The sequence below is a fragment of the Zootoca vivipara genome, chromosome 16, assembly GCF_963506605.1.
Source record: "Zootoca vivipara chromosome 16, rZooViv1.1, whole genome shotgun sequence".
Lineage (NCBI taxonomy): Eukaryota > Metazoa > Chordata > Lepidosauria > Squamata > Lacertidae > Zootoca > Zootoca vivipara.
In genome coordinates this window covers 40580828-40724004 of record NC_083291.1, presented here as the reverse complement: position 1 = coordinate 40724004, position 143177 = coordinate 40580828, and the positions used below count along the sequence as shown (strand labels likewise).

Sequence of the window (143177 nt, the reverse complement as noted above, 5' to 3'; positions counted from 1 at the left end):
ATAGATAGAAGGCAAATAAGCGTTCCATGGCTTTATTTCGCTTAGTTGCTTACTCTTGAGTAGAACTGCATGTTCACTCCAGGAATAAGCACCTTTGTAAAATGAGTCAAATTGAAGCAGAACACATTGTTGGAGTGTCAGAATGCATAGATAGAAGGCAAATAAGCGTTCCATGGCTTTATTTCGCTTAGTTGCTTACTCTTGAGTAGAACTGCATGTTCACTCCAGGAATAAGCACCTTTGTAAAATGAGTCAAATTGAAGCAGAACACATTGTTGGAGTGTCAGAATGCATAGATAGAAGGCAAATAAGCGTTCCATGGCTTTATTTCGCTTAGTTGCTTACTCTTGAGTAGAACTGCATGTTCACTCCAGGAATAAGCACCTTTGTAAAATGAGTCAAATTGAAGCAGAACACATTGTTGGAGTGTCAGAATGCATAGATAGAAGGCAAATAAGCGTTCCATGGCTTTATTTCGCTTAGTTGCTTACTCTTGAGTAGAACTGCATGTTCACTCCAGGAATAAGCACCTTTGTAAAATGAGTCAAATTGAAGCAGAACACATTGTTGGAGTGTCAGAATGCATAGATAGAAGGCAAATAAGCGTTCCATGGCTTTATTTCGCTTAGTTGCTTACTCTTGAGTAGAACTGCATGTTCACTCCAGGAATAAGCACCTTTGTAAAATGAGTCAAATTGAAGCAGAACACATTGTTGGAGTTTCAGAATGCATAGATAGAAGGCAAATAAGCGTTCCATGGCTTTATTTCGCTTAGTTGCTTACTCTTGAGTAGAACTGCATGTTCACTCCAGGAATAAGCACCTTTGTAAAATGAGTCAAATTGAAGCAGAACACATTGTTGGAGTGTCAGAATGCATAGATAGAAGGCAAATAAGAGTTCCATGGATTTATTTCGCTTAGTTGCTTACTCTTGAGTAGAACTGCATGTTCACTCCAGGAATAAGCACCTTTGTAAAATGAGTCAAATGGAAGCAGAACACATTGTTGGAGTGTCAGAATGCATAGATAGAAGGCAAATAAGCGTTCCATGGCTTTATTTCGTTTAGTTGCTTACTCTTGAGTAGAACTGCATGTTCACTCCAGGAATAAGCACCTTTGTAAAATGAGTCAAATTGAAGCAGAACACATTGTTGGAGTGTCAGAATGCATAGATAGAAGGCAAATAAGCGTTCCATGGCTTTATTTCGCTTAGTTGCTTACTCTTGAGTAGAACTGCATGTTCAGGAATAAGCACCTTTGTAAAATGAGTCAAATTGAAGCAGAACACATTGTTGGAGTGTCAGAATGCATAGATAGAAGGCAGATAAGCGTTCCATGGCTTTATTTCGCTTAGTTGCTTACTCTTGAGTAGAACTGCATGTTCAGGAATAAGCACCTTTGTAAAATGAGTCAAATTGAAGCAGAACACATTGTTGGAGTGTCAGAATGCATAGATAGAAGGCAAATAAGCGTTCCATGGCTTTATTTCGCTTAGTTGCTTACTCTTGAGCAGAACTGCATGTTCACTCCAGGAAAAAGCACCTTTGTAAAATGTGTCAAATTGAAGCAGAACACATTGTTGGAGTGTCAGAATGCATAGATAGAAGGCAAATAAGCGTTCCATGGCTTTATTTCGCTTAGTTGCTTACTCTTGAGTAGAACTGCATGTTCACTCCAGGAATAAGCACCTTTGTAAAATGAGTCAAATTGAAGCAGAACACATTGTTGGAGTGTCAGAATGCATAGATAGAAGGCAAATAAGCGTTCCATGGCTTTATTTCGCTTAGTTGCTTACTCTTGAGTAGAACTGCATGTTCACTCCAGGAATAAGCACCTTTGTAAAATGAGTCAAATTGAAGCAGAACACATTGTTGGAGTGTCAGAATGCATAGATAGAAGGCAAATAAGCGTTCCATGGCTTTATTTCGCTAAGTTGCTTACTCTTGAGTAGAACTGCATGTTCACTCCAGGAATAAGCACCTTTGTAAAATGAGTCAAATTGAAGCAGAACACATTGTTGGAGTGTCAGAATGCATAGATAGAAGGCAAATAAGCGTTCCATGGCTTTATTTCGCTTAGTTGCTTACTCTTGAGTAGAACTGCATGTTCACTCCAGGAATAAGCACCTTTGTAAAATGAGTCAAATTGAAGCAGAACACATTGTTGGAGTGTCAGAATGCATAGATAGAAGGCAAATAAGCGTTCCATGGCTTTATTTCGCTTAGTTGCTTACTCTTGAGCAGAACTGCATGTTCACTCCAGGAAAAAGCACCTTTGTAAAATGTGTCAAATTGAAGCAGAACACATTGTTGGAGTGTCAGAATGCATAGATAGAAGGCAAATAAGCGTTCCATGGCTTTATTTCGCTTAGTTGCTTACTCTTGAGTAGAACTGCATGTTCACTCCAGGAATAAGCACCTTTGTAAAATGAGTCAAATTGAAGCAGAACACATTGTTGGAGTGTCAGAATGCATAGATAGAAGGCAAATAAGCGTTCCATGGCTTTATTTCGCTTAGTTGCTTACTCTTGAGTAGAACTGCATGTTCACTCCAGGAATAAGCACCTTTGTAAAATGAGTCAAATTGAAGCAGAACACATTGTTGGAGTGTCAGAATGCATAGATAGAAGGCAAATAAGCGTTCCATGGCTTTATTTCGCTAAGTTGCTTACTCTTGAGTAGAACTGCATGTTCACTCCAGGAATAAGCACCTTTGTAAAATGAGTCAAATTGAAGCAGAACACATTGTTGGAGTGTCAGAATGCATAGATAGAAGGCAAATAAGCGTTCCATGGCTTTATTTCGCTTAGTTGCTTACTCTTGAGTAGAACTGCATGTTCACTCCAGGAATAAGCACCTTTGTAAAATGAGTCAAATTGAAGCAGAACACATTGTTGGAGTGTCAGAATGCATAGATAGAAGGCAAATAAGCGTTCCATGGCTTTATTTCGCTTAGTTGCTTACTCTTGAGTAGAACTGCATGTTCACTCCAGGAATAAGCACCTTTGTAAAATGAGTCAAATTGAAGCAGAACACATTGTTGGAGTGTCAGAATGCATAGATAGAAGGCAAATAAGCGTTCCATGGCTTTATTTCGCTTAGTTGCTTACTCTTGAGTAGAACTGCATGTTCACTCCAGGAAAAAGCACCTTTGTAAAATGAGTCAAATTGAAGCAGAACACATTGTTGGAGTTTCAGAATGCATAGATAGAAGGCAAATAAGCGTTCCATGGCTTTATTTCGCTTAGTTGCTTACTCTTGAGTAGAACTGCATGTTCACTCCAGGAATAAGCACCTTTGTAAAATGAGTCAAATTGAAGCAGAACACATTGTTGGAGTGTCAGAATGCATAGAAAGAAGGCAAATAAGCGTTCCATGGCTTTATTTCGCTTAGTTGCTTACTCTTGAGTAGAACTGCATGTTCACTCCAGGAATAAGCACCTTTGTAAAATGAATCAAATTGAAGCAGAACACATTGTTGGAGTGTCAGAATGCATAGATAGAAGGCAAATAAGAGTTCCATGGATTTATTTCGCTTAGTTGCTTACTCTTGAGTAGAACTGCATGTTCACTCCAGGAATAAGCACCTTTGTAAAATGAGTCAAATGGAAGCAGAACACATTGTTGGAGTGTCAGAATGCATAGATAGAAGGCAAATAAGCGTTCCATGGCTTTATTTCGTTTAGTTGCTTACTCTTGAGTAGAACTGCATGTTCACTCCAGGAATAAGCACCTTTGTAAAATGAGTCAAATTATAGCAGAACACATTGTTGGAGTGTCAGAATGCATAGATAGAAGGCAGATAAGCGTTCCATGGCTTTATTTCGCTTAGTTGCTTACTCTTGAGTAGAACTGCATGTTCACTCCAGGAATAAGCACCTTTGTAAAATGAGTCAAATTGAAGCAGAACACATTGTTGGAGTGTCAGAATGCATAGATAGAAGGCAAATAAGCGTTCCATGGCTTTATTTCGCTTAGTTGCTTACTCTTGAGTAGAACTGCATGTTCACTCCAGGAAAAAGCACCTTTGTAAAATGAGTCAAATTGAAGCAGAACACATTGTTGGAGTGTCAGAATGCATAGATAGAAGGCAAATAAGCGTTCCATGGCTTTATTTCGCTTAGTTGCTTACTCTTGAGTAGAACTGCATGTTCACTCCAGGAATAAGCACCTTTGTAAAATGAGTCAAATTGAAGCAGAACACATTGTTGGAGTGTCAGAATGCATAGATAGAAGGCAAATAAGCGTTCCATGGCTTTATTTCGCTTAGTTGCTTACTCTTGAGTAAAACTGCATGTTCAATCCAGGAATAAGCACCTTTGTAAAATGAGTCAAATTGAAGCAGAACACATTGTTGGAGTGTCAGAATGCATAGATAGAAGGCAAATAAGCGTTCCATGGCTTTATTTCGCTTAGTTGCTTACTCTTGAGTAGAACTGCATGTTCACTCCAGGAATAAGCACCTTTGTAAAATGAGTCAAATTGAAGCAGAACACATTGTTGGAGTGTCAGAATGCATAGATAGAAGGCAAATAAGCGTTCCATGGCTTTATTTCGCTTAGTTGCTTACTCTTGAGTAGAACTGCATGTTCAGGAATAAGCACCTTTGTAAAATGAGTCAAATTGAAGCAGAACACATTGTTGGAGTGTCAGAATGCATAGATAGAAGGCAAATAAGCGTTCCATGGCTTTATTTCGCTTAGTTGCTTACTCTTGAGTAAAACTGCATGTTCAATCCAGGAATAAGCACCTTTGTAAAATGAGTCAAATTGAAGCAGAACACATTGTTGGAGTGTCAGAATGCATAGATAGAAGGCAAATAAGCGTTCCATGGCTTTATTTCGCTTAGTTGCTTACTCTTGAGTAGAACTGCATGTTCACTCCAGGAATAAGCACCTTTGTAAAATGAGTCAAATTGAAGCAGAACACATTGTTGGAGTGTCAGAATGCATAGATAGAAGGCAAATAAGCGTTCCATGGCTTTATTTCGCTTAGTTGCTTACTCTTGAGTAGAACTGCATGTTCACTCCAGGAATAAGCACCTTTGTAAAATGAGTCAAATTGAAGCAGAACACATTGTTGGAGTGTCAGAATGCATAGATAGAAGGCAAATAAGCGTTCCATGGCTTTATTTCGCTTAGTTGCTTACTCTTGAGTAGAACTGCATGTTCACTCCAGGAAAAAGCACCTTTGTAAAATGAGTCAAATTGAAGCAGAACACATTGTTGGAGTTTCAGAATGCATAGATAGAAGGCAAATAAGCGTTCCATGGCTTTATTTCGCTTAGTTGCTTACTCTTGAGTAGAACTGCATGTTCACTCCAGGAATAAGCACCTTTGTAAAATGAGTCAAATTGAAGCAGAACACATTGTTGGAGTGTCAGAATGCATAGAAAGAAGGCAAATAAGCGTTCCATGGCTTTATTTCGCTTAGTTGCTTACTCTTGAGTAGAACTGCATGTTCACTCCAGGAATAAGCACCTTTGTAAAATGAATCAAATTGAAGCAGAACACATTGTTGGAGTGTCAGAATGCATAGATAGAAGGCAAATAAGAGTTCCATGGATTTATTTCGCTTAGTTGCTTACTCTTGAGTAGAACTGCATGTTCACTCCAGGAATAAGCACCTTTGTAAAATGAGTCAAATGGAAGCAGAACACATTGTTGGAGTGTCAGAATGCATAGATAGAAGGCAAATAAGCGTTCCATGGCTTTATTTCGTTTAGTTGCTTACTCTTGAGTAGAACTGCATGTTCACTCCAGGAATAAGCACCTTTGTAAAATGAGTCAAATTGAAGCAGAACACATTGTTGGAGTGTCAGAATGCATAGATAGAAGGCAGATAAGCGTTCCATGGCTTTATTTCGCTTAGTTGCTTACTCTTGAGTAGAACTGCATGTTCACTCCAGGAATAAGCACCTTTGTAAAATGAGTCAAATTGAAGCAGAACACATTGTTGGAGTGTCAGAATGCATAGATAGAAGGCAAATAAGCGTTCCATGGCTTTATTTCGCTTAGTTGCTTACTCTTGAGTAGAACTGCATGTTCACTCCAGGAAAAAGCACCTTTGTAAAATGAATCAAATTGAAGCAGAACACATTGTTGGAGTGTCAGAATGCATAGATAGAAGGCAAATAAGAGTTCCATGGATTTATTTCGCTTAGTTGCTTACTCTTGAGTAGAACTGCATGTTCACTCCAGGAATAAGCACCTTTGTAAAATGAGTCAAATGGAAGCAGAACACATTGTTGGAGTGTCAGAATGCATAGATAGAAGGCAAATAAGCGTTCCATGGCTTTATTTCGTTTAGTTGCTTACTCTTGAGTAGAACTGCATGTTCACTCCAGGAATAAGCACCTTTGTAAAATGAGTCAAATTGAAGCAGAACACATTGTTGGAGTGTCAGAATGCATAGATAGAAGGCAAATAAGCGTTCCATGGCTTTATTTCGCTTAGTTGCTTACTCTTGAGTAGAACTGCATGTTCACTCCAGGAATAAGCACCTTTGTAAAATGAGTCAAATTGAAGCAGAACACATTGTTGGAGTGTCAGAATGCATAGATAGAAGGCAAATAAGCGTTCCATGGCTTTATTTCGCTTAGTTGCTTACTCTTGAGTAGAACTGCATGTTCACTCCAGGAATAAGCACCTTTCTAAAATGAGTCAAATTGAAGCAGAACAAATTGTTGGAGTGTCAGAATGCATAGATAGAAGGCAAATATGCGTTCCATGGCTTTATTTCGCTTAGTTGCTTACTCTTGAGTAGAACTGCAAGTTCACTCCAGGAATAAGCACCTTTGTAAAATGAGTCAAATTGAAGCAGAACACATTGTTGGAGTGTCAGAATGCATAGATAGAAGGCAAATAAGCGTTCCATGGCTTTATTTCGCTTAGTTGCTTACTCTTGAGTAGAACTGCATGTTCACTCTAGGAATAAGCACCTTTGTAAAATGAGTCAAATTGAAGCAGAACACATTGTTGGAGTGTCACAATGCATAGATAGAAGGCAAATAAGCGTTCCATGGCTTTATTTCGCTTAGTTGCTTACTCTTGAGTAGAACTGCATGTTCACTCCAGGAATAAGCACCTTTGTAAAATGAGTCAAATTGAAGCAGAACACATTGTTGGAGTGTCAGAATGCATAGATAGAAGGCAAGTAAGCGTTCCATGGCTTTATTTCGCTTAGTTGCTTACTCTTGAGTAGAACTGCATGTTCACTCCAGGAATAAGCACCTTTGTAAAATGAGTCAAATTGAAGCAGAACACATTGTTGGAGTGTCAGAATGCATAGATAGAAGGCAAATAAGCGTTCCATGGCATTATTTCGCTTAGTTGCTTACTCTTGAGTAGAACTGCATGTTCACTCCAGGAATAAGCACCTTTTTAAAATGAGTCAAATTGAAGCAGAACACATTGTTGGAGTGTCAGAATGCATAGATAGAAGGCAAATAAGCGTTCCATGGCTTTATTTCGCTTAGTTGCTTACTCTTGAGTAGAACTGCATGTTCATTCCTGGAATAAGCACCTTTGTAAAATGAGTCAAATTGAAGCAGAACACATTGTTGGAGTGTCAGAATGCATAGAAAGAAGGCAAATAAGCGTTCCATGGCTTTATTTCGCTTAGTTGCTTACTCTTGAGTAGAACTGCATGTTCACTCCAGGAATAAGCACCTTTGTAAAATGAGTCAAATTGAAGCAGAACACATTGTTGGAGTGTCAGAATGCATAGATAGAAGGCAAATAAGCGTTCCATGGCTTTATTTCGCTTAGTTGCTTACTCTTGAGTAGAACTGCATGTTCACTCCAGGAAAAAGCACCTTTGTAAAATGAGTCAAATTGAAGCAGAACACATTGTTGGAGTGTCAGAATGCATAGAAAGAAGGCAAATAAGCGTTCCATGGCTTTATTTCGCTTAGTTGCTTACTCTTGAGTAGAACTGCATGTTCACTCCAGGAATAAGCACCTTTGTAAAATGAGTCAAATTGAAGCAGAACACATTGTTGGAGTGTCAGAATGCATAGATAGAAGGCAAATAAGCGTTCCATGGCTTTATTTCGCTTAGTTGCTTACTCTTGAGTAGAACTGCATGTTCACTCCAGGAATAAGCACCTTTGTAAAATGAGTCAAATTGAAGCAGAACACATTGTTGGAGTGTTAGAATGCATAGATAGAAGGCAAATAAGCGTTCCATGGCTTTATTTCGCTTAGTTGCTTACTCTTGAGCAGAACTGCATGTTCACTCCAGGAAAAAGCACCTTTGTAAAATGTGTCAAATTGAAGCAGAACACATTGTTGGAGTGTCAGAATGCATAGATAGAAGGCAAATAAGCGTTCCATGGCTTTATTTCGCTTAGTTGCTTACTCTTGAGTAGAACTGCATGTTCACTCCAGGAATAAGCACCTTTGTAAAATGAGTCAAATTGAAGCAGAACACATTGTTGGAGTGTCAGAATGCATAGAAAGAAGGCAAATAAGCGTTCCATGGCTTTATTTCGCTTAGATGCTTACTCTTGAGTAGAACTGCATGTTCACTCCAGGAATAAGCACCTTTGTAAAATGAATCAAATTGAAGCAGAACACATTGTTGGAGTGTCAGAATGCATAGAAAGAAGGCAAATAAGCGTTCCATGGCTTTATTTCGCTTAGTTGCTTACTCTTGAGTAGAACTGCATGTTCACTCCAGGAATAAGCACCTTTGTAAAATGAGTCAAATTGAAGCAGAACACATTGTTGGAGTGTCAGAATGCATAGATAGAAGGCAAATAAGCGTTCCATGGCTTTATTTCGCTTAGTTGCTTACTCTTGAGTAGAACTGCATGTTCACTCCAGGAAAAAGCACCTTTGTAAAATGAGTCAAATTGAAGCAGAACACATTGTTGGAGTGTCAGAATGCATAGATAGAAGGCAAATAAGCGTTCCATGGCTTTATTTCGCTTAGTTGCTTACTCTTGAGCAGAACTGCATGTTCACTCCAGGAAAAAGCACCTTTGTAAAATGTGTCAAATTGAAGCAGAACACATTGTTGGAGTGTCAGAATGCATAGATAGAAGGCAAATAAGCGTTCCATGGCTTTATTTCGCTTAGTTGCTTACTCTTGAGTAGAACTGCATGTTCACTCCAGGAATAAGCACCTTTGTAAAATGAGTCAAATTGAAGCAGAACACATTGTTGGAGTGTCAGAATGCATAGAAAGAAGGCAAATAAGCGTTCCATGGCTTTATTTCGCTTAGTTGCTTACTCTTGAGTAGAACTGCATGTTCACTCCAGGAATAAGCACCTTTGTAAAATGAATCAAATTGAAGCAGAACACACTGTTGGAGTGTCTAAATGCATAGATAGAAGGCAAATAAGCGTTCCATGGCTTTATTTCGCTTAGTTGCTTACTCTTGAGTAGAACTGCATGTTCACTCCAGGAATAAGCACCTTTGTAAAATGAGTCAAATTGAAGCAGAACACATTGTTGGAGTGTCAGAATGCATAGATAGAAGGCAAATAAGCGTTCCATGGCTTTATTTCGCTTAGTTGCTTACTCTAGAGTAGAACTGCATGTTCAGGAATAAGCACCTTTGTAAAATGAGTCAAATTGAAGCAGAACACATTGTTGGAGTGTCAGAATGCATAGATAGAAGGCAAATAAGCGTTCCATGGCTTTATTTCGCTTAGTTGCTTACTCTTGAGTAAAACTGCATGTTCAATCCAGGAATAAGCACCTTTGTAAAATGAGTCAAATTGAAGCAGAACACATTGTTGGAGTGTCAGAATGCATAGATAGAAGGCAAATAAGCGTTCCATGGCTTTATTTCGCTTAGTTGCTTACTCTTGAGTAGAACTGCATGTTCACTCCAGGAATAAGCACCTTTGTAAAATGAGTCAAATTGAAGCAGAACACATTGTTGGAGTGTCAGAATGCATAGATAGAAGGCAAATAAGCGTTCCATGGCTTTATTTCGCTTAGTTGCTTACTCTTGAGTAGAACTGCATGTTCAGGAATAAGCACCTTTGTAAAATGAGTCAAATTGAAGCAGAACACATTGTTGGAGTGTCAGAATGCATAGATAGAAGGCAAATAAGCGTTCCATGGCTTTATTTCGCTTAGTTGCTTACTCTTGAGTAAAACTGCATGTTCAATCCAGGAATAAGCACCTTTGTAAAATGAGTCAAATTGAAGCAGAACACATTGTTGGAGTGTCAGAATGCATAGATAGAAGGCAAATAAGCGTTCCATGGCTTTATTTCGCTTAGTTGCTTACTCTTGAGTAGAACTGCATGTTCACTCCAGGAATAAGCACCTTTGTAAAATGAGTCAAATTGAAGCAGAACACATTGTTGGAGTGTCAGAATGCATAGATAGAAGGCAAATAAGCGTTCCATGGCTTTATTTCGCTTAGTTGCTTACTCTTGAGTAGAACTGCATGTTCACTCCAGGAATAAGCACCTTTGTAAAATGAGTCAAATTGAAGCAGAACACATTGTTGGAGTGTCAGAATGCATAGATAGAAGGCAAATAAGCGTTCCATGGCTTTATTTCGCTTAGTTGCTTACTCTTGAGTAGAACTGCATGTTCACTCCAGGAAAAAGCACCTTTGTAAAATGAGTCAAATTGAAGCAGAACACATTGTTGGAGTTTCAGAATGCATAGATAGAAGGCAAATAAGCGTTCCATGGCTTTATTTCGCTTAGTTGCTTACTCTTGAGTAGAACTGCATGTTCACTCCAGGAATAAGCACCTTTGTAAAATGAGTCAAATTGAAGCAGAACACATTGTTGGAGTGTCAGAATGCATAGAAAGAAGGCAAATAAGCGTTCCATGGCTTTATTTCGCTTAGTTGCTTACTCTTGAGTAGAACTGCATGTTCACTCCAGGAATAAGCACCTTTGTAAAATGAATCAAATTGAAGCAGAACACATTGTTGGAGTGTCAGAATGCATAGATAGAAGGCAAATAAGAGTTCCATGGATTTATTTCGCTTAGTTGCTTACTCTTGAGTAGAACTGCATGTTCACTCCAGGAAAAAGCACCTTTGTAAAATGTGTCAAATTGAAGCAGAACACATTGTTGGAGTGTCAGAATGCATAGAAAGAAGGCAAATAAACGTTCCATGGCTTTATTTCGCTTAGTTGCTTACTCTTGAGTAGAACTGCATGTTCACTCCAGGAATAAGCACCTTTGTAAAATGAATCAAATTGAAGCAGAACACATTGTTGGAGTGTCTAAATGCATAGATAGAAGGCAAATAAGCGTTCCATGGCTTTATTTCGCTTAGTTGCTTACTCTTGAGTAGAACTGCATGTTCACTCCAGGAATAAGCACCTTTGTAAAATGAGTCAAATTGAAGCAGAACACATTGTTGGAGTGTCAGAATGCATAGATAGAAGGCAAATAAGCGTTCCATGGCTTTATTTCGCTTAGTTGCTTACTCTAGAGTAGAACTGCATGTTCAGGAATAAGCACCTTTGTAAAATGAGTCAAATTGAAGCAGAACACATTGTTGGAGTGTCAGAATGCATAGATAGAAGGCAAATAAGCGTTCCATGGCTTTATTTCGCTTAGTTGCTTACTCTTGAGTAAAACTGCATGTTCAATCCAGGAATAAGCACCTTTGTAAAATGAGTCAAATTGAAGCAGAACACATTGTTGGAGTGTCAGAATGCATAGATAGAAGGCAAATAAGCGTTCCATGGCTTTATTTCGCTTAGTTGCTTACTCTTGAGTAGAACTGCATGTTCACTCCAGGAATAAGCACCTTTGTAAAATGAGTCAAATTGAAGCAGAACACATTGTTGGAGTGTCAGAATGCATAGATAGAAGGCAAATAAGCGTTCCATGGCTTTATTTCGCTTAGTTGCTTACTCTTGAGTAGAACTGCATGTTCAGGAATAAGCACCTTTGTAAAATGAGTCAAATTGAAGCAGAACACATTGTTGGAGTGTCAGAATGCATAGATAGAAGGCAAATAAGCGTTCCATGGCTTTATTTCGCTTAGTTGCTTACTCTTGAGTAAAACTGCATGTTCAATCCAGGAATAAGCACCTTTGTAAAATGAGTCAAATTGAAGCAGAACACATTGTTGGAGTGTCAGAATGCATAGATAGAAGGCAAATAAGCGTTCCATGGCTTTATTTCGCTTAGTTGCTTACTCTTGAGTAGAACTGCATGTTCACTCCAGGAATAAGCACCTTTGTAAAATGAGTCAAATTGAAGCAGAACACATTGTTGGAGTGTCAGAATGCATAGATAGAAGGCAAATAAGTGTTCCATGGCTTTATTTCGCTTAGTTGCTTACTCTTGAGTAGAACTGCATGTTCACTCCAGGAATAAGCACCTTTGTAAAATGAGTCAAATTGAAGCAGAACACATTGTTGGAGTGTCAGAATGCATAGATAGAAGGCAAATAAGCGTTCCATGGCTTTATTTCGCTTAGTTGCTTACTCTTGAGTAGAACTGCATGTTCACTCCAGGAAAAAGCACCTTTGTAAAATGAGTCAAATTGAAGCAGAACACATTGTTGGAGTTTCAGAATGCATAGATAGAAGGCAAATAAGCGTTCCATGGCTTTATTTCGCTTAGTTGCTTACTCTTGAGTAGAACTGCATGTTCACTCCAGGAATAAGCACCTTTGTAAAATGAGTCAAATTGAAGCAGAACACATTGTTGGAGTGTCAGAATGCATAGAAAGAAGGCAAATAAGCGTTCCATGGCTTTATTTCGCTTAGTTGCTTACTCTTGAGTAGAACTGCATGTTCACTCCAGGAATAAGCACCTTTGTAAAATGAATCAAATTGAAGCAGAACACATTGTTGGAGTGTCAGAATGCATAGATAGAAGGCAAATAAGAGTTCCATGGATTTATTTCGCTTAGTTGCTTACTCTTGAGTAGAACTGCATGTTCACTCCAGGAAAAAGCACCTTTGTAAAATGAGTCAAATTGAAGCAGAACACATTGTTGGAGTGTCAGAATGCATAGATAGAAGGCAAATAAGCGTTCCATGGCTTTATTTCGCTTAGTTGCTTACTCTTGAGCAGAACTGCATGTTCACTCCAGGAAAAAGAACCTTTGTAAAATGTGTCAAATTGAAGCAGAACACATTGTTGGAGTGTCAGAATGCATAGAAAGAAGGCAAATAAGCGTTCCATGGCTTTATTTCGCTTAGTTGCTTACTCTTGAGTAGAACTGCATGTTCACTCCAGGAATAAGCACCTTTGTAAAATGAATCAAATTGAAGCAGAACACATTGTTGGAGTGTCAGAATGCATAGATAGAAGGCAAATAAGAGTTCCATGGCTTTATTTCGCTTAGTTGCTTACTCTTGAGTAGAACTGCATGTTCACTCCAGGAAAAAGCACCTTTGTAAAATGAGTCAAATTGAAGCAGAACACATTGTTGGAGTGTCAGAATGCATAGATAGAAGGCAAATAAGCGTTCCATGGCTTTATTTCGCTTAGTTGCTTACTCTTGAGTAGAACTGCATGTTCACTCCAGGAATAAGCACCTTTGTAAAATGAGTCAAATTGAAGCAGAACACATTGTTGGAGTGTCAGAATGCATAGAAAGAAGGCAAATAAGCGTTCCATGGCTTTATTTCGCTTAGTTGCTTACTCTTGAGTAGAACTGCATGTTCACTCCAGGAATAAGCACCTTTGTAAAATGAATCAAATTGAAGCAGAACACATTGTTGGAGTGTCTAAATGCATAGATAGAAGGCAAATAAGCGTTCCATGGCTTTATTTCGCTTAGTTGCTTACTCTTGAGCAGAACTGCATGTTCACTCCAGGAAAAAGAACCTTTGTAAAATGTGTCAAATTGAAGCAGAACACATTGTTGGAGTGTCAGAATGCATAGAAAGAAGGCAAATAAGCGTTCCATGGCTTTATTTCGCTTAGTTGCTTACTCTTGAGTAGAACTGCATGTTCACTCCAGGAATAAGCACCTTTGTAAAATGAATCAAATTGAAGCAGAACACATTGTTGGAGTGTCAGAATGCATAGATAGAAGGCAAATAAGAGTTCCATGGCTTTATTTCGCTTAGTTGCTTACTCTTGAGTAGAACTGCATGTTCACTCCAGGAAAAAGCACCTTTGTAAAATGAGTCAAATTGAAGCAGAACACATTGTTGGAATGTCAGAATGCATAGATAGAAGGCAAATAAGCGTTCCATGGCTTTATTTCGCTTAGTTGCTTACTCTTGAGTAGAACTGCATGTTCACTCCAGGAATAAGCACCTTTGTAAAATGAGTCAAATTGAAGCAGAACACATTGTTGGAGTGTCAGAATGCATAGAAAGAAGGCAAATAAGCGTTCCATGGCTTTATTTCGCTTAGTTGCTTACTCTTGAGTAGAACTGCATGTTCACTCCAGGAATAAGCACCTTTGTAAAATGAATCAAATTGAAGCAGAACACATTGTTGGAGTGTCTAAATGCATAGATAGAAGGCAAATAAGCGTTCCAAAGCTTTATTTCGCTTAGTTGCTTACTCTTGAGTAGAACTGCATGTTCACTCCAGGAATAAGCACCTTTGTAAAATGAGTCAAATTGAAGCAGAACACATTGTTGGAGTGTCAGAATGCATAGATAGAAGGCAAATAAGCGTTCCATGGCTTTATTTCGCTTAGTTGCTTACTCTTGAGTAGAACTGCATGTTCACTCCAGGAATAAGCACCTTTGTAAAATGAGTCAAATTGAAGCAGAACACATTGTTGGAGTTTCAGAATGCATAGATAGAAGGCAAATAAGCGTTCCATGGCTTTATTTCGCTTAGTTGCTTACTCTTGAGTAGAACTGCATGTTCACTCCAGGAATAAGCACCTTTGTAAAATGAGTCAAATTGAAGCAGAACACATTGTTGGAGTGTCAGAATGCATAGAAAGAAGGCAAATAAGCGTTCCATGGCTTTATTTCGCTTAGTTGCTTACTCTTGAGTAGAACTGCATGTTCACTCCAGGAATAAGCACCTTTGTAAAATGAATCAAATTGAAGCAGAACACATTGTTGGAGTGTCAGAATGCATAGATAGAAGGCAAATAAGAGTTCCATGGATTTATTTCGCTTAGTTGCTTACTCTTGAGTAGAACTGCATGTTCACTCCAGGAAAAAGCACCTTTGTAAAATGAGTCAAATTGAAGCAGAACACATTGTTGGAGTGTCAGAATGCATAGATAGAAGGCAAATAAGCGTTCCATGGCTTTATTTCGCTTAGTTGCTTACTCTTGAGTAGAACTGCATGCTCACTCCAGGAATAAGCACCTTTGTAAAATGAGTCAAATTGAAGCAGAACACATTGTTGGAGTGTCAGAATGCATAGATAGAAGGCAAATAAGCGTTCCATGGCTTTATTTCGCTTAGTTGCTTACTCTTGAGTAGAACTGCATGTTCATTCCAGGAATAAGCACCTTTGTAAAATGAGTCAAATTGAAGCAGAACAAATTGTTGGAGTGTCAGAATGCATAGAAAGAAGGCAAATAAGCGTTCCATGGCTTTATTTCGCTTAGTTGCTTACTCTTGAGTAGAACTGCATGTTCACTCCAGGAAAAAGCACCTTTGTAAAATGAGTCAAATTGAAGCAGAACACATTGTTGGAGTGTCAGAATGCATAGAAAGAAGGCAAATAAGCATTCCATGGCTTTATTTCGCTTAGTTGCTTACTCTTGAGTAGAACTGCATGTTCACTCCAGGAATAAGCACCTTTGTAAAATGAGTCAAATTGAAGCAGAACACATTGTTGGAGTGTCAGAATGCATAGATAGAAGGCAAATAAGCGTTCCATGGCTTTATTTCGCTTAGTTGCTTACTCTTGAGTAGAACTGCATGTTCAATCCAGGAATAAGCACCTTTGTAAAATGAGTCAAATTGAAGCAGAACACATTGTTGGAGTGTAAGAATGTAGAGATAGAAGGCAAATAAGCGTTCCATGGCTTTATTTCGCTTAGTTGCTTACTCTTGAGTAGAACTGCATGCTCACTCCAGGAATAAGCACCTTTGTAAAATGAGTCAAATTGAAGCAGAACACATTGTTGGAGTGTCAGAATGCATAGATAGAAGGCAAATAAGCGTTCCATGGCATTATTTCGCTTAGTTGCTTACTCTTGAGTAGAACTGCATGTTAACTCCAGGAATAAGCACCTTTTTAAAATGAGTCAAATTGAAGCAGAACACATTGTTGGAGTGTCAGAATGCATAGATAGAAGGCAAATAAGCGTTCCATGGCTTTATTTCGCTTAGTTGCTTACTCTTGAGTAGAACTGCATGTTCATTCCAGGAATAAGCACCTTTGTAAAATGAGTCAAATTGAAGCAGAACACATTGTTGGAGTGTCAGAATGCATAGATAGAAGGCAAATAAGCGTTCCATGGCTTTATTTCGCTTAGTTGCTTACTCTTGAGTAGAACTGCATGTTCACTCCAGGAATAAGCACCTTTGTAAAATGTGTCAAATTGAAGCAGAACACATTGTTGGAGTGTCAGAATGCATAGATAGAAGGCAAATAAGCGTTCCATGGCTTTATTTCGCTTAGTTGCTTACTCTTGAGCAGAACTGCATGTTCACTCCAGGAATAAGCACCTTTGTAAAATGTGTCAAATTGAAGCAGAACACATTGTTGGAGTGTCAGAATGCATAGAAAGAAGGCAAATAAGCGTTCCATGGCTTTATTTCGCTTAGTTGCTTACTCTTGAGTAGAACTGCATGTTCACTCCAGGAATAAGCACCTTTGTAAAATGAGTCAAATTGAAGCAGAACACATTGTTGGAGTGTCAGAATGCATAGATAGAAGGCAAATAAGCGTTCCATGGCTTTATTTCGCTTAGTTGCTTACTCTTGAGTAGAACTGCATGTTCACTCCAGGAATAAGCACCTTTGTAAAATGAGTCAAATTGAAGCAGAACACATTGTTGGAGTGTCAGAATGCATAGATAGAAGGCAAATAAGCGTTCCATGGCTTTATTTCGCTTAGTTGCTTACTCTTGAGTAGAACTGCATGTTCAATCCAGGAATAAGCACCTTTGTAAAATGAGTCAAATGGAAGCAGAACACATTGTTGGAGTGTCAGAATGCATAGATAGAAGGCAAATAAGCATTCCATGGCTTTATTTCGCTTAGTTGCTTACTCTTGAGTAGAACTGCATGTTCACTCCAGGAATAAGCACCTTTGTAAAATGAGTCAAATTGAAGCAGAACACATTGTTGGAGTGTCAGAATGCATAGATAGAAGGCAAATAAGCGTTCCATGGCTTTATTTCGCTTAGTTGCTTACTCTTGAGTAGAACTGCATGTTCGCTCCAGGAATAAGCACCTTTGTAAAATGAGTCAAATTGAAGCAGAACACATTGTTGGAGTGTCAGAATGCATAGATAGAAGGCAAATAAGCGTTCCATGGCTTTATTTCGCTTAGTTGCTTACTCTTGAGTAGAACTGCATGTTCACTTCAGGAATAAGCACCTTTGTAAAATGAGTCAAATTGAAGCAGAACACATTGTTGGAGTGTCAGAATGCATAGATAGAAGGCAAATAAGCGTTCCATGGCTTTATTTCGCTTAGTTGCTTACTCTTGAGTAGAACTGCATGTTCACTCCAGGAATAAGCACCTTTGTAAAATGAGTCAAATTGAAGCAGAACACAGTGTCAGAATGCATAGATAGAAGGCATATAAGCGTTCCATGGCTTTATTTCGCTTAGTTGCTTACTCTTGAGTAGAACTGCATGTTCACTCCAGGAATAAGCACCTTTGTAAAATGAGTCAAATTGAAGCAGCACACATTGTTGGAGTGTCAGAATGCATAGATAGAAGGCAAATAAGCGTTCCATGGCTTTATTTCGCTTAGTTGCTTACTCTTGAGTAGAACCGCATGTTCAATCCAGGAATAAGCACCTTTGTAAAATGAGTCAAATTGAAGCAGAACACATTGTTGGAGTGTCAGAATGCATAGATAGAAGGCAAATCAGCGTTCCATGGCTTAATTTCGCTTAGTTGCTTACTCTTGAGTAGAACTGCATGTTCACTCCAGGAATAAGCACCTTTGTAAAATGAGTCAAATGGAAGCAGAACAAATTTTTGGAGTGTCAGAATGCATAGATAGAAGGCAAATAAGCGATCCATGGCTTTATTTCGCTTAGTTGCTTACTCTTGAGTAGAACTGCAAGTTCACTCCAGGAATAAGCACCTTTGTAAAATGAGTCAAATTGAAGCAGAACACATTGTTGGAGTGTCAGAATGCATAGATAGAAGGCAAATAAGCGTTCCATGGCTTTATTTCGCTTAGTTGCTTACTCTTGAGTAGAACTGCATGTTCACTCCAGGAATAAGCACCTTTGTAAAATGAGTCAAATTGAAGCAGAACACATTGTTGGAGTGTCACAATGCATAGATAGAAGGCAAATAAGCGTTCCATGGCTTTATTTCGCTTAGTTGCTTACTCTTGAGTAGAACTGCATGTTCACTCCAGGAATAAGCACCTTTGTAAAATGAGTCAAATTGAAGCAGAACACATTGTTGGAGTGTCAGAATGCATAGATAGAAGGCAAATAAGCGTTCCATGGCTTTATTTCGCTTAGTTGCTTACTCTTGAGTAGAACTGCATATTCACTCCAGGAATAAGCACCTTTGTAAAATGAGTCAAATTGAAGCAGAACACATTGTTGGAGTGTCAGAATGCATAGATAGAAGGCAAATAAGCGTTCCATGGCTTTATTTCGCTTAGTTGCTTACTCTTGAGTAGAACTGCATGTTCACTCCAGGAATAAGCACCTTTGTAAAATGAGTCAAATTGAAGCAGAAAACATTGTTGGAGTGTCAGAATGCATAGATAGAAGGCAAATAAGCGTTCCATGGCTTTATTTCGCTTAGTTGCTTACTCTTGAGTAGAACTGCATGTTCACTCCAGGAATAAGCACCTTTGTAAAATGAGTCAAATTGAAGCAGAACACATTGTTGGAGTGTCAGAATGCATAGATAGAAGGCAAATCAGCGTTCCATGGCTTAATTTCGCTTAGTTGCTTACTCTTGAGTAGAACTGCATGTTCACTCCAGGAATAAGCACCTTTGTAAAATGAGTCAAATGGAAGCAGAACAAATTTTTGGAGTGTCAGAATGCATAGATAGAAGGCAAATAAGCGATCCATGGCTTTATTTCGCTTAGTTGCTTACTCTTGAGTAGAACTGCAAGTTCACTCCAGGAATAAGCACCTTTGTAAAATGAGTCAAATTGAAGCAGAACACATTGTTGGAGTGTCAGAATGCATAGATAGAAGGCAAATAAGCGTTCCATGGCTTTATTTCGCTTAGTTGCTTACTCTTGAGTAGAACTGCATGTTCACTCCAGGAATAAGCACCTTTGTAAAATGAGTCAAATTGAAGCAGAACACATTGTTGGAGTGTCAGAATGCATAGATAGAAGGCAAATAAGCGTTCCATGGCTTTATTTCGCTTAGTTGCTTACTCTTGAGTAGAACTGCATGTTCACTCCAGGAATAAGCACCTTTGTAAAATGAGTCAAATTGAAGCAGAACACATTGTTGGAGTGTCACAATGCATAGATAGAAGGCAAATAAGCGTTCCATGGCTTTATTTCGCTTAGTTGCTTACTCTTGAGTAGAACTGCATGTTCACTCCAGGAATAAGCAGCTTTGTAAAATGAGTCAAATTGAAGCAGAACACATTGTTGGAGTGTCAGAATGCATAGATAGAAGGCAAATAAGCGTTCCATGGCTTTATTTCGCTTAGTTGCTTACTCTTGAGTAGAACTGCATGTTCACTCCAGCAATAAGCACCTTTGCAAAATGAGTCAAATTGAAGCAGAACACATTGTTGGAGTGTCAGAATGCATAGATAGAAGGCAAATAAGTGTTCCATGGCTTTATTTCGCTTAGTTGCTTACTCTTGAGTAGAACTGCATGTTCACTCCAGGAATAAGCACCTTTGTAAAATGAGTCAAATTGAAGCAGAACACATTGTTGGAGTGTCAGAATGCATAGATAGAAGGCAAATAAGCGTTCCATGGCTTTATTTCGCTTAGTTGCTTACTCTTGAGTAGAACTGCATGTTCACTCCAGGAATAAGCACCTTTGTAAAATGAGTCAAATTGAAGCAGAACACATTGTTGGAGTGTCAGAATGCATAGATAGAAGGCAAATAAGCGTTCCATGGCTTTATTTCGCTTAGTTGCTTACTCTTGAGTAGAATTGCATGTTCACTCCAGGAAAAAGCACCTTTGTAAAATGAGTCAAATTGAAGCAGAACACATTGTTGGAGTGTCACAATGCATAGATAGAAGGCAAATAAGCGTTCCATGGCTTTATTTCACTTAGTTGCTTACACTTGAGTAGAACTGCATGTTCACTCCAGGAATAAGCACCTTTGTAAAATGAGTCAAATTGAAGCAGAACACATTGTTGGAGTGTCAGAATGCATAGATAGAAGGCAAATAAGCGTTCCATGGCTTTATTTCGCTTAGTTGCTTACTCTTGAGTAGAACTGCATATTCACTCCAGGAATAAGCACCTTTGTAAAATGAGTCAAATTGAAGCAGAACACATTGTTGGAGTGTCAGAATGCATAGATAGAAGGCAAATAAGCGTTCCATGGCTTTATTTCGCTTAGTTGCTTACTCTTGAGTAGAACTGCATGTTCACTCCAGGAATAAGCACCTTTGTAAAATGAGTCAAATTGAAGCAGAACAAATTGTTGGAGTGTCAGAATGCATAGATAGAAGGCAAATAAGCGTTCCATGGCTTTATTTCGCTTAGTTGCTTACTCTTGAGTAGAACTGCATGTTAACTCCAGGAATAAGCACCTTTGTAAAATGAGTCAAATTGAAGCAGAACACATTGTTGGAGTGTCAGAATGCATAGATAGAAGGCAGATAAGCGTTCCATGGCTTTATTTCGCTTAGTTGCTTACACTTGAGTAGAACTGCATGTTCACTCCAGGAATAAGCACCTTTGTAAAATGAGTCAAATTGAAGCAGAACACATTGTTGGAGTGTCAGAATGCATAGATAGAAGGCAAATAAGCGTTCCATGGCTTTATTTCGCTTAGTTGCTTACTCTTGAGTAGAACTGCATGTTCACTCCAGGAAAAAGCACCTTTGTAAAATGAGTCAAATTGAAGCAGAACACATTGTTGGAGTGTCACAATGCATAGATAGAAGGCAAATAAGCGTTCCATGGCTTTATTTCGCTTAGTTGCTTACACTTGAGTAGAACTGCATGTTCACTCCAGGAATAAGCACCTTTGTAAAATGAGTCAAATTGAAGCAGAACACATTGTTGGAGTGTCAGAATGCATAGATAGAAGGCAAATAAGCGTTCCATGGCTTTATTTCGCTTAGTTGCTTACTCTTGAGTAGAACTGCATATTCACTCCAGGAATAAGCACCTTTGTAAAATGAGTCAAATTGAAGCAGAACACATTGGAGTGTTCTGCTTCTTTGCCCACCCCTCAGCCTCTATGATTGGTACAGAGTTCCATAGGACCAGGTGGATGAGATAAAAGGCTTGGTTTCTCATTGTTGTCATATGAGCCTCACCAGCGCAGGGAATGACTAGAGACACTCCTGCAGATGGTCCTGAGGTATCCTGAACCCAAGAACCTTGAACATGACTTGGTATCAGATAGGCAGCCAGTGGCAGCAGTGGTGTCACATGTTCTCAACCAGAAGCTCCCACCAGCCATCTGGCCACAGTGTTCAGCACCACCTGGAGCTGCTGAACTAGGTCCAGGGCAACCCCACATAGAGTGCATGTCAGCAATCTAGCCTCAGGGTTACAAACGTGTACAATAGTGAACAGACTCCTCCCCCAACTCTTCCTCTTACTAAAAGCGACTTAGCTTTGGCTAGGCTGTGCCCAAGGTGATCTGTTGGTGATGCAAAGCAGAAATCCACCACCTGCTCCTCCAGAATGTTCTTTCTAGGCACTCTTGAGTTTTGCTGGCTTATCTTCCTCTAGCAGAAAGGATATATGGCAGTGCCCTTAGTCCACCCCCAGCGGAAGCCTTCTTATCTTTCCTGCATGTAGCTTGCTCTCTTTATCTTCATATAGCTCATCCTGCAGTCTCACAGCAAGGAGAGAACACCAACTGCCCGGCGTGCCATTTGTCTTGCTTGGGTGCTCTTTACTCTTCCAGCCACTATTGTCACTATCCCTGCAGGTAAGTGAGCCAGCCTCCTCCGTGTCACTTCTTGGGAACTGGGGAAAGTGCACAAACCCTGGGATTTCCTCTTCTAGCTAGCCAGAGGTGGGGGTGGATAATGGAAGCCAAACTGCTGCCTTTGACAGAAGCTGCTTGGGGGATCTTGTTTGGCCCATCATTCTTTCAGCCTGGCCAACCTGACATGGCAGTTGTTGAGAATAAAATGGAACAACCTCATGTATATCCCTGAGTTTCACAGAGCAAGGGGAGGAGAGGAACATGGTGAAGGAAAAGAAGTAAATCTATGGGTTACAGGTAGGTAGCTGTGTTGGTCTGATGCAGTCAAAACAAAAATAAAAAAATCCTTCCAGCAGCACCTTAGAGACCAACTAAGTTTGTCATAGGTATGAGCTTTTGTGTGCATGCACACTTCTTCAGATTTGCGTTGCTACTTAATAGAAAGGCAGAGTAAATTCAATTGTTTATCTGCTATGTTTAAATGCTACCTCATTGAAAAAGGTTACAAAACTGATTAAAAAATTAAAATCAATTAAAAAGACAGCAATAAGTCAAAATGAAAGAAATGAATTAAGTTAAGAGTAAGTATGGCTGCAATCACACGAAGGAGAAGGTCCCTTTTAACTTAGTGGGACCTACTTCTATGATTAAACATGCCCACGCTGGCATTGCAAGTACCGTAAGTAAGTAAGTAAGTAAGTAAGTAAGTAAGTAAGTAAGTAATGCCCTGCTCTGCTGCTCAAAGGGTATTCAGGGTAGCTTTACACCATGAAAATGCAAAGGGAAAAATAGGTGTCAAAGAGGCAAAAGAGCATATTTAAACTGCAGTAATCTAAAGGAAGTTTAAATATGCTCTTTGCCTGCAGTAATATAAAAGAAGGGGACGCGGGTGGTGCTGTGGGTTAAACCACAGAGCCTAGGGCTTGTCGATCAGAAGGTCTGTGGTTTGAATCCCTGCGACGGGGTGAGCTCCCATTGCTCGGTCCCAGCTCCTGCCAACCTAGCAGTTCAAAAGCATGTCAAAGTGCAAGTAGATAAATAAGTACTGCTCCGGCAGGAAGGTAAACGGTGATTCCGTGTGCTGCTCTGGTTCGCCAGAAGCAGCTTTGTCATGCTGGCCACATGACCTGGAAACTGTCTATGGACAAACGCCGGCTCCCTCGGCCAATAGAGTGAGATGAGCGCCCCAACCCCAGAGTCGGTCACGGCTGGGCCAGGGATCCCTTTACCTTTTGTTGTTGTTTAGTCATTCAGTCATGTCCGACTCTTCGTGACCCCATGGACCAGAGCACGCCAGGCACTCCTGTCTTCCACTGCCTCCCGCAGTTTGGTCAGAGTCATGTTGGTAGCTTCGAGAACACCGTCCAACCATCTCAACCTCTGTTGTCCCCTTCTCCTTGTGCCCTCAATCTTACCCAACATCAGGGTCTTTTCCAGGGAGCCTTCTCTTCTCATGAGGTGGCCAAAGTATTGGAGCCTCAGCTTCAGGATCTGTCCTTCCAGTGAGCACTCAAGGAAAACAGAAAGCAGCAGCAACAAAACTTTAAACATTACAAGCCTGCTGAAAAAGAAAAAGAAATCAACTTGGAGTGCAAAAAAACTAGAAAAACTAGATACTGACAGATGTCCACTGAGAGGATGTTTGAAAACAGAATTGACAGTACTCGACACAATGGACCCAATGCCGCTGCATATGCCCCTGATGAGAAAATTGCTGGTTATATATTGATATTTCTTGACATTATTTCATGTAAGCATTTGGGTAGGTGTTGATGACAACTTTACAAACTCATCAATGGGGCATTGGGCAATGGTTCTAAACCAGAAGAAGTAAGCCAAGGGGAAAAACCTTGGATTCCTTTTAATGGTTGGTTGGAGAGAAGGTTTTTTAAAAGAATTCTTTTGGATGCTAAAACTCTGCTTTTCTCTCTTTCTTAACAGTAATGAGACCCTGGAAGCTCTGCATAGACTTTCTGTGGTGTGCCGTGATCCTCACACCATTTCCAGGTTGGTGCTCCAAAACTGGGACTGTACACTCAGCTCAATCCCATTTCAAAAGGCTCCTCCAGAGGAGCTTTTATTCAGCATTTGCAATGATTTGCTTGCACAAAGCTTATTTAGTGGTTATTGATATTCATTCTGATTTGCTGGGAAGTCAAGGTGTACTGCAATGAGCATTTATTCTGATATGCCTGTGGGTTGTTTATAGGGGCTTGTCCACTTTGGGGCATTGTTTAGAGGTTGATTCCCCCCCCCCCCAGTCCACAGCCACACATACAGTGTATGAGGAGCAGCTTAGGTCTTTCCCATCCATAGCAGTAGCCATTCCCTTTTGTGTTTGTCCCTGCCTTCTAATGTGTTGGTTCTGCTATGCTATGAAATACAGATGTGGGGCATGCACACAGATGGCTGCATGGGCACCATGGTGGGTTAAATAAAAACCCACCCAGCAAATATACAAAAGTGTACAATCAGGCAATTTCTGGCACACCATTTTTCATGTATCATATTTTTCCGTGTATAACATGACCCCTATTTTTTGGGACTCCAAATAAAGAAATCCCCCATATGCTCTATCCATGTATAAGATGACCCCCAATTTTAAACTTGAAAAAATATATACATGGAAAAATATGGTAATTTGTGCAATTAGCTGGTTTTGTGCAAATCTGAGGCGTCAAAAGGGAGAAAACCTATAAGGCTATGCTCCATTCAGAAGCACACCAGAAATATTTATGAGCATGGCTGGAAACAAAAGCAATGTGAAAGCAGTGGGCACTGAAAGGGGAGTAGCAGAAAGTGAAAATTGATTCACCCACCCCAAAACACCAAAACAAATTTTCTGTGACTCTCTTTGGTCTGGAGCCAAAGAGAGGTAGGTAAGTCTATTAATTGCACAAACCTAATTTCCAGTACAGAGGTACCTTGGTCTACGAACAGTCCTGTTAATGAACTATTTGGGCAATGAACTCCGCAAAACTGGAAGTAGGTGTTCCGGCTGGCAAACTTTGCCCCGGAAGCCAAACAAAGCTGAACAGTAGAAGGGCACCGGTGGCGGGAGGCCTCAGTAGGAAAAGTGTGCCTTGGTTTAAGAACACTTTGGTTTAAGAATGGACTTCCGGAACGAATTAAGTTCGTCAACCGAGGTACCACTGTAGACATTTGATTTAGTGACCATCTGGAAGTATTTAAAGTGCTGCTGTTAACTTTTAGGTTCTATATGGTTTGGAACCTTGATACTTATTGTAATTTATTTCTAAATATATTTATATAGCACTGCATCATAACAATATTTCAGAGGCTGGAGCTTGTGGGTCCCTTTCAACTATACAATTCAATGAATCTTAAACGTAATAATAATAATAATAATAATAATAATAATAATAATAATTACAATATTACAACAGAATTACAATAAAACATAAAAACAATTAATTAAAATACAGATTAAAATACCGTATTAAAATTTAAAGTGCAGCCTCAATTCAAGTATTCCATAAATCCAAGCCATGAGGGAGGAAAAACACAGGGGTCAAGCTGAGTCTAACCCAAAGGCCAGGCGGAACAGCTCTGTCTTGCAGGCCCTGCGGAAAGATGACAAATCCCGCAGGGCCCTGGTTTCCTGGGAAAGAGCGTTCCACCAAGTTGGGGCCAGTACTGAAAAGGCCCTGGCTCTAGTAGAGGCCAAACTAGCCATCTTATGGCTCGGGATCTCCAGAATATTGTTGTTTGTGGACCTTAAGGTCCTCCGCGGGGCATACCAGGAGAGGCTATATAAAAAGCAGTTAACAATAAGTTGAAAGCAAAAAGGAATTAAAAACAAACATTAATAGACTAAAGTGGGAGACGTACTCTTAATTGCCTGCATAGGTCTGGTTTTCAACAGCTGCTTAAAAGTTGGCCCAGAAGGCACCTGTTGCATCTCTATTGGCAGCAAGGATGCCACCTTGCCACAACAATTGAAGGGGCTGGTGCCACATGACATGCACGAGTGATGTCAGCACATCATGTGCATGCTACAGGGTGTGTGAGTGGAGGGAGCACGCTGGCAGGCTGCACAATTAAAATCAGCATGTCGTGCAGCGTGTGCACAAGGCTGCTGCAGATTCTTTGCCCACCCCTCAGCCTCTATGATTGGTACAGAGTTCCATAGGACCGGGTGGATGAGATAAAAGGCTTGGTTTCTCATTGTTGTCATATGAGCCTCACCAGCGCAGGGAATGACTAGAGACACTCCTGCAGATGGTCCTGAGGTATCCTGAACCCAAGAACCTTGAACATGACTTGGTATCAGATAGGCAGCCAGTGGCAGCAGTGGTGTCACATGTTCTCAACCAGAAGCTCCCACCAGCCATCTGGCCACAGTGTTCAGCACCACCTGGAGCTGCTGAACTAGGTCCAGGGCAACCCCACATAGAGTGCATGTCAGCAATCTAGCCTCAGGGTTACAAACGTGTACAATAGTGAACAGACTTCCCCTGTCTAGGAATGGCTGTACTTGGCGAACCAGACAGCTGGTAAAAGGCGCTCCTAGCCACAAAGGACAGTTGGGCCTCTAGTGATCTCCTGGCCTGCTACACTCTCCCCAAGTTCGCCCATCCCTGGCATACCCTTTTCTGTCTTTTGTCTGTTCCTCTCTTATGGGTTACAGTTTTCTGCTTGACCTATGCTTTCCAGGCACGGGTCTGAGCAGTTTTCCCTTTGCCCTGCTCCTTTCTCAGGGAAAACCCGTCCTTTAGTACTAAATTGGAATCTGGAGAAAACTTGAATTGCCATTTGCTCTGATTGAGTGCTAAAGAGTGGTTTCCCCAGGAGAAAGCAGTGGAACAAGAGGAACTGTGGACAAGCCCTTACTCCCCCCCCCCCATTGTCCCCACAGTTAAGGAGGCTCAAGGCCATGCAATGTCAGCACACCATGCACACATGCCCCATGGCATGTATTCATGATGTCAGCACCCACCGCTGCGAGCATGCTGACATTATTCAAGCATGCTATGGGGCATGCTGATGCCCTTCAGTTTGTGCACATAATGCAAGCATGCCCCATGGCATGCACACATGGCTGCAAAGAACTTTGGGATGTCCTGTCCCTTTTGTCAGAAATATGGGCCCACTCCCCCCCTACTCAGTGTTAGCAATTTCACTCCTCCGATGCTGCAGATGAGATTGTTGTAAATCACATGCCTGTCTGGGACGAGTGTGCGAAATGGAAGACAGTCTTATTTCTTCTTCTCTAATGTACTTTCACTTTTACTTGTGCCTGTCTGTTCTCTCGGAGCTGGAGAGAAAGGACGCCATTATGCTTTTGTCTGTACATTGTTGTCGCTCTTTAGTCATTTAGTGGTGTCTGACTCTTCGTGACCCCATGGACCAGAGCACGCCAGGCACTCCTGTTTTCCACTGCCTCCCGCAGTTTGGTCAAACTCATGTTCGTAGCTTCGAGAACACTGTCCAACCATCTCGTCCTCTGTCGTCCCCTTCTCCTAGTGCCCTCCATCTTTCCCAACATCAGGGTCTTTTCCAGGGAGTCTTCTCTTCTCATGAGGTGGCCAAAGAATTGGAGCCTCAGCTTCAGGATCTGTCCTTCCAGTGAGCACTCAGGGCTGATTTCCTCCAGAATGGATAGGTTTTGTTAGGTTAGAGTTGACAAGTGATAATGCTCAGCTGTCGGACTTGGCTGGTAGCCCGGAACGGGAAGGGAGGCTTATATTGACAGGGGCAGAGGAGCTGGCTGGGAGGGGTGAGCAAATGGGAGAAATACATCAGGGCTCGGAAGAGAGTTTGTCCGAGTCTGCTCCTGGGCCTTTAAGGTTAAAGGAACGCGAGGGAGAACACGTCCCATGGAATGACTATAATGCTTGGGCAGTTGATGAAGATTTGACCTGGAAGGGTGCTTCCCCAGTGAGAGAGAGGAAACACAATCCAGGCAACAGATTGGTCATTTGGGGAGAGAAAATTGTGAAATATGTACATTTTTCTGTTTCCCTTTTAGGTTTGTCGCTTTTTCTCTCTTTTCTCTTTTTTTCTTTTACTCTTAATGATGGATAATAAGTGTGAATTGTTTTGTTTTCCTCTTTTTTCTTTTATGTTTTTCATAAAATCAATAAAAATAATTTAGGGGAAAAATAAAGAAAGAAAGGAATGCAGGAGGGGAGGATTACAAGATAGGAGTAAATTGAAATCACAGGGGCGTAGGCAGAGGGCGGTGTTCGAGCATAGGGTTAAAACACGGGTGTCAAACACAAGGCCCGCGGGCCAAATTCGGCCCGCCAGACCTCGTCATGTGGCCCGCCAAGCGCCCCAGCCAGCAGGACCCAGCAGCGGGACCTTGCTGCTGAAGCGCCGCACCGACAAAGCGCCGACAAACATCTGGGGCGGGGGGGGTAGAAAGGCGGCCGGAGCAGCGCTGCGTGGAGCGCCCCGAGCCACAGCAGGAGAAGGAGGTGGCAGCTTGCCGGGTCAGCGCCCTGCAGCGCCGCACGGAGAGTCCCGAGCCTCTGCGACGCAGCAGTGCTCTGTAGCACTTTGAATCCTCCTCCTCCTGCCACGGCTCGGCGCCTGGAAATGGCTGCTGCTGCTGCTGCTGCTGCTGAAGCACAAACAAAGCACCCAGCAGTGCCGCGTGGAGGAGGAGGGGGATTCAAAGTGCTACAGAGCACTGCTGCGTCCCAGAGGCTCGGGACTCACCGCACGGCGCTGCCGGGCACTGACCTGGCAAGCCGCCGCCTCCTCCTCCTCTTGCCTCACCTCTTCCTCCTCCTGCCGCGGCTCAGCCTCATGAACGTGAGCTCAGCAGCGGCTCAGCCTCACGAACGTGCAACTCTGAGGCTTTACGCACTTCTCCTAAAACGGACACCTGCTGCCTCCCACTGCACGGGAAATGCTTTTTGCCCCTGGGTCCCTTCACGCTCTTTTCTGGCGCTGAATCAAGGCAGCGACCCCCCCCCTTCCCTTTCTTTTTTCCTCTCTCTCATTCTTATTTTTTCTTTCCCTCTCCTTCCTTCCTTCTTTATCTCTGTCTTCTCTCCCTCTTTCTTTTTATTTCCTTCTTTATTCCCTTCCTTATTTCCTACTCTTCTTTCTCTCCCCCCTTTCCTTCCTTCCTTCCTCTCTCCCTCCCACTCCCTCTTTTCTTCCTTCCTTCCTTCCTTCCTTCCTTCCTTCCTTCCTTCCTTCCTTCCTCCCTCCCTCCCTCCCTCCCCTCCCCTCCCCTCCCCTCCCTCTCCCTCTCCCTCTCCCTCTCCCTCTCCCTCTCCTCAGAAACATAGGATGCTGCTTTATACTTCTGGCCCTTAAACCCTGGAACCAGGAGAGCAGCTCCAGTGAGTCAACCTCAGCCAGTCCCTTTGGTGAAGGGTGGTGGCTCACTGGCAGAACATCTATCCTGCATGCAGAAGGACCCCAGCATCTCCAGGTACTAGTAGCTCTGCAAAGGTCCTGCATGAAACCCTAGCGAGCCTCCACCACCCACTGCACTTACCAAAAATCATTTTTCAATAAATTGTACAATAATTGTACATTTGAATATCTACTTGCCATTATTCTGACTATGTTTCTGCTTTCAGAGCTAGTTATTACTTACATTATTACAAAAAACAGTAATAATTGAATGCAGTGACAATAATTTATTATGATAATAAAGAGTGGACACATAGTCCTACAGATACAACCTGCCCTTTGAGGGTGACCAAACTGCTGATGCGGCCCCCGATGAATTTGAGTTTGACACCCCTGGGTTAAAAGGAGATGGAATCATGCCAGAGAGTTAGATGAGTCATCATCTGAGTAGCCAGTAGCCTGGAGCAGGAAGCTGCAAACTTACGCTTGGTTGTTTTCATTGTTTTTTTGGAACAAACTTCACACCTCACCAACAGAGTGTGTGGGTGTCATTGCTGTTGCTTACAGGTTTGATCTTCTTGCAGTCCATGGGACTCTCAAGAGTCTCCTCCAGCACCAGAATTCAAAAGCAACAATTCTTCGACGATCAGCCTTCTTTATGGTCCAGCTCTCACTTCCATACATCACGACTGGGAAAACCATAGCTTTAACTATACGGACCTTTGTCGACAAAGTCCGTATAGTTAAAGCTATGATTTACCCAGTAGTGCTGTACATAGTGTGTAAATAGTAGATTAGATTTACGATGTCTCACGCTTCTTGCAGTGTTTTGCCAGAAGATTAGTGTGCATATACCAGCTGGTATATGTCGCCAGGAAGCACACTGGAAGGGAAGGGAGAAGGGAGATGCCTTTTCCAGAGCTGCACGTACCAGAGGATGCTCAGACTTTCGGGGGCTTGCAGGCACCCCCAGGGCATTTCCCCAACACTCAGTGCCCCTGCTTCCCCCAAACATTTTCTCAACATTTATATACCCTCCCCGCTATATTATTGCATTTTCATACAAGTTGTATCTGTTGTGTTTTCAGGGGCTCAGCAGGAGCAAGAGTTTCTGAGGATTTGGCCCAGAAAGCCTGTGGTGGAATTTGGAGGCTCCATTGTATTAAACTGCAGTGCCAGTTGCAATAACATTGGCCTGGAGACCAGCTTAAACAATGTTCCAGCAGGGGACGGTCCTACTTGGAGAGCTTTCAGCCTCACCAGCGTCCGCAGCTGGGAACCAAAAGCATTGTGTTATGCTTCATGTCAAAGTAGTACACATCAGGAAGCAGCCATCACCGTTTACCGTAAGTCATATTTTAGACTGCCTTGGAATAATCATTCAGCTCACCTTGAAAGAAAGTGGAGCTTGCTCAGTGAAATACAGGGAGGGGTTTCCTCTGCTTTAGAGCCACAGATTCAAATTCAGCACGGGTCCAGACCATAGCTGCCAAGTTTTCCCTTTTCTCACGAGGAAGCCTATTCAGCATAAGGGAATTTCCCTTAAAAAAAGGGAGAACTTGGCAGCTATGGTCCAGACAAGAAAGTGCCCGTGGCTTCCCTTTCTTTTTCCAACAGGCCTTTGAGAACTGACTGCTTTTATTGAGAGGGCTGGTGCTGTGCTGCTTTTATGGTAACTATTGGTATGTTTTAAACAGATTTCAAATAGTTATATCGTTTTAATTCTACCAATATTCAGTTGTATTTTAATAATTGACTTTTTAGTGGTTCTTGTTCTTATCTGTAAGCTGCCATGAGTCCTGTTAAGGAAAATAAGAAATACAGAGTCAGACCATCGGCCCATCCAGCACAGTACTGTAATTGAGAGCAGATTCCCCAGGATGCCTGGCAGATATATTAAATGTGCACAAAAGCATTTGGTTAAAATGAAATGGACACAGGACACAGGAAACGGCCTCATGTCAAGTCAGACCATTGGCCCACCTAGCTCAGTATTGTCTGCACTGACAGGCAGTGGCTCTCCAGGGTTCCAGGCAGGGGACATTCCCAGCTCTACCTTCACCAGCCCAGTTTAGCCCTAAAACAATATTGTGAACTGCCCCGAGATCTGCAGATGAAGGGCGGTATACAAAACATGTACAAAACATGGATGATGATAATAATCCTAAAACAGAAATAGCTTTTAGGAGATCCACAGATTCTGACTTCATTGAAGGAAATAATTACATTGAAAGACAACCAGTAGGAAAACCTTCCCCTGCAAAGCCCATCCAGTCTGGTCTCGGCACCCAGAGGCATTGCATCAAGGCAGCCTGCCTTCAGGGACTTCAAGGGGTAACATTTGTGATGGAAGCAAACAAAGCAAATTTTCATTTCCCCATTATTTGTGCATTTCAGGCTGCTGTTTTGCATAATTCAGTCGATTATTTTGCAGAATGTACATACAGGAGCTCTGTCTCTTGTGTGCATCCTGAAGGAGTTGGACACTAAATACCCCACGATCCCTGGGATGGAGGTGAAATATGCCTAAACACGACAAGACCAGCAGGCCCTTGATCCAGCTTTGCGCTCCTTTCCTCGCAGGTCCAAAAGCCCACAAAATAGCAAAACAACAGCAAGTCCTCTTCAGTGACTTCTGGCTCGCCTTGCATTCTCACAGGGCCCCAGAGTTCATTCTGGTCCCAGCAGACTTAGTGGATTGGTGATAGTGTCTTTCTAGCTCCCGAGCCCCTTGGTGTCAGAGTAGCCTTTTCCCAGCCTATGAGACTCAAGGAGTGACAGGCCCAATGGCCCCTCCTTAGGACCCCCTAGAGAGGCACTTCTTGTGGTGGTGCCACAGTAGCCTCTTAGCAGGAGCTGGGCTGGTGGCGGTGGCAGGACAAGCCTCTTGGCAGAGCCCCCTGTCCCTTGCTGCTGGCAGGGGGGGGGGCACTTCCCTCAGCCAGCCAGCCAGCCTCTGTCTCTCTCAACCTCTCCATTTGTCCAGATAGAAGCAGCTCTTCCTGCCTTGCCCATCTTGGGAGTCTCCTCTTTCTAGATCTCTCCCCTTCTCACTGGAAGGAGACCCAAGGAGACGATATCCTCACAGCTTCTACTTCTCCTGGCTCAGCTTTAGCCCTCTGGTTAACTCCTGTCTGAATGCTCTCCCAAAACACTCAACACTGTCTTCCAGGCTAGGCCAAGAGATTCGTTTCTCTAGCTGTAGATAATTTCCCCAGAGTGGATGTTACACACATTGAATCAACTCAAGAACTCTCCCTTCCAAAACTATCTCTGGATATTCTATCTCTATCTCTATGCACGGACACAGCCAAGGGAGGGCAGGGGGGCAGCTGCGCCCCTCAATCAAGGAAAACAATAGAAATACTTAACTAACTGACCAATCACATTGTTTCTGCCCCCCCCCCCAAAACAAAAATCCTGGCTACGCCCATGTCCTTATCTCTATCGCAACACTCCCTCAGAAACTGCTCTTTTTATTCTCCCTCCCCAAGTGCTGGCTCCCCTCCCCTCTGGCTAGCTATCTTGGTAGCCAATCAAAGAAAGGTTCCAGCCCTCTGGTGGAATTTTGAGGGACTGCATCCCCAGACTCTGCTCTGGCTCTGCTGTCCCGTCCAAAGAAGCCTGGTGGGGAGGGGTTGGGTGCAGGTAAACCGGAGAAGGGTGTCAAAGGCACCAGAGTGATCAGTTCCAGAGCTTTTTAAAGAAAGGTATAGACTTACTGCAAATCAGCTTTCCAGTTTCCCAAGTCTTTGCAGATGTGGGACAGACCACAGCACAGAGATGGCTTGTCCGTGCCCAAGTAAATGTGCATAACATTCTTCATACACAAATCAACATTTGTCACTTTGCCTAAGGCTTCCCGTTGCTTCACCTGCCCAGATGAGGGCATAGGTGGCAAATACCCAAGTCTGACAGATAGTTCCCCTTCCTGGGCTCAGAGCCCAGTATCCCAAGCCCACAGGTAAGGATAGCATCAAAGCAATGCCATTTAGCCTATATCAAAGCAAGTGAATATTCTTCTTCTTCTTTGGCGATCACTCGTAGCCGAGTAAGATTGTCTTCCATAAACACGGTTTTAACAATGAGTCCGTAAGTGACTGTGGAGGCCAATTCTGGATCCGCATGTCTTTCCACAGTGGGGACATTGGTTTCCAGGCGAGAGCTGATCACGGTGTGGATTTGCCAAGCGTGCCTTCCTCTTAGCATGTTTCTCCCTTGGGTCCTGAGATCGAGTGTCTTCAAAGCCCACAACACCTTTGGTAAAGGCTGTTCTCCAACTGGAGCGCTCGCAGGCCAGTGTTTCCCAGTTCTCGGTGTTTATACTACATTTTTTTAGATTTGTCTTTAAACCTCTTTTAAACGTCTTTTAAACCTCTTTTGTTGGCCACCAGCATTACGCTTTCCATTTTTAAGTTCAGAATAGAGCAGTTATATAATATAAGCATAAATCAGCTCAGTGCTACAACAACCACCAGTTAATTGTGGGGTTCTCTTGACTACCAAGTTGGTGTTAGCAAAGCTTCTGGAACAGTTCACCTTTGGCTCAACTCACTTTGCAAAGGAGGAAGCTGGAAGTGGGCTGAGAGGGGCTGCCTCATGACCTCATGGGCCTCAAGGCCTGGGCACACCACCTGGGGCCACACAGGAATGATTATTTCCAAAGGAGACATAGAGAGGCAGAACCTGCACCCTTATGTTCTTCTGCGCCCTCTAAAATAGATAAACAAATGAAGAGTTGTCACTTTTTATTCTGTTCCAGGAGCTCCGGAGCGCATAGTGTTGGATCCGCTGCCAGAGGTGGAGGTGGGTAAGGAGTATAATGTGACTTGTCGAGTTTTCGACGTTGCCCCCATCCGGAACCTCACCGTGACCTTGTTTAAAGGGAAGAAAAGGCTGTATGTGGAGACCTTTGAGGACCGCAGGAATCCTGAAGCCGACAATGTTGTGGTGACAAGCAGCAGCATCACCGCTCAGCAGAATGACCATGGAAAGGAAGTCACCTGCCACGCAGCTCTGGACCTGAGGCCGGAAGGGCCCTTCTTGGAAAAGGCTTCCCTCAGCAAATTGCTGCAGACTGTTGGTGAGTTCACATCAGAGGCCCCACTTTCTCTAAAAGAAATAGGCAACAATGAATCTGGGGACATTGTGGCAAACCCCACCGTAAGCACTCCACAGCAAGACTGCAGGGGGGATGTCACCAGCCACGCAACCTCAGATCTGAGCCCTAGGAGTGCCCCTCTTTGAAAAGGCATCAAATAATAAAGTGGAGTGGCATGTAAGTGGCTGTACCAGGGAAAGTTTGGGCAGAGGCGTAGCGTGGGGGGGGGCAGAGGGGGCAGCAGCCCCAGGCGCAACATGCAGCCCCGGGTGCAACATCTGGAGGGGCGCTGCTTGGCCCGCCTGCCCGCCGCCCGTCGCTGCCCTGCGCCCTGCGCCCGCTGCCCAGCGCTGCCTGGGGCCGCTTCCCACGTCCGCAGGGAGGGCGTAGTCGCCCCTTCCAGCACGCTACTGATTGGCTGCAGGAAGCGCCTCCAGCAGCCAATCAGAAGGGGCAGGAAAGAAGTCTCCGCCCAGGCGAGGAAGGCCGACCGACAGGAAGAGCGACGCCACGCCACGCCGTGCCCGAGAGGACATTTCCTGGCGCGCGCCTCCATCCTGGCTCCCTTGGGGGCGACGGGGGCGAGGGAGCGCCCTTCCCCGCCAGGGCCTTCGGGAGCTGCGCGCCGGCTCGGCTGCCTTTGTCCTCGCAGAGGCTGCAATGCACGGCCTGGCGTGCACGGTGGCGGCGGCTCCGCGGCCTCCTGCCCGCCAGCTGTGCGCCTCGGCTCCCGCCAGTAGCAGAGCGCGAAGCTCTTTGCAGCCCCGCATCGCGATCCTCTTCCCTGGTAGCTCCCGACCCTCTGCAGGAGACTCTCCCAAAGGGGCAGGAGGAGCAAAAGGGAGCCCAGCGCCCCACTTTCCTGGGGATGGAAGAAGATGAGTTCGCCTTCAAAGTGAGCACTTCTTCCATCTTCCATAGCTGCTCCTGTGCCGTACAGAAAAAGTCTGAACGCCAAGAAGGTTTTAAAAATGTATTCTGTGTTTTTACTTGTAACCAGGCAGTTTATATTTTCTTCTGTGGCTGTTCTCCTATGACAGGGTGTTTTTATGTTAATTTGCACATGCATTTCTACCAACTATAAAAACTATTTACTGTAAGATATCATAAATACTAATGTCGATCTGATTCTCAGGGAGCTGTACCACCACAGGAGAGCTATGAGCTGCCTTGCTGAAATCTAAGTAAAAAAATTCCTTCCAGAAGCTCATACCAAAATAAAAAATTAGTTCGTCTTTAAGGTGCTGCTGGAAGGAATTTTTTTTATTTTGTTTCGACTACGTCAGAACAACACAGCTACCTACCTGAAATCTAAGGTTTGTAGGTGCACAAAAATATTTTGAAAACAGCTGCCTTGGGGTTAGAATCATAGAGCTGGAGGAGACCATAAGGGTCATCCAGTCCAACCCCCTGCCAAGCAGGAAACACCATCAAAGCATTCCTGACAGATGGCTGTCAAGCCTCCGCTTAAAGACCTCCAAAGAAGGAGACTCCACCACACTCCTTGGCAGCAAATTCCACTGCCGAACAGCTCTTACTGTCAGGAAGTTCTTCCTAATGTTTAGGAATCTTCTTTCCTGGAGCTTGAATCCATTGCTCTGTGTCCGCTTCTCTGGAGCAGCAGAAAACAACTTTTCACCCTCTTCTATATGACATCCTTTTATATATTTGAACATGGCTATCATATCACCCCTTAACCTTCTCTTCTCCAGGCTAAACATACCCAACTCCCTAAGCCGTTCCTCATAAGGCATCGTTTCCAGGCCTTTGACCATTTTTCTTGCCCTCCTCTGGACACGTTCCAGCTTATCAGTATCCTTCTTGAACTGTGGTGCCCAGAACTGGACACAGTATTCCAGGTGAGGTCTGACCAGAGTGGAATACAGTGGTACTATTACTTCCCTTGATTTAGATGCTATACTCCCATTGATGCAGCCCAGAATTGCATTGGTTTTTTTAGCTGCTGCATCACACTGCTGACTCATGTCAAGTTTGTGGTCTACCAAGACTCCTAGATCCTTTTCACATGTACAGGCATATGTCAAGAATGCTTTGATGGTGTTTCCTGCTTGGCAGGGGGTTGGACTGGATGGCCCTTGTGGTCTCTTCCAACTCTATGATTCTATGATAACCTATGCTCTCAAGTACCTAGCAGTGCACCTGCTGTGCAGGGAGGGACCTCCTGCTCTCAGTTTTCCTGCAGGGCTGGAACATGTGTATAATAGTAGCAACAGAGGCAGTGAATTATCATCACTTATCTAAAAAGATTTAAAAGGATATTTGTCAATGGGCAGCAGTGTGATCTGCAGTGGGCAAGAGTCATGAGCTACAAGGTTTTCAAAGTTCTCCAGTGGCGTCGAAACCTTAGCCAAAGTTGTTGCAGTGCCTTGCTATGCTACTGCAGTTCACCATGTGTGTGGTCTGTCCAAGGCAGAATACAGTGGTACTACTTGATTGGGATACTATATTTCTGCTGATGTAGCTTATAATAGCATTAGGTGTTTTTTTTTTTTTTTTGCTGCTGCATCACACTGTTAACTCATGTGAAGCTTGTGGTGTACCAAAACCCTTAGATCCTTTTCACATGTACTGCTGGCAAGCCAGGTGTCTCTCATCTTTATATTTGTGCAGCTAGTTATTCCTGGCTAAGTGTAGAGCCTGACATTTGTCCCTATTGAAAATCCTTTTGTTAGTTTTGGCCAAGTTCTCCAGTCTGTTAAGGTCTTCTTGATTCCCGATTCTGTCTTCCGTGGCTACCCCTCCCAGTTTGGTGTCATCTGCAAATTTGATGAGCATATTTTCTGTGCTGTTCATTTAAATGAATGCTCACTTGCTTTCTCTTCTCACCTCACCCCCATGCAATGACTTGAGTATCAAATTGTGTACAGGAGTTTACAGTGAGTAAAAGATCAATACATAACCATGTGGAATTATTACCACTGAGGTAGATAGGGCACTGTAGGAAGTGTGTTTAGCTTCATAATCAGTCTTCACCAGGGTCATAGTGTGTCGGGTGCCAGGAGGGCTGGGCGAACCAGGCACCCCCAGCGTGGCCCGATGCTCCTCTCTGCCCACCAAGGGTCGCATTGGCCAGCTGCGCTCCTTTCTGCATGGCTGTGCAGGCGGCTCAGCGTGTCCTGCTTTGCTTTGGTGGGGATCCCAGTGGCCTACAACTGACGCTGTGCTGCTGGTCTTCACCTATAGTTGTACCATCTAAAAGCTTTCTGAATTAGATCCATGATGCTTATATTCCAGTTTGATGCAGAGTTAGGCATACGTAAACCCACTGGTTTTATTTTTTTGTTAAAAGATTAGTTTCTGAGTGGCAGCTTTTAAGGTCAAATCAAAGGGGGGCAGGTTGGGGAGGGGGGCGTGCGCCAATCAGGGTGGGGGGTAGCAGCGGCGGAGCCATGGGGCTTGGTGGCTGGTTGCGCACCACCGGTCATCTAATCTAGTGGAAGAGACTCGAGTGCTAAAATCCACGGGTTGGGGGCGCAAATTACTTGCCTTGCCCCGGGTGCTGACAACCCACGCTACACCACTGAGTTTGGGGCATGGTGGCTATGTTAGCACAAGTGTCTGGTTTTGAGGAGTTAAGGGCTTATCCACACTTTCCTCTTGTCCTGCTGCTTTTCCCCCAGGAAAACCACTCTTTAGTGCTTAGTTGGAGCAAACGGTGATTCAGGTTTTCCCCAGATTGCCATTTGTTCCAATTTATCACTAAAGAGTGGGTTATCCCTGGGAATGGAACGGGGCAAGGGGAAAACCTATTGGGCCCGTACTTTCTAGACGTGGGACAAGTAGAAGTCTGTACAAGCACAGGTTTTTGTGAGGCTTACTGGGCCTCTACAACCTACCTAGCCTCGTCTCAATGTTGTATCTGAGGACTAATCCACACTTCCTCTTGTCCTGCTGCTTTTCCCTGGAGAAAACTGTTCTTTCACATTCAGTTGGAGCAAATGGCAATTTGGGTTTTCTCTGAATTGATGTTTTCTCTGATTTAGAGCTGAAGAGCAAATTTTCCTTAGGAAGGGTGTGGAGAAAGTGACAAGTCTCCTAGAGATCCATGCTCTCTAGGAACAGAACAAGCAGAAGTGTGGGTTAGCCTGAGAGTACCTTTTCTTCCTCTCTCACCACCTAGTCAGGAGCTGCACCTGGGAGGAGGGTGGCAATGGAAGCCATCCATTTTTTTAAAAAAAGGTGTCCCTCTAGACTCTCATACATGTGACTTGATATAGATATTGTTACACAGGCCACTGCAATCTCTTCTGAGCGATAGCAAGAGCCCAGAGGTCTTAGCATTTAACCAGGATTGCATTTCTGTTGAGAAATTAAGGCACAGAAGAGATAAGTGTTTTTAAGGCAGGGGTCAGCAACCTTTTTCAGCCGTGGGCCGGTCTACCGCCCCTCAGACCATGTGGTGGGCTGGATTATATTTTGAAAAAAAATATGAATTAATTCCTATGCCCCATAAATAACCCAGAGATGCATTTTAAGTAAAAGCACACATTTTACTCATATAAAAACACGCTGATTCCCGGACCGTCCGCGGGCCGGATTGAGAAGGCGATTGGGCTGCATCCGGCCCACGGGCCTTAGGTTGCCTAACCCTGCTTTAAGATATATGGTTCACTAGCTCTACCTGGCCACGCGTTGCTGTGGTTCAGTCTGTTAAATGGAAAAGAAGAGAAAACGTACATTTCTAATATGTTTAATTTCACAATGGTTGTGGGTATACAATATTTTTTGTTGTTCCATTGTCGGTGGAGATATAGAGATTGTCTGGTTTGCCGACTCTAGAACACACAACATAGAATTGTCCATGTGAGAAGTAATCCATGTCTAGCTGTAAAGTGCACAATTCCAAAGTTTGGGCCTGAGCTTTGTTGATAGATAAGACACACACACCAGGCTTCCACTGAAAGCAGAGAGTGCCCCCTCCCCCCACATTCAGAGTTCCCCTTCATTTTGCAGACTCCTCCACCCACACGTGTTCTGGAAAATCCCGCCACCCCACCCACCCCCAAAATAAACCATGGGCAAACCCCGCCCTGCCCCATTCATCCTCCCCAAACCCAGGCCCCTCCTCCACTCAGCGCCCCAGTCCCCCACCCCAGTTGCCTGACGTCACAACACCTCTCTCTCTGGTTCCCCCTGCCACGTGATGCCATCTTCCTCGTGAGTGACGTCACCCGCCACCCCATCACCTCTATCTCTCCCCCTCGCATAGCCCATGCACATCTTGGGGAGGGCCTGGCTGCTTCCCCTAGTGGGTCCCGGCAGCCGAGGGGGCAGGCAGCCCAGCTGTAGCTGCTTCTCCAAGGCAGACATGGTGAGGGCGGCAGGGAGAGGCAAGGTGGCAGCAGTGATGGGCAGGATCTGGCCCCCGCCCTCCCAGAAGGAGCCGCCAGCCAGCCACTCCCAGCAGCCTCTGCGTGCTCATGCCGGAAGGACGCCACCCAGTGTCCCAAGGCGTCCTGGGAGTAAAATATTTAGTATAGCATGTGTTGCTTTGATGTCCAACAGATGGTGCTTTTTTAAAAAAGCATGTTTTTACCTGTGACAGGTGTGACATCTATATAATATATCTATCTATCTATCTATCTATCATCTATCTATCTATCTATCTATCTATCTATCTATCTATCTATGTAAAATGTCCATGTGTGTGCAACCACTTTTCTCGGAAACTGCTTGACAGATTGCATTGAAATTTTGACACAACGTTCCATTCCAATATGCGAGTGTTTGCATAAACTTAAATTATATAGATGTCACACCTGTCACAGGTAAAAACATGATTTTGTGTACACAAATAGCACCCTCCAGTGGACGTCAAAGGAACAGATGCCATCGTTTGTGTAGCAATATCACCATCTGTTGGACGTTAAAGACACCTTGGGGAACCTGGGGGGGGGAGGACGTTTCCACACTCCCGCCCCCTCCTCCTCCTCCTCCTACCTCGCCAGATCCATAGCTGCCAGGGGGAGAGGGAGGGTGGCAGGTAGCCTCATTCCTCATCAATGCATCATTCATCCTCCATCTAAAGGAACCCTGTAGAGACAACTTGAATCAAGGACGGCACTGCCAAGAGGCATTTGACACATTCAGATCTTGGCAGTGCAGTGGAGGGGGGGGGGGACATGGAAGCCCAGTGGGCTGCCTGGCAATCTTAATATTTCCCTTGCTTTATGTGTTATTTCAGACCCTCCAGAGCAGGTGATCATGGAGCTCCAGAAGTCTTCCACAGGCCACAGCTGGCACTATAACCTGAAATGCCACATTGTAAGAGTAGCCCCCCTCAGCAAGCTCACAGTGACCTTCTTCAAGGGGGCAGAGAGGCTACATTCGCAGAAACTCTGGAACTATACCAGGCCTGAGCGTGCCAACGTTACAGTCACCCACCCCATCACCCTGGGACCGTGGGACCATGGGAAGGCGGCAACCTGTCATGTGACGCTGGATTTCAGCCCCCACAAAAAGCCCTTCACTGCTGCATCCCACAAGGTGGCACTCAGGACAACTGGTGAGTTTGTAGGCATAACATGTGCTCTCAGTCACCCTTTTAACAAACCAACCAACCACTGTTTTACTTGAATCAATGCTTCAGCTCATAGCTTGCAACATTTAAATAAGTTTCCCCACTTTGGGAGTGTGAAGCTTCAGTCTCACCATAATGTATAAGAACCATTGTCCTCATGTAGCGTAAGTGCATAGCTACCACAGGTAATTTAAATGCTCACACAAATACAAATACATTGATGAGGGAACAGATTCCTTCATAACCAACCAGCCTTCTCCAGCTTTGCAAGTGTTTTGGACTACAGTTCCCATCAGCCCCCACCCAGGCCCTCATGGCCATGCTAGTTGAGGCTGATGGGAACTGTAGTCTAAAATAGCTGGAGAGCGCCAGGTTGGGGGAGGCTGCTGCTCATCTACCGTCTTCTCCCTTCTCTGAGTGACAAGGGCAAGTGAGTGTAATTACTATTCAGATTGGCAGCCACTCCCCAGTATCTTAGGGCTTACCCACCCTTACCTGCCCTCCACCCTTTCCAGGCACAGCTCCATGTCCAAGCACTCTTTGTGTGGGTGGGTGTTGATCCAGAGCTTTCCCCTCCTCCGAGGACCTTCTGGCGGTTCCCTCACTGTGAGAAGCGAAGTTACAGGGAACCAGGCAGAGGGCCTTCTCGGTAGTGGCACCCGCCCTGTGGAATGCCCTCCCTTCAGATGCCAAGGAGATTAAGAACTACATAATTTTTAGAAGACATCTGAAAGCAGCCCTGTATTGGGAATTTTTTTAAATGTTTGATGCTTTATTATGTTTTATATATTCTGTAAGCCGCCCAGATGGGTGTGGTATAAATAATAAAATTAGTATTAGTATTCCTTGTGAAAACCCACTCTTTAAAGCTAAATCAGAATACAGTAAATGGCAATCTGCGGGAAATCTGAATTGCCCTTTGTTGTGCTTCAGGATTAAAGAGCAGATTTTTGCAAGGCAACCTCCAAAGTACAGTGTAACTTTTCAGGTACTGAAAGTTGATGCTGACATATAATCAGATATGCCCATTCAGCAATAACATTCTCTAAATTCACTGCATGTTCAGAGCTAATTTTGTGGGACATAACGTGACATTGAATTTACTGTTTGAGAACTGTGACCCCAAGTTTGTTGAACACATTGAAACTGAAGTATTCAATTTGCTTATTAATGCTCTAGAGAACCTTGACCTAAGTTGGGTGATATTATGAATGTTTGTGTTTTTCTTTCTCCCTCAGATCTAGATCAGAGGTGGGGAACCTTTGGCCTTCCAGACGTTGTTGGACTACAACTCCCATCTACCTTCTCGCTTGGTCATGCTGGCTGGGGTTGATGGGAAATGCATTTCAGCAACATCTGGAGGACCACAGGCTCCCCACTGCTGATTTAGTTTGCCTGTTACCTTTACTGATGTTTAGGGACATTGCCTGCCCGGCCTCCCTGCTTTCTTCTTCTCTTACATTTCTTCTCACTTTCAGAATCCTGCACAGCTATAATTGTAGCTGCTTCTTCTATATCCATGCTATCTCTCCTGCTGGTGGGCATTCTCATCTACTGTCTGGTCTGGGTGTGTCCAGCTTCCAAATAGAACCCAGGAGGCCAGAACAAACGTCAAGCTAAATAAGTCAAAAAAGCTTTGTCACAGTGATAAAGACTACTGCACAACTTGTGTTTTATGAACATCCAATACAGAAGCAATGAGCTATGAGTCATAAAGCAACTATGAAGCATTTTGTACATGGAAAAGTACTGTGAACCTTTTTTAAAAAAAAGTAATACAAGCTGGAATCGCAATCAGACTTGGTCTTGAGCCTGACACCCAGGGGAGAGGGGGAGAGGCATGTTGTCAGGCCAATAGCATTATTTCCCTCCATTGCTCTCTTCGTTCTCCTGGAGGCGCACCAATCAGATGTCCAAGAGACACAGTAGCTGTCTGGATGTTGTGCCACCCATTCATTGTTTTTAAGGACTTCTCCTATTTCAGAAGCTTTGTCTACAACCAGCTGCATAAATATAAGATGGGGAATGCCTGGCTTGCCCATAGAATAGGAGAGGTGGAAGGGACCTCCAAGGCTCATCTAGTCCAACCCCCTGCAATGCAGAAATCTCAACTAAAGCATCCATGACCATCCATCCAGCCTCTGCTTAAAAACCTCCAAGGAAGGAGAGTCCACCACCTCCCAAGGGAGACCATTCCTCTGTCAAACAGCTCTTACTGTCAGAAAGTTTTTCCTGGTGTTTAGTCGGGATCTCATTTCTTGCAACTTGAAGCCATTGTTTCAAGTCCTACCCTCCAGAGCAGGAGAAAGCAAGCTTGTTCCATGTGACAGACCTCGAGATATTGGAAGATGGCTATCCTATCTCCTCTCAATCTCCTCTTTTCCAGGCTAAACATATCCAGCTCATTCAACTGTTCCTCATAAGGCTTGGTTTCCACACACTTGATCATCTTGGTCGTCCTCCTCTGCACACATTCCAGCTTGTAAACATCTTCATTAAACTCTGGTGCCCAGTTGTCACCAACTGACACTGAATCACCTTGATAGGGAAAGTTTTAGCACAAATACATACCAATGAAAGAAAAACAAAAAACAAAAAAGGCAGTAAGTAAAACTTTAATACGGTCAAAGACCAGCAAAAAAGGCAATTTTTCTCCTTTGGGGGGGGGGGGAAGCTCCTTTTAAGAGGAATCTTTGTGCATTGCATCCAAGCGAAGAAACAAGAAAAGTGCAGTGAGGATTTTTATGTCCTGTTTGTCTTGCCCCGCTGCCACAGTGCGTGACTTTGACTCAGCCATGTTAAAGGGGAACTAGTCTATATTTGCTGTTTTTCTTCATTTGATTTATTGCTGCCCTTCACTATAAGGTCCCTGGGCAGGTCACAGCAATTTAGCAGGTCAGACCAGGATACAGCTGCTATCACCAGAACCTCCTTTACACCCAGGTGTTCGAGAAACTCAGGCAGACCTGTGCAGAGCTTATCTGAGGCCTGGGGCAGGAGTCAGGAATCTTGTTCATGAGATGTCATCACCTAAACTGATCTAACTACACACTGGTACACAGTAACACAGCTCCATATTTTACTACCGAAGCCTTGCAGTGCATATGGACCAGCAGGGGGATTTTGCCCGTTAGGTCTGTGGTCAGCTGGGGTCTTCTGGCATGGGGTGTTCTTGCCATGACTGCGTAAGTTGGGCAGGGCTCCTCAGCCGCCTTCGTCCTCCAAGGCCTGGGGCAAACGAAACTGGCTGTCCCCACCCCTCTACACAAGCCTGAACTCGGGGTCCCAAGTGGTTTGCTAGCTTCTTAAAAGTCTGGACAAGTGTGCTCCACGTGAGGGCAGGCCCAATCATGATGTGGCTGAAGGACTTCCCTCCAAACACCAAATCTGGGGTGCAGTTTGCTCTTCCCCCTCCTGCTGCAGCATGTCTTGCTCCAGGCTCATGCAAGCAAGCCAAGGCACATGCCACATTCTTTCTGAAAAATATCAACTTCCAACTCTCAACTGTCACTGCTTCACCCCTCTCCATACTAGTACAAGACTAAGGTGACAGAGCCAAGGTTATACAGTACCTTTATTGGAAGATTTTGGTCAGTGTCCACAGGTCAGTGAGACCACCATTTAAAATTTTTATTTTATTGTTACATTTATATCTCACCTTTGCTCCAAGGAGTCTAGATGGCAAACATGGTCCTTCCCTTCCCCATTTTATCCTTGCAACAACCCTGAAGTTAGGTTAAGCTAAGAAAAAGTGACTGTCCCAAGGTCACCCAGGGAGTTTCGTGGCTGAGTGAGGATCTGAACCCTGGTCTCCCAGTTTCTGGTCCAATACTCTAACCACTACACCACACCTGATAATTGTGGCACCCCACCATGAGCTTGGAGTGCAGCGACTGAGGAAGGAGCAGAAAGTGAGCTGAGCTTGGGAGACACTCTGTAGGTTTTGTGGCTTTGTCTTTTGGGGCTGTGTGTTAGTAAGTTTGTGTGCTTATTTGTTTTCTTACTTGTTTGTGTGCTTGTGCTGGTTTTCTAGGGCTGCTGCCTCTTGGATTTGGGTGACTGTCCAGGCTTGTGTGGGTGTTTGTTTCTGGCTGTGACCTTGTTTGTTTCTGGCTGTGACCTTTCACCTAGAAGTGTGAGTCAGGAGGGTCAGGTGATTAGCTGTGGGCGGAGCTAGCGGCGCGCGCAGTTTGACCCATCTTTTTGATCTAGGGCAGCAAGTCTCACACGTTTGTTAGGGGGGGACCTAGGCCTCTTCCTCTTTCCCCCTTGACTTCAAGGTTTTCAAGATGGAGGTGGAGGGAACAACCGTTGTCACCTGCAATTCCTGTGCAATGTTTGTTTTCTTGCCAAAGGATGTGGGTAGCTACACGTGCAACAATTGCAAGTTGGTTGCCCTACTAGAAAACAAGGTTGCCCTTCTGGAAGAGAAGGTGCAGCAGCTTCAGGGGCATGTATCTACGCTCCAGAGAATTAAAGAGCTGGAGCTTTTCTTGGATGCAGCAGAGCACACTGTCTGCACCAAGGAGGAGACAGGGGATCTCCCTGAGGAGGAGGTCAGTTCCCCAACACAGCAGCCAGATGTATGGAGGAACGTGACTCATAGAAGTAGAAGGCCCAGGGATCGCTCTGAGTGCTTAGAATTACACAACCGTTTTGAAGTGCTCATGGAAGACGAGGAACAGACTCCACCTGAGGATCTCTCCCTCATCACAGTTGATGAGGAATATGAAGACGAGCAGCAAAGTCAGTCCTCCGGGAATATGCAGGTAACCTTGGAAGGGACAGCACATGGAAGAATCCCAACCAAGCCTATGAAGAGGCGTGTAGTGGTGATAGGGGATTCCCTACTGAGGGGTACAGAAGCAGTGATCTGTGGGCCTGACAAGATGTCTCGAGAGGTGTGCTGTCTACCTGGGGCCAAGATCAAAGATGTAACAGAACGGCTGCAAGGAATCATAAAACCCACCGACAAATACCCCTTCCTTTTGGTGCATGTGGGAACCAATGACACTGCAAGCCATAGCTTACAGAAGATCAAAAATGATTATGAGGCTCTGGGCAGGAAGTTGAAGCAATTAGATGCACAAATTGTCATCTCTTCTGTCCTCCCAGTTGAACGACATGGCCCAGGGAGAGAGGGAAAAATAGGGGAAGTGAACAACTGGCTTCGCAAATGGTGCAAACAGGAACGGTTTGGATTCCTAGATCACGGTCTGCAGTTTCTTGAAGATGGACTTCTGGCAAGTGATGGACTGCACCTCACAAAAGTTGGGAGGAATGTTTTTGCCACAAAACTCAAAAACCTCATCAGGAGGGCTTTAAACTGACTTATGTGGGGGAGGGAGACAGTGGTCCTGAAGGTAGGAGTCTATCAAATGCTGAAGATGATCATCCAAATGTCAAGGACCAAATGGAGCAAGCAGCATGCAGACCTAGTGGTGGGACGAAAATATCCTTAAATAAGAGACATGGGGGAATGATCAACGGTCTTCAATGTCTGTATACTAATGCACAGAGCATGGGAAATAAACAAGATGAACTTGAGCTCTTGGTACAGCAAACTAAATATGACATAATAGGCATCACTGAAACCTGGTGGGATGAGTCTCATGATTGGAATGTAGTAATAGAGGGATACAATCTATTTAAGAGAAATAGACCAAACAGGAAAGGAGGAGGAGTAGCTTTATATGTTAGGGATATGTATACCTGTGAAGAGATCCAGGATTTAAAACTTCAAAGCCAAATTGAGAGTATCTGGGTCAAAATTAAGGGAGAGAAAAACAACAGTGATCTCATTGTGGGAGTTTACTATAGATCCCCAAGCCAAACTGAGGACACAGATGATGCCTTCCTGGAACAGATGGCCAAGCATTCCAAAGGAAGTGAGATAGTAGTAATGGGGGATTTCAACTATCCTGATATTTGTTGGATGTCAAACTCAGCCAAGAGCATAAGGTCGAACAGATTCCTCACTGGCCTTGCAGACAACTTCATTGTCCAGAAAGTGGGAGAAGCAACAAGAGGATCAGCCATTTTAGATCTGGTCCTAACCAATAGTGATGACTTGGTTAGTGGGGTAGAAGTGGCAGGATCATTAGGTGGGAGTGACCATGCTCTTCTGGAGTTTATTATCCAGCGGAAAGGAGCAACCAAGCATACTAAGGTCCAAATTCTAGACTTTAAGAAAGCCGACTTCAGAAAACTTAGGGAAACGCTGAGTGAAATCCCATGGACAGTAATACTAAAAGGGAAGGGAGTTTATGATGGTTGGGAGTTTGTTAAAAGGGAGATATTAAAAGCACAACTTCAGGCAATACCAATGAGACGGAAACATGGAAGGTGCCTAAAGAAGCCAGGCTGGCTATCTAAAGAACTTTTGACTGAGTTAAGATTTAAAAGGGATATGTACAAAAAATGGAAAAGGGGGGAAATCTCCAGAGAGGAATTCAAACATATAGCCAGCACGTGTAGAGACAAAGTCAGAAAAGCTAAAGCACAGAATGAACTCAGGCTCGCTAGAGAGGTTAAAAGCAACAAAAAGGGCTTTTATGGGTATGTCCGTAGCAAAAGGAAAAACAAGGAAACAGTGGGGTCACTCAGAGGAGAAGATGGTGAAATGCAAACAGGGGACAGAGAAAGGGCAGAACTCCTCAATGCCTTCTTTGCCTCAGTCTTCTCCAAGAAAGAAAACAACGCCCGACCTGAAGAATATGGAGCAGATGATTCAGCAGGGGAAACACAGCCCAGAATAAGAAAGGAGGTAGTACAAGAATACTTGGCTAGTTTAGATGTATTCAAGTCTCCAGGGCCAGATGAACTACATCCAAGAGTATTAAAAGAACTGGCAGAGGTGATTTCAGAACCACTGGCAATAATCTTTGAAAATTCCTGGAGAACAGGCGAAGTTCCAGCAGACTGGAGGAGGGCAAATGTTGTCCCTATTTTCAAAAAGGGGAAAAGAGAGGACCCAAACAATTACCGCCCAGTCAGCCTGACATCAATACCAGGAAAGATTCTAGAGCAGATCATTAAGCAAACAGTCTGTGAGCACCTAGAAAGAAACTCTGTGATCACTAAAAGTCAGCATGGGTTTCTGAAAAATAAGTCATGTCAGACTAATCTGATCTCATTTTTTGACAGAATTACAAGCCTGGTAGATGAAGGGAACGCTGTGGATGTAGCCTATCTTGATTTCAGCAAGGCCTTTGACAAGGTGCCCCATGATATTCTTGTAAAGAAGCTGGTAAAATGTGGGCTAGACAATGCTACCATTCAGTGGATTTGTAACTGGCTTACTGACCGAACCCAAAGGGTGCTCATCAATGGCTCCTCCTCATCCTGGAGAGTAGTGACTAGTGGGGTGCCACAGGGTTCTGTCTTGGGCCCAGTCTTGTTCAACATCTTTATCAATGACTTGGATGATGGGCTTGAGGGCATCCTGAGCAAGTTTGCAGATGACACCAAATTGGGAGGGGTGGCTAACACCCCAGAGGACAGGATCACACTTCAGAATGACCTTAACAGATTAGACAACTGGGCCAAAGCAAACAAGATGAATTTTAACAAGGAGAAATGTAAAGTACTACACTTGGGCAAAAAAAATGAAAGGCACAAATACAGGATGGGAGACACCTGGCTTGAGAGCAGTACATGTGAAAAGGATCTAGGAGTCTTGGTAGACCACAAACTTGACATGAGTCAGCAGTGTGATGCAGCAGCTAAAAAAGCCAATGCAATTCTGGGCTGCATCAATAGGAGTATAGCATCTAGATCAAGGGAAGTAATAGTACCACTGTATTCTGCTCTGGTCAGACCTCACCTGGAGTACTGTGTCCAGTTCTGGGCACCACAGTTCAAGAAGGATACTGATAAGCTGGAACGTGTCCAGAAGAGGGCAACCAAAATGGTCAAAGGCCTGGAAACGATGCCTTATGAGGAACGGCTTAGGGAGCTGGGTATGTTTAGCCTGGAGAAGAGAAGGTTAAGGGGTGATATGATAACCATGTTCAAATATATTAAAGGATGTCATATAGAGGAGGGAGAAAGGTTGTTTTCTGCTGCTCCAGAGAAGCGGACACGGAGCAACGGATTCAAACTACAAGAAAGAAAATTCCACCTAAACATTAGGAAGAACTTCCTGACAGTAAGAGCTGTTCGGCAGTGGAATTTGCTGCTAATGAGTGTGGTGGAGTCTCCTTCTTTGGAGGTCTTTAAGCAGAGGCTTGACAGCCATCTGTCAGGAATGCTTTGATGGTGTTTCCTGCTTGGCAGGGGGTTGGACTGGATGGCCCTTGTGGTCTCTTCTAACTCTATGATTCTATGATTCTATGATTCTATGATTCTATGATCCACTGGAGCTATGTATGACAAATACATTTGATCTTAAGCGGCTATTTCTCAGCTGGAACTCACCAAAACTCAGTTCTGGCACCTTTCAGGTAAGCGCCGTTGCCATGATAAGAGAACAAGGGAAGGAGGTGCTCATGGTGAGTTCTGGCACCTCTTTTTCTAGAAAGATCAAGCACTGATCTTGAACATAAAGTGGGTGGGAATGTAGGAACCTATGTAGGAAAAGCTATTTTAAAAAATTGTGAGTTGGTGGGGTCTTTGCATATTACAAAATTATTTTGTATAAAGTGTTTCAGTGTAGGATTAGTCAAAATCTGCATGGTCCTCATCCTTTCCGAGAGTCTTCCATTTGGGTGGATTCTTGAAGACTCGGATTGGATACAGCTTCTCAGTATGTGTGTAATATATGTACTTGTACTTGCACTGGAAAACCTGTTCATGGGTTCTACACATGGGTTCCACTCATCCCTGTGTTGAATTATTCTTGGCCATAAGGGTCCTTTTCAAAGAAAGGGGGAAGATATATTAATATCCCACTCTGCACCTCTACGAAGCATCTTGGATGTTATTGAAGATGGTGTAAAAAGCAAATAGACAACTTTGGATCTTATGTCTGCTTGCTTTGCTTTTTCAGATAGGTGTGGTATATCAGGACTGTGGCCGAATTTAACACCTTGCTCCCCCACAATCCTGATCCAATTCAGGGGAGAATGGGTGCTCACCTGCAAATCTATTTACGGTATTTGTTTGTTTTTAAAAACCCGACAAACCTTAAATTCCCACAGGCCCTGTCCCTACCTCTTTCCACCTGGTCTAGGGCGGGGCCTGGAAGGCCTCATAAAGGACTGCTGCCGCTGCTCTGCTGCTGGTGCTGCCCAGGGGAACTTGAAACAGCACAGAGTTCTTTTTAAAATGCTTTTTAAAGAATTTTTTATGTTTTTATCTTCTTTGGGGTGGTAGGTGGGAGGGATTTTTAGTTGGGTGTGGGAATCTGTTAAATTTTAGTGTATTTGTAATTTTTATTGTTTTTGGTTTTATTGTTTTATTGTGTTTGGGGTGGTAGGTGGGAGGGATGTTTAGTTGGGTGTGGGAATCTGTTAAATTTTAGTGTATTTGTAATTTTTATTGTTTTTGGTTTTATTGTTTTATTGTCTTTTTTGTGTTCTTCTTTTGTTGCGTTCTTTGCTGTTTTCTACAGAGGTTTTATTTTGTTTTTAAGGGGAGGGGTCAGGGCTGCCCGGGAGGGGGTCCCAGCAAGCAAAATGGCTGGGGCAGATTCCACAGGGGGGGGGGTGCACTGGAACAACCGATCTCAGTGGTCACGGGTAGGAGGAGGAGTTACGCTAAGACCAGACCATGTCATTACCGAGGAGGCAGACTTAGTCGTTGTCTGAGGACTATCCCTGCCTCCAGGTCTGGTCCTGACCGGACGGATATTGGAATAGGCAAGGGATACCCACATGACCTGAAGGTGCTGCTGTGCAATGCCAGGTCGATGATGAATAAGACCACCGCCATTCACGACCTGATTGTGGATGGAGGATTTGACCTGGCATGTGTGACAGAGACCTGGTTGGAGGAAGCCGATGGGCCCGTTCTTGGCGCTGCTTGCCCACCAGGTTTCTCTTATGCACAGCAACCCAGGCCATCTGGGCGGGGAGGGGGGGTTGCAGTGATTTTTAGGAAGTCATTAGTTTGCACCAGGCGTCCTATTGGGAAGACCCAGTTCTCTGAGTGCATGTTCTGGAAGTTGGGCAATAGAGGCAGTACAGGATTCCTTTTGGTGTACCGACCTCCCCGCTGCACCAAGGATTCCCTGCCCGAGCTGCTTCAGGTCGTGTCGGATGTGCTCCTGGAGACACCTAGCTTGGTTGTCTTAGGGGACTTTAACATCCATGCCGACACGACCTTACAAGGAGCCGCTCGGGACTTCGTGGAAAGCATGGCCACCATGGGGCTGTCCCTGAATAAGTCTGGCCCAACTCATAGCCGCGGACATGCCTTGGACTTGGTGTTTACCTCTATGGATGTTGGTGATCTGACATTAAGTAAAAGTGAAACAAAAGAAGTGCCATGGTCAGATCACTTTCTGGTGCAACTGGACTTCTCCGCAACCCTTCCCCTCTGCAGGGAGGTGGGACCAATTCGGATGGTCCGCCCCCGCTACTTAATGGATCCAATTGGCTTCCAAAGAGTGGTAGGGGATGTTTTATCCCATGTCGATGGCCTTTCAGCTGATTCCCTGGTGGCCCGCTGGAATGCGGAGTTAACCAGCGCTATTGACTGTCTGGCTCCGAAGCGCCCTCTCAGATTGCATGGAGCCCGGACAGCCCCGTGGTTTTCCCCGGCGCTGAGGGCAATGAAACAGTCGTTGAGACGGCTAGAGCGCCGGTGGCGGAAAACTCATTTTGAATCAGACCGGACACGGGCTAGAGCTCAACTTCGAGCCTACCAAGTGGCAATGGCGACGGCGAAGAGGACCTTCTTCACCGTCTCCATCGCATCTGCAGAAAACAGCAGCAGGAGACTCTTCCAGGTGGTTCGCAATTTAGCGGAACCACCTGCTCCATCCGGGCCCAGTACGGGCCACATGATCTCCTGCAATGATTTTGCAAAGTTTTTTGCAGATAAAGTCGCTCAGATTCGGGAAGAGGTAGACTCCAGCGTGGGAGCAGGGCCGGGGCGGGGGAGTGCTAGAGTCCTGTCTAGTCAAGTTTTGTGGGATCAATTTCAATCTGTTACCTCCGAGGATGTGGACAGGCTGCTTAGACGAATGAAACCAACCACCTGTCTCCTTGATCCTTGCCCATCCTGGCTTATAAAAGCTAGCCAGGAAGGGCTGGGCGATGGGCTTCGCGGGTTGGTAAATGCTTCTCTCCATGAGGGAGCCTTCCCAGACCCGCTGAAAGAGGCGGTTATTAAACCGCTTCTTAAAAAACCATCTTTAGATCCGGCCATTATGGCCAACTATCGCCCAGTCTCAAATCTTCCATTCTTGGGCAAGGTGATTGAGCGAGTGGTTGCGGAACAACTCCAGGCACGCCTGGAAGAAGCGGACCATTTGGATCCCTTCCAGTCAGGATTCAGGCCTCATCATGGGACTGAAACTGCCTTGGTCGCACTGGTCGATGATCTCCGGCGGGCTAGGGACAAAGGTAAGAGCTGTTTCCTTGTTCTGCTGGATCTCTCAGCGGCTTTTGACACCATCGACCATAACATCCTTCTGGACCGTCTAGAGGGCTTGGGAGCTGGGGGCACTGTCATGCAGTGGTTCCGCTCCTTCCTCCTGGGCCGTGTTCAGAAAGTGGTGGTGGGGGATGAGTGTTCAGCCCCCTGGGCTCTCACTTGTGGGGTGCCTCAGGGTTCTGTCCTCTCCCCCATGCTTTTTAACATCTATATGCAGCCGCTGGGAGAGATCATCAGGGGGTTTGGGCTGGGTGTCCATCAGTATGCTGATGATACCCAGCTCTACCTCTCTTTTAAATCAGAACCAGTGAAGGCGGTGAAGGTCCTGTGTGAGTGCTTGGAGGCGGTTGGAGGATGGATGGCGGCTAACAGATTGAGATTGAATCCTGACAAGACAGAAGTACTGTTTGTGGGGGACAGGAGGCGGGCGGGTGTGGAGGACTCTCTGGTCCTGAATGGGGTAACTGTGCCCCTGAAAGACCAGGTGCGCAGCCTGGGAGTCATTTTAGACTCACAGCTGTCCATGGAGGCACAGGTCAACTCCGTGTCCAGGGCAGCTGTTTATCAGCTCCATCTGGTACGCAGGCTGAGTCCCTACCTGCCCGCTGACTGTCTCTCCAGAGTGGTGCATGCTCTAGTTATCTCTCGCTTGGACTACTGCAATGCGCTCTACGTGGGGCTACCTTTGAAGGTGACCCGGAAACTACAACTAATCCAGAATGCGGCAGCTAGACTGGTGACTGGGAGCGGCCGCCGAGATCACATAACACCGGTCCTAAAAGACCTACATTGGCTCCCAGTACGTTTCCGAGCACAATTCAAAGTGTTGGTGTTGACCTTTAAAGCCCTAAACGGCCTCAGTCCGGTATACCTGAAGGAGCGTCTCCACCCCCATCGTTCTGCCCGGACACTGAGGTCCAGCTCCGAGGGCCTTCTGGCGGTTCCCTCATTACGAGAAGCCAAGTTACAGGGAACCAGGCAGAGGGCCTTCTCGGTAGTGGCACCCACCCTGTGGAATGCCCTCCCACTAGAGGTCAAAGAGAACAATTACCAGACCTTTAGAAGGCATCTCAAGGCAGCCCTGTTTAGGGAAGCTTTTAATATTTGATGGATTTCTGTATTTTAGAATTTCTGTTTTTTTGGAAGCCGCCCAGAGTGGCTGGGGGAACCCGGCCAGATGGGCGGGGTATAAATAATAAATTATTATTATTATTATTATTATTATTATTATTATTATTATTATATCATTTCTAGTTTGGTGGGCCCTCACTTATCAGGAGCACCTAGGCAAAAAGTATGGGCAAGGAGGAGGAGAATGTAATACAAGGAGTAGGAAGAGCGCAGATTACAGATGAAAGATGTTTACACACAGTCTGCTTGGCACTGTCACCTCCCTGGCACATGGGGAAAGAGTATCAGGCTTGCAGTGGTGTAGCGTGGAGGGGCTGTAGGGGTCACGGCCCTGGATGCATTTTTTGAGAGGGCACAACCAGGCTCCCTCATCAAAGCTAGAGCTGTGGGGCAGGAAGCGGTGCCTAGGCAGCTTCCTTGCGTGATGGCCCAGCGCCACCAGCTGGCCGCATCTCCACTCCGGGTCAGGCCTGACCCAGGAGCGGGAGAGGAGAAGAGTCGGCAGCAATGTTGCTGTCCCTCTCCTCTGCTGGGCTCTGGCACACAAGGGAGGGCTGGTAAAGCCCCATTGGGCTCCCTCTGGGCCCCGGCTCCTGTGCGTCCTGCGTGTCACGGACCTGCCCTGGGTGGCAATAGCATACACTCTGCTGCTACAGGTTTGTACTTGAAGAGAAAATTCTCTCTCTCACCCACCCACACCAATTTAAGTCCTTTTTGTCTGGAATGAACTGAAAGGAAAGCAAGGCGGGATTGGCAGGCAAGATATCACAAAGTCATGAGGCTGGAGGCGGCTGCACTCAGCCCCTTAATCTCCTCCTCACTTGCTTTGTTTGGAGTCCCCACATGTGTGAGTCATGCTCCTGCTGCCTCAAATTGGCACCTCCAGCAGGCATAAAAGTGGCACAGTGTGGCACACCGCCTGGAGGAAGTTATTGGAGCTCTCCAGTGCCCAGTGGGGAAGGGAGTCACCAAAAGAAAGAGACTGGGGGACTGGGTTGCCATGCATGAAAAAGAGAAGGCAGCAGAGCTGTGCAGTGCCAGTTATGTACCCTACATGCATCCTACACTTGTCTACCAGGATCAACCGCCTCCCTTCCAACTTCCAATGTTTATTTCACTGCTTTCTTCATTCTTCTGACTCCTTCATTTCGCCAGTCACCCCTCCTGCAGTTGAACTGAGATACCGCTCCATATACGGCCTTTGCCAGCCGGGCACCTTCTAGGCTGGACTGATGGAAAGTTGTTATTCAAAACATATGAAGGGTGGCAGGCTGTGATTATGTCATTGCTGGAATTGCAGCAAAGCTGCACTGGCTGTAATTCCCATCTGTTAAATACTGTTACAAAAGCTGGGTGCCAGCCCGACTCTCTGTCAAGCAATAGCAAGAGTCTATGGGATTCCAGGCATTCACACAGGGCCTGTGTTCCTTTGGAGAATTGAGACACGGCAGAGACACAGTCCTTTCAAATGGGGCTTGTTCACCCTGGAGTCTTCAGCCAACCTACCAAAGATGGATCCTAGTCTTTTATCTTGCCCTTCTTCCCAGCACATGTTGCTCAAAAGACTCTCTTTTTGTGTCACCTCAAACACCCCCCCATCACCATGGCAACCTCTGTCTGCCCAAGCTCAAGATTCCTTTCGGATAGGCCATCAACACCGTTTGTCATGTTAATGCCTCTACCCCAGGTGAGGCCCTGACTTGGAAAGAATAGCCTGTACTTTTCCACCAACCTCTGGTTGTCCCTACAATACTTGGGGTAATGTATTCAGTGGTCTGTGTTTGCCTGAGCTTGAGTCTGGACTAAGGATTCTGAGCTCCTGTGTTCTGATTCAATACATGTTGTCCAATCACAGAACATTTCAGGATTTGGACCTCTGCCATTGGCCCTTGAACTCTGAGTCGTGATTCGCAGTTTGGGAGTTTAGACAGCCAGTCACATTGGGAGTGGGAGTGGCCCAGGCTTTCAGAAATGTATATAAGCAGTTGCTTTGCCCCCGTTTCCCAGTTATGTAGTTCAATAAAGGTTCTTGCTGTTATCACTGTGTCTTGCCTCATGGGAACCCACCTACACTTCACTTCAAATAATCAAAATCCTACCATTTAGCCCAGGCACCCCCAAACTTCGGCCCTCCATATGTTTTGGACTACAATTCCCATCATCCCTGACCACTGGTCCTCTTAGCTAGGGATCATGGGAGTTGTAGGCCAAAACATCTGGAGGGCCACAGTTTGGGGATGCCTGATTTAGCCCCACCCCCACCCCTCTGCACAAATCTTTAGCAGTATAAAGCCACTCTACACTTCTTCACATTTGGTCTCCTTATGTGTGGTGATTCCTATAATTTAAGCAGAAATCCTATGCATCTCACAGTAACAGGGAGACTGTCACCAGGTGCTCAATCTGCTGCCCAGAACAACTGATTGTTGATGGGCAGCTGCAACCCCCCCCCCTTGTCAATGATTGTAGCTTTGTTTAAAAAAAATGTGTGTGTGCCTTTTTAAATTAGGGTCCGTGATAATTCCCCAAGTGCTTGGTAGAAAAGGGGTTGAAAATGGATCTCTGTCTGGATGTAACTCATAACACCTAACCAGCACAAATGAGGGAGACACTAAGGGTTTGCCCATAGTTTCACTTGACCTGTCTTTTGATCGCATTGTGTGCCAATAAATTCCCCCAGGTCTTATTGTCTTTCATAGTTGTGCCTTGCAAAAATCCAATCTTACCTGCTGAATTGGATCTTATCAGGTGCGTGGGAAATCTGAAGAGATATTTCACTTAACAGAGCTTCAGTTCAGCAGGTACGCTCAGATTTTCACAAGGCCCAGCCATGGAGCAACAAGAAAAGGTCTCAGGTCCAGGGGAATTAATTAGTGCACAATGTGATCAAAAGATGGGTCAAGCAAAAAGGTGGATAAGCCCTAAATTAAACCAACTCCTTTGCCCCTGAGGAGTCTTGCCCAAACATCTTTACAGTTCAGTGAAGGGAACAGCCCCAAATTTGTGTCAAAATAACTTTACAGTTCAGTAAGAGTACATACTTGGCCAAATTCCTATCTGTTCATAACGGGTAAAGGTAAAGGTAAAGATTAAACAGCACCTTTTCCCCACAGTGTTTTTTGCACTGAGACCTCAAATCCACCCCAGCTTTCAGCAGCCACTGACCATTAGGTCCAGTCGTGACCGACTCTGGGGTTGCGGTGCTCATCTCGCGTTATTGGCCGAGGGAGCTGGCGTACAACTTCCAGGTCATGTGGCCAGCATGACAAAGCCGCTTCTGGCGAACCAGAGCAGCGCACGGAAACACAGGTATTCCTTCAATATAACAGGGTTCTCTCCATGGGAGGACCAAGGATTTATGGGGGGGGGGGTCAGGCTTTATGTTAGGGGGACAGAACCAAGCAATCTATGGCAGGATTGGTCAGTTAGGTATTTTTTATTTATTTACTTGGTTTAGGGGGGCAGCTGCCCCCTGGCTACACCCATGCCCCCCGGTGGGTTTTTTGGGAGGGGGATGCAGTTCATATTTACGTGATTCAAGAGTGTGCTTTTGGGCTGAAATTTGAAATAGCATGCCTCCCAAAAAAGGCTCTTTGTAACCATCTGGCACCATCAAGTGCAGGCTGAAACTGCCCCCATATGCCCAGACTATTATTACAGTACTGTACTATTACTGAGATGCAGGCTGCTGTTAGGAATAACCCTTGCAGCCACTTGTTCCCAATCAGACTATAAGAGTATAATCTTGTGCATGCTTACTCATAAGTGTGAGAAGTCCCTTACGTGGACTTGCAATCAGACAAGGAGACACCGAAGTAAGTCTTACCAGTTCCTCTTTATTGTAACGCGTTTGCAAAGGCGGGCTCCACGACCTGGGTGGTACGAAGAGCCAAGAGCAATGTACAGACATAAGCTTATATCCATCCCTACTGCTGCCACCCCTCCTTTAGAGGCTTGGCTTACAATCTACCTGAGTAAGACACATTTCTATACATTAACCAATCTACGCTCACTATTTTAAAGTTTAACCTTATTAGGAAGCAGGAGCTATACTTCCTTATCTCTACCCTAACTTAGCTGACATAGCACCCTCTATTTTAACTTAGCTGACAGGCATCCTGTCCTAGTATCCTGTCCTATTCTAACTTAGCTGACAGGCATCCTGTCCTATTCTACTGAGTTCGAGACACATCCTGTTTTATCACTCACTCTCACAATCCCTCCTCTTTTTGTATCTCGTCTCGAACTCACACAGTAGTTCGTGGCCTAGTCCACTTTCCTCATCTCCCTCTAGACCTCCTTCTGGCGCACCTGTTGGGAGGGGCTTATAAGCTTGCATTAGCATCATTATGCGAGGGGGAACTGTCCTATCCATTATTCTTTCCATCATTGACTGTAAACATCGTAGCAAGCAGGGCATACAAAAGCAGAAAAGGATTAAAATCACAAGGGGTCCCGCTAATGCAAAAAGGATTCCTCGCAACCATCCACTGGGTAAAAACTTCTCTAACCAGGACATGTCCCACCCTTCCCAGGTCTGTACTGGGACATGTGCTGTTTTTTGGATTTTATCTGCTAGGTCTCTTATGGCTTGTCCGTGGTTGGAGATGTTAAAACAACACGCCTCTCCGGTCAAATTAAGGGCTCTACAGAAGCCCCCTTCCTTCGCCAGAACAAAGTCCAGTCCCAATTTCAATTTCATTACAACTGTTCTTGTCTCGTCAAGCTGGGTGGCGACCAGCCGAAGTGCCTCGGCGGTGGCATTTGCTACTATTTCTACCACAGCCTGTAGCCGAATTATACGATTCAAATTGTAGATGGGTTCCCTTGCTCCCGCTATTGGCTCATTTTGATTCCATGAGGCTGGGTCGTAATGGGCTATTATTCTTTCAGGGGGCCATGCTGAACCCCAATTCTGTGTGCTACCACTTGCCACGCTGAATTTACTAGTGTCCACGCTGGTGCTTCTTCGGCTGCGTCTGGTAGGGCTACCGGGCAGGACCCACATGGGTGGTAACAGAAACGCAGGGAAGCAGGACCCACACCACCGACTGGGTAGGGTCGTATACGCGGTTTTCCCGCATACCCAATAAAGGCCCACTTTTGCCTGCGTGACACGCGTGACACCCCTCCCTGCGAAATTCAGCACTACTCGGTTTGAAAGCTCGACCAATGATTGGCACTTTCCATCACACCCACTATAAGTGACTTTGCTATTCACGACTGTCACGTCGTCGTCGTCACAGGAACAATTACAATGAGATTGGCCCACAAAGATGGACTGAGTGGTCCATCTCCGTCGGTGGACACACAGGTGCCCTCGGACCTCAAGAACCCTCAAGGGGGACGGGTGCTGCCATGTTGCCCAAAGCTCGGAATCTGGGAGCCTGGAAAAGTTGTGAATGGATGACTGATTAAATGGTAGTGGGAGGAATGGCATTCCTGCTTGTGCGTCTGTTGGGCCAAGGGTACATACAAGGCACATAGTTTTGTTAACCGTTTGTGCCACTATTTCAGCCACTTGTAGCCATTTATTATAGGGGTTCCTGGCCCCCCACTCATGCATTCGTTCCGTGATGTTATAGAGGGAAATCTTGCCCCCTGACCTTATGTTCCCAGCGCATTCTGCTGTGAGGCAAAGGGCAAGCACCCCCAATGGTATTGCGGTACCACGTCGCCTCCCACATATCCGGTATCTTTCATGCCAACAAAAATAAGTGACCATATATATTATTAATGCAGCGCACACCACCCCTACCCACCACCACCAATGATTCCAAGGTTCCTCCCACGTGTCCGTCATTTCTCTCTGTGAGGTATAAAGGAATAGGCCCTCCCAGAGGACAATGATTCCAATGCTTGTATCACTGTTGGGCTTTCTAATAATTCACACTGAATTTCCCCCCTTCTTTTGATCCTACAATGCTGAATTATAACCTCCTCTATGAAAACTATATTACACTCTTCAGTACAATGCACACACAGCACACACCCCTCACAATGCGCACAGCAACAGCATTCAAAGAAACACTCACACGTGCAGAACAGACACATTTACGGTCTAGGAGTGCTCTGCTGGATTCTGGTTCCTGATTTTGTAAGAGTCACTCTTAGCGGATTATCTGGACTGGCCGTTGCCGTCCAACTCTCCGGCGGGGCTTTCTTCACCCGGTGGTAGTGGGTCCATCCATGCTCTCTGGTCCGTACTGCTGACTCAGTGGTGAGTAGGACTTGGTATGGGCCCTCCCAACTCGGGGTGAGTTTCTCCGACCGCCACGCTTTTATCAGGACCAGGTCTCCAGGTTGGAAGCTGTGCTGTTGCTCCAAGAGTGGGGGTCTCTGTGCTAGTACGCCTTGCCTGTGAAAGGATAACAGAGACTGGGACAGTGACTGCAAATATTTCCGGGTGAACTGATCCCTAAATTCAATCTGAGGGTTTCCTAGGGGAGCTAGATAGGGGTGGCCCATCATCATTTCAAATGGGGACAGTCCAGTGTCCTTCCGGGGAGCCACCCTCATTCTTAATAAGGCCAGGGGGAGATTCTTTGTCCAGGGCAACCCATTCTCTAGATACAGCTTGGTCAAGTGTTTCTTGATTTCTCCATTTGCCCGTTCCACTTTCCCACTACTCTCAGGATGCCAGGGGGTGTGAAAGTTCCACGTGATTCCCACCGCCCTCATCACCTCTTGCATTGCCAATTGGGTGAAATGGGTCCCCCTATCTGAGTCTATTGCTTCCGTTATCCCATAGCGAGGAAGAATGTGCTCCAGAATGGCTTTTCCAACCACTTGAGCCGTGGCCCTGCGGCTGGGAAAGGCCTCAACCCATCCTGTGAGATGATCCTTAAACACCAACAAATACTTTTGCCCTCCTCTTTCTGGCAACTCAGTAAAATCTACTTGTATCCTTTGGAATGGCCACACCGCTAACGGTCGCCCGCCCCTTTCTGTCTTTCTGGCTCGGGCCTTATTAACCTTCTGACATATTAAACATTTCCATGCAATAGCGTGCGCCATGGGCCACATGTCCCTGCTCCAATACAGGGGTTTCACCAGATTAACCATTCCCTCAGTGCCCAGATGGCTCCCCTCATGTATTTTCTCTAGAATATTTAGCATCACCGATTTAGGAAGGACCATCTGTCTCTCTGGGGTTTCCCAATCATTTCCTTTCTTTTCCCACCCCTCCTTTTCCATATATTCCTTTTCCTTTTGAGTAAATACTAAATTTTTCAGGTCCCGCGGATCTATCACCGGAACCTGTAGGACACATTGCCTAATTACTTCGTCTCTGGGCTCTCCCTCAGCTGCTTCTCGCGCCCTGAGGTCTGCCCATGCATTTCCCTGCTCCTCTGGACTATGTCCTTTGGTATGAGCTAAAATATGCACAATCCCTACTTTCCGTGGTCCCATTAGAGATTCTAGCAACCGTTCTAACAAGGCTACGTGCTCAATCTGTTTCCCATCTGCCTTAATAAAACCTCTCTCCCTCCATGTCCTGCCAAAAGTATGAACTACTCCCCACGCGTATCTTGAATCTGTCCATATGGTTACATCCAATCCTTTTGCTAATTCTAGGGCACGAGTCAATGCCATCACTTCACATTTTTGAGCTGACCAAGTGTTGGGGAGCGCCCCGCTTTCTATAGCCTCCCCATCTTCCTTTACCACTGCATATCCTGACCTCCTTCTGCCTTCCCTGACGTAACTGGATCCATCCACAAACCACCTTTCTCCCTCCTTCAACGGCACTTCACTTAGATCTTCCCTTACTTTTGCCATCAATTCTATATTTCTCAGACAGTCATGCTCATCTGGGTCCCATTCCTTCCTTTCTCCCCTGAGAAATTCCGCGGGATTTAAATTCCTGTCTGTTCCAATAGTGATATCTGAGCCTGTTCTCAAAATTCCCTCATATTGTACCAGACGTCTATCCGTCATCCAGGTCGGGGCGGCTCCTGTCATGACCGCCCCGATCTGGTGAGGGCTGTGTACAACCAAGGCTCCCCCAAAAGTCAGTTTTCTGCTCTCTAGGACTAGTTCGGCTGCTGCTGCTACTGCTTGTATGCACGCTGGCCACCCTCTGACCACTGGTTCTAATGTTGTACTCAAATAAGCCACCGGCTGGTATCTTCCTCCCCTTTTCTGAGCTAGCACCCCCACTGCCGTTTGAGATGCCACTGTCACATATAGATGGAAGGGTTGTTGTAAATTGGGCAGGGCCAATGCCGGACTGGCGATTAGGGTCCTCTTAATTTCTTCCCATCTTTCCCTGTCTCCTTCATCCCACAATACTTCCTCTTCCTTCCCAGTCAGCTTCTTATTCAAGAATTGGGTTAATTTTGAATATTGGTCTATCCATAATCTGCAATATCCCAGCAATCCCAACATTCTTCGCACATCAGTCCTAGTTCTCGGAGGTCTCAATTCCATGCTACCTCTTACCCTATCTGGATCCAATTGTCTGGTTCCCCCATCCAATATGTGCCCTAAATATTTAACTCTCCTTTCAGTGAACTGCAACTTTTCCCTGGATACCTTGACTCCCAGATCGCCCAGCCAATTCAACAATCGAATGGAATCCAATTTAACCTCCTTTTCCTTTTCCCCAACCAATAATAAATCATCAACATATGACAAGATTTTATTGGGTTTGGTGGGCCTAAATTCCTTCAGCCTTTCCCCCAATGCCTGTCCAAACAACAGAGGACTCTCAGTGTATCCCTGGGGCAAGACTGTCCATCTATATTGTCTCTTTTGACCAGTCTCCACGTCCTCCCATTCGAAAGCAAACAGATCTCGACTCCCTTCATCCAGTGGGCATGCCCAGAAGGCGTCTTTTAAATCAATAACTGTGTACCATCGAGTGGAAGGAGGTATCCTACTTAACAGGGTGTAAGGATCTGGCACTGTGGGAAATCGGGGTATGACTATCCCGTTGATATTCCTTAAATCCTCCACCATCCTAAATTTGCCGTCTTTCTTTTGAACCGCCAGGATCGGGGAGTTAAAAGGTGACATTGTGGGCTCTAGGAGCCCCTGACTCAAAAGGGCGTTTACTACTGGATGCAGACCTATCCTTCCTGCTCTCTTCATAGGATATTGTGGGGTCCAGAGATGAGTAATTCCGGGCTTGACCATAATTTTTATAGGTTCCATATCTATTCTTCCCATAGTTTTCCCATCCACCCACACTTTGGGGTTAATCTGTTCTTCAGTCTCTGTTGGAGCACATACATTGGTGTCCCTTGTTCTTCATCCATTAATCTAAACCCCAGGGGAACCATTAGATCCCTTCCCAGTAAATTTACTCCTGATTCTGGTATAAACAAAAGGGAACTTTCAACCCCCCATTTTCCTCGAGTGATTCTGCTTGGTTCTAACTGCTGTACTTCAGTTGGTTTCCCACTTACTCCCACAACCTTAATCGTTTTGGATGTTTTACTTACTCCCGGTATATTTACACAGACTGAAGACCGGGCTGCCCCAGAATCCACCAGAAACACAATAGGTTTCTGGGAGGGACCCACAAATAGATTCACCAATGGCTCATTCCGGGTCCCGGGGCCTGAGCCGGAGAGTCCCTATTCATCATACAAACTGTACAATTCAGCCCCCACTTCCCCCATTGTCCTGGTGGTCTGTGGCTGTTCCTGTTTCTGTCTAGGCACATCAGGTATTTGCTCCCGTGGTGTCCTACAATCCCTAGCAAAATGACCTATCCTCTGGCATCGGTAGCACATTATTCCCCCAGGCCTGGGTCCCATTCCCCTAGTTGGGCCATAGGAGCCTCTCCCTCTATATCCTCCTCTGCCCCGATATCCTCCTGTCATCCTCTGTTCCTTATTTTCTGACCGTTCCTCTGACTTCTTCTCCCCTTCCCCCGCCTTCTGTATGGCTGCTACCATCATCTGACACTTCTGCTTTTGTTTCACAACATCCCTATTTACAAAAACCTGCTGCGCAGTTCTCACTAGTTCACTAATTGTGGCATTTTGCCAATCCATCTTTTGCAGCTTCTTCTGAATATCCGGCCAAGCTTTGGTAACAAACTGCATTTTCAATAAGTTATCAAAGGCTGGCGAATCTGGTCCTACTCCAGAATATTTGGTCAAATGTTCCCTGATCCTTTGTACAAAATCTCCAGGTGACTCTTCTTTGGTCTGATTTACCTCAAACGCTTTAGTGAGATTCGTGCTTTGTGGCACCGCGGTCTTAATTCCTTCTATAATCATTTCTTTTAAATCGCTCATGTGTGTCCTATGATCATTATTGTTAGGGTTCCAATTGGGATCCGCCATTGGATATTTCACGTCAGGTGCTACTGGGTTGGCGGGCTGCAGTGCATGTTGCCGGGTTTCCCAGTATGCCATTGCTGCCCTTCTAATCATAGCCCTTTCCTCTGGGGTGAAGAGGTGCCCCAGAATGTACATTAATTCAGTGTAGGTATATAGGTGAGGTCCCATCCACATCTGTAGCAAGCTTGCTACTTCTTGACTATTCTCATGTAATTTTGGTAGAGTTTGCTTAAGTTCCCTCAATTCCGAGGGTTTGATGGGACTCACTACATATACCATCACTGGATTCCCTGCCGCAGTCAGTCCTCCCGGGGCCTCTCGCAAGGGGTAGTTATGAATCTCTGATGGTTCAGAATTACTCCGTCTCCTATTGCTTCTAGGGGTCCCACCAGGAAGTGGAAAATCTACCACGTCCTGCTTACACCGTTGCAATTCCCGTTGCAATCTTGGATTCCTTAATTTCCTTGTTAATTTATCTATTTGTTCCGCTAAAGGAGTTAAGAGATTGTCAATATCATTCTCATAGGGCGGCGCCGTGGCCCCTGCACCTGGGGGAGGCGAGGCAGGAATATCTAGTTGATTGTAATCCGGGGGCTGTCCCCCAGGCAGAGGAGGCGCAGGCGGCGCTGGAGGTGGCAGAGATATCTCCCCTTCATCTGACTCCTGTTCCTTTTCTTTTAAAGGAAATTGTCTCAAGGGTGGCGGATCTGGTCCGAAGAAAGTTATATGGGACCAGAGTTCTATGTATGGTTTTTCCTTATTCTTCTTGAACTTAATTAAATAATATTTCAGCTGTTTTATCCAATATGGGTCGGTTTCTCCGTTGGGGTTCCAGTTAAACTCCCCTTCGGGGCCTATAGGATATTCTGGCCATATTATCCTGCAATAATTTATCATAGTTGCTTTAGATAGTCCCCGGCTGTATGGCTTAATCTCCTTCTCATCCCATTGCAACAAGACTTGTCCTAATGGACTATTGGGGTCTATGGGGTTCTTACTTCCATTCTTCGGGCCCCTTCTACAGGTGCTCTGACCCTTCCCCATTACAGTATTGTTGTCTCTTGTCTCTCACTCTCAGATTCACACGGAATCGCCTGGCCGTTTCCCTCGCGGGCGAACGGAACCGCAAGCTAATCCTCTCGCCGGGCCCCGGGCCTCGGTCCACACTCACGCGTCCGTTTGGAGCCTCTCTTTCACACTGAGACTTCACACACACAACCCTCCTTCTCCCAAATATTTCCCTTCTCAGGAAATCACACAATACTCACCCCCTTCAGTCCAGTGCCTCCTTCTCGGTGGCTGGTGAACTGGCAGGCGTCCCTGCAGGGCAAGGCAGTCCCTGACTGCAATGGTCCCTGACCGCTTCCTTTCTCTTACTTCCCTTAGACACACTTAAATCGGTTCTCCGTCGTTCAGCCCTCGGGATCTGTCACCACGGGGTCCGGACAGAGGGTCTCTCCGAAAAGAACGGAGTGCCGGCCGACCCTCTTCCGAGATTCCCGCCGCGCAGACCGTTGAGGGCCCCACGTTGGGCGCCAAAATTGTGAGAAGTCCCTTACGTGGACTTGCAATCAGACAAGGAGACACCGAAGTAAGTCTTACCAGTTCCTCTTTATTGTAACGCGTTTGCAAAGGCGGGCTCCACGACCTGGGTGGTACGAAGAGCCAAGAGCAATGTACAGACATAAGCTTATATCCATCCCTACTGCTGCCGCCCCTCCTTTAGAGGCTTGGCTTACAATCTACCTGAGTAAGACACATTTCTATACATTAACCAATCTACGCTCGCTATTTTAAAGTTTAACCTTATTAGGAAGCAGGAGCTATACTTCCTTATCTCTACCCTAACTTAGCTGACATAGCACCCTCTATTTTAACTTAGCTGACAGGCATCCTGTCCTAGTATCCTGTCCTATTCTAACTTAGCTGACAGCCATCCTGTCCTATTCTACTGAGTTCGAGACACATCCTGTTTTATCACTCACTCTCACATAAGTAACTCTCATTGAGTTGAATGGAGCTTTCTGCAAGCGTGTCAAGGATTATAGAATAAGCCATCTGAGAAGCACCGGCCACACAAAAAAGCAACTGCAAGCTTGAGGTGAGAAAATGGAAGGGGCCAGCAGTAGACATTTATCCAGTTGTTCAATATTGTTTTATCCTCCCTTTCAACACAAAATTTCCAAGGTGGCATAAAACCTATTTTTAAACCAATTTACATCAGAACAATTAAGACAAATAGCAGAATCCTCTGGGCTTATTTAAAAGTTAACCACCGAAAACTTATTCAAAAACCTAATACCCCAGAGGACAGGATCACACTTCAAAATGACCTTAACAGATTAGACAACTGGGCCAAAGCAAACAAGATGAATTTTAACAGGGAGAAATGTAAAGTACTACATTTGGGCAAAAAAAATGAAAGGCACAAATACAGGATGGGAGACACTTGGCTTGAGAGCAGTACATGTGAAAAGGATCTAGGAGTCTTGGTAGACCACAAACGTGACATGAGTCAACAGTGTGATGCAGCAGCTAAAAGAGCCAATGCAATTCTGGGCTGCATCAATAGGAGTATAGTGTCTAGATCAAGGGAAGTAATAGTACCACTGTATTCTGCTCTGGTCAGACCTCACCTGGAGTACTGTGTCCAGTTCTGGGCACCACAGTTCAAGAAGGATATTGACAAGCTGGAACGTGTCCTGAAGAGGGCAACCAAAATGGTCAAAGGCCTGGAAACAATGCCTTATGAGGAACGGCTTAGGGAGCTGGGTATGTTTAGCCTGGAGAAGAGAAGGTTAAGGGGTGATATGATAGCCATGTTCAAATATATAAAAGGATGTCATATAGAGGAGGGAGAAAGGTTGTTTTCTGCTGCTCCAGAGAAGCGGACACGGAGCAATGGATTCAAACTACAAGAAAGAAGATTCCACCTAAACATTAGGAAGAACTTCCTGACCGTAAGAGCTGTTCGACAGTGGAATTTGCTACCAAGAAGTGTGGTGGAGTCTCCTCCTTTGGAGGTCTTTAAGCAGAGGCTTGACAGCCATCTGTCAAGAATGCTTTGATGGTGTTTCCTGCTTGGCAGGGGATTGGACTGGATGGTCCTTGTGCTCTCTTCCAACTCTATGATTCTATGATTCTAAAAACCCAATTATTATTATTTTTTTGCCATCCATCTTTCTTGAGAGAAAATGGAGTGAGCATCCAGGGGTGAAGAGGAACTGCTGGAGAATCACAGCACCTGCTGTGGCTGCAGAGACTGGTAGCCTGTAACTGCTGCCTCCCACATTGTATTTGCTGTGTTAGCAGCACTGAAGTGACCTCCATGGACCACAAGCCTGTATATGGCAGTGTGTATGGAGGTCCTGGGCTGCCCAGACAAGATCAGCTTAACTGATGTGGTCCAAAGGAAAGCAGAGCAATACATGGCACCAGCTGGGCTGCAGGAGTTGGCACAAAACTCAGGAAAAAATAACAATTTTTACCAGACAGATAAAAATCGTCACACTGTTCCAGAAGGTCTGCAGAGTACTTAAACTGAAGCGTTCATAAACTGAAGCGAACTTTCCCATTGAAAGTAATGGAAAGTGGATTAATCCGTTCCAGACGGGTCCGCAGAGTACTCAACCTGAAGCGTACTTAACCCGAAGCATGGGTGTAATTGGTTCCGGAAGTCTGTTCATAAACTGGAGCGTTCATAAACTGAAGCGAACTTTCCCATTGAAAGTAATGGAAAGTGAATTAATCTGTTCCAGATGGGTCTGCGGCGTTCGTAAACCGAAAATTCGTAAACCGAGGTGTTCGTTAACTGAGGTTCCACTGTATAAAAACACAAACAGAAACAGCCAAATAACCTCCCCCACAACACACAATGCAGTTAAAAACAATTGAAAACAATAAAAATAAAAAGCACATGCCTGTGCACCATCTGCATAATCCAAATGGCGCATCACAATCAACCCACCTTTAAAATGTGCTTAAACTGGCTACTTTTATTTTGAAGAAAAAGTGGCCACGGGGCTTCCTGGATCTGGGTTCCATGCCAATTTCTGCCTGAAAAATGCCTGTTTCAGCTGCAATTTGTCCTGAAGGTAATGCAGCTGTTTGCTAATTTAAGGGCAAATAGCAGCTGAGAAGGGGAATATTTTTTAAAGCAGAAAGCTGATGAAGAACCCCAGCCAGAACATCTTATCAATTTAAACACTTTTAAAAGGATGCATAAACTGATCAAAAGCGTAGAAAGTTATTTTTTAAAATGGGTTTATTGGAGCATGTCATTTGGCTCAGCTCCAGAGATGGATTTCCCCATGTTACATCTTGCATCTTTCCTTCCAGTTTCTGAGCTAAAGCATCTAATCACTTAGTCAAGCTGAAGATGTTCCTTGCACCTTTGGGAACAAGAGATACCCATGGGGCAGGTGGACTTTGCCCTTAACCGTCATTGTCATCCATGCATTGTGAATCTCGATGCTGGAGACCTATGAACATATCAGCGCTGCAGGGACATTCCTTGGCCCTAGCAAGCTTCCTCCTGCTTGGTCACAAGGGATTACTTCCCAAATGTAGATTCATAACCAGCATTTGCTACTGCAGAGACATTGGCTACGCCAGGTGTGAGGTATTTTGGGACCTCCAGATGTTGCTGAACCGCAACTCCCATGCTTGCTGGAGCTGATGGGAGTTGTAGTTCAGCAACATCTGGAGGACCAAAGGTTCCTCACACCTGGGCTACAGATGGATGCTGATGCTTTCGAAGAACCTATTAGGACTGGGGGTCCAGGGGAGGAGGCTCCGTAGCCAAATTAGCCACTGAGTGGGTATACCAAAGCTGATGGTATACCGGTGAGCTGGCAGTCTCTCAATAGCTTAGGATTGACATCAGGGGTTGACATTGTTGGGCTCCTGCTTAGCCCCCACCCCATCCGAGCAAGGGACCCACTGCACTGACCCCAAAGCCCTGGGGCTATGCCCCTCCACTTGCTGCTGACCACCTTCCCTCTCTCAACAGTGAGAAGAGCAACCTTCACCTGCCTTGCCTTTTCCTTTTGGACAAGGCAGAAGATATGGCCCAAAGGGAAAGGGCAAGAGGTGACAGTTGCAAGGAGGACCTCTTTCACTGAGGGCATGTTCTCTAAGAACGGCCTTCCCTGCAAAATAAAAGTAAAAAATGAAGTGGACACATTGGGCCACAGTAGACAGCTACATGCACACCCACAGGCATTTCACCACTATATCCGTTGATTCCCACAACTGTGTTGCTGGTCAGTGCTAGTCAACTTGCCCTAAATAGCTCTTCCCTTTGGAAGCTCCTGTTTTGAAGGTAGGAGGCAGAGCAGTAGCCAGGTGATCTTGCGTCCCTGACAAAACCGTCCAGATTGCACTCCCCCCCCCAGCCACCGACAAGTTAGCTCTTCTTTCCACCTCTCCTCCAACCCCCCTTAAAACCATTTCTTATGAGGCAATAATTGATATTTATACATAATTTTAGCTGATTTTGCGCCCCCACATTGCCTGTGCCCCTGGTGGGGGCCCACCTCACCATCCCCTAGTTATGGCCATGGTAGAGGGGGGAGATGTTTGCCATCTGAGTCCTTATGGCAACAGAGATAATTTTTGCACATGCACACAATTCCAGAAGCAGGTATGGGCTGAGGCAAGAATGTCTGGCACCTACGCCAGGGTCAGGGTCAGGCCAATGTGGGTAACCACTTTGAAGTGCTTTCTAGCTGTAGCTGCTTCACAGTTTGCATTTCAGAGTCGGGGAAGGTTGCCCTGTGCGGGGAATTGAGAGGTTCTTTAAAAGTTTGCCTTGTGTCCCAGAGAGGAAATCAAAATGAAATGAATCTGGGCAGCTTAGCTTTTGCCATTGGAGCAACCTTTGAACAAGAAGGCTTGCCAAAGAATCCTCTTCAGGAGCTGGCAAGACTTATCAACACACCCACAAGACCAGATTCTTGAAAGTGTCCAGGGTCCAATATGGCCCCTTGCCTTCCTTCCTAAATAGGAGATGAGCCATCTGTCACTACAATTATGTCATCTGTCCACCGTTCTGGTTTGGTAGTGCTCATCTCAGCCCATTAGAAGTCTAAGTCTATGTGTTTCTCCTTTCCCACTAAAGTGCATCTAGAGCAGGCATAGGCAACCTTGGCTCTCCAGATGTTTTGGAACTACAACTCCCATGATCCCTAGCTAACCACTATTCTCTTCTACAATGGGGTTGTTCTTTTAAAAAACAACTATTACATCTGAAATTTTGAATAAAATTTACTGTATTATCTCACATGTCAAAGTGTGAATAAAAAATTATTATGCCTTATAGTTTTCAAGTTATGGGGCAGGGGATGAAAATTAGAGAACTGTTACATTCATGCACAATGCCTCATAGAAGGATTTGAGTTGTGCAACTCTAATTGGTTCTCCTAGACCCAAAACTGATAAACAATGTGGACTAAAGTCTCTTCTGGGGCCCTCCAGGATCAGGGGACCTGGAGCTTAAGCTTCATTAGTTTCATAGTAGACCCACCCCTGGACACAGCTCACCCACCTAGAAATATCCTTTGCTTCTCCTGTGCCCTCCCCCCAATTATCTTCCTGTTGCAGTGGCAGACTCGAAAGAAAGGTGCTGGGCTGGCAGAGTGCTGTGAGCTGCTTGTGTCCTTCTCAGGAGCCCTCTAGCTGGAAGGGGGATGAAAAGGACACAACAGCTCACAACTGCCTTGTGCACCTGCAAAACTGTGCCCAGGGTGACGGCCCCCCTAAACTTGTCCCCCCTCCACCTCTGCTCTGTTGCTCCCATGGCTTTTTAAGAGGGAAGTGCTGACCCAGGAAGGCTCAAGACCTTCCATGTGAGACCTGCAGTCAGGCAGATCCCCCTGCTGGAATAGCACGATGTTGGTGCAAACAAGTTCTCTGAGTTCTCCATCAAGATCTCAATCACCCCATCTCCTTCTCCCTCTCCGGCTCTTTCTCTTCCTTTCTGCCGTTCACAACCCGCACCTACTAAACTACAGGTGGGCTTCTGCCCTTCCCCCCCCCCAGGTGACCCATTTGTGCTTGTGGGAATCCGAGCGGGGGGACCTGCATTTCCCCGCCCCACCTCCATCTGTGGCATCCATCACGCTGCCCACAATGGGAAATGGGATACAGGAATGGGTGGACCATTCTGCTGATGCTTTGGGGCCGGGTCTCTTCCTGAGGAGTTGAGGCGGGTGGGAAGAGAAACACGCAGCTTCTGGCCCCCGAGAACAGCAGGTCTCCGGCTTCTGCTGCTTTCTGTGCCGCCTCTGCTGCTTCCTCTTCCTTAGATACCAAGTTAGCAACGCTAAACCAATCCTGAGCCCCCCCGCCTCCCCCCCTCTTCTAGGCTTCTCTCTCCAGCTCAGCTTTGCTTTCTCAGCAATGAAGACCCAGAAACCCGGACATCTCTTGCTCGGCTGCTGCTTCCTCCTCCTCCTCCTGCTGCTGCTTCTGGGGCTGGCAGGTAAGGGTCTCAAGCGATGCGCTCCTTTCCTCCAGTCTATGGCGATGGGCTTCTCGGGGAGCTGGTAACAAAAGCAAGGGGGCTTGGAGGGGAGGCTCACCTTTCCTTGCCACTAATGGAATCTGCCGAGATGGATGCAGCTGGATGAATTCGCCTGGGCTGTGCGAGGCTAGAAACAAGGGGGTCATTCTCCAACCATGTGTGTGTGTGTGTGTGTGTGTGTGTGTGTGTGTGTGTGTGTGTGTGTAGGCGCGCGCGCAATTACTGGGGACTTTACAGGCATCTCTGTCTAGATATCTTAAAGGGACTCGGCACGTGCCTGTGACCAGACAGCTTGCGCCCCCCGCCCTTTGTAAACCACCCCCTAATGCTGCATCCTGCATTCCCCCCCCCCCCCGGCTTTCATTGGGAAACGATAAGACTCCTTCTTCTTGGCTTATAGTATAAAGTGAACCAATGAGGAAAGCTTTTGTTTCAAGCTCTTTCAACTGATGGTTTAAGCATTGCATTTATTTAACAAAATTTATATACTGCTTGATTGTAAGAAAACCTCCCGCTGTTTACGAAAATTGTGTGTGTGCCTTCTCTGAGGTGCTTTGGGTTCTCTTCCAGGGGATGTCTGGGTTAAGTGTCCACTGGGATCATAGTCTGACTCTGCCCTGAGTTTTTATCTCTGGCTTTTAGAATGGAGTTCTGAAGTTTAATTCTCACTCCATGGAGGATGGTTGTGGTACTCAGCAGGGTGTGAGAGATACACTGCATATGGTCAGGGGCAAAAACCAAAAACATTCTTACTTCCCATACCCCAGCATCAAAACCAAAGAAGTCTCATTTCAAGCCCTACTATTGACAGAGTTGAAAGACAGGGTTCTGAAAGGGAGGGGATGAAAGTCATGGTTGTGGAGTTCTGGCTCCCTTGCCATATCCTGTAGATTCAGGGACCCCGGCAACAATTCACTTCCCTCGTGTTGCATTCCCACAACTAGATGCAAAGGAGAACAGCAGAGCTCCTCTACCTCTGGCAGATAATCTTGACAGATGGCAGCTTTTCGACTATGAAAGGTGTAGAAACCCTCTCTTTTTGCACACAGGTGCTGCTTGTGGGTTTCCGCTTGGGCCACTGGAGAGCAGGATGCTTTGGCCTGACCCAGCCTCAGGGCTCTTCTTATGCACCTGATCATTGTATACACACACACACATCACACACCACTGTGTATCTCTTTGACCCAACTACCGTATATATAACTGAACGGAATGCATATGCTTCCTCTGTATGTCTCCCTCCCTGCTCTCTGCTGCCATGCTTGTGCCAAAGTTTAGCTTGAAAGCACCACAGGACAGTTGTTATTGTTTAGTCGTTTAGTCGTGTCCGACTCTTCGTGACCCCATGGACCAGAGCACGCCAGGCACTCCTGTCTTGCACTGCCTCCCGTAGTTTGGTCAAACTCATGTTCGTAGCTTCGAGAACACTGTCCAACCATCTTGTCCTCTGATGTCCCCCAAAATATAGTCAGGCCCCCCACAAGGTCTGAGGGACAGTGGACCGGCCCCCTGCTGGAAAAGCAAACTGGAAAAGTTTGCTGTCCCCTGGTCAAAGGCATTCACTGAAAACTGTAGACTCCACTGACTACCAGTCTGTTTCTGGGCACATTGCAAACTGTCCTGGTTATGACCTACAAAGCCCTATATGGCTGAGGTCCAAGCTATCTGAAAGACCCTATTCCCTCATATGAACCTGCCTGGGCTCTGAGTTCTTTGTGGGAAGCCCTTCTCTTGGACCCGCCACCCTCACAGGCACACTTGGTGGGGACGCGGAAGAGAGCCTTCTCAGTGGTGGCTGCTCCTGGGCAATTTTGGAACTCCTTGGCTAGGGAGGCCAGAATGGTTTCCTCCTTGTTGTCCTTCTGGCAGGAGGTGAAGACCTTTTGGTAACTGACTGCTTTTAATAAAAGGGCCGGTGCTATGCTGTTTTTATTGTAATTATTTGTATGGTTTGAATAGTGTGTGTGTGTGTGTGTGTGTGTGTGTGTGTGTGTGTGTGTGTGTCTGTAAAATTAACTGATTTTTAATTATTGTTTTTTCTATGTTTTTAGCAGTTCTTAATTTTGTCCACGAGCCTTGAGTCCCATTAAGGGAAAAGGCGGGGAATGGATGGATGGATGAAATTCCTTCCTAACCAGCCAGCATGTCTTCTTAGCTACTTCTGCTCCTTTTGCTCCACCCGTGGAACCCCTCCACCATAAAACCCCTTCCTTTCACTAAGTCTTCCTGCCACTCCTCATCTTCTCCAGCTCTGGTGACCCTGAGTTAGATGTTGGAGGAGCTGCCTCTTGACCCTTCCCCAGATTCTCAGCAGCCACTTCATGTCACAGGGTGCAAAGCTGGGCCATTTAAAGCTGGCCCTAACAACATTCTTCCTTCCACACAATTATGAATGCTGAAGATCTCCTTTGTATATGCTCATCACTTTCCTTAACTCATGGACTCTCTAGTTCAGGGATGGAGAAACATCCCCCTCCCCACCGTGGAGGGCATAATTCCCTTCTGAAAGCAGCAGGGGGCAATCTATCGGGGGCCACATAGCAATCAGTGTAGGGGGGACGGAGCAGAAGTGGATGCTCTCTCTCTCCTGCTGCCACTTTCCATAGGATAACCTGATCTATAATGCTAAATCAGAACAAACAGCAATTCGGTTTTTCAAGGAATTGTTTTCAGCAGTAAATACTAGGCTTAGCACCCAGACCTGTGGTGCTGGAACCTGTGCCTGGAAACATGCCACAAAAGGAAGTCTGGATGAGCCCTCAGTGATAAAGAGTGGGTTTTCCTGGGTGGAAGCAGCAGGAAAAGTGATATGTTAATGAGTCCAGTGTTTACAAACATGCATGTATTGGGAGGCGAGTGCATTAAATTGAATCATAGTATTATAGAATATGTTGGTGGAAATATTATATAAAAACATCATTATAGTAGGAGGAATTGCTAGCAGCACTGTGTATATTTGTCAAAACTGCATAGAATAATGTGTTTATTAGGAGAAATTCACGCTAAAATGCTGAAGAATTTTCATGAGGATTTTAAAACCATCACAAATTGCTGCAGAAATGTGGCAAGCAAAATTTAAAATTGGAAAACTGAGAGAACCAAAATTGGCAGATCTTTCCATTCCTGGATTTACTGCGCGCTAGGGATGGAGAATTCAATTAAGTTTGCATTTAAAGGTGAACCTGCATAATTTTCACTTTCTGAAACAATGCACAAACTGAAACACATCCATCCTTCAAAATCCACACCTCTCAGAATTTTGCAAATGGCAACAGTCAATCAGTCAAGTGGGGAAAATTCCTGCCGTGCTCCTGCAACAACGGCAGATGACACACGACGGCATAGCAAGGTCAAGTGAAGCCCTAAAATCAGGGAGCGGTGGGCGGGTGTTCTCTCCACGTGCAGCACTTAAATAGTGTGGTCCATCTGACTCTTTGATTGGCATGCCCTCGGCCCAATTGCACCCTGTCAGATGTACCACCAATAGGGTGTTGTGGCTGCTCCAATTGTCCCTGCCCCAACACCTAGACCTGGTTGTCGGGACCCACCGCAACACGTGCCCTCTCTTGCAGGGAGGACCCGATTTCCCTAACATCAAATGGGAGGGCGTTCCACAGGGCGGGCGGCACTACTGAGAAGGCCCTCTGCCTTTGTTCCCTGTAACCTCACTTCTCACAGGGAGGGAACAGCCAGAAGGCCCTCGGAGCTGGACCTTAGTGTCAGGGCTGAATGATGGGGATGGAGACACTCCTTCAGGTATACAGGACCAAGGCCATGTAGTGTTTACAGGTTGGCACCAACACTTTGAATTGTGATCAGAAACATACTGGGAGCTAGTGTAAATCCTTTAGTGTTATATGGTCCTGGCGGTCGTTCCCAATCAGTGGATTCCAGTGGAACACAGCAAATTCTACTGTGTTCAAAATTTAGCATGAGCAAAGGAAAGCTTCCTTAGAGTTTCAACTTTCACTTAAGAAATACAAAAGTCCAGTCAAGTGCTGGGGAACTTTCTGTCCATATTCTACTTTTAAGACCACATTCAGCCTTAGGTAACATGCTGAAGAGCAGGCCCATGGTACACTTACGCCCTCCAACTTTTCTCTGATGAAAATTTGTTGTTGTTGTTTAGTCGTTTAGTCGTGTCCGACTCTTCGTGACCCCATGGACCATAGCACGCCAGGTACTCCTGTCTTCCACTGCCTCCCGCAGTTTGGTCAAACTCATGTTCATAGCTTCGAGAACACTGTCCAACCATCTCATCCTCTGTCGTCCCCTTCTCCTAGTGCCCTCAATCTTTCCCAACATCAGGGTCTTTTCAAAAAGCATCAATTCTTTGGTGGTCAGCCTTCTTTATGGTCCAGCTCTCACTGGAATAGGGAATAGGGACACCATATTCCATAACAAAGGGACGCGGGTGGCACTGTGGGTTAAACCACTGAGCCTAGGGCTTGCCGATCAGAAGGTCGGCGGTTCGAATCCCTGTGACGGGGTGAGCTCCCGTTGCTCGGTCCCAGCTCCTGCCAACCTAGCAGTTTGAAAGCACGTCAAAGTGCAAGTAGATAAATAGGTACCACTCCAGCGGGAAGGTAAACGGCGTTTCTGTGTGCTGCTCTGGTTCGCCAGAAGCGGCTTAGTCATGCTGGCCACATGACCTGGAAGCTGTACGCCGGTTCCCTCGGCCAATAAAGTGAGATGAGCGCCACAACCCCAGAGTCGTCCGCGACTGGACCTAATGGTCAGGGTCCCTTTACCTTTACCTATTCCATAACAACAACAACAACAACAACTTTATTATTTATTTCCCGTCTATCTTACTGGGTTTCACCAGTCACTCTGGACAGCTTCCAACATATATAAAAACATAATAAAACATTAAACATAAAAAACCCTTCCCCATACAGGGCTGCATTCAGATGTATAGTTACTTATCTCCTTGGCTTGGGTGGTCACATAACTCCATACCCTCTGATGAAAATCGGGAAGTCTTAAGGAAAAGCAGGAGATTTGGGGATCAAATCAGAAACCGGGTGACTTCTGTAAATCTGGGACTGTCTCTGGAAAATAGGGACACTTGGAGGGTCTGTACACTTACTTAGGCCTCAGAGGACTAACCAGCTTGGGGGGGGGGAGCATGAGGGGCCTGCCAGACTTACGCTGTCATGCCAATAATGCCCTGCACCTCCCAGTTGACTTGGGACTCCCACCCTCGGCCTCAGACAAGCTCTGCATGGGCCTGCAGGGGAGTGCAAGTTAGGTAGGGTTGCCACATCTTGGAGAGCAAAATAGAGGACAGTCCGAGCCCTGTCTCAGGTGGGCAATGGCCGTGGCATGTAGAGTAGCCCAAGCCCAAGCCCCAAATACAAGCAGCTACCGAGCAAAAAGCCCAGATATTTCCTTTAAAATGTAAAATCCCCCAGATGGGTATGTTGGGCACCCAGAAGAGAGATGTCCAGGGTTTCCTGGATGTATAGCAACCCTACAGTTAGGACCGAACAATGGGAGCTCACCTTGTGGCGGGGATTCAAACTGCCGACCTTCTGATCAGCAAGCCCCAAGCCCTAGGCTCTGTGGATTAACCCGTGTCCCTTAATATGTAGGTCACATAATTCAGCTTTCCTTGTTGCAGAATTTAGGTTGCCTTGATGCATACGTCTGTTGCGTACACCCAGAAACTGTAGTCTACAAGGTAGGCAGGGCCGGCCCACCCATGAGGCAAGGTGAGGCAGCCCTCTCAGCTGGCAGGATCCACAGGGCAGCAGATCCCAATGTGGCTCTTTATTCCCCGCTTGTTCTTGATGTAGATCTTCACTCACCCCTTCTTCCCTAGTGGGAAGGATTCCATTTTGTGGCTCGCCTCATGTTCTATACTGCCTTGGGCCAGCCCTGAAGGTAAGTCAGTATTAACCCTTCCTTTATAGTGTATTCCCACCAACATTCTTACATATGGATCCAGGACATCAAAGGGGCAGAAGTGACAGGGAGAAGGAGCATCTCTCCTTTGCTGGTCTACGGTGCACCAGGGAGCTGCGGAGGCTGCTTCCTCTATGCTGGCCTAGTGTCACCAGGATGCAGCTCCACTCCCAGATCAGGTCTGACCCAGGGGCGGCATCGTTGGGCCTCTCTTCTGCTGGGCTCCAGTGTGCGAGGGAGGTGAGGACAGCCCCTGTGGGGAGATCAGTCTTGCAGCACCAGCCATGCTGGTGGCTCCTGCAGCAGGCGGGCTGGAACTGCTGGTTCCATGTCACTGGGGGCTGGATTTCAGCAGTGGCAGCCTCTCCTCTTCCGCCTGCTCTCCAGCAGCCACTACCAGTACAAGCTTCAAAAGGGAGGAGGCAGCAGCAGTGGCCATGGAGATGCTCGGCTGGTTCATTCTCCTCCCAGAACATGGTGGCAGCTCTGGAGGGAGAAAGCAGGACATTCCCAGATAAAAATGTAGAATCTCCAGCCGTTGTAGTATTTTTAAATTCCACCCCCAAATTTCAACCCCATACAGTAACATCGGGAGGTCTTTGCTGATAAATGCTTTTCTAATTGGTGGAACCAACTGGCCGCCTTTTGCATAGAAGAATTTCTCCAAGGCTTTGATGGTTCTACGGGCGGCCAGGATGGTCATATTTAGGTGAGCTGACCAGCTAAGCCCATGCTGAAAAGTGATACCCAAATATTTGAATGCTGAACAATATTCAATGGGGTGGCCCTCAAAATTCCAGAATGACTTCCGAGTTTTCGTGCCAAAAGTAAGAATTTTGGTTTTGGCGAAATTGATTTCGAGGGAGTTGGTATCACAATATGTCATGAGCCCTCTGAGCATGTTGTTTAGGCCCTGCTTGGTTAATGAAAGTATCACCATGTCGTCCGCATAGAGTAATATGGGGATCTTGAGCTGTTGTAAGGAGGGGGCAGATTGATTTAGGGCCTTCATAGTTGTAACAATGTCATTGATATAGAAATTGAATAAGAAAGGGGCCAAAAGGCAGCCCTGTTTGACCCCTTTATTCAAAGGGAAAGAATCGGAAAGAGCTCCCAGAGGGCCGAATTTTACTCTGGCAGTGATGTGATTATGAATTTCCATTAGAAGGAGGAGGAGTCTTTTACCAGATCCAAATGGAAGCCAGGGATGCTTCTGTGAATCTGGGATGTACCAGTAAAATCAGGGCAATTGGAGGGTCTGGATACTGACACCTAATTTTCCCTGTGATGTTGGCAAGCACTGCTGTGTGCTTCTGTAATAGAATGTGCCTATCACTCCTTGCACATTCCTTGAAGTGGTGCAATCTTTCAGGCACAGGCTCACAGTTTCAGAGTGCAATTCTAAGCAAGTTTGATCAGAAGTAAACAAACGCTAATCCTTAGAATTAGAACTATACATCCTTCAGTAATTTCAGTACCAGCATAGTGACAATTTGGACCCTGAATTCCACATCTGTCTCCATGTGCCTCCTCTAAGGGAGGTGCGATGGGTGCCGACACAAGAACGAGCCATATGTCTGTTTTAGGTTGTTTTATCCTTATTTTAATGTTCATTTTTTTGCAAGCTGCTTTGAGTTTCATTTTTGGAGAAAGTGAGCATCATAATTTTCTTGAAGTATCCTATGAAGGAGAGAGAGGGAAGAGGGTGTGGGGTAGGAATTTTAAAGGCTGCCAAGACATGGAATATTAGATCCTCTCTGTTTTAGGACCCTGTCAATCTCTGTGTGCCCTCCTTCTTTTTTGCCAACCCCCTGACAAAATGCTTGTGAGCATGTGCACTATTTCAGGAGCTGAACAGCACACTTTTGATGTGACCATTTGGCCGGAAAACCCTGTGGTGGTGCGTGGTGGGTCTCTCTGGCTGAACTGCAGTGCCAGCTGTCAGGAAACAGATGCCAGGGGAAGCTTGGAGACATCTCTGATCAAGGAGAAGAGAGACAATGGGACCGGCTGGGCAGCCTTCCAGCTTGTGAACATCACGGAGTGGGCGCCCACTGCAGAGTGCTCCTTCAGCTGCTACGGAAAGCACAGATCTGTGCATGCAAACATCACGGTCTATCGTAAGTAGCTATGAAGCAAAGGCTATTTAAAAAACAAAACAAAATGTGGTGTTTGCATCTTTTCCCTTTTCTCTAGGGAACTTGTAGTGGCTTGCCCCTATGCAGTCTCTGATCTAGGCAATTACAAAATCCAAGCCAGTTTGGCCTCAGAGACTGAACAAGATGAACGGTGTCAAGCCAAGCTAGTTTCCTTCACAAGGGAGGATGGCATTGCAGTGGATGCCCCACAACTGAAGATCCCTCCCTTTCTCAGGTCCCAGCATGAGCAGCACCATTTGAAAGTTCTGAGGTGTATCGCCTCTTAGGAGCAAAGAGAGGTGCTCAAACGCACGTTTCTTAATATGCGTGAATATGCTTGCCTTTGACTCCCAAGGAGTGTTCTTGGGATGTGGTGGATGATCTCCTGACTGCTGTGGGGGCATCATAAAATATAGGACATAGAGCAGGGGTGTCAAACTCAAATTCATCGGGGGCCGCATCAGCAGTTTGGACATCCTCAAAGGGCCGGTTGTGGACTATGTGTCCACTCTTTATTATCATAAATTATTGTCACTGCATTCAATTATTACTGTTTTTTGTAATAATGTAAGTAATAACTAGCTCTGAAAGCAGAAACATAGTCAGAATAATGGCAAGTAGATATTCAAATGTACAATTATTGTACAATTTATTGAAAAATGATTTTTGGTAACTGCACTGGGTGGTGGAGGCTCGCTAGGGTTTCATGCAGGACCTTTGCAGAGCTACTGGTACCTGGAGATGCTGGGGTCCTTCTGCATGCAGGACAGATGTTCTGCCAGTGAGCCACCACCCTTCACCAAAGGGACTGGCTGAGGTTGACTCACTGAAGCTGCTCTCCTGGCTCCAGGGTTTAAGGGCCAGAAGTATAAAGCAGCATCCTATGTTTCTGAGGAGAGGGAGAGGGAGGGAGGGAGGGAGGGAGGGAGGGAGGAAGGAAGGAAGGAAGGAAGGAAGGAAGGAAGGAAATAGGGAGTGGGAGGGAGAGAGGAAGGAAGGAAAGAAAGAGGGGAGAGAAAGAAGAGTAGGAAATAAGGAAGAGAATAAAGAAGGAAAGAAAAAGAAAGAGGGAGAGAAGACGGAAAGGGAGAAAGAAGGAAGGAAGTAGAGGGAAAGAAAGAATAAGAATGAGGGAGAGGAAGAAAGATGGGAAGGAAGGAAGGAAGGAAGGAAGGAAGGAAGGAAGGAAGGAAGGAAGGAAGGAAGGAAGAAAAGAGGGAGCAGGAGGGAGAGAGGAAGGAAAGAGGTGAGAGAAAGAAGAGTAGGAAAGAAGGAATAAAGAAGGAAATAAAAAGAAAGAGGGAGAGAAGACAGAGATAAAGAAGGAAGGAAGGAGTGGGAAAGAAAGAATAAGAACGAGAGAGAGGAAGAAAGAAAGGGAAGGGGGGGTCGCTGCCTTCATTCAGCGCCAGAAAAGAGTGCGAAGGGACCCAGGGGCAAAAAGCATTTCCCGTGCAGCGTGAGGCAGCGGGTGTCTGTTTTAGGAGAAGTGCGTAAAGCCTCAGAGTTGCACATTCGTGAGGCTGAGCCGCTGCTGAGCTCACGTTCATGAGGCTGAGCCGCGGTAGGAGGAGGAGGAGGTGAGGCAAGAGGAGGCGGAGGCTTGCCGGGTCGGTGCCCGGCAGCGCCGTGCGGAGAGTCCCGAGCCTCTGGGACGCAGCAGTGCTCTGTAGCACTTTGAATCCTCCTCCTCCTCCACACGGCGCTGCTGGGTGCTTTGTCTGTGCTTCAGCAGCAGCAGCAGCAGCCGCCATTTCCAGGCGCCGAGCCGTGGCAGGAGGAGGAGGATTCAAAGTGCTACAGAGCACTGCTGCGTCGCAGAGGCTCGGGACTCTCCGTGCGGCGCTGCCGGGCGCTGACGCGGCAAGCTGCCTCCTCCTTCTCCTGCTGTGGCTCGGGGCGCTCCACGCAGCGCTGCTCTGGCCGCCTTTCTAACCCCCCGCCCCAGCTATTTGTCGGTGCTTTGTCGGCGCGGCACTTCAGCAGCAAGGTCCCGCTGCTGGGTCCCGCTGGTTGGGGCGCTCGGCGGGCCACATGACGAGGTCTGGCGGGCCGGATTTGGCCCCCGGGCCTTGTGTTTGACACCCGTGACATAGAGGGACAGAGATTTGCATAAAATTTGCATTTAAAAAGAATGACCGGAGCTTAAATAGAAATTTAATGCAGCTCACATCATGGAGAGTCTGTGGATAGTGGGGCAGTTCAGTCTCCTGTCTGTTGAGAGGCAACTTCAAGGTGCCTTCTGCTCTCCCTGCTTAGGCTTTAAGCTGGCCTTGGACTAGGCAGCCAGGTAAGCAGAGGACCTTTCCAATAATATTTGAAAGTCTTGATAGGACTTGATAGGACTGCCCCCTATAAAGTAGGGTGTTTGACCACCCTAGACTCTCCACCCTGACTCCCTGATTGCCTGAATGGGCCTCATGCGGAGGGTCAACAGGGATGGATCCTGGTAGTGGAAGGTTAACCCCCTTGCATGTTAGACGGCAGAACCTGGCTATGTCTAGTGGTTAAGGAGGAGCCTGGGGGTCATGGGAATGGCAAATAGCAAATATCATCAAGTAAAGCAGAAAACAGCCTACCCCTCCTTTGTTTCTGTCCCTTCACCTTGAGTTTTTACTCTTCCTGGAGATCCTGTGGGCTTCCAGATGACCTGTTTATGGAGCAGTCATCCTGATTTGTTCGCACAAAGATATGGCTATTTGCTGAGCACTCATTTTGATTTATTTATCATGCATTTCCCTATTGTGGCAAAAGCTCTGCAGCCCATCACTAGGGTTAATTAACAATCAATTGCTCTGCCCAGGGAACTCTGGGAATTGTAGCTCTTGGAGGGGGAGAGGGGTGTTCTAATAACTCTCAGCAACCTTAACAATGTACAACTCCCAGAAGTCTGGGGGGGGGAGCCATGAGTGTTTAAAGTAGCATCATAATGCTTTAAATGTGTTGTGTGGATGTGGCCTTCATGATCCGGTCCTTCTCTACTTGTGGGATTTCAACAGCAGCAGCTGCCATTCGTGTGTAATCCCTGTTGTGGAGGTGGAGGGTGATTGGCAAAACCAATCCTCCTGGCAAACTGGGAATATCCCCTCGCTCACCCAAGTTTAGGACATTCCACACCTTCCCTCAGCAAAGTTTCTTATTCTTTGAGAGAAATAAGTGGCTCATGTAAATGTAAACAAGCTTTAATAATAAACTGAGAGAAAACTGTAACAAAATAACATGAGAGAAACGAAATGCAACTTGAGGCAAGTCTGAGGCAAGAAGCAAGAGGAGGCCGACGCCCCTGTTAAGGGAGGGGCTCATCCCGGAGCACAAGCCCCGCCCACCAGAAACCAAGCCTTCCAGTATTCAAATGAGGCCCTGGTGTTTTTCTTACCATCCCATCCCAATGTGCTTCCACATATCATTCCAGAGATTCCAGAGCAGGTAGTGTTGGATCCATTGCCAATGATGGAGGTGGGTAAGGAATATAACTTGACATGCCGGGTTTTCAGCGTTGCCCCCATCCAGAACCTCACTGTGACCTTGCATAAAGGGAAGGAGGAGCTGCATGTGAAGACCTTTGAGGACCATCATGACAATGAAGCCAGTGATGTTGTGGTGACTCATGCCATAGCTGCTCGGCAGGACGACCAGGGGAAGGAAGTTACCTGCCATGCAGCCCTGGACCTGAGGCCGGACGGGCCCTTCTTGGAGAAGGCATCCTTCGTCAAGGTCCTAACGGTCTTTGGTGAGTTGCAAGCTTTTTATCGTTTGTGTACTATTTCTTCTCTTCTTAAGAATGAAAATTAATTTTGAAATTTTCACTGAAAATTAATGACTTGAATTACTGTAAAAAGAGAAAGAAAATAGCTCAGGATTTGAAGAATCAGAAGCTGTGTGTGTTTTTTTACAAGAGACTGTCACACATTAAGCACATTAGTGGAATGAAAATTGGAAAAGTGTATTTAACATTTGTGTGTCCAGCATCATGAGGACATGAGAATATAAGAAGTTGTCTTAGACGGAGTCCAGTCATTGGTCCATCTGCCTCAGTACTGTTGTCTTCCCTTTATTCTGGTCTGCACATGAACAGTAAGCCAGCGCTAAACATAGCTTACTGGGAATGAGCAAGTGTGCTGCTGGTGTAGGGTGTTCAAATCATGCCTGCCCGCCTCCTTCTTTGCTGCACTGAGAGGAAACACACCAGAGCATTGGCTTAGCATAACATGGGGACCAGCTTTCGTGGTTTCTCTCCCCCTTAAAAAGCCATGTGAATAAATGATGCAAGACCAAACCAGAGGTTGGAGAGGCACGGTGAGGTCAATTGCAAGGCAGCAGAACTGGGGAAAAGAAAGTAGGGGGCAGAGAGAAACGGGCAGAGGAAGGCGCAAACACACTGCCAGTGCTGCTGCTTCTTTGGTGATCCCTCGTAGCCGAGTAAGATTGTCTTCCATAAACACAGTTTTAACAATGGGTCCGTAAGTGACTGTGGAGGCCAATTCTGGATCCACACGTCCTTCCACAGTGGGGACATTGGTTTCCATTTGGTTTGGGTGTAAGGGGGAGGGCTTACAGAGAACAGCCCTCCCCCATCCGAAGCAGCTCGTCTCCCAGCAGTCATGAGAGCGAAGGGTCTGACGGAGGGAGTCAGGAAATGGAAAGGGAGTGCCAGGGCTCTGGCAACATCTAAGAGCCCCTGCTCCATAGGCAGGGAGAGAGGGAGGGGGAAAGAGAGGACAGGAATCAGTCAGACCGAAGACCCTTCCCCCCGACTCTGGAATTGAGGAGGAGGAGGAAAGGGAGGCGCTTCTCAGTTCCGAGGCTTTTATGTTGGTCTAGAATGCAGAGGGGGGCAGTGCAGGAATCTGACTCGAGCGAGTAGACATGAATCCAGCAGTTCGTTACACTGTAAATAATGTACACTAATAAAAGCTTCTGAAAGACAAGCATGTGGAAGGTCGTTACTCAAGAGTAGTCACAACAACCCTGACATTGGGTTTTTGGAAGACGCCTGTGTGTGAATTTGTTTTATGTGTGTAGATCAGTGCATACTGACCAACGCAGTCTTCGCAGTAGGGCTCTGTTCCAATGGCATGAAGTAGTCATGAGAAACTGGTGCAATGGGGTTTCTCCTCCATGCCTCTGTCGCCAGCTCTGTCACCAGGGCAACTGGCTGGTTGCTACATCAGCTTGCTGACTTGCACTCCTTGTTGGGCTAGAAAGCGTGTCTTCAGCTGGCTGAGTGGTGGCAAGCAGCTGGTCCCAACACAGAACCACCCTTGTTCGTTATGGGGATTCCTTTTGCTTTCACTTAATAGTACTGTTATAGATTTGAGGGGAAACCCCCCCCCAAAAAAAACCTAGAAATGAATAATTGTAGGATTTTGATTGAGTGTTGAAGGGAAGATTGGAGGCCAGTGGGAAAAGAGGCTAAGCTTCCTTTCCAAGCTAGGGCCTCACCTGGGATAGAGGCATTAATATGACAAAAGGTGTTGATGGCCCATCTGAGAGGAATCATGGGCCTGGGCACATAGAGGTTGCCATGGTGATAGGGTATGTGTTTGAGGTGGCAGAGGAATAGATAGATAGGCAGGTTAGCTGAAGGCAGGCTGGCAGAGATGCCTTGCACTCCAGTGGGGTACAAGGCCCTTTTAAGATGACCATGCTGTAAGAACTGGACTCCCTCCATGCAGACTGAAGGTGTAAATATGTGAATAAATAATATTTCTTAAAGCTACAACAGTCTCCTCTGCATCTTCAGTTCTCCAAAGGAGCACAAGCCCTGGGGGAGCACCTGGAGCCCTCACGGAGTCTTGCTACCACTCAGCAGAGAGTGGGGGGGGGTGCCCAACTTCTGAAACAGTACCTTGAAATGAAACAGAAGGAATCAATAGCCCCCAATTATCCAGAGGCTCTTTCCCCCATTTTTGTCTAGTTTTCCAGCTTTTCATGAACCTCTTTGATCGTATTAGGAGATCAATATTTCAGGAAACTTCAGGGCACTTAATGCAGTCCAACCAGTTTACATAAAGCTATTTTCTGATGCTGAATGTGGCGACAAGAAGCTGGACCACTTCAGAATGCCTACACCCTTCCTTGGATCTTACAGCTTTTCAATCACTTCCTCTGAGCGATTACAATTAGTTACAGGATGCTAGATTTGAGAGGCTCTTGACGTGAGCCAGTTTAGCAAGGACCTCATTCACAGAACAAAAAACAGCTTGTATTTTTTCCCCCTGTGTAACTACCAATTTCCAGTTCCGTTATCAGGAAAGGCATTCTACTGCTGGTGGGCATGCAGGAAATATGTAATTATTATAATCCTGTTAGTGGGAGTCTATTAATAACTCTGTGACAAAAAATAACTCTGTTCCCCTCAATCTTTTTTCTTTGGGTCTCTGAGCTTGGTGCTTTAATGAAACTGCGAGGGATGTTTGGCTCAAGTGCCCAGAGACAAGCTGCCCCCAACCTCACCTGAGCAAATGGAACATACTGCAAATGCATTAGCAGAGTTCAGTGATGAAAGGGGGAAAGGCAGGCAGCTTTTCTTTGAGTGGTTAGCAGTTCACAAACACACAGAAGACACGGTAAATTTGTAAACATCATTTATTTGCTGGGTTTATTTTTCACTTTTCTAAAGAGCTCAAGGCAGTTTTAAGAAATAAATATGCCGTGTAATTAAAAACACACCAGATACTTACAAACATACCATTTGGGAAGAACAGCTAAAGCAGCAATAAGAGCAAACCATGAATGGCTGCATTATCTTCTAAATTTTAGAGCATTCGCAAGCTGCTCCAATTCTAGATGCACATAGTTATGCAGGAGCAGGGATGAAGGCAGCTGTCCAGGCCTCTCTGCCTGGCTTTTGGGACCCACCCCAGGCCACACCCTTTAGCACCTCTACATCGAACCCTCCTCATGCCTTTTGATCTTGCTGGAACTTGCACTGTGATGACGTCTTTTGCTTGCCTCACAGGGGGGTGGAAAGATGTGGGTGTAGAATCCTTGGACTTTTGTGTGGCTGGAAATGCAGCCTATTGCATTAGTCAGCCCACTTTTGCCTCTGGCTTCACCAACTGCTGGCATGATGGGGGCCCAGGAACATGAGGAATTATGTCCCATGGGATAAAAAGGCTTCCTTGCTCCTGATTTAGAAAAATGGACCTTGTTTTTGGTTTGGCAGCCAAATGTGGAAGATTCATGGCATTCTAAATTGGAGGAGGTGAAGTCATGTGAAAGCTGGTTTTGGTGGACACCACACATTTAACCACTCCGTCTAGTTCCCCCTAAGCGTATCTTCATTTTAGAACAGCTTTATGGCCACAGACTTCTCAGATAATGGCTGGAATTTGACATTTTGATGTAGCTTCCAGCTGGCACTAGACAGCCAGAGAGCTCAAAACAAACATTTCCACTGACCAGCATCTAGCTGGAAACCAGGAGGGGAGCATTTTTGAGTAGTTATACAAATAACAATCTTCTTCATGGTAACTGCAGGTTTACCTGAGCCTTCCTTGAAGATCCTTCCATCTCAGACTCTTGTGAATGATTCTGTGACCATTATATGCAATTCTTCTGAGACTCAGCCACCCGACATTTCTCTTCAAATCAAAATTGCTTCTGGAAGGACCCTGGTGTCTGGCAACCAGCTTTCTCTGCAATCCACCCTTATAGCTGAGAAGGAAGATAATGGGAGGGAATTCATATGTCAAGCAGAACGGGTGATTGGTGGTGAGACCATCCTTAAGCAGACGTCTGCCAATCTTACTGTCTTCTGTGAGTATAGACCTTCCCTTCCAATAATGTTTGGTTTTGCTCTTTTTTATGGTTAAAAACGTTATATCTATATTGTATATGAGATGCAGCAGCACATCAATCCAGCTGTGTCTTTCAAGCAGCAATGCTCTGTTTTTAAATTGCAATGTTGGAGGTCACATGCCTGCCCCACATCTACAGAAAACTTGAACAGGAGGCATAAGGGGTCTATGAGGTGGGAGACTTAGGGGTAGAGATCCACCTGGTGAGCTAGAGAGAAACTTGGTTGCACCTTTCTCCATATTTGCTGAATATGGAGGAAAGCAGGGCTTGAACAGCTTTCTACCTCCACAACCAGAAGAACCAGGCCTTTGTACTCCTTCCCAAACTTGCCTAGCTTGGGGCATTTTGCCACCTCTGGCACCTGCCCTATGTCACCTGAGAGGTGGATCCCACAGCATCTTCTGTGATGTCACAGGTGGTCTTGTGACAGCCCTTTCCTATTGTTTTCTGCTTCCCTGCTGCCACTTGAATGGTTTACGCAGCCAGGCCTCAGAAACAGATTGGGACTGTGTACACCCACACCCACAAAGAATCCGGGGAACCGTAGTTTACCCCTCACAGAGCTACAATTCCCAGCATTCTTCATAAACTCTAGTTCCTTTAGGGGAAGGGAGATATGCTTTAAATGAATGGGGTGTACACAGCCACAATTTGCTGAGGCAATGTATGTGGTGCACTTTGGGCACTTAAACATAGGTCTTTGGGGTGTGTGTGGAAAATGTGCTTTATAATTATGGTGTGTAATGTGCTTTAACAAACCTAGACAGCATCTTAAAAAGCAGAGACATCACCTTGCTGATAAAGGTCCGTATAGTATGGTTTTCCCAGTCGTGAGGTATGAAAGTGAGAGCTGGACCATAAAGAAGGCTGATCGCCAAAGAATTGATGCTTTTGAATTATGGTGCTGGAGGAGACTCTTGAGAGTCCCATGGACTGCAAGAAGATCAAACCTATCAGAGGATGAGATGGTTGGACAGTGTTCTCGAAGCTACCAAAATGAGTTTGACCAAACTGCGGGAGGCAGTGCAAGACAGGAGTGCCTGGCGTGCTCTGGTCCATGGGGTCACAAAGAGTCGGACACGACTAAACGACTAAACAACAACAACAATGTGCTTTAAATGTACAGTGTGTATCCAGCAAGCATGCTGGCTTATCCCTGCAATTGAGGGTGCCAGGAATGCTTGGCACGTGCAGCTAACGTCAGCACACTGTGCAATGTGCTCATGCCATGTGCGCACACTGTGCAACATGCTGACATCAGGCGCACATGCCACATGGTGTGCATCCATGAGGTGTGCACAGCCACCACAGAATTTTGAGGGGGTTGCCCCTTCCTTGAAAATTTGGGGGGCCCTCAGTCCTCCACAAGATGGCATTGTTCTTCCTCTTGCCCCCTTGCCACAACTGCAATCTGTTTGGATGCCAGCCTAACTGCTCTTTCAGCAGGTGCCAGGACACTCTGACACTTGCAGACTGCTGCAAAAAACCAGCAAGGCCTATCACACTCCCACTGCCACTGCCGCTTCACATGCTGTGATAACAAGACAGTGTTCACAGAATTTAACAGCCAGAAAGAGAAAAGGAGACAGTCTTAACTCATTTGCAGTTTCCCGCCTGTCAGGAAGAGCCAATAAAATGTGATCATATGCCACAGTGGCTGTGTCAAGGACTCCTGGGATTGGTGCTGGTGATTGGAGGGGGGGGCATGGCATCAGTACTGGCTTCTGTCACAGAAGCAGAGAAAGGAGTTGACTTGGATGGTATTGGAAGCAAGGTCTTCATTTTGGATCTTGGAACCTATTGGTTGGCCAGGTTGGTCCCCGCCAAGTGTGCAGGCCTAGGGGGGTGCAAAAATCATGCCTCGCCACTCTGGCTAAGAGCCTGGCTGCTTGTCTATGCGCTCCCCAGGCCGCCCCTCCAGTAGGATCACATGTAATGGGGGTGTAATATGTGGTATCAGAAAGTTGTCATTGTATTTCAAAATTGTGGTCTGTGGTATTTCAAACCACAACAGCTCTCTCTTTATCAACCTGTTTGATAACTATTGACTCATCCTGTGATAGATTCCTTAAAGCTGTTCTTTGTGCCCTTGATATATTCTTGAAAATTCTAACTGATTGGTCCTCTATTCAAGAAATCTCCCGCAAAACTGTGTTTTGGAAAGTCTGAATAGTAAAGTCTGAATCCAGTAAAGGTGGTATAAAATGTGATTTGGGTCAAAAGTGACTCACAATTTGGGGAGACTCATCACCAAAATATGCTCTAAGTTTTATTACGCATATAAGTTTATGCAGATCAACCCACGTCTGGAAAGATATTGTGGAGTGGGGACAAAGGATAAGCCCAGATTCAATACTTCAGTTTCTATAGCTGTAAGTGGCCTAAATTAATTACTGCTACCTGCGGTACGTCCTCGATGAACGGGAGTGAAAATTTGAACTCTGAGATGTAGTTGCTTCCTTCTTAAAAGCTCTGGTATTAGGTCTATGCATAGCTCTCAAGGATGAGTTGAGTTGCCTCCACCAGCATTATGTTGAAGCCCAAGTCCCTCACCTCCTGACATAAGGCTGACTCTGATGTGTCATAATCAGAATTCAAAGTTGCAGCATCACACCGAGTGGTTCTCTTGAAATTTGTAGTTCCCTTATTAAACCACCAGTACACCTGCTTGTTGCTGTAATTGCGTTGATCTCTTAAGAATTTTGACTTTTTAAATTCGTTAATCTGCTCTGACTACTGTTTTATATTGATATCAAGTTATTTCATCTTTGTTGCAAGAGTATTAACCCCTTGCTCCTGCTTTAATGAGTCTTAGAGTGTCTTGCTATACCCCTCCAACTTTTCGGTCTCATTTACCGCAGCTTCTATAATGAGTAACATTAGGTCAAACAAGCATTTGTTAAGAATTAATGACCCCTCCTTACAAAACGCTTCATCATCCTTAAGAGGGTTGGTGCCTTTTGTAAGCATAACCCTCGAAGAATGTCTTCTACTTTTAAATATTCATTAAGCCAAACTGCATGTAAACGCATTCTCAACCGTTTTCTGTGCATATTAATAAGTTGAGACCAGTCATTGGTCATATTGTCATATCTCAAATTCAAATAAGTTAGTTTAGATGTTATTTTTTTCTCTATCCATATCTGTAAATGCAAACAGACTAGCTCTCATTGCCATAATCCCCACAGAGTATAACAATACAATGACTACTGAATCGACACAAGATAATATCACCAAGGCAACTACTGTATCTGTAAACAAAAAATTTGTTGTTGTTGTTTAGTCGTTTAGTTGTGTCTGACTCTTCGTGACCCCATGGACCAAACAATAAAGACCCCTAAAAAGGCAAAAGTAGTTTCTTTCCAAAATAGGTTTTATCTTGAACAATTGCAAATGCAATAATAAAGATTCCGCTTGTGAGGTGGTTTACAAGAGAAGCCAAACAAACTGACAATAAAATTCTGAAAGCAGTCAGCCCGAGATTCTTTTATATCTGAAGCCAAAAAACACAACAGGCAAGGCCAGCTCAGCCACAAGGCAGAGTGGGGCAGCTGCCTTGGGTTGCCCACAGTATCAAAGATAAGAAATAACTCTTTGTCACCCTTTTATGACAACCAGCTGCCTAAGGCAGTCACCTGATCTACCTCAAGCTAGGCCCAGTTTTTCTTAACACATGCTCACATACACTTGCCTGTACCAATGAGGCTTAAGTAACCACCTGCCCAGCACCACCCAGATGTTCCAGACCAACATTCTCCAACATTAAACCTCCCCCCTTTATTTCTTACCCAAAGAGAGAAGAGCCTCAACCAATGTGTGTGTTCCCTCTGCACATTGCAGATGTGCCGGAAATGGATGACTCCACTTGTCCCAGCAACCATACGTGGGTAGAGGGGACACACCAAACCCTCCACTGCCTGGCTAAGGGGAACCCCAAGCCAACTGTGGCTTGCTCCAGAGAAGGTGTGGCTCACAACATGGAAAAGGAGGAACAGGTTAACCGGACCCAAACCGGCAACTATAACTGCACTGCCACTAATGAGCTTGGCTCCATCACCAGAACAGTCACCATCTATGTGGAATGTAAGTGAAATTTATGTGTTATGATCTATGTGAGGCAAGCAAGAATGGGGTCCAACGTAGCCACCCTGGGACAATGGCTCTGAATTTAGCATCACGTATGTCAGGTTGAACAGCCTACTGGGTCTTGATCTCAAGCAGCACCTTGGAGAGCCCTCAGTGAGCAACCTGCTCAAACGAAAGCTCAAGCTTGGCAGAAGCTTTGTGCACACCCTGCTTCCTTGGCTCCAGCCCCTCCTGCCCAAGGAGCCTTGCTTCTGAGGTGGCAACTCCCTTGCCTGCCAGTGAGTGCTTCTCTGCTTCTTGCCTTGCTTGTTCTGTTGACCACTGGGCAGGAGCTATGGAGTGGGAGGTAGTTGGCTGCTCAGACTTGGGGTGGGGGGACCATCTACAACAGGGGTGAGGTGGGGTGGGGTAGGGGCCTTTTCAGCCCCAGGGCTACATCCCATTCTAGGCAAGCCAGTGCTGGATGAGACCAGAAGCAAAAGTGTGCTGAATGGTGAATGCCATTTTTACCTTTGTCTAGTATGCCAGTTTCTTTCTTTCTTTCTTTCTTTCTTTCTTTCTTTCTTTCTTTCTTTCTTTCTTTCTTTCTTTCTTTCTTTCTTATTGATACACCAAAAAAAGACAAGAAATACAAACCAAATCAATAAAACAAAAAGTGGTCCTTGGACTATAAACCGGACCTCCCGTCCATTCCTTTTTTCAATTATCTATTATTTGTTGCCAATACAGATTTTTGTCTTAAATTAACTAATTATTGATTTATCTAAGGTTTCAGATCTTTCTTAAATCTACCACTAAAGTTATTCAAACGTTGCAACAGAGTTTAAAGAATTCTTGCTCCCACTCTGGTATATAAAAATATACTCTTCATTTTTTGCCGGTTTCTACGCACACTCTCATGCCCCTCTCAGTCCTCCACCCAGGCAAGCAAGAAGCCTGAGCAGGACTCAAGTATACATTTTGGCCAGGCTAAACGCTCGAGGAAGTTGGCCTGGGAAGAAGAGAAAGAGAGCTGGGTGGAGAGGCCTGCAGGGCTGTATTTGGCCCCTGGCCCTGGCCTGGTCCAGGATCTGCAGGTTCAAAGCTCATGGGGTCATTTGGGCTGCTTATTCCTGCCCGGCTTTCAGTAGATGCATTGTCCATCTTCTCTCTGTTGCAGACGGGCCTCAGCTGAGTGAGTCTGACTGCCCAAGTAACCAAACTTGGGTTGAAGGCAGCCAACTGGATTTCATTTGCCAAGCTCATGGGGTCCCAGTTCCAGACGTTTCCTGCATGAAAGATGGTAAAGTGTACATTTCCAACAAACTGCAGAACATCACACAAAGCCATGCTGGTGTTTATCACTGCAACGCTACCAATGCACATGGATCAAGCAGCAAGATGGTCACAAGCAGGGTTGAGTGTAAGTGCCCCTTGCACCTTGCATGCATGGTGTGTGCAGCTGATGTGGAAGAATCAAGGCAGAAGCAGCAACTAGGCATGTGCAGATGATCCATACTTTAATCCCACAGGTTTTAACAGAACTTAAGAGTAGACAACTGACCATAAAATTTGTCTAGCTTTATAGTGGCAAAAGGTGACCAGGTTCCCACCAGAAATGTAAGAAGTATAGGAAGGTATATTTTTTGCTCTGTTGAGGCCCATATGTCTTCAGCGGAAATTGTCAAGCAGTTCCTCTGGCTGCCGCAACTGTGAGCCACTAGCAGGGTTGTGTTATCCTACCATAATTACCCCTGTAAAATCAGATTCTATTTTTCTCCTTGTCTTCCAGATGGGCCTGAGATGAATGATTTGAGTTGCCCCCATAGCTGGATCTGGACATCAGGGACAGAGGAAATGTTCACCTGCTCTGCTGGGGGAGACCCAGAGCCAACCATTGAGTGCATTAAGGATGGTGTGACTTATAGCCCTGGGCATCTCCAGAGGGTCACCAGAGACTATGCCGGCACCTACTTCTGCACAGCCACAAATGTGCATGGCTCCAGTACCAGAGCTGTGAGCATTCAAGTGGAGTGTAAGTGAGCCCTGACCATCTGTCAAATGGGTGGCCACGCTGGTAGGTTTTTAAGTGGCTGCTTTCAGGACCAAGCCAAACAAAGTTGCATTGTTCTGTGTTATTTTTTTCATGAGCGCTTCTTGCTTTAGCTGATTTCTGGCTCTCGGTGCAAGCGGCTTCTGACTGCTGTTTTAATGCCCTTTGTCCTTCCTCCATTTGGCTTCTTTTTGCCCTCACAGTCCTCACTGACCCACAGAGTGGCTTAGTCCTGTTGTTAATGGCATACCTGACATGATGAGATTGTGGGCTCTTTTGAACAAAGTTCTACTGAATGACAGTGTGGCAAAATGAAGCTGAGGGCTGCGAAAGAAAACGGGGGAAGGAAAATGCCAGCAAGAAGCAGCAAAAGTCACCAAAGGCTGACTAGCAGTAGGAAAAAACACAAATGCTTAGAAATGGGAGAGTTTGGGGGTGAGTGGATGTGTAATTTATTTCATTGCTTTCAATATAATTTCTTTAAAGTGAATATTGAAATTGAAGCCTGTTCACCAGAACAGTCCTCACTCTTTTTTCAACTGGCTTATTATTAGTTCTTATTGTTCCATTGTTCCTCTTTAAAGAAAAGAAATATCAAGCCTAAAACTGTAGAGTAGCAATAGGCCTCCTGGAGCAAAGGGTTGAGGCACACTGGCAAGGCAGAGGCCTTGCTTCAGCTCCTTGTTTCAGCTCCTCTGGCTGCATGCTCCCATATGGGGGCCTTGATTGGGGCTCTGTGGTGGTCCCAGGGTGGGTGGGGGAGCTGAGTGAGCTGCCTGGTGCAGCAGTGACCTGACGTGCATTGTGGTGGAGCCAGCCGTGGTGCGAGAAGCATGCAGCATTGTTCCTGAGGCACTGGCAGGGAAGGCCCTGGCTGGCTGGCTGCAGAAAGGAGCCACCTCCCTCCCAGTCTCGTGGCACCTTTAGAACCTCTGCAGCCCAGTTGCACCCTGGGGCGATGGCCCCTGCTGTGTCCCCCCATACACACTACACCTCTTCCTGTAACCTTTGCCAGGCTGCTGAGAACCCAGCACAGCTTGACCTGTTCTGAATTTGCCTCCTTAATGGGTGAGTGTTTCTTATGCAACATGTTTCTAGCTTCTACCTCACCTGGTGGTTTTTCAAGTTCACTAACTCCAGAAAGAACTGCTTCCACAGCTGCCACAAAACATCTGTCTTGGAATTCTTGCAAAATGTCACTGTCTCTCTCAACATTTCAGATAAACCAGAAATGGATGAATCCAACTGTCCGAGTAACTGGATCTTGGTAGAGGAGGCGCTGCCTTCCTTTTCCTGTAAAGCTGAGGGGATTCCGCCTCCAGAGGTTACATGCACCAAAGATGGCATAACATACTACCTCAGCCAAGGACAAGGGATTCCACTCTACAATGGAACCTTCTGGTGCAATGCCACAAACCGGCTTGGGACAGTGGCTAAGGCAGTCGTGGTTGCAGTGGAAAGTGAGTGTTGGTTGTGGTCTCTGGAGAAGTAACACATCAAGCCAGTCACCCCCTCGCCCTCACCTGGTAGGAGAACTGGCCCTAGTCCTTGGTTAACCTGGGTGGCATCCTGTTCCACTAGGAGTCTAGACTTCCCTCCTGCCACCTACTTCAGGTGGGTTGAGCTTCCCTTTTTGCCAGGTGAGGAGGAGGAAGAAGAATACTGTAGTCTGGGAGATTTTCCAGGTTTTGAGCCGATTTGAGGGGAATTTGTTTGCTTGCATAGGTATTATATATTTCAACCTGCTGTCTCCAAATCTGCCTGTTCCTAAGTGATACACTTTAGCTTTGACCCTAAGCCAAGCGTCCAAGAGTGGCATCCAAGATGTCTGGTGTAGAAATCCTTACCAGGAAAAGCATGTCCTTGTAGCCATACTACTTAGCCCAGTGGCCTGGCGTGCTCTGGTCCATGGGGTCATGAAGAGTCGGACATAGCTAAACAACAACAACAACATGGTAGCCAATGTGGTGCCCTCCAGTTTTTAACTACAACTACAGTACCATCTTCCTTAACTATTGGCCATGGTTTCAGGGGCTGATGGGATCTGTAATCCATGATATCTGGAGGGCACCATCTGAAATGTCAAGGATGAGCTAATATTAGCTAATAATTTATCACAATTTTTTTGGAAGCCTAAACTGAAAGATTACAAAATAGCCAACTGAAATGGCCACAATGCAAAATCTGTTTTGAAACCAAGTCCCCTCATTGCAGAGCAATGTAGCCTTCTGTGACATAGTTTGGGGGCAGCTCTGTTCATGACCATACAGAGGCTCACCCTGCTTATGTCAAGAGGAGTTTCTTGTTATATCAATGTGTTTCAGCCAAACCTAAAATGGATGAGTCCAGCTGCCCAAGCAACCAGACCTGGCTTGAGGGGGCTTTGCATTCGCTGGCCTGTGAAGCCAATGGGACTCCCATCCCTCTGGTCGTTTGTTCCAAGGAGGGAGGCATCGAGGAGTTCTACAGAGAACGGAATGTCAGCAGGAATGACTCTGGCATCTACCAATGCAAGGCCACCAATGGCCACGGAACTGAGAGATGGTTGGTGAATGTGCAAGTGGAATGTGAGTAGGTGAAGGAATTAGTTTCACTTTCTGCAACAGTACACAAAGTGAAACACAGGTGTCCTACAAAAGACACACGTATCCAAATTTTGTGATGCAGTTCTCTAATCCATTCTCCAGTTATACAAAGATGTGGAAACTATACATAAAACATAACATAAGATAACATATGAATGCATTTATGAGAGAACACTGCTTTGCAAATATGTGCATATCAAGCCAAGTTGCATACAGTTGTGTATACGAGGATAAAATTGCACTAAATTGCCGGTGAATTTTCATGAGGACTTAAAAAATGCAAATTGATGCAGAAATGTGGAGCTCGGCTTAAGATAAGACTGAGAAAAGTAGAAATTGAGAGAAGCAAAAATTGAAATGTGAGTCATCAGTCTAAACCAAGGCTGGACTAAAGTCCTGGCCCGGTTTCTCTAAAATATTATTCAATTTTTCAAGTGTCCAATCTTCTGCTGCTTTCTTTGGTGGGTGGTATTTCTCCAAAATTTTCAGAAGGCATTGCTGCTGGACCAGCACAACATTGCATTCCTGGTGGACTAAACCACAAGTTATTCCTTTCCCCTCCCTCTGAGTTTTCCACTGATACCTCTCCAGGCTGGGGAAGTGCTTCAGTTGGAAAAATTAGGGTGATCAGTTGAGTTACACTCTTGAACTGAGCTTGCTAGCAGCACCCAAATATCACAGTGATGAAGAGCAAAGAAAGGTAGCCTCTTCTTGGGATGCTGGCTGACCTGAAGCCACCTTCTCTTCTGTTTCCAGACAGGCCTGTTATCTCCATTCTGGCTGTCAGTGGTACCTTACCCATCAGAAGGGGAGAAAACTTTACCATCACATGCCAGGCGGATGGGTCTCCAGCTGCCAGCTACTCCTGGAAAGTGCCTCAGGCCTCCAACCTCAACTACGGCGGCAACAACAGCACAGTGACTGTTGCCAGCGCAGATGAACAAAACAGTGGTGTGTATGAGTGCACAGCCAGCAACAAGCATGGGCAGCAGCACAGCCAGGTGGAGATCAAGGTGGAAGGTGAGGCCACATAGCAGAAATAATTTGAAATACTGTGTGCTCTTTTGGTTGCATCTTGAATGCTAGAAGTCTAAGCTAGACAACCTACCCCAACTGAGTGCTGGCAAAGGAGCAAGTCAGTCAAGACTATGTGAGCAGCAGGTGCAAGAGCTTAACAGGTGTGTGTCCTGGAAGCTTAAATATACGCTGGGGGAAGAAAACTAGGGTTGCTTCCAGGCTGTCAGTATTTTACAGCAGACATTGAAATGCATACTGGAAATTTAGGATTGCACTATTAAAGTGGATAAAAGCACAACAAATTTACTTTTTAAAAGTGATGGATGGCAGCTAACAGATTGAAGATTAATCCCAACAAGACAGAGGGTGGGCAGGTGTGGGGGACTCCCTGGTCCTGAATGGAGTAACTGTGCCCCTAAAGGACCAGGTGCGCAGCCTGGGAGTAATTTTGGACTCACAGCTGTCCATGGAGGCGCAGGTTAATTCTGTATCCAGGGCAGCTGTCTACCAGCTTCATCTGGTATGCTAGCTGAGACCCTACCTGCCTGTGCACTGCCTCACCAGAGTGGTGCATGCCCTGGTTATCTCACTGAAATGTCGTCTTCGTGAAGCTGCCTTTGAAACTACAACTAATCCAGAATGTGGCAGCTAGACTGGTAACTGGGAGCAGCCACTGGGACCATATCACACTGGAAGGCCTACATTGGCTCCCAGTACATTTCTGAGCACAATTCAAAGTGTTGGTGCTGACTTTTAAAGCCCTAAATGGCCTCATATACCTGAAGGAGCATTTCTACACCCATCGTTCTACTTACAGGTAGGTAGCCGTGTTGGTCTGCTGTAGCCGAAACAAACAAACAAAAATCCTTCCAGTAGCATCTTAGAGACCAACTAAGTTTGTCATTGTTATGAGCTTTTGTGTGCATGCACACTTCTTCAAATACAGTTTCTGTTTCAATGTATCTGAAGAAGTGTGCATGCACACAAAAGCTCATACCAATGACAAACTTAGTTGGTCTCTAAGATGCTACTGAAAGGATTTTTTTTATTTTGTTTCCACCCCCATCATTAAGCCCAGACACTGAGATGCAGCACTGAGGCCTTTCTGGCAATTCCCTCACAGAGGTGAAGCTACAGGGAACCAGACAGAGGGCCTTCTTGGTAGTGGCGCCCGCCCTGTGGAACGCCCTCCCATCAGATGTCAAGAAGATGAATAACTATATAACCTTTAGAAGACATCTGAAGGCAGCCCTGTATAGGGAAGCTTTTTAAGGTTTCATGTTTTATTATGTTTTTATATATGTTGGAAGCTGCCCAGAGTGGCTGGGGCAGCCCAGTCAGATGGGTGGGGTACAAATTTATTATTATTATTATTAGTAGTAGTAGTAGTAGTATTAAAACAAACAAACAAACTCTTTGTGGTTAGAAAAGTGAAGGGAAAATGCCCTGAAAAGTGTGTGGAGAGCAAGTGACTGTTGAGTATACACACCATGCAAGCAAATCTGGATGGATGGTCATGTATTGTTATGTAACCTCCCCAGAAACAAATCAGAATGAATGCTCAGCAATGTTACATTGCAGGTACAACCTCCTGTCTCGCTTCTTATAAAAATAAAACGCAGTCACCAGAAGCTGAAAATGTGTGGGAGAGGAATGGCAGGGTGGTGAAGAGTGGGACTTAATTTTATCCTTATTCTTTCTGTTCAAAATCACATGCACACCCCAGCTGTTTTTCCACTTGCAGGAGAAAAGATACAGACAGCCATTCGTCCCACCCTGCCTGCAAGTTGAAAAACAGCAGGAGGGAAGGCTGAGTGAATGGGAAAACACCAGGAGGAGAAAACGTTCCTTTTGTAAGGCAACACATTGTTAGGAACACACTGTTTCTTAAGAATACACTTGCACTCTGCTTCCTCCTTTGCAGATCATTGGCTTTACATTATTGCTGTCATAGCAATTGCTGCTGCTACCATGTTGGTCCTGGGAGGAATGGCTGGGGTCATTTACTACCTCAAATCCACAGCCTGTAAAAAAGGAGAGTACAACGTCCGTGATGCAGAGAATTCCACCGAAGCTACTTGCCTAAACCGTGAAAGGACCTGTGATGGTGACATCTATGGTATACAGCTCACCAGAACCTGAACAAGTCTCTGGACAGGTACTGCAGGCCTTGCCTGCTGAGACACAGCCAGAGAGGGATCGGTAAAAGACACCTTTCCTGTACAACCACTTCTATCACCTTCTCTGTCTCTGAAGGAAGGGACCATACACTGGATTATACAGTACTCTGCTTCACTGTGGAGTTGCTGAACAGCCCATTGAGAGAGACACCGTTGAGGGTTCTCAGGGTGGAGAGCTGGTTTTTGTGCCCCATGGTTAGGGTGCCAGCCAGACATTTTGCATGGTGCTCTCCTACATGGGTCTATCCATCTTTCTCCTCCTAGATTCTCTGTTGCACCTGCTGCTGGAAATATGGAACTGCATTGTCCCTTCGAAATGCAGTACCTAAACAGGTCACCGCCATTCTGCTTTGTAGTCTGCTTATACCTGTTAACAATACTTCAAATGGTTTAAGCATCATTCTGCTTCACTCTGGAAGGTTGCAGTTGACTGGGGCCTTGCTAAATGGGAAATAGCAGCTTTGGATCACACATCCTTGCATACAGAACAGTACCACGACAAAATGAAGAGTGCCATTTTTTTTTTTAAAAAAAAAAACCTACTATGAAGGTGAGGAACCTGAAAGGACATTGAACAAATGCACTTATAAATCATTGGTTACCCAGAGACTGAGTCAAACTAGATTAAAATACCATGAAAATGTGCTTAATCTGGATTAACATTGTTCCATTGTATCTTAACCATCATGCTATTTTAATTATACTAAAGTATAATCCATCATTTTCTGAAATACAATATGAGGAAATCCAGCCGAGTCAAATGAATCCTGTTTAAATCCATGCCTTTCATTAAGATAGTTTAATTGATCTGCATATGTAGATTCAAGGGCTGAATCTTTCCCCACCCACTGGACCTAAGTATGATGAAAGATAATAAAATAATAGCATAGTAGAGTTGGAAGGGACCCTGAGGGTCATCTAGTCTAACCCCCTGCAATGCAGGATTCTCAACTAAAGCCTTCATGACAGATGGCCATCCCAACACTGCTTTAAAACCTCCAAGGAAGGAGAACCCACCACCTTGAGGGAGTGCTGACATTTGAAAGACTGAAGCCTGAAGCTCAGGGATGGGAGACCCTCAAGGAAACCCACTTTCAGCTCCCCTGAAGAAAGGTGGGGTTTCAGGGTGTAATAGATGCTTCAAGGTGCTTTGTGCTTAAAGTGTATAGCTGAGTTTCTTTTGAGAAATCTGCCTAGAAGTTTGAAAAGGAGACCTTCCTCAGGGTGCTTCCGTTTAAAGATCAAACTATGCATGATGGCAGGTGTCTAGGCTATTGGGTTGTTCGTGCTTTTATTTGGATTATGTATTTTGTGTTTTTATATTGTGATTTTATTCTGTGAACCACCCTGAGACCTGCGGGGATAGGGCAGTTCACGAATTTAATAAATAAATGCTTTTTTAGTCACACATCTGCTATACTTACTGCCTCCCTGCTTGCTCAGTCAAGTGCCTTTCCCAATGGTGGTAATGATGATGATGATGATGATGATGATGATATTAATAATAAATAAATAAATAAATAAATTAAATAAATAAATTCTACCCCACCCATTTGGCTGGGTTTTCCCAGCTACTCTGGGTGGCTTTCAAAAAACATTAAAAACAGAATAAAACTTCAAACATTAAAAACTTCCCTAAAGATGTATTCTAAAAGTCAGATAGTTGTTTATTTCCTTCCACAGGGTGGGTGCCACTACCAAGAAGGCCCTCTGCCTGGTTCCCTGTAACCTCACTTCTCACAGTGAGGGAACCGCCAGAAAGCCCTCAGTGCTGGACATCAGTGTCCAGGCTGAATGATGGGGTGGAGACGCTCCTTCAAGTATACTGGGCCGAGGCCGTTTAGGGCTTTAAAGGTCAGCACCAACACTTTGAATTGTGCTCGGAAACATACTGGGAGCCAATGTAGGTCTTTCAAGACTAGTGTTATATGGTCTCAGCGGCCACTCCCAGTCACCAGTCTGGCTGCTGCATTCTGGATTAGTTGCAGTTTCCAGGTCACCTTCAAAGATAGCCCCATGTAGAGTGCATTGCAGTAGTCCAAGCGGGAGATAACTAGAGCATGCACCACCCTGGTGAGAAAGTCCACGGGCAGATAGGTTCTCAGCCTGTGTACCAGACATGGGCTTACCCAGCGTGGGGCAGGGGGGGCAGCTGCCCCCCCAGAAGCAAAAAACAGCTGAGAGACGCAACGTGGCAGCCCCAGGCTCACGCTCCCCGTGCGCCTCCGGAGCTTTGCACGGGGAGCGGGAGCCTGGGGCTGCCTCCTCTGAACAGCTGAACGGCCTCCTCTGAACAGCTGGGAGGCACGGAGGAGGCGGCCCCAGGCTCCTGCTCCCCGGGCGAAGCTCCGGAGGCGTGGTGGTCAAGGCGCAGCTCGTAGTTGGGCAGGATGTCCCTGCGGCTGTTGACGTCGTCAAGGGCCATCTGGGCCGAGGGCAGGCAGGCTTGGCCCCCAGGCCATCCGCTGGTCATGGGGAAGACTGCGCCGATGTGCAGCCTCTTCTTGCCTGTGTCCAGCGGGGGAAAGAGCAAGAGCCAGCCCGTGAGCACCAGCAAGGCTGCCTGGGCACCCCCGGCGGGGCGTGGGCCAGGTCAGGCCATGGTGTGACATTTTTAAAAGAGTCTTAATGAAGATTTGTCAGAATTTTTGAGTGGTTTTCTCTTAGAAAGCACATTTTCACATGTAGTTTTGACCAAGTCATACATTTTTGCAAACCACTTCTCCTAATATAATACCTGTACTTTAATGTTATTTCCATAAATATTTTTAATACTTTCCACTAATATATGCATTTTTGTAAATGCTGTTTTGTTGGAGAATTGCATTGCAAAATTCAGATAAGTGAAAATTTCAAAAGATGGACATTTGTTCTCATACTGTTTCAGAAATTTTGGATTTGAAGTCCCTGAATTTCTCTCTCATCCCTAATGGTGACGAATGGTACACTAGATGGTAGGAGTTCAGTGAATAAGATCTCTCAGTTTTTGTTTTTTATTAAAAAAATGGATAGCAGATATGGGATGGAGGGGGCTCCAAATTGGAACAGGACCATCTCTCTCTATACCATTAGAGATCTATATATACCATTTTCCAGGGAAAGAATCCTTTTTCTCTGGGGAATTTCCCTGAGAACAAACATTGAGAGTTTCCCACTGCTGCATCCAGCTTGGTTCTGAGGCCAGATATCCAAATGCATGATCTCATAATTATAATATAAAAAGCTACATAATAGTCAATTTGCTACTGTCTACTATAAAAGGTAAAGGTAAAGGGACCCCTGACCATTAGGTCCAGTCGTGACCGATTCTGGGGTTGCGCGCTCATCTTGCATTATTGGCCGAGGGAGCCGGCGTATAGCTTCCAGGTCATGTGGCCAGCATGGCAAACCAGAGCAGCACATGGAAACGCCGTTTACCTTCCCGCTGTAGCGGTACCTATTTATCTACTTGCATTTTGACGTGCTTTCGAACTGCTAGATTGGCAGGAGCTGGGACCAAGCAACAGGAGCTCACCCCGTCACAGGGATTCGAACCGCTGACCTTCTGATCAGCAAGCCCTAGGCTCAGTGGTTTAACCACAGTGCCACCTGGGTCCCACTGTCTACTATGGTTGTCACTAAATCTGCTTGAAACTCTTTGCTCTCCCTTTTCCCTCTTGAAAACTCCTTTTTCATCTGGTAAATGTATCTACATCCGCATTGTTCGTAATATATCTAACGCAAAAGGGCAAAAGAAAATAGGAAAACCTAGGCAATGTTGAGGTAACATTTTCATTTTATTGTGGCTCCTATATATTTCCCACCTCAGGTAACAATATTCAGTGCGGGGGGGGGGCAGCTTTCAATAAAGGTCTAGCTGACTATATATTTCCACACTTTACTTTGCTGCATGTTTTGTGATTTTAAATCTCTGCTGGGGCTCTTTCACCAAGAGTACTTGCCCCAAACCTGGATCTCAACATCCAGGGAATTCTCCTTTTTATTATACAATATTTTATTCTTTAACAAAATACCATATATTTCCCTCCCAGCTCCCTGCTTTTTATGCTCCAGCCATTTCCTCCTCCACCAGGTTTTTAGCTTGCTCTTGACCACTTGTGCCGGGTTCCCCCCACTTTGGGGGCTAGGCGGGGTGTGTGAAATATTGAGGGGGCCTGGGTCCCCCTTGAATTTTGAGGGGGCTCAGCCCACTGGCCCCCCAGATGGTGCTCTTGCTGTGAACCATCCAAGCATACTCCCGTATCCAACTGTTTTCCCTGGTGGCTCAAACCACAGCCAAAAAAGAATGATTGGAAAGTGACCCTATGGTACGCTATATGACAACATGGCTACCTTTGGCACACTGACAAGCATTTATCTCACAATTTTCCTGTGTAAAAATGGCTGTTGGAATCCGGAGGGAAATTCACCTTTTAACATCAGGTAAATGTGGTTGTAAACCGTGGAGACTGTTCCATGAATCCCAGAAAACTCAGTTGCAATGGATGGTGTGGTTCAAACATTGGTGTTGTTCAGCATGGTGACTTGGAAGAAAGGCACTCACTGTGTTCCCACTTTCCTGCATAGAGTTTTGTGAAATGCTCCTTTGACATCATCATTCCTCAGGCTGTATATAAAAGGGTTGAGCATGGGTATGACAATAGTATACATGATTGTGGCAACCCTTCCCTTTTCTGCTGAGTAGCGAGCAGTGGGCTGGAAATAGACCCCAATTACTGTGCCGTAAAAGAGGGTGACCACCAACAGGTGAGCTCCACAGGTAGAGAATGCCTTGCGCCACCCTGAACCCATGGGCAGCCTCAGGACAGTGACCAGGATAAGGGCATAGGAGATCACAATGAAGACAAAGGGGCTCAGCACCACTAAGGCCCCCTCGGTGAAGATCAACATCTCAATTAAGCTGGTATCAGTGCAGGACAGAGCCAGCAAAGGCTGGTGATCACAGAAGAAGTGAGGAATCTCGTGGGAAGCACAGAACGAGAGGTGGGACATCAGGATTATGTGCAGCAAAGAATGGAGGTGGGAGACAATCCAGGAGCCGGCCACAAACCCCACACACAGGCTTTGACTCATCATGACGGTGTACTGCAGAGGGTTACGGATGGCCACATAGCGATCATAAGCCATGGAGGCCAGAAGAAAGCTGTCGGTGACCCCAAAGGCAAAGAAGAAATACATTTGAGTCAGGCAGGCAGCATAAGAGATGCTCTTGGCTTCTGACACCAGGTTGACTAACATCTTGGGCACAGTGACGGAGGTGAAACAGGCATCCACCAGGGAAAGGTGCCCCACAAAAAAGTACATGGGGGTGTGCAGATGAGCATCACAAAGGATCAACAGGATGATCAGGAGGTTCCCTAGGATGCCCACTATGTACATCACCAGGAAGATGGCAAAGAGGAACTTCTGCTGTCCTGGTTGGGAGGACAGACCGATGAGAATGAAGTCAGAGTGAGTGGAATGGTTTGCACTGGCCATGTCTCTGAGGAGTTGGAAAGGGAACTAGATTAAAATTCATGAAGTCTCTGCAAGCAGTTCACCCAGTGCTTATGATGTATTTAAAGCCTTATTAGGCACATTCTCTACAAAAAGGGTTTCCTATGCCATGCACACTTTTGAAAGCATGAAAAACAAATATGCCCTCTCCCTGCATGGCTCAATCCGTGCAACTATCCAGAGGGTAAAGGGAAGCAAAGGAGGCCACTCCATCTCACCACTCTGTTCATGGCCTGCAGGAACAGAGAGGACAGGAGAGCAGGCAGTTGCGTCATGGAGAAAAAGCAGTGGGGTCAGGGGACTCAGAAGATCAACAGTAGGCTGTCTGCTGTGATGTGGGCCTTGACAGGTACCCCAGAATGCCAACTGCTGGTGCCAACCCTGTCTGTGAATATCCCTGCTTCCCTAAATGTAAATCACAGCTGTGATTCCACTGCTTTGGTTATGAGCAATGAGAAGCAGGACTAGGCTCATTATTCCATAAAACTATTGCCGAATGTGGCATGTAGATTTTGCCTCCTATATCTGCACTTTATGGGGGTAGAACCTTGCTTTTAAAAACCTTGGCCAAATAAGTGAAAACCATCAATTACTATTCAAGCAACAACCTCAGTAAGCAGGGGAGCCAACTTAAATAAAATATGGGAAGTAGGAGGCAAGCACCACCCAGCTTAATCAATCACACACTCTTTGAATGACCATCATGCCCATCAATGGCAGGCAGGCAGGCAGGCAGGCAGACTTGGAGCCCTCAAATATTTTAGGGGGGAGGACCTTGGCCCCTGGAAGTTGGTTCCTATGCCAGTAAGGGAAGTTCAGCCTGACCCAGCTTCATTCCAGCCTTAAAGAACAGATCCCCTCCTCTGCCTTTTCCCTCCACTTCATTTGGTCTTTTTATTTCCTAAGCTTGGTGACAGGGCCACTTGGAGTGTGACATGCTCAGGCTGACACTTGGAGATGGGAACATAGATCAGGACCTACCAGCCACTAAGACTTACTCTGCCACCTTCCCTCTCTTTCTCCCTTCCGATCTTCTTAAATCTCTCCTGTTTCAGGGAAGGTGTTGATGGAACCCTTGAGAGCAGTGTTTCCAAAACATGGGCCTCCAGCTGTTTTTTAACTGCAATTCCCATCTTCTCTGACCACTGGTCCTGCTAGCTAGGAATGATGGGAGTTGCAGTCCAAAAACAGCTGGAGACCCAAGTTTGGGAAACACCATTAAAGCAGAGCAGTGGTGGTTAGCCCTCAGTTTGGGAGCCTAATCTGGCCACCCAAGCAAATATTTATTGCCCCTCCACATCAGGTTTGGTGGCAGCAGCAAAGAAAAAAAAGATCATTTGAGGACTGGAGAGGGAATGATCACGCCTCCTCCTTATGGATCTGTCCAGCTCACCTGGAGGAGCCTGTGCCTGTGTGTGACCTGCATGTTTGTGCATGGAAGTGTGTGTGTGAGGGTGTGGGATGGGCAACCCACCACTGGCATACAACCCCTGGAAATATATGCCACACCTGCTCTACAGGAACTAAACTCAGCAGTGCCGGGTTCAGAATGGTGCAGGCGCCAAGCTGAGGAGGCAGAAAACAGCAGCAACAACAACAACAACCACCAACACCACCAGAAGAAGAACTGCACCAAAAGGAATTATGATGAAAATAAGAAATATGGGGGGGGGGGCACTGCAAATGTGGTCTTTGCTCAGGGTACCATATTACCCAAATCTACCCCTTAACCCAGATACATGTAACCATCAACTATATTCTTCCTCTTCCACATTTGCATCTATGTTAACTTCCCTGCCTCCTCTCTTCCTTGAAACAGGCATCTGTTGTTGTTTTTCCTTACTCTTTTACCTGTTATTCCTTAAAGCCCCAGGTACACCAATGGTGCTTATTTATCTGTGTATCCATCCCCTTCTCCCTGGATCCCAAAGGTAGGGCTTATCCACACCCAGCTGTTACCCAGCTCTTCCCAGGCACAGACCTGCACTTTAAAATTCTTGTGTGCAAGCACCCTGCTTTTTTCTTTTTCTTTCTTTCTTTTTTTACTCCATAGTTTTCCCATTGAAAACTCACTCTTTGGTGCTCAATCAGAGCAAACCTTAATTTAGGATTTCTGGAGCAAAACAAAGGGGCTCAGACACAGAGCTTTAAAACAGACTGCCTAAAAAGAGCAGAAGAAAAGTACTGTTTATTCCGGCGTAAAAGGCGAGCCCCAACTTTTCCAGTAAAAATATAGAGTTTGGGATATACTTGCCGTATAAAAAATACGACCCGGCGTATAAGACGACCCCTGACTTTTGAGAAGATTTTCCTGGGTTAAAAAGTAGTCTTATATGGAGGAATATACAGTAAGGGTGGATAGGCCTCCAGACAGGTTGATCCATAGACAACAGAGTAGGGAGGGAGAAAAATGAAAGAAATCCCTCCACCCTCTCTCCCTTCCTGGCTATCTTAATCATGATTTTCCTGCTCCATGCCAACTCAAAGCAAGAGGTAGCTTCATAGGAGTTGTAGAAGTTTATTTCATTGTAAATTGAGAAGGATCTCAAGGGGAAAAGAATGGAGCTGCTGCTTATTGCTGCTGCCATCCTTCAACCTGTTTACAAAGATCCCCTTTCTCACACACAAAGATACAGCAGGAATTCTAAGTAGAGTAACTCAAATGCTGGATATTTAAACCCCTGACCAGGTTCCATGGAGGTTACTTGCCCAGCTGTGCTCAGCTGTCCAAAGGTGGCTTCATCAAAGAGGGAGATGGGAGCAGCAGAAAGGAACAAAGACCTGGATGAAAAGCCAAGTAACTACACAATAAATAGCAAAGTTGTGTTCTAATATGCAGCAATGAGCACAAATTGAGGGGGGGTTATATTTATAGCTACCATAAAGCTCATTCAGGCAGCATCCCCATGAGTTCTGATTCTGTAGCAGACAGAGACACAGATCACTTTGGGGCCAACACATAGGGGAGAAAGAGAACAAACATTTATTTATTCTTCTTTAAAAACTTGGAAGTTCCCTGAGGTGACACCAAGCAAAGACCCAGCCCAATAGTTCAGAAAAGCCTCTTTTGCCTGATGTGTGAGCCTCACCATCAAGGAGCACCCCAGTGCAGGGCGTAGGAAGGGGTGGGTGGTGAGGGAAGCTACTGCAGTGGTATTCCCATCTGCACTGGCAGTGGAAAATGGGCCAACACAGGGCGGGCTGGATCCTGAGTCAGCGCTGCTGCCATCCATCCATCCATGATAGTAGCAGGACCAATCTGGGTCTCTTTGCTGCTGCTGCAGCAGCCCAGCAAAGGTGCATGTTGTCCTCCGCCCGCCCCTTTCTGCCTTTTCTGGCATGAGCTGTGGGTGTGGTGGCAGCTACACCATCCCATTCAACCCTGTGCTGCCAGCTAGGGATTTGGATTGCCACCTTAAACTGCTAGATAATCATAGCTGTCCAGTTCTCCCTTTTTTTTACAGGATGCTGAATAGGCTTCCTCATGAAAATTTGACAGCTATGTAGATAATACCATGTGGAGAGGGAAAGTTGGTAGACTGGGGGAAATTGCTGCAGCTGGGCCAGCTAATGGGAGTTCTCCGTCCCCTCTCTCCAGGTACAAACACTTCTCCCTAGCTTGCCTGATGTGTGGGCCTGAGGGTAAGAGCCACAGAGTAAGGTGATCACAGAGACCTCCATACATTTAGAGCATATTATGTCCCCTAAAGAATCATGGGAACTGTAGTTTACCCAGGGCCGTCTTAGGCACCTTTGGTGCCCTGGCGCCGTGGTGTGATAGATCCCTCTGCCGCCCCCCCGCCGCCCCGTTTTCCAGCGCAACGGGCTGGCGGCCGGGCTCAGTGCGCAGCGCGGCTGCCGAGGGCACTGCTGCACGACGGGCAGGCGGGCTTAGCACGCAGCGCTTAGTGCTGCGCGGCGGGCGGCGGGCGGGCAGGAGCAGCTGCGTGGCGCCCCCCCCCCCCGGCGGGGCCTGTGCCACCCAGCCTAGTCGTAGAGCCAGCCCTGAGTTTACCCCTCACAGAGCTACAATTTCCAGCACCCTTAAACTACAGTCCCCAGACTTCTTTGGGTGTAGCCAAGTGCTGAATGAAAGTGTATGGAGTTGATCTGCCCAAGCAGTGTTTTTATTCCTGCAGTTTAGATAATTTAACAGTGCAAATGCCCCACTGAGTTCAATGGGACTTCAAGTAAACATGTTATAGGATTGGAGCTTAATTGCTAAGCTATGTTCTGTGTTTATTCTTCCAATGTTATTCATACATTTACATTTTCTCCTGGAGTTAATTTCAAAAGTTGCCATTCTAAACTGATGCAAGGGCTATTGCCCCACATTTTTTGACAAAGTCTGATTTATGCTAGATGGGAATTTGGCCAAGTTGCTTTGGTGCAATAAGGCCAGCCAATTAGCCATCCCCTTTGATCCAAAGGGACAATAGCTGCAAATCCAGTTCATTTTGCTCAATGCAGATTTACACCAGTTGGCAAATCTGGACCTGATGGCTCCAGTAGAACCAGACTAGATAACCCTGTCTAGGAAATTGCACCCAAGAAACCTAAATAATTCCCTCCCTTCTCCTACGCTGTGTCCATCTGCATCCCCAGATGCTTCGAGGCTCAACTCTCCAAGGATTTCTACTGTCTTTAAGAAAACCCCTGTGTGGTTAATCATAGAAGGGAATGGAGCTCATTAGAAGTTTGTTCAGGAACCAAGTTAGTTAGCGAATATTTCAGCTGATATCTAGCTATTATGCCTCCATTTGGGCTCTCCTATTATTATTTCTGCTTTATTTCCACCAAATAAAGTGATTTTAAAAATGATGGAAGTTGTAGTCTAGCAACATCTGGAGGGCCACAGGTTCTTACCCTGATTGCCTATTAATTGACAGTTCTTTCTGTGTGCCAAATCCAAAGTGATATCAGCTTGAGCAAAGAAACTCTGTTTGCAAATTTACTATAGCAATTTGCTGGAACATACAAATAAAATCCTTATCTGCCTTCTTATTATCCCAAAATTCCAGGTTTCAGGAAAGAAAGTTAAGACCTTTCCAGATGTTTTCTAGTCAGGTATTGTATCTTAAAGGAGAGCTAAAGTTATCATGATTTGCTTTTAGTATAATTACTCCTAGACCCTGGCTTATCTTGAGCATTTGTTAATGGAGAATTTCTTTGATTTCTGGGAAATTGATTGGTAACAGGGTAGGAGTTGGGGGCCTCTAACCGGGCATATTTCTTCTAATACCTGCATTAGGGCCAATATAATGAATCTTCCCTTCTTGCCTGTTGGAGCATATCCAAATATTATTAAGACAGGTGACAGAGGCAGGAGCAGTGCTCTTTTTGAGGCGCCCTGTGCTGGTATGCCATACTGCCACCTCTTTTTCTCCCCACCACCATCCTGCAGCTGCTGTTGCTTGCTCACCCATCCACCCACCCCTTTTCCCCATCACACTTTCCACCCTGCTTCATTATCCTCCTCCTCCGCTGTTTCCTGTGGCAGCAGGCATAGCCTCCCGGAGGAGCTTTGGTGTGACCTTTTAACAATTGCCAAAGCACCTTCTAGGAAGGTGCCTAACTATCATAAAAAGGTCACAGCAGAGCAGCTGCTTAGAGTAGGCTGATAATGCCAAGGTTGCAGGTTATATCTCTGTATGGGATAGCTGCATATTCCTGCATTGCAGGGGGTTTGACTAGATGATCCTGAGGGTCCCTTCCAATTCCACAATTCCATGATTCCATGATTCTGCAGCTTCTGGTCCTCCCTCCTCTGCTTCAATGTCTGAGTCTGAACTGCTCCCTGAAAGAGGCTTTCCTTGCTCACTAAAGCCTGTTGCCTATTCAGCATCCAACCACTCCTCCCCCTGCCATTCTCCCTCTGATCTCTCCACAGTGTCCCACCACCAATCCCTGGGCTCTGAGCCTTCTTCCTCTGGAGCCTCTCACCACTCATCGTCATCCAGCTAGTCCCTGACAATGTGGCACTGATATAGGTATGGATATTAATGAGTTTCCCATCGACAAAGTGTAGGAAAATGGACCCATTGTTAAAATCGTGTTTATGGAAGACAATCTTACTCGGCTACGAGTGGTCGCCAAAGGAGGAGGAGGAGGAGGATATTAATGAAGCTAGGTAGGGAAGGGTATGGTCCATTTTTGTCTAAATTGTGTGAAGAAAGCACACAGCATTTTAACTTAGCAGTTTGAGCCTAGCTGCCCATTTTCTTGCTGTGCATCTCAAAGCTTCCACTTTACAGATGTATCCCAGTATTGGCAAACATATAATATCATGCTGGTTTCTCCTTCTCTCTCAACAGAAAAATGTCATAGAATCATAGAGTTGGAAGAGACCACAAGGGCCATCCAGTCCAACCCCCTGCCAAGCAGGAAACACCATCAAAGCATTCTTGACATATGGCTGTCAAACCTCTGCTTAAAGACCTCCAAAGAAGGAGACTCCACCACACCCCTTGGTAGCAAATTCCACTGCCGAACAGCTTTTACTGTCAGGAAGTTCTTCCTAATGTTCAGGTGGAATCTTCTTTCTTGTAGTTTGAGTCCATTGCTCCGTGTCCGCTTCTCTGGAGCAGCAGAAAACAATCTTTCTCCCTCCTCCATATGACATCCTTTCATATATTTGAACATGGCTATCATATCACCCCTTAACCTTCTCTTCTCCAGGCTAAACATACCCAGCTCCCTAAGCCGTTCCTCATAAGGCATCATTTCCAGGCCTTTGACCATTTTGGTTGCCCTCCTCTGGACACGTTCCAGCTTGTCAGTATCCTTCTTGAACTGTGGTGCCCAGAACTGGACACAGTACTCCAGGTGAGGTCTGACCAGAGCGGAATACAGTGGTACTATTACTTCCCTAGATCTAGATGCTATACTCCTATTGATGCAGCCCAGAATTGCATTGGTTTTCTTAGCTGCTGCATCACACTGCTGACTCATGTCAAGTTTGTGGTCTACCATGACTCCTAGATCCTTTTCACATGTACTGCTCTCAAGCCAGGTGTCACCCATCCTGTATTTGTGGCTTTCATTTTTTCTGCCCAAGTGTAGTACCTTACATTTCTCCTTGTTAAAATTCATCGTGTTTGCTTTGGCCCAGTTGTCTAATCTGTTAAGGTCATTTTGAAGTGTGATCCTGTCCTCTGGGGTATTAGCCACCGCTATTTAGTTTGCTGTACCAAGAGCTCAAGTTCATCTTGTTTATTTCCCATGCTCTGTGCATTAGTATACAGACATTGAAGACCATTTATCACTCCCCCATGTCTCTTATTTAAGGATATTTTCCTCCCACCACTAGGTCTGCGTGCTTTTTGCTCCATTTGGTCCTTGACATTTGGATGATCATCTTCAGAAATTGATAGACTCCTACCTTCAGGACCACTGTCTCCCTCCCCCACATAAGTCAGTTTAAAGCCCTCCTGATGAGGTTTTTGAGTTTCATGGCAAAAACATTCCTCCCAACTTTTGTGAGGTGCAGCCCATCACTTGCCAGAAGTCCATCTTCAAGAAACTGCAGACTGTGATCTAAGAATCCAAACTGTTCCTGTTTGCACCATTTGCGAAGCCAGTTGTTCACTTCCCCTATTTTTCCCTCTCTCCCTGGGCCATGTCGTTCAACTGGAGACAGATGAGATGACAATTTGTGCATTTAATTCCTTCAACTTCCTGCCCAGAGCCTCATAATCACTTTTGATCTTCTGTAGGCTATGGCTTGCAATGTCATTGGTTCCCACATGCACCAAAAGGAAGGGGTATTTGTCGGTGGGTTTTATGATTCCTTGCAGCCGTTCTGTTACATCTTTGATCTTAGCCCCGGGGAGACAGCACACCTCTTGAGACGTCTTATCAGGCCCACAGTTCACTGCTTATGTCACAATGTCACAATGGGCAATCAAACAGTCTTTTCTGGATTTATCCTTTCAGGTTTCTCTGTCAGTGCAGAATACCAAGGCATTCTCTTTCCCTTTTCCCATCCATGTATCTGCTGACTGTGCTGGGAAATGTGCTTATTTGTCCTGCTCATCTGCTCTGATCCCCGTCTCCTTTCTGCTTCCATGTACATCTGGTGGATGTCATTGTTCCCAAGATGCTGGAGACGTTTGGAGACTCTGGGAGTCCAGCCATCTCCTACTGGGGCTGCCAACCCAGATGCATTTCTTCATTGTCTTTGGCAATATTGACAGCTTCCTTCTGGTTTCCATGGCAGATGACCAGTATGTGGCCATCTGCCATCCATTGCACTATGCCACTCTAATGAGTCATAAACACTGGCTCTTGTTAGTCGCAGGCTCCTGGGGTCTCCCCAATGTTTACTGCTTGATCCACACTCTTGTGACCAACCAGCTCTCCTTCTGTTTCCCACTTCTTCTGTGACACTTATCTTCTATTGCATCTCTCCTGCTCTGACACTCATTCTACCCAAATGTTGGCCACACATTTGGCGGCATGCTGGTAGTGACTCCATTTTTCTACATCCTGCTGTCCTACATCTGGGTTGTAAGTGCCATGCTTAATGTACCTTCAGCAGCTGGAAAGAGGAAGGCTTTTTCCACCTCACTGTCATGACCCTCTTCTATGGCAGCATCATTGGAGTCTGCTTCCAGTCATCCTCCACACCCTCAGGTGGGAGGAGGTGGGTAGCCACTGTTGCATACTCGTGGTCACCCCCATGCTGAAGCCTATCATCTATAGCTGGGGTGGCCAACTCCCAAGACACTGTGATCTACTCACAGAGTTAAAAACTTGCAGCGACCTAACCTCCTTTTTGGGGTTCAGGTCAAAGTTGTTGAACTTTTTTTAGGAAGGAGGAAGACCGATTTTTGGGGGGGGGGATTAAGGTCAAAGTTGTTGAGTTTTTTCAGGGAGGAGGTAAAATGTTGAGTTTTTCTTAGGGGAGCCACAGTTGTTCAGCTTCTTTGGGGGGAGCCAATGATCTACCAGTGATCTACCGCAGACATCCAGTGATCTACCTGTTGGACATGCCTGATCTATAGCCTGAGAAACAGTGAGATGAAGGCAGCCATGAAAAGGCTCTTCAGTAAGCTTGGCCTGGTGACCACAGGCACTTCAGCTGAAGAGTGGGTTGCTAAATGAGAATTCATTAAAATAGGGGGTCTTTCACTCATTGATTTGCACAATGGTCACACAAGGCCATGTTGGCTGCATAGATGCAGAATGGCAAAATAGATAAGATGCTGTCTCACGGAGAGTTGTTCATAGTATGCAAATTCCGCTGCACAGACAGCTGTTTATCAGACAGACATCTCTTAAAGATACCCATAAGAACAACTATCTTTAAATCCTTCCTATATATGTCTGTGTATTCAGAAATAAGCCCCACGGAGTATATTGGGACTCCCAGGTAAGTATGCATAGGTGTACACCCTGTCAATATTGCTGGAAGTACAATTTCCAACATGCTTGACCACTGGTGATGCGGGCTAGATTTGAAATTCAATAGCATCTAGAGGATACCACATTGTCTGCCCTTTGTGCATGTTTCTCCGAAAATAAGACATAGCCATAAAATAAGCCGTAGCAGGATTTTTAAGCATTCAAGGAATATAAGCCATACCCCGAAAATAAGACATAGTAATAGGCACAGGAGCAATGCCAGCCACAGCAGGAGAAGGAGGGAAAAAATAAGACATCCCCTGAAAATAAGCCATAGTGGGGTTTTTTGTTTTTTGTTTTTGAGGAAAAATAAATATAAGACAGTGTCTTATTTTCGGAGAAACACGGTAGAATTGTGTATAGAATTGCAGCCTAATACTTACAGCAGGGATGGGGAACCGGGGGTCCTCCAGACCTGGTGACTCCAGCTCCCATCATTTCTGGTCATTGGAGCTGGAGTGTGACAAGATCTGGAAGGTATCTGAAGGTATCTAGTATCTGAAGAAGTGTGCATGCAAACGAAAGCTCATACCAAAATAAAAACTTAGTTGGTCTTTAAGGTGCTACTGAATGATTTTTTTAATTTTGGAAGGCCACCTGTTGGGTACACAGTGGTCACCCCCCTACAGAACCCTTTCATCTACTGCCTGAGAAACAAATAGATTTAATTAAAAAAATCTGAATGTTTTTTTAAAAAAATTATGTAGCCAAAAGACAGAAAATCAGAAGTTTTCTTTTTTATATCTTTCTCTGTTGTTGTTGTTTTTAATCTTAGCTTCTTTCTTTCTTTCTACTAACCCTTTTTCTGTTTCTCTTCTTTCTTTCTTTCTTTCTTTCTTTCTTTCTTTCTTTCTTTCTTTCTTTCTTTCTTTCTTTCTTTCTTTGAAGTCCTTTGTCTGGGGCCTTTATTAAGGTCCAGAGATTGTATACTGATGGGGGTGGTAGGTGGTTGATGGAGGGCCCTGGGTGAGAGACAGGGAAATGTTGGTATCCTGGGGTAATAGGCTGGGAGGAGAAAGGAAAGACCCCAGGTGAGACCTAGGAGGGGCTACTGTCCTCAGTGGGTGGAAAGAGCTAAGCCAGGGGTAGGCAAACTAAGGCCCGTAGGCCTGGGTTATTTGTGGGACACAGGAATTCGTTCATTCCCCCCCCCCAAAAAAATATAGTCTGGCCCACAGGGTCTGAGGGGCAGTGGACCGGCCCCCTGCTGAAAAAGTTAGCTGACCCCTGGGCTAAGCCTTACTTTTAAGAGAGGACTCCATATTCAGCTTATTCAATTTGCATTTTTTGTAGCTGTAATTTTACTGTATCATGGAATTTTAAAAATTAATTTTTTTAAAAAAAATATGAATAATAAAACTCATTAAAGAGCCTACCTACTGGAATTAGCCCACCTGCTAACTCCAGGATTAACACTGGCAACACACATCTTGAATATGCACAGGTCTTGCTATTTATTAGTTCTAACATCACAACCTTAATTAAATACTAACACTAACTTAATCCAGAATTCAGGATGTCTTGCACCCACAGATTCATAACAATATTTTTATCCAATGTGAAGAAGAGGGAAAAAGAAAAAAAAGGACCTGTTGAGCTTTTGAAATGCATAAAAGCATATTACAAAGCAGATAAGGAAAATATTTGATGCAGGAAAACAAAGACAGTGTCAACATTAGAAAAAAAAGAAACTTCTGATGGACTATCCTGGTGGTTAAAAGAAGAAAGTTTGCAAGGCAAAGTTTGGGCACAGGTCAATAAGCTTTGATATTGACAAAGATTGGCACATATTTAATTTTACATTTCCCAACAGGAAAAATAAAGATACATTGTTAACTGTGTTAAACCTTCTGGGAGTTATATTATTAACCTATCGTCTGACTCCATAGGCACCATCTCCATAGAGACACTGTCCACCCCACCCAGAAATTTACAGAAAGCTTAAACTTGCCTGTGTGTATAGTTGTTATAACAAACTAATATTGCCACCGCTCAGGAATTTTGGAGCTAAAAGATACTGCTATTTCCAGCTTCCATGTAAGACCCTCAGTTGAGGAAAAACACCTTCATTCCATAAGGTAAGTCACTTGTGGCTAAGGATGGAGGAATCAGTCAATTTTGGGTTCCTCTTTATCCCAGTCCTGAATTCAGTTTGAGATTCAATTTCTTTCAGTTCCTCATGGTCCCAAAATAGATGAGATACTTCTCTTGGTTATTTGATTATAGAATCATAGAATGATAGAATTGTAGAGTAGGACTCTCAGCTCAAGCATCCATGAGAGGTGGCCCTCCAACTTCTGCTTTAAAGCCTCCCATGGAAGGACTCTCTTCTACCGTCCAACAGCTCTTACTGTCATAAAGTTCTTCCTGATGTTTAGTAGGAATCTCTTTTCTTGTGACTTGAATCCATTGGTTCAGGTCCTCCCCTCTAAAGCAGGAGGAAAAAAGCTTGCTCCATCCTCCAAGTGACAGCACTTTAGATATTGGAAGAGGCTATCATATCTCCTCTCAGTTCCCTCTTTACCAGGCAAAATATACCCAATTCCCTCAACTGTTCCGCAGTAGGCTTGGTTTCCAGACCCTTGATCAACTTGGTTGCCCTCCTCTGCACATGTTCCAGCTTGTTAATATATTTTTAAAATTACCATGCCCAGAGCTGGACACAGTATTCCAGATGTGGTCTGACCAAGGCAGAATAGAGTGATGCTATTACTTCCCTCAATCAGGACACTATTCTTCTGTTGATGCAGCCTAGAATAGCATTAGCCTTTTTTGCTGCTGCATCACCCGGTTGACTCATGTTAAGCATGTGGTCTACTAGGACCCCTAGATCCTTTTCACATGTACTGTTAGTAAGGCAGGTATTCCCCATCCTGTATTTGTACATCTGGCTCATTTCTGGGGGGGGGGGGATGAGTCCGCCTATCGGGACGAGGTGAAGCAGCTCTATTGTTGGTGTGGAGATAATATTCTGGTCCTTAATTCTGCCAAGACCAAGGAACTGGTGGTGGATTACAGGAAGCAAAAGGCGGACATTCAGCCCCTGTATATTGGCAGGGACCGGTTGGAGAGGGTGGCCGTATTTAAGTTTTTTGGGTGTTACCATTGAGCAGAGTATGACCTGGAGCGCAAATACCACTGCTCTGGTGAAGAAGGCCCAGCAGAGAATATATTTCCTCAGACTTTTAAAAAAGAACAAGCTGAGTGAGAGATTGCTGGTGTCCTTCTACCGAGGCTCCATAGAGAGCATTCTTACATACTGTATCTGTGCTTGGTTTTCCAGCTGAACAGCCATGGATAGGAAACTGCTCCAGAAGGTCATAACCACAGCCCAAAAGATTATCGGCCATCCTCTCCCATCTCTGGAAGAACTATACAATTCCCGTTGCCTTAAAAAAGCAAGGAATCTTTTACAGTATTCATCTCATCCTGGATATAGTCTTTTTGCACTGCTGCCTTCGGGCAAGAGATACAAAACAATTAAATCGAGAATGAATAGATTAAAAAACAGTTTCTATCTGAGAGCTATAACCATTTTAAATGCTGTAACTAAATAATATGATCCCGGGAGTTGTGATGGGTGTATATGTATGTGTGTGTGTGGCTGTAATTGTGTTTTTATTTTATTTTTTATGGGATGGCATTCAATTTCGTTGTACTATGTACAATGACAATAAAGTATTCTATTCTATTCTATTCTATTCCTGCTTAAGTGCAGAACCTTACGTTTATCCCTATTGAAATTTATGTTGTTAGCTTGTGCCCAGTTCTCCAATCTATTAAAGTCATTTTGAATTCTGATTCTGATTCTGACCTTTGCAGCACTAACTACCCCTCCCAGTTTGGTGTCATCTGCAAATTTGATGAGCATCCCATCAATACCTTCATCCAAGTCGGGAATCCCTCATTCCTAATGATTCAAAGTTGGTGGATATTTCTGTTATTTCACTCAGAAATAATCCCAGTCTTAAATTCAGTTTCTTCCTCCACTGAGGGCAAACACCTTCATTTCATGAGGTAAGTAACTTGTGACTAGGCTTTGGTGAATCTGTCCATTTTGCTTTATCTTAGTTCCTGATTAACCCAGTTCAAATTGCCCCATTCCCACATTACTCTGTGATATTTTTTTTAAGCTCTCGTGAAAATTCACACACACACAACTGTGCCCAATTTGAATAATATGCTCATTTGTGCTGGCAGTTTTCAGATATATAGGAGAAATGCACCTCAAAATTACGAGAAGTGGGTATTTTGAAGGATATCTGCAATTTGTTTGCATATGAGGAATGGTTGAGGGAGCTGTGTATGTTTAGCCTGGGAAAGAGGGGACTAAGAGGACTAACCATCAAGAAGAACTTTCAGACAGTAAGAGCTGTTTGGCAGTGGAACTGTCTCCCTCGGGAGGTTTTAACCCCCTTTATCAGAGGTTTTTAAACAGAGGCTGGGTAGCCATCTATCTGTCATGGATACTTTAGCTGAGTTTCCTGCATTGCAGGGGTTGGACTAGATGACCCTTTGGGTCCCCTACAACTCTACAATTCTATGATTCTATTATTCTAATTCACATCAAAATGCAAACCAATTCATCCCCCATTCCTATTTGTGGCCCTACTTAGAAAATAGCTGGGCAGCCTGTGACCCTGCAGGTGTTGGTGGGCTCCAGCTCCTATCAGCCTCTGCCAGCACGGCCAATAGATTGACCAGAACTTCACTCAGTTGACCTCCTCTTATTCTTGCCAACTTAACCATACAAGTCATTTCCCACACCTTAAAAAGTCAGGCATCTATAGATTTTGACTAACAATAAAAGTAATAATACTAATATGGTGTACCACTCAGAGTGGCCTGGAGGGAAGGAGCCATGGGTTGTTAATAATGCATTCATTTTTTAAACAACAACAACACCATTCCCATTGTTCAATTTCAACACCTTTATTGGCATATATATAAAATATAAAAACAAAGACAAAACATATACCGTAGGTCATTAGTATAAATAGTGACTCTACATCATACAGAAATAATGGAGAGCAGGAGGAGGAAAAGGCACACAAGGGATCCTCAGCTATCATTGTTGAAGGCTAGATGTATTGATTTTAATTACATAAATTCTGGACAGGTAGTGGGCATTTTTAATGGGTGGTGGGTCATTTTTAAATCCAAGAAACACTTGGAGGTTGTACCTTTGCGTTTTGAACTAAAGCAATGTAGGATAACATGTGAAAACCCACTCATTCTTCTCTGTCTTGCAGGCCATGCACAGAAGCAATGAAGAGAGAGTGCTGGCGAGGCCTTGGAGGTTCTAGGTGCATGGAGGGTAAGACTCATAAAAACTAGGATCACAGACAAGATCAGGGAGGGACTGGGTGGGGATGGGGCTATGGGCTCTGATCTCCATCCCTTTGGGAACAACTCTCTCAGGTCCTTGCTACACAAACTGAAAAAAAGGACAGAAGATTCAGCTTTGTCCTGCTGCATCACACAAATCTCAACTTCCCCTTTTGGAACAAGGGTCACACTCACATAATACAGGTAAAGCATTCTTACACTACTTTAAGAGTCATGTCATCCTGCAAAGAATTCTGGGAACTCTGGTTTGTTAACACTATGATATAGAGTTGGCAGAACCTCCAGAAGATTTAGGGGAGTGCAGGGGAGGAGAAAGAGAGAAAGTTCAATTACCCAAGGAGAAATCCTTGTGTTGATGAATGTTCTCCGTAGTGTATCACAGAGCCTCCAAGTGTCCCTATTATCCAGGGACGTCTCTAATTTAGAGAAGCCATCCTGGTTTCTGATTTGATCCTGAAATGTCCCACTTTTTCTTAGGACGTCCCTATTTGCATTGGATAAATGTTGAAGGGTATGGAGTTATCTGACCCCGATGCATCTGAAGGCAATCCTGTATAGGGAAGCTTTTCATAATGTTTAATGTTTTATTATGTGTTTATATATGTTGGAAGCTGCCCAGACAGGGGCAACCTAGTAAGATATGTGGGGTATAAATGGTAAAATTATCGTTATGAAATGCCCCTATTTTCATTGGAGAAATGTTGGAGGGTATGCATCATTGAATGCAACCTTTGGTTTGGTGCATGTATCCAATCACCAGGCACTGAAAGGTGTTTGGTGGGTGAACCGCCCAAGAGGGAGTTGACCCTTCATAGAATTACAGTTAACAGTGAGTACTTCTGGCACTGAAGACTAAACTGCTCAATAGGCAGGGGCTGGACAACAATTCTCTCCCAAGCTCTCCTCTTCCTACAGTTCCAGGTCCTTGGACCAGACACAATGGGCAGTGAAATTCCAAGGGGTTATGTCCTTGTGGGAGCTATGCCTCTACCATCACTACCAGCAAAAAAGAATTGGTGGCAGTTTCTGGCAAGACCTCACAGAACTCTCACAAGATCTTACCGCTGTCATTGCTGCTCCTTACTTCTATGGTGGGTGGTTCCCCACCTGCCCTCACCACCAGAGAAGCAAGGAGAAGTGGCTGTGGCTTCTGAGTTCTGGTAAGATCTCATGGACCTCTTGCGAGAGCTCATTAAAACCCAGAAGCCACATCTGCAAGGCTTTTTAAGGGGCAGCAGTTGGGGGGGGGGGCACACACCTTAACATTTCGCCTTAGGCAATGAAACAGGGTGCGCTGCTCCTGCCTTGGATGGTGCCCTGTCGTTAACCACAAATCTCCTCACCAATTTTTACAGCTAAAGATGTGCAAGAGAACCAAACAAGGCCATCTGAATTCCTGCTGATGAGTGGTCTGTCCGACTTGCCGCAGCTGCGCTTTATCATACTGGCTGTCTTCCTCTTCTTCTACCTCCTGACCTTGTCTGGCAATGTCCTGCTGGGCTTGGCTGTATGGAAGGATCCCCACCTTCAGACACCGATGTACATCTTCCTCTGCTCCCTGGCCCTCTCAGAGACCTTTATAAGCATAGCTTTGGTGCCCAAAGCATTAACAGGTCTGGCATCATCTGATGGTGTTTCTTCCATCTCCTTTCCTGGCTGCGTGGCACAAATGTTCTTTGCCTCTTCGTTGGCATCTACTAACTGCTTCCTCTTGGCAGCCATGGGGTACGACCGCTCAGTGGCAGTTCGTGACCCACTGCACTACGTGACACGAATGGGAGGACAGATGTGTACCAAGCTGATCTCACTCTGCACTTTCATTGGTTTCTGTGTCGGTGCTAGCATGACCACCACTGTCTTCCATCTTCCCTTCTGCCCAGGCCATAACCACCTCCAGCATTTCTTCTGCGATATTCCACCTCTCCTGGACCTGGCCTGTGCAGATACACATGTTAGCGAGGGAGCCTTGCTTCTCCTTGGTCTGTTTGTTCTGGGCCTCCCCTTGTTTCTGATTCTTCTCTCATACACATTTATCATGAGAGCTGTGTTGAGAGTTTCTGCCCCTGGGGGGCGCCAGAGAGCCTTCTCCACTTGTGGGGCTCATCTTACTGTGGTGGTCATCCACTTTGGCTGTGCTTCCTTCATATACCTCAGACCCAAGTCCAGCTTTGAGCCAGACAGGGACCGGCTTGTCTCTGTGAGCTACTGTGTGGTCACTCCACTTCTCAACCCAATGGTCTACAGTCTTCGAAACCGGGAGGTTCACGCTGCCCTCAAAAAGACTCTTGGTCTCAAGGTTGCAGCAACTTAACACACACTCCCTCTTCTCATATATATTGCTTACAGTGGGACATCTATTTTTGTTCTGTGTCTCCCCACCCCAGCTCAAACTTAATTGTGTGTGATATCCCACATTGACAATCTCTAAATAATTTGTAATTCTTTTCATAAAGAACTTGGAACTGATCTGTCAGTTTTATAACTAAATATTGAACTCATCTTTTCCCCACTGTAATTGGAATACATTGTCTAAGTTCCATATAATCTCAGGTTTATACATTTTAAAGAATTTTACCGTCATTTTAACATTTCAAAACTTGACTTTCTTTCCCCCTCTTTCTGCGGTTCCTTAAATTTATTTTAAATATTTTCTGCATATCCAAATTAGCTTAATTTGCTCATCTACTTTAAATATAAATAAACTCTTATGAAACTGCAGGTTATTACAATAATCCTGCCAATGTTCTTATCTGTTTACAATTTGTTTGTAAATAAACCATTTCAATTCTTTTATAAAAAGTTTGTTATCTTGATTTCTTATTTTTCTGCCATTTCTTTCCATTTTTGGACAAGTAAAATTATTGCCGCTGTAGTTGCACACATGAATAAATTTCTGTACAGTTTGGGTAGTTCTGTCCCTATAATTCCCCAAAGGAAAGCTTCTGTTTTTTGGTGTTTTTTTAACAAATGTTATTTTAAACATCTTTTTCAATTCATTATATATCATTTCCGAGTAAGCTTTAACCTTACTACAAGACCACCACATATGATAAAAAGAACCTTTCTCTTTATATTTCCAACACTTATTCGATTTAGATTTATATATTTTTGCCAATTTACACAATTGTTAGATACCATTGATATATCGTTTTTATATAATTTTCTCTTAGACCATAACATGCTTTAAATTTATGGTAAGTCCATATTCCACAATCGTTTCCATGCTCCCATATCTATATTATGACCAATATCTATTGCCCAGACTTCCGGTGCTAACTGCCATAATAGAGGCACGACCATGTTTGTCATATTCAATTTATATCCTGTCACTTTCCCATACTTTTTTATTTGTTTTTCTATCTCCGCTATTGGCTGCATAGGATCTGTTAATGCCAAAACAAATTTGCATACATTTAAAGTTTCTCTTCTTTTCCACTTACCACCCATTTCATTATTTTTTTAACAAGATTGGGTCATAATTCTTTTGCCAACAATGGAAATAAGGGGCATACTTCCCTCATTCTTTGAAGACAAACAAGATTTTGAGGCAACTGCATTAATGCAAAGTTTAGCACTTGGAATTAAATCTATCAATGGAGCTACGTTCTAAAATTTTCCCATTCCCAGTTTTTGAATTTCTAAAATTTGCTAATCCAGAGGCCACAATATGGAATCTGACTAGAGTGGGTTATTGGGGAAACAGTAAAGAAAGACAGAGAGAGGTGAAATGATTTTCAAAGAGAGAAAAAGCATCATATTACCAACTGGTACTTCAATCACCTATGTCAGAGGTTTTCAGTCTTTTTGAGTTCATGGCTCTCTTGACCAACATTCTTTCTGTGGCTCCCCTGTGGGCCTGGAGCCCAGTTAGGTCCCCCCTTGCCTGCAGAGCCGGGAAACACTCACCACTTTTCAAACACCCTCCCTTGTGGAGCATTCCCTCAGCCTCCAAACAATTTGTTTTCAACTTGTGGCCAGGACCCACAACAGGGCATGGTGGGGTGTACCACTAATTTTGGGGGGAGTTGTTTGGTTTTTTGCTTTTACATAAAAGAAAATTGTGGAGGAAGTGAGATGGAAAAGACGCATGTTTACCATTTAAATTTAGATGTGGGCTCCATGGATTGTAGCAACTTTTGAGCAAGAGGTAGATCCCAGTTCTGAAAATACTGTAGGCCAGTATCTTGGCTAGACCATGTAGGCTTCAATACTACTCTAATAAAATTTCAAAATGAAGCAAATAAGTAACATTTATGTATATTCTGTACTTTGATTAAATTTATATTGTTTGGGCTGTATTCAATGTGTTGTTGTTTAGTCGTTTAGTCGTGTCCGACTCTTCATGACCCCATGGACCATAGCACGCCAGGCACTCCTGTCTTCCACTGCCTCCCGCAGTTTGGTCAAACTCATGTTCGTAGCTTCGAGAACACTGTCCAACCATCTCATCCTCTGTCGTCCCCTTCTCCTAGTGCCCTCAATCTTTCCCAACATCAGGGTCTTTTCCAAGGATTCTTCTCTTCTCATGAGGTGGCCAAAGTATTGGAGCCTCAGCTTCACGATCTGTCCTACCAGGGAGCACTCAGGGCTGATTTCCTTAAGAATGGATAGGTTTGATCTTCTTGCAGTCCATGGGACTCTCAAGAGTCTCCTCCAGACCATAATTCAAAAGCATCAATTCTTCGGCGATCAGCCTTCTTTATGGTCCAGCTCTCACTTCCATACATCACTACTGGGAAAACCATAGCTTTAACTATACGGACCTTTGTCAGCAAGGTGATGTCTTTGCTTTTTAAGATGCTGTATTCAATGTAGTCTTACTCAAAGTAGACCTGCTGAAATTAATAGCTCTAAGTTAGTTATGACCATTTACTTCAATAGGTCTACTTTGAGTAGGACTAGTATTAACTATCACACTTTGTGTCCATGCTTTGTTTCAAGTAAATTCTTTGTTGCAAGAATTATTGTGGCAAAAGTATGAAGGTAAAGGGAGGCAGAGGGAGCCAGCGCACAGCTTCCAGGTCATGTGGCCAGCATGACAAAGCCGCTTCTGGCGAACCAGAGCAGCGCACAGAAACGCCGTTTACCTTCCCACCGGAGCGGTATCTATTTAACTACAGGGCCGTCTTAAGCACATCTGGCACCCTGGCACCGTGGTGTGAAGATCCCTCTGACACCCCACCCCCACCCCGTTTCCCAGCACAGCTGGCGGGCAGGCGCAGCGCGGCTTCCGCGGGCGCAGCGTCCCCCTGGCGCCCTGCGCCACCCAGCCTTGCCTTAGAGCCAGCCCTGTTTATCTACTTACACTTTGATGTGCTTTCGAACTGCTAGGTTGGCAGGAGCTGGGACTGAGCAATGGGAGCTCACCCCATTGTGGGGATTCGAACCGCCGACCTTCTGATCAGCAAGCCCTAGGCTCTGTGGTTTAACCCACAGCGCCACTTGCGTGGCAAAAGTATAAGTCAGAGAAAAAGTAGCAAAAATTTTTGGAGGGACATATGAAAGAGACAGAGGCAATGAGAAATGGACAAAGATACTCTGCTGCCTCAGGAGTGAGGTTCTTTGCAGGTGTCTGCATATTTCAAGCTTTCTCTACTAACAGAAAAGCTACATTGAAGAGTTGCTTCTAAAAGATTATTTAAAAGTTATAGTTTTTGTATTCAATATGAATGAGATGTGGGTGATTAGTAGTTGTTGTTTAGTCGTGCCCGACTCTTTGTGACCCCATGGACCAGAGCACGCCAGGCACTCCTGTCTTCCACTGCCTCCCACAGTTTGGTCAGACTCACGTTGGTGGCTTCGAGAACACTGTCCAACCATCTTGTCCTCTGTCATCCCCTTCTCCTTGTGCCCTCCATCTTTCCCAACATCAGGGTCTTTTCCAGGGAGTCTTCTCTTCTCATGAGGTGGCCAAAGTATTGGAGCCTCAGCTTCACGATCTGTCCTTCCAGTGAGCACTCAGGGTTGATTTCCTTAGGAATGGATAGGTTTGATCTTCTTGCAGTCCATGGGACTCTCAGGAGTCTCCTCCAGCACCATAATTCAAAAGCATCAATTCTTCGGTGATCAGCCTTCTTTATGGTCCAGCTCTCACTTCCATACATCACTACTGGGAAAACCATAGCTTTAACTATACGGACCTTTGTCAGCAAGGTGATGTCTTTGCTTTTTAAGATGCTGTATTCAATGTAGTCTTACTCAAAGTAGACCTGCTGAAATTAATAGCTCTAAGTTAGTTATGACCATTTACTTCAATAGGTCTACTTTGAGTGATGGGACCAGTGGCCATGATCTTAGTTTTTTTGATGTTGAGCTTCAGACCATATTTTGCGCTCTCCTCTTTCACCCTCATTAAAAGGTTCTTTAATTCCTCCTCACTTTCTGCCATCAAAGTTGTGTCATCTTATTGATCATGTAGATCACCACAATGATTGGATATCTTACCACTGTCTTGGCTATAAGCCTGGATGACCATCTCCTCCATACCCCCATGTACTTCTTCCTCAGCAACCTCTCGCTGGCAGACACCTGTTTCACAACCACTATTGTGCCCAAGATGTTGGCTGGCACATTCTCCAAAGTGGTGGGTGCTTTGCACAGATGCACTTTTTCCTTGCTTTTGAAATGATCAACAACTTTCTCTTGGCAACCATGGCATTGGACCACTATGTGGCCATCTTGACTCTTTTACTGGGGAGGGAGGGAAGAAATTAGGTTTGCTCAGGATTTAAATGTGAACCTACCTAACTTGCACTTTCTGAAACAATACACAAACCAAAGCACAACTACCCTTCCAAGATCACAATTCTTCAAAATCAATGTTGCATTTACTCAACCAAATAATGTGTGCAACGTTGTGTGAAAATAAAGTTGCCCTAGAATGCTGGTGGTGTGTGTGTGGTATCTAAATCAAACTCAGAGTAGGCCTATTGAAATCAATTGCATTAACATGGTCATCATTACTAAGTGAAGGGGGACATAGCTGGAAACTTTATCTTTAGTGCATCCTTTTTTTCCTGCCATATTTCCAAGAGCAAAAGCCCGGACACATTTGTAGGTGGACCGTGGGGTGTGTGGAGTCGGTGGCAGGTGGCAGCTAGCCAGGTGAGCGACAGCGGGGGTCAAGCAGGCAATCACCCGTGAGGCGACTTGCAGGGCTGTGCATGCTCTGAGCATGCGCACAACACACAGCCTGTCTCCCAGAGTCCTGCCTGGTTAGGAGTGTCTTGGTTCACCAACTATGGCCATTCCTGAAAAGAGATAGCCTGACCACTGTAGTCCATTCATTGGTAACCTCAAGCTAGATTGCTGTAACACATTCCATGTGAGTCTGGTTCAGAAGCTCCAGCTGATACATGTCAATTGAGTTTTCTCCGCATAGACATTTGCTCTGATTTATCACTAAAGAATGGATTTTCTTTGGGGAAATGGTGGGGCAAGGGCAACACTGCTCAGAGCTGTGCCTAGAAAGCACGAGACAAACAGAAAACTGCTCAGACCCATGCTCTCTAGGCAAGGGTCAAGCAGAAGTGTGGATGAGCCCATAACTGGGGATTCAAGACATATTTTAATTCTTATATTAAGCTCAACCCATTTTGCCACTATTCATCTCATGGTGATCTCTTCCAATAATTATTTTTTGAAACTGAGCAACAAGACATCTTATTATGTGGGGGGAAATGGAGACAACAGAGGGTGAAATGGAAAAGTTCATCACACAGGTGTTTTCAGGAATGAAACAGTCAAGTGGTGGAGTTGTGATGTTGGAGGAGTCAATAAAGGACAAAGTCCCCAACATCTATAGGAAACGGTCATCCCCACATGAAGGTGGGGATATGTAAATGCAGATATCTTTGATTCAGGCAGAGCAGCTCATGTGGCCTTTAATTCACTCCAGCATGCACAACAGAGAGAGATGGAGCCAACAAAGACCTCCGGGTAGAGGGCGGTATATACAGTGGTGCCTCGCAAGACGAATTTAATTCGTTCTGTGAGTCAATTCGTTTTGCGAAAAAATCGTCTTGCGACTCCCATAGGAATGCATTGAATAGTTATTATTATTATTATTATTATTATTATTATTTGCCCATAGGAACGTATTAATTGAATTTCAATGCATTCCTATGGGAAACCACGATTCGCTAGACGAATTTTTCACAAAACAAATTCGTCTTGCGAGGCAACCTCCGATCGCAAAACCCATTCGTCTAGCGAAAAATTTGTCTAGCTGGGCATTCGTCTAGCGAGGTACCACTGTAAATTGAATAAATAACAACAAAAGCAACAAAAACTACTACTACTACTACTACTACTACTACTACTACTACGAGTGGGGTTAAACTACACAGGGCATGTACCAGAGGGGAAGCTGGACAATTCCGTTCCAGGACCTTGAATATACATTCAACATTCCATAGTAATATGTGAGGATTAGCAAGTACCCACTAAGGGGTTAAACTGTGTTGTGAGTCACCTGATCACTGGGAGGTCCCTACATATGGGAATATGTTCTTTGTTCTGTCTGTAAAAGTTAGTTTCGATAGCGCTCGGACAAGGCAGAGCCATGCCGGCTACCTCTCAGCCTGTATTTAATCTGTAAATAAAGTTAAGTAGAGTAGAAAACACTGTTCTCTGTGGATTTATTCGTGAGCTACTTCCAGAAAGCCACACAAGTTTCTGCTGTGCAACAGGAAAAGGTACTCTGCATTTTGCCAAGGAACACGCTGAGCTGGGAGCGTGCGGGACCTTTGTGAACTTTGGCAAAGCCCTAACTGAGCCATAAAACACTCATTAGGGCAATAAAACTTCACAGGTTATGGGACTTATGAGGTCACCCAGGTGTTAAGGGTGATTTATAGCAGTGTGAGCTGTTTCGGAGGTGCTCACAGAAAAAGGCCAGTTTGGAGATACCTGCTTTTGCAGCCGGCATTAGCAGATGGACTCACTGGTGAAGAATGCCGCCATTCTTCCTGCCCGGAGGAGAGCTACGCAGCAGCTGGACTGAGTGAATAAACGCTGGAAGCGCAGCCCCAGGGGTGTGGAAGGATGGCAGAGACCCAAGGGTCGGTGGAGTGGAGAGGAAAAACCCAGAGACTGTGTAAAAAGCCTGGGAAAAGGAAAAGCAGCAGTAAAAGCAGCAATGTCCCTAGTCTTGCGAAGGAGGGATTAGCTGAGTGGAAAAGCCCCACAGCAGAAAAGGCTGAAAGGCACAGCAATACAGGGATGCATGCTGAAATGGAGAGCCAAACAGAGGTCTTGGAGACCGCTCCCTTAGCAGGCAGTTGCAGGGAGACGTTCCAGATGGCCGATGCCAAGCTTCAAGCCCAGAGCCCAACCCCAGAGGCAGTGGATGGAGAGGCTGCGGCTCTCAAGGAGAAGAGAGGAGGGGGTTTCAGAGGGGGCCAGTCTGCTGGAGGCAGAGGGGGCAAAGCAGGGGCATACGTCACCAGAGAATGTGCTGATGGTGTTGGAGATAATCTTTGCTGGCTTTGTGGCTCTGACCGCCATTTTCAGCGATTCCACACACACAAGGAGCCCAGTGGGGGGCAGTTGCTAGAAGCCCATCGGAAGCCACTGGAAAGGCGTTTGCAGGCCGTTGTTTTCGCTGCAATCTTCCTGGGCACCGTGCCAAGTTTTGCCAAGCTCCAGAAGCAGCCAAGGTCACTCAGCCAGGTGGCAGTCAACAGCCCAAAGGTGGGGGCAAGGAGCAAAAAGTGCAGCTGCGAGCCCAATGTTGTGAGAAAGTTCCTGATAACGTCGTGAGCTCAGCTGCCATGGCAACAGTGAAGAAGAAAGAAGTAAACAGCCTGAGGTTTATAATCGACTCAGGCTCGTCCCATCATTTGATGCCGCCAAGTGGCCATCTGCGAGATTCCATGCCACTTGAAGAAGAAAAAAGCCTCAATTTGGCTGATGGTTCTACAGGAACTATTAAAAGCAGTGGTGTTTTTTACATGCAATGTTTGGACACTGATCTTGATGTTTATGTGTTACCAGGCACGAAAAGCTGTCTTTTAAGTGTGTCATCTTTACTGCGTGATGGTTTTAAAGTGTGCTTTGATAATGATGTGTGCACCATTTCCAGGGATGGGGTTGTGCTAGTCAGTGTTACTGTTGGGTCAGATGGGCTGTTTGTCCTGGATGGGAGGGGGCAAACAGGCGGAAGTAACACTGGTGAAGCCCAAGCTAAGTGTGCCAATACCCCAAGCGCCCCAGGGGGCGCTATACATGAGGATTGTATTCACAAATGGCACAGACGTTTCAACCATTTGTCATTTAAATACGTGGCCAAGGCCCCTGAGTGTGCACAAGGGTGCAAGTTTAAATCCTGCAACAGGCACTTGGAATGCAGGGCTTGTTTGAAAGCTAAAGTGAAAACGTGTTCTTCTCCTAGGTCTGAAAGGAAGAGCACACAGCCATTTCGATTGGTCCATATGGATGTTTCCATACCCAAGCCTCGGTGGATCACGTTATGCTCTTTCTCTGGTTGATGATTTCAGTCGTTTTTCTTGGCTTATCCCATTGAAAGACAAAGCAGAGGCGGCCAAAGTGATACAGGAGTGGGTAGCCGAAGTGGAACTACAGTTCTCCCTTACTGTCAAATGCTTTCAGAGTGACAGGGGGGATTTTTGAATACAGAGGTTCTTTCGCAGCAAGGGAATCAGACACAGGAAGTCTGCCCCCTACAGTCCACAGGATAACGGCATTGCGGAATGGCGGTTTTGGACACTGTCCGAACTGGCGGAGGCCATTCTTTTTGATGCAGGGCTACCACAGAAGTGTGTGGGGGGGAGCTTATCGCTGTGTAAATTTCTGCCTGAACAGAGCGTACAGTTCAGTTGTGGATACAACACCCTATTACATGTTGTATGGCAAGGTTCCCAAGGTGCACTACTTCAGAACCTTTGGGTGTGAGGCGTGGGTGTTGATTCCAAAGGGAAAACGCAGAAAGGGTGGACCAAGGTCCAAGAAGATGATTTTCTGTGGCTATGAGCCAAACTCCAATGCGTGGAGGTTTGTTCCAGCAGACGGGGATCAGACCCGGATACATATTAGCAGGAGTGCTGTGTTTTGTGAACAGGAAGGCTGGAGACGCATTCATGTTAACCCTGAAGTTCTTCTTGACTGGTCAACCGCTCTTGACCAGGAAGAGGAAACTCAGGAACCTGATTCTGGAGGTCCAGGCCAAGGGCCAGACCCAGGTCAGGCAGCAGGTCCCAGCGGTGCAATTCCTAGGGAAGTGAAGCAGGAAACCAGAAGTGAACCAGTTTATCCCCAGGCCAAGCCTGGGAAGTACAGCAAACGTGGTAGGTCACCCACATCTCCCAAGCCAAGCCCAGAGGGTGCTCCAAAGCGGAGTAGGTCTCTTGACAGTGCTCCAAGCACAAGAGAGTCTCAGTCTGAGACAAGCACGTCAGAGTCAGAGGGAGAGACAGTGGGACCAAGGCGTTCAAAACGCACCACGAAAGGTAAACCACCTGACAGGTTCTCAGCCATCAGTGTATGGGTGAACCTAGCAGTGTGTGAACCTGAAAGTTTTGAAGAGGTTCAACAGTTAGCAGAAGAGGAAGCTAGTAAGTGGAAAGTTGCAATGGAGAAAGAGTTGAACTCCATGCAATCTCTTGGTGTGTATAGCCTAACACAGTTGCCAGAAGGTAAGAAAGCAGTGAGCAGTCGGTGGGTCTACAGGTTGAAACCCACAGCAACTGGTGAGCCACAGTACAAGGCTAGGTTAGTGGCAAGAGGTTTCACGCAGAAGTGTATTCTCCCACAGCTAAAAGTGAATCATTTAGGGTGCTTTTAGCGACAGCAGCGCAGAGAGGTTTAGTGGTCAACCACTTTGACGTGGACACAGCCTATTTGAACTCAGATCTTCAGGAGGAACTGTACATGTTGCCTCCACCAGGGTTTGAGGGCGATGTGCCAGGTCAGGTGTGGAAGCCGCACAAGTCAATCTACGGTTTGCGACAATCTGCGAGAAACTGGAATTCGTGTCTTCACACTGTGTTGGAGAGTCTAGGGTTCAGGAAGAGTCTAGCTGACAGCTGTCTGTATCTCAGAGGTGAAGGAGAACAGCAAGAGCTGTTACTGGTCTTTGTAGATGACATCATCTATCTTGCTAAGAGCCAGATGCAAGTGCAGAAGTTTGCAAAGGAGCTAGGCAAATGGTTCAAGCTCAAGAACCTAGGTGCAGAACACCCACGGAGACAAGCTTTGTGAAAGACTCACAGGTAAAGGACAAAGTAGCATTTGAGAGTCATTGATTTGACCTTCAAAAGTCAAAAGCCTCTTGCGCAGCCGGTGTCTGCTGGAACATTGCATCCTTTCGGACCAGGGCACAAATGGGAGCAACCCCGTGTGAAAAGCCCCGAATGAAGCGGCGATAGAAATTGGCAAACCCAATGAACCGTTGGACCCCCTTAATATCTTTGGGAGGACTCCAATCCAGCACTGCCTGCACCTTTCTGGGATCCATCTGGAGACCTGCAGGAGAGATGATGTATCCCAGGAACTCCATGCGCTCCTGGTGAAAGGCACACTTTTCCAGCTTGGCATACAGCCTGTGCTGCCGAAGTCGCTGCAGGACCAGGCAAACATGCTGGCGATGCTCCTCTAGGGATGAGGAGAAAATCAAGATATCGTCCAAATACGCGACTACAAACCGGTCCAGCAAGTCACGCAGGACGTCGTTCACAAAGTGCTGGAACGTAGCTGGCGCATTGTACAGTCCGAAAGGCATGACCCAGTACTCAAAATGGTCGTACCGAGTCCGGAACGCAGTTTTCCACTCGTCTCCCTCCCGGATCCTAACAAGGTTGTACGCCCCACGTAAGTCTAATTTCGTAAAGACCTTCACACCCTGCAGCCGCTCGAACAGTTCTGGAATTAAGGGTAGCGATTCTTGATGGTCACCTGATTCAGCTTCCAGTAGTCGATGCACGGACGCAGCCCACCATCCTTCTTCTTGAATTATTTATATAAACAAAAATAACATTTTTGGCAATACATTCATTTTTATCACTGAAATACAACAATTTCAATCTTGTCCATATAATAATAATAATAATAATAATAATAATAATAATAATAATAATTTATTATTTATACCCCGCCCATCTGGCCGGGTTCCCCCAGCCACTCTGGGCGGCTTCCAACAAAATATTAAAATACAGAAATCAATCAAACAAATCAATCAAACATTAAAAGCTTCCCTAAACAGGGCTGCCTTAAGATGCCTTCTAAAGGTCTGGTAATTGTTATTCTCTTTGACCTTTGGTGGGAGGGCATTCCACAGGGTGGGCGCCACTACCGAGAAGGCCCTCTGCCTGGTTCCCTGTAACTTGGCTTCTCGTAGTGAGGGAACCGGCAGAAGGCCCTCGGCGCTGGATCTCAGTGTCCGGGCAGAACGATGGGGGAGGAGACACTCCTTCAGGTATACTGGACCGAGGCCGTTTAGGGCTTTAAATGTCTAAATCTCTTGATTTCATTCCACAGTTTTTCATAATTATTCTTAAACAATTGGATATTCTTAGCTGTCATGTTAACTCCCAAATATTTCACCTTTTTGACAAATATCAGACCAGTAATTTTTTGTAATCTGTCAATTTCCTCAGATGTTAAATTTTTACCCAAAACTTTGGTTTTCAATTTGTTTAGTTTGAATCCTGCCAGCTGCCCAAACTCTTGTATAACTTCTAGAGCTTCAGGTATACTATTTTCAGGATTTTGAACTGTCAATACCAAGTCATCTGCAAAGGCTTTAAGTTTGTATTGTTTCCTTCCTACTTTTATTCCAGTAACTTCCTCATCCTTTCTAATTTTTTCAAGCAGTACTTCCAGAACTGAGATAAACAATAAAGGTGAAAGTGGACAACCTTGTCTCGTTCCTTTTTCTATTCTAATACTCTCTGAAACCACCCCATTTACGATGATTTTGGCTCTTTGCTCTGAATATATAGCTGACAATCCATTAATAAATTGCCTCCCAACTCCCATCTTCTCAAGATTACATAGCATAAAGCTCCAAGAAATGTTGTCAAATGCTTTCTCGGCATCAATTAAAATTAAAGCTGCACTAGTATTAATCTTTACTTCCAAGATTTCGAGAATATCCACAATATTTCTAATATTATCCTTCAATTGTCTTCCAGGTAAAAACCCTGCCTGGTCTTTGTGTATCTGGTCACTCAATATTCTTTTTAGTCTTGATGCCAAAATACTTGCAAAGATCTTATAATCCACATTCAAAAGTGAAATTGGTTGGTAATTCTTCAATTGTGTTCTATCCATGTCCGGTTTTGGTATCAGAGTTATATATGCTTATTTCCAAGTCTCTGGTGCAATTCCCCCTCCAAGGATCTTGTTACACAGGTTCGTCAATGGTTCCAATAGCCAGTCTTTTAACACCTTGTAATATTTTGCGGTCAGACCATCTGGTCCTGGTGATTTTCCTATTGACATTTGCTTAATTGCTTCTTCCACTTCTTGCTTTGTGACTTTATGGTTAAGTAGAATCTTTTTGTCCATTGGAATACTTTGTAATCCATCTTTCTCGAGAAATTGTTCAATTTTTCCTTGATGCTCTTTTTCTTGCGTGTATAGTTGTTTATAATACTTTTGAAAGGCCTTTCTTATCTCTGTTGGGTTCTCTACACATTTATCTTCAATCTTAATGGTGGTGATGGTGCTCTGCTTGTGCCTTTTCTTCAATTGCCATGCCAATAATTTCCCACATTTATTTGCAGATTCAAAACTTCTTTGTTTCATCATTTTAATTTTCCATTCAATTTCCAAATTTGTAACTTGCATCAACTGAACTTGTAGAAGTTTAATTTCTTTCTGCAGCTGTATATCTTTAGGCTTATCTCTCAATTTCTTTTCTTTTTCCTTCTATTGCTGTAGAATTTGGTCTTTTTTCTCATTTTGTTGTCTCTTCTTAATTGAATTCTGCTGAATCAAGAAGCCTCTCATTACTGCTTTGCTGGCATCCCATATTGTCTTTAATTCCAATTCCGAATTCAAATTTATTTCAAAATAATCTTTTAATGTTTTTGGGGCCTTTTTTACTATCTCTTCATTCCTCAAGAGAGCATCATTCATTCTCCATCTGAAGGAACCCTGTAGGGCCAACTTTATATCCATCGTCACGGCCTTATGATCTGAAAAAGTCCTTGGACAAATTTCTACTTTAGACACTTTTGTAACTATGTTCTTAGTTGTCCATATATAATCGATCCTAAACCAAGTTTTTTGTGAATCTGAAATAAACGTACTATCTTTCTCCAATGGATTTTTTAGCCTCCAAATGTCCACCAGGTCCAGATTGTCCGCCATGTCGAAAAATGTTCTGGGTAGTCTGCCTTCATTAGTAATTTTCTGTCTTTGAGATCTGTCCATCATGGTTGAAACAACTGCGTTTAGATCTCCCATCAAAATTATAGTATAGTCCAGTGGTTCCCAACAGGTGGTCCGGGGACCCCCAGGGGTCCGCGAGCTATGCCAGAGGGGTCCTCAAGATGCTATTAGATGCCAAGCCTCTGGCCCGCCGAAACCGGCGGAACTGCTGCCGCCGGTGCGCGGGCGCCAAGCGAGCCCGGTGGATCAACCGGGGAGCCGCTGAAGGCCCCCCGGCGACCCCTCCGGACCGAGGCTGAGTGCGCCCGGCCAGAGACTCAGCGGAACCCCTGGGCCTAGAGGCCCGAAACCGCCTTCCAGACCGCGGACCCCGCGGCGACCGCATGGGCGTCGGAAACGTCAGGCAGAGCAAGCGAGGAGCTGCTGAGCCCCCCCGCAGGCCCGCCGGGCTGAAGCCGAGGGCGCCTGGCCGACTGCCGAGCGGAGCTCCGTGGCCCGAGACCTCCCACCACGCAACGATCCTGGGGGGCCTGCCTCGCGACTGCAGTCGCCATCACCCCTAGCTGCCCAAGAGGGGGAAGGAGCCCCCCCAAGCGAAGGCCCCCGACCCCGCAGCTCCTGCATGCCACACGGGGAGCCTCGTGGGGACCCAAAGAACAAAGGCTGCACCGAACCTGCTGGCGCTGGCGCTGCTACCGCCGCAAATACAGCCACCCCCAGAGGAGGAGAAAAGAAGAGGGGACGACAGGGAAGAGAGGGCCCCACCACCACCCTCAACCCAGGTGCAAGGGTTGATGACCCCCAGACGGCCATCACACCGCCGCCACCACAGCCACCACCACACCAACCCCCCCCCAAAGAAGGATAAAGAAAAGAGGAAAACAACTGAAAAATAAATTAAACCACTTTTTAATTTTAGGATTAGGAATTAATGGGGGTCCTTGTCACAATAACGGCTCGATGAGGGGTCCTCGAGAAAATTTTGTTGAGAACCCCCGGTATAGTCCATGTATTCCAACAACTCATCATGGAGCTTCTTAAAAAATTCTGATTTCCCTTCATTAGGAGCATATATTCCAACAAAGAGATGTTTCTCACCTTGTATCGATACCTCAACTGCTAAATATCTTCCTATTTCATCTTTAAATTTGAGTTTGGGTTCCCATTTTTCTTTTACATAAATTACAACTCCTCTCTTTTTAACTCTGTCCGATGAAATATATTCTGTTCCCAGCCTTTTATTTTGTAAAATTTTCCTGTGTACTCTTGTTACATGAGTCTCTTGCAAACAGATCACGTCCAATTTTTGTTTCATCAATTCATGTTGAATTCGATTTCTTTTCGGCCGGGAATTATAGCCATTAATATTCCAACTCAATATCTTTAAAGACATGTTGTCTATGCTGATGAATCTATTCCTAAGGTGAGATCCACAAGTCATCCAACTGCCCCTTCTAGCTCCTGGCCACCTGTTGCCACGGCTCCTGATGATTGTCCTCTTTCTTGTGATGGTGTTGCTCCCAGTTCCTTCTCGTATTTTTGCACGAACTTCTTCTTCTCCTCTGGTGTAGAGATTTTTACTTTCTTGCCTTTGTATTCAAAAAATAGTCCCTGTGGAAATTCCCAACGAAATGAGATTCCCTGTCTCGTCAAAGCGTGTGCCAAGTCCATATATTTGGTCCTGTAACTAAGAAACAGCTTAGGAATGTCTTTAAACAACACTACCTGTTGTTGTTTTATGGTCAACTTCTTCTCAAAGTGGAGGCTCAGAATAAAATCTCTCTGCGCTCTATTTTGAAATTTCACCATACAATCTCCAGGCAATCTTGACCCTTTTTTTCCTCTTGATCCAAATCTGTATACCTGTTCAGCAATTTTCTCCAATTCTTCTTTATCCAATTTCCACTGTAGTACAAACTCTTCAGTGATGGCTTCTCTCAATATTTTCCTATCCACCTCCAGAAAATTCCGAATGCGAAGATAAGATTCATTCTGTTTCATCTGTAGGAAGGCTATAGAAATCTGTGTCGCTTCCTCCTGTCTCTCCAGAGCCTCTCTGTGTGTCTCAAGTTCTGAGACTCTTTGAGATACTCCTTGTATCTGTAATGTATTGGTTTGTACTTCTTTTTTCAAGGATGTCAAATCTTGTTGAATTTCTTTAATTCCAGTTGCACTTGCATTAACTACCTCTTCCACTTTGTCAAGACACTCTATCATATGTTCTTTAAAGTCTTTTAAAGCCTCCAGTATTTGGCCTGTGTGTTCTGGCACTGGCTGTTGTGGTGTTATTTTCCTCTGTTCTAATGGTGGTGCCTTCTTTTGCTGCTCCTGTATATTTAATTCCGTAGCTGTAGTCTGTAAAGTTGCTTGAGCCTTTTTATCTGTTGCTAATGGTAGCAATTGTGTTATTTTCCTTTGCTGATCTTTCGGGGATTGGGTGGGAATGCTTGATACAGAAAGCTTCCTTCCAGTCCCAGCCACAACAACAGCTGCTGTTTCAAGGTGAGTCTTTGTTACAATGCTGGCTGGAACTTGCTAGAGTCCCAATACCCTGTTGCAAAAGGCCCAAATAAAAGTTACAAAGTCTCTTTTTAGCCTATAAGGCACAGATTGAGTAATTTCCCAGTCCGTTTGATACTTTTTAGCAAGTTAGTTTGGTTCAGGCTGCTGCTTGAAGCTTCAAAGCCTTTTAGAAGGAAACAGAGTTCAACCCAGACCAACACGGCTACCTACCTATAACCAGAGTTCAACAGTTCAACAGCATAATGAAGCCCAATATGACCTCACAATGCCTGTCTATCTTCCTGGGGTCTCCGCTCGCAGGCGCGAGCGCAGTGGGGAGAAGAGTCTTTTAACCTTAAAACTTCTCTCTCTGGGCTTAAAAGATTCAAATTCTCTCCTGCCTTTGCCCTTTCGGCAGGGTTTGTCCTTATTTTAAAAGGGAAGTGGAGTTGGCTGTAGTAATTCCACAATCGGCTGTTGCCGCTTCAGTTCCTCTCCGTGCACCCCGCTCTCCGTGCCGAGAAGGACGGACTTCCAAACTCTTTAACGTCCTTCCCGTGGTACAAATTGTAAATTTAGGTAAATCTTAAGTACACTCACGGTTCAGTCTCTTTAGGCTCTAATTTTTGGAAGAGTTGGCCGCCTCTGCCGTGAAGTCCTGCAGCTTTGCGCTCCAAAGCTAGTGATGTGTGCTTGCCACGTCACAGCACCAATCCCCCCCGCTCTCGGGGGCTCCAAAATGCAGCCTTGCCGGGGGAGGGGAGAGCTCGCCTTTGACGTCCGCCAAGCGTCTGCCACCAAAACGCACAATTTGGAGTTTTTCGTGGCGGTCCGCCTCGCTGCGACGGTGGCCCCCTCCTTTGAAGCGCCGAGGTTCTCTCCGACGAGAGAAACTCTGACTTCAATGGCGCCGTGACCAGCCGGAAGTCCAAAATTTGTAACACATTTCTTCAGGCAAATCTACCCCTTTGTGAAAAGCAATTTCCCATATACAATGCATTTTAATGCTATTTTAACAAATATGTGTATTTTATGCCCACTTTACCCTAGTACATATATTTGTGAACACATTATTTGGCTGAAGAAATTTGTAACACATTTCTTCAGCCAAATAATGTGTACACAAATATATGTACTAGGGTAAAGTGGGCATAAAATACACATATTTGTTAAAATAACATTTAAATGCATTGTATATGGGGAAATTGCTTTGCACAAAGGGGTAGATTTGGCAAAACTGCATGTAAACATAGGAGTTGCGATCACAAGAAATATTCTAAATAGTTCTGTCTCTTTGCACCCTTGGGAATTGTTCCCAGCAGATTTGAGAAAGTGCTTAAAAAACCCCTGATGGGATCTAGAATGTTTTTTCAGCTTGGTGTGCATCCTGCCTGTTGCACAGGGTGAAATACCAGCCACAGACTACAGACCAATGTCAACTGACTGTGCTTGAACCTCCTTTCATTCACCTGCAGTTCACTGCAAGGCTAGAGCAAGAACAGCCTCCTCCAAAATTACCACAGGTGACTTTAAGACTCAATTAGCGCTGTGTTATTGGCCAGGGGAAAGATGAGATTTATGGTCTATCCAGCCAGTGAAGTGTTGTATTTAGAAATACAGAGCATCATTCCAATGAGGTTTGGGAGAATGGAAGACTGGAATCCAAGAGGCATTGCAATTCTCATTGGGTTTATAGAAAGAAAAAGGATGTGGGGATTAACAGATCAGGGCTAATTTATTGGTTAGGAGATGAAGAGTCCACTCTCTTCCTCAGTTTCTCGGAAAGCTGTAGGTTTTTACACAAGAACATAGAAAGAGCTTGTTGGATCAGGCAAATGGCACCTTATGAAGGGCTTTGTTCTGCTGTTGTGGTGTAGAAGTGCAAGAGTGCACCTCCAGACAGCAATAATGCAGAAACACAGGGAGCACCTGATGAAGTGGATGGATATGTGGGTGGTCCAGTATAAACCCACCACCAATGGACTATCTTTGCACTTGCACTTGCAAAAACACCCGTCTGGGGGGGTGGCATTCAGTTTCTTTGGGTAGAGAGGATTTAGTTAGACCTAGTATCATTCAAAAGCCAGACACCATGTCATTCAAAAGCCTTCAGAGCTTGGGACCAGTTTACTTGGAGGTTGGCCTGACCCCTTATATGTCCCCCCCCACACACACACACACTTCAATTTGTGCAACGGAGACAGTTCCAGGTGCCATGTAATCCTTGTTCCATACTTGTAAGAAATCCATCTTTCAGTGTGGCAGCTGCCTGCCTATTGACCTCAAATAGGTGACTTCACTGTGCTCTTTTCAGTAACTGCTTAAAACATTTTTATTCAGAAGTTAAATGTGTTTGATTTCCTTTTAGCTACCATTGATTTTAAGCACCCTTTGCATATTTTTAAAGATTTTTATCGATAATTTTAAAGTTTTTGTTGTTGTTAACTGCTTCAGGGCTTTTGTTTGTTTGTTTACAATCGAGTGGTTTATAAATTTCAGCCCTCTGGGAGTGGCATGGTCTCATAACCCATAGTGTGAACTGAGTATGAGCAGGTAAGAAAGAAAGTGGGAGTGAGAAAAGAGCTGGGGAAATGTGACAACTTTGGGTTCAGGACTTTGCTCGGGCTCATGCCTGGGGGGCCTGAGAGGTCTGCCCTTTGGGAGTGGGATGCACATTTTAGGTAAACATTTGACAGTGGGGCTGAGTGCATTTGCTGGGCTCATGCGCAAGATTCACCTAGGGAGGAGGGAGTTATTTCCTCCCCTGCAGCTGGAGGGATGTTCCCCTACCAAAGTTATATACGTCTTTGAATTAAATTAACTGTTTTAATGTGGGCTTGCAATTCCTCCAACCTGATCTTTATTACAAGCTGTCTTACAAACTTTCTTTGTGGTTATGGGGGTTGAGTTGTTTTTCAAAGGGAGATTGAAAAATAGCAGGGATGGGAAAGATTCATGATTCAAAACATGTTGTATCTCCTGTTTCTCTTGCTGAATAATGGTACTCACAACTTTTTAAAATCTATGATAGGTTTTTCTGCAATGACTGTGTATCTCCAGCATCCTTTGCCTTGTGCTCATTGTCTTACACTCTCTCTCCTACTTCCCCACATAGAATCATAAAATTGCAGAGTTGGAAAGGACCCCAAGAGTCATCTAGTCCAACCCTCTGCAATGCAGGATAGAGTCTTCTAACAGGATGGAGATAGACAACAGGACCACTGTCTCTGAATTCATCCTCCTTGGCATCACGAGCCAGCAAGACTGGAACATGTTGTTCTTCACTACCTTCCTGATTATATACATCATCACAGTGCTGGGAAATCTGACTATTGTACTAGCCATAAGGTTAGATAGCCACCTCCTCCATACTCCCATGTACTTCTTCCTCAGCAACCTCTCCTTTGTGGACATCTGCTTCACAACAGCCACCGTGCCCAAGATGTTGGCCGATACAGTCTCGGGAGTGAGGAAGATCTCATATGCTGGGTGCCTGGCACAGATGTACTTCTTCATTGCTTTCGGCATCAGTGACAGCTTTCTCTTGGCATCCATGGCACTGGACCGCTATGTAGCCATCTGTCGGCCTCTGCATTATGCTACAGTGATGAGCAACAGGACCTGCCTACTAATGGTGGCTGCCTCCTGGCTGACCTCTCACCTCCATGCTCTCCTGCACACCCTTCTAACATCCTGCCTCTCTTTCTGTGCCTCCAATCAAGTGCCTCACTTCTTTTGTGATGTCTTCCCATTACTGAAGATCTCTTGCTCCAACACCTATCTGAACACTCTGGTAGTGCACACAGAAGGAGCTCTGATTGTTAATGGAGCTCTAGCGTTCATTGTCCTGTCATATACACGCATCCTGATGGCTGTGTTGAGGGTTCCATCTAAGGAGGGAAAGTGGAAGGCGTTCTCTACCTGTGGGTCCCACCTGGCTGTGGTGACCCTATTTTATGGCACTGTCATCTGGGTCTACTTCCAGCCCTCATCCAGCTTCTCAGCTGAGAAGGACACACTGGCTGCCCTCATGTACACTGTGGTTACACCCCTGCTGAACCCCTTTATCTACACTCTGAGAAATGACAAGATGAAGGAAGCCCTGAGGAAGCTTTTTAGAAGCAAAGGCAACTAAACTCCTAAAGGATGTAGGCCTGTATTTTGTGAATGCCTCTGTCTAGCCATTCAGTCCATAACTATGGCATATTGATTATAATTGTAAGAATAGTGCAGTGGCACATTCACACATGAAGCTCTCCTATCAGGAGGCTGGCCATGTCTCCTATTTTGCAGAGGACAGTCCTCTATTTGAAGGGGTGTCCTGTCCAAGTCCGTTTACAAAAACATAATAATGGAGAGATTTGTCTATCTGCACTTAGTAACATCAGGACAGCAGACTGAAGAGGCACACTGGCTATCTGCTCACTGACCTCCCCCTAATATGCTGGCTGTTTTGCCATAATAAAAAAACAAACAAGCACTGTCTTCCCCACTGTGATGAAATGTATTGCATTTTTATTTGAATTGTAAGAATTATGCAAATTTAATATGTGCCAGAAAATTTTATGCAACTCTAGGCTGTCTTGCCTCTTCATTTTTGCCAGTGTTTAAGTAACCACAGCTTTGACTCAAGGTCAGAACCACTGAAGCATTGCATATAATCAAAATAGGTTCCACACAAGACTAAACTGCAGTATTATGAAGGGTTCTGCTTCCCCATAGGCAGGATCCTTCAATAAGGTCTAGTCACAAGTACATTTCATTCAGCAAACGTTTCTAACACCAAGTGAAGCCTCCTGTTTGCAAGTCTTCAAGTTTGCAAGCCTGTTCTGTTGTTTCCTGCTGGTGTGCACAGGGAGTGGTGGATAGCCTCCAATTTGCTCCTCAGATAATTCTCTAAATCACCCTAATGCCAGGTTCTCTTTCCATTGAATGGGGGTTGTTTCAATTACTTTCCTCTATTTTTCTTCCCTTTAAATGAGAGGTGGTCAGTGATTAAAGGCTTCCTCCACCTTGCCAGAGTGGAGACTGGCATTGGGCAATTCAGAGAAGCCAGTCAATCATGTTGTTGTTGTTGTTTAGTCGTGTCCGACTCTTCGTGACCCCATGGACCAGAGCACGCCAGGCACTCCTGTCTTCCACTGCCTCCTGCAGTTTGGTCAGACTCATGTTCATAGCTTCAAGAACACTGTCCAACCATCTCATCCTCTGTCGTCCCCTTCTCCTTGTGCCCTCAATCTTTCCCAATATCAGGGTCTTTTCCAGGGAGTCTTCTCTTCTCATGAGGTGGCCAAAGTATTGGAGCCTCAGCTTCACGATCTGTCCTTCCAGTGAGCACTCAGGGCTGATTTCCTTAAGAATGGATAGGTTTGATCTTCTTGCAGTCCATGGGACTCTCAAGAGTCTCCTCCAGCACCACTTCCATACATCACTACTGGGAAAACCATAGCTTTCCCATAGTCAATCATAGTTAATTCCTATTATTATTATTATTATTATTATTATTATTATTATTATTATTATTATTTACACTGCCCATCTGACTGGGCTGCCATCTAAATATATATACCCAGATGCATGTCTGAGTGCCAAGCCAGGTTTTTGCAAAACGTAACTTCCTCCTTTGGTGGCCATGCATCCTACTTTACAGAGGACAGTCTTCTATTTTGAAGGGCTGTAAGAAAACAGCCATCAGTTAGAAGGTGT

The 143177-nt window shown here is 45.4% G+C and overlaps 5 protein-coding genes and 1 pseudogene across 5 annotated transcripts; 5 read left to right on the top strand and 1 right to left on the bottom strand.

The window, feature by feature from the left end:
• Positions 1-21527: 21527 nt before the first annotated feature.
• Positions 21528-42758, top strand: LOC118079108 (intercellular adhesion molecule 3-like). The gene is made up of 7 exons (XM_060268773.1): positions 21528-21560; positions 22031-22139; positions 24081-24146; positions 30566-30823; positions 34240-34560; positions 40784-41104; positions 42598-42758. The coding sequence occupies exons 1-7, from the start codon at positions 21528-21530 to the stop codon at positions 42705-42707; spliced, it is 1218 nt and encodes a 405-aa protein (XP_060124756.1). The 3' UTR covers positions 42708-42758.
• A 36100-nt stretch (positions 42759-78858) lies between these two features.
• Positions 78859-99886, top strand: ICAM5 (intercellular adhesion molecule 5). Its single transcript, XM_035140537.2, has 10 exons — positions 78859-79644; positions 83075-83392; positions 87145-87423; positions 91306-91548; positions 92711-92953; positions 93323-93565; positions 94804-95043; positions 95908-96150; positions 96925-97188; positions 99110-99886. The coding sequence occupies exons 1-10, from the start codon at positions 79344-79346 to the stop codon at positions 99325-99327; spliced, it is 2592 nt and encodes an 863-aa protein (XP_034996428.2). The 5' UTR covers positions 78859-79343; the 3' UTR covers positions 99328-99886.
• Positions 99887-103904: 4018 nt separating this feature from the next.
• Positions 103905-104843, bottom strand: LOC118097565 (olfactory receptor 1K1-like). The gene has a single exon (XM_035140536.1). The coding sequence runs from the start codon at positions 104841-104843 to the stop codon at positions 103905-103907; it is 939 nt and encodes a 312-aa protein (XP_034996427.1).
• Positions 104844-112935: 8092 nt separating this feature from the next.
• On the top strand, positions 112936-119538 carry LOC118097564 (olfactory receptor 1361-like; annotated as a pseudogene).
• Positions 119539-119576: 38 nt separating this feature from the next.
• LOC118075353 (olfactory receptor 10Z1-like) lies at positions 119577-121926 on the top strand. Its single transcript, XM_060269136.1, has 2 exons — positions 119577-119583; positions 120971-121926. Exons 1-2 carry the CDS (start codon positions 119577-119579, stop codon positions 121924-121926), a joined length of 963 nt encoding a protein of 320 aa, XP_060125119.1.
• An 18744-nt stretch (positions 121927-140670) lies between these two features.
• Positions 140671-141606, top strand: LOC118097772 (olfactory receptor 1361-like). The gene has a single exon (XM_035140993.2). The coding sequence runs from the start codon at positions 140671-140673 to the stop codon at positions 141604-141606; it is 936 nt and encodes a 311-aa protein (XP_034996884.2).
• The last annotated feature ends 1571 nt before the right edge of the window (positions 141607-143177 follow it).

Coding starts and splice junctions, on each gene's coding strand:
- LOC118079108 (XM_060268773.1), top strand. CDS start 21,528: ATGACTAGAGACACTCCTGCAGATGGTCCTGAG. Junction 21,561..22,030: donor CTCCTGCAGATGGTCCTGAG/GTATCCTGAACC, acceptor ATCTTCATATAG/CTCATCCTGCAGTCTCACAG. Junction 34,561..40,783: donor CAAATTGCTGCAGACTGTTG/GTGAGTTCACAT, acceptor GTGTTATTTCAG/ACCCTCCAGAGCAGGTGATC.
- ICAM5 (XM_035140537.2), top strand. CDS start 79,344: ATGCTTGTGAGCATGTGCACTATTTCAGGAGCTGAACAGCACACTTTT. Junction 83,393..87,144: donor CAAGGTCCTAACGGTCTTTG/GTGAGTTGCAAG, acceptor TGGTAACTGCAG/GTTTACCTGAGCCTTCCTTG. Junction 95,044..95,907: donor AGTCGTGGTTGCAGTGGAAA/GTGAGTGTTGGT, acceptor AATGTGTTTCAG/CCAAACCTAAAATGGATGAG.
- LOC118097565 (XM_035140536.1), bottom strand. CDS start 104,843: ATGGCCAGTGCAAACCATTCCACTCACTCTGACTTCATTCTCATCGGT.
- LOC118097772 (XM_035140993.2), top strand. CDS start 140,671: ATGGAGATAGACAACAGGACCACTGTCTCTGAATTCATCCTCCTTGGC.